The sequence below is a fragment of the Haliotis rubra genome, unplaced genomic scaffold, assembly GCF_003918875.1.
Source record: "Haliotis rubra isolate DU_JTF1 unplaced genomic scaffold, ASM391887v1 Scf299, whole genome shotgun sequence".
In the NCBI taxonomy this organism is placed as follows: Eukaryota; Metazoa; Mollusca; class Gastropoda; order Lepetellida; family Haliotidae; genus Haliotis; species Haliotis rubra.
Window position 1 is genome coordinate 1,108,197 of NW_025766967.1, and position 131,646 is coordinate 1,239,842.

General features: G+C 41.0%; 1 protein-coding gene and 1 long non-coding RNA gene across 4 annotated transcripts; one reads left to right on the forward strand and one right to left on the reverse strand.

Moving 5' to 3' along the window:
- Positions 1 to 21,998: 21,998 nt before the first annotated feature.
- LOC124282378 lies at positions 21,999 to 106,200 on the reverse strand. 3 transcript variants are annotated; one of them, XM_046718354.1, is made up of 6 exons: positions 106,081 to 106,200; positions 105,410 to 105,516; positions 24,043 to 24,102; positions 23,414 to 23,803; positions 23,149 to 23,226; positions 22,000 to 22,208 (listed from the first exon to the last, which is right to left on the reverse strand). In XM_046718354.1, the coding sequence occupies exons 2-6, from the start codon at positions 105,510 to 105,512 to the stop codon at positions 22,060 to 22,062; spliced, it is 780 nt and encodes a 259-aa protein (XP_046574310.1). In that variant the 5' UTR covers positions 105,513 to 105,516; positions 106,081 to 106,200; the 3' UTR covers positions 22,000 to 22,059. The 3 variants fall into 3 exon arrangements, with proteins under 3 accessions (XP_046574311.1, XP_046574310.1, XP_046574312.1); XM_046718356.1 differs by lacking the exon at positions 22,000 to 22,208 and adding an exon at positions 22,326 to 22,774; XM_046718355.1 differs by lacking the exon at positions 106,081 to 106,200 and having other exon boundaries at positions 21,999 to 22,208; positions 105,410 to 105,721.
- LOC124282379 lies at positions 30,017 to 31,904 on the forward strand. Its single transcript, XR_006900139.1, has 3 exons — positions 30,017 to 30,109; positions 31,178 to 31,313; positions 31,716 to 31,904. It is a non-coding gene; the product is annotated as an uncharacterized LOC124282379 (long non-coding RNA).
- Positions 106,201 to 131,646: the final 25,446 nt, after the last annotated feature.

The window sequence follows — 131,646 nt, forward strand, 5'->3', positions numbered from 1 at the left end:
AAATAATACCGCTTAACTAAACGTCTTCCCACGGTCCCTGGAAGTAAATTACTTAACAAAAGAGACAGGAGAACTAAATTAGAGTTCACCACATAATCCGACATGAGGGGCAGTCGTGTTAGTCTCTAGTCAAACAAACATCCTACTTACAGCTCGCTGCCGTCAAGCAGTTGACAATACACTGACAACTGTAGGTCAGTCCTGATAAGTTGTTCATTGTTACATATGCATACATATACATGCATATAGTTGTCATTTGCAGGTTTTTATAAATTTGGATAAGTAAAATACCTGATAAGTAAACAATTTTGGCGAGTCCCTTGAAATTTTACTTATCAGGTTTCCACTGTAGTTCAAGACCAGACACAGTCACTGTCAATTTCAATGGCCCGTATGACATGTCTGAGACTACTTTTGCATAATAGTGCCGTTCCGCCACTGCGCTTGTCAAATGCCTTTTCAGGGTTAATTACAGAGAAGTAGTCTGTATTCAGCGAGTCCAGGAACATTGCATTGTGGGCCTTCAGTTTGTGATCACTCAGTGCACAGATGTCGATGTCATTGTTCCACAGACATGAGTTCAGGTATGCTACACTCGTCATGACTCCACGGCAGTTCCATACCATTAGCGATAAGTCTTGTGTAGATGTGGTCCTATTGCACCAGGTCATCTTGAAGTGGTGGCTGCAACACCGTCGGTCACGTTATACCGTTAATTTACCTTTTCAAGAAATAGTCTTCGACTCAACTATGGTTTCACAATGATATTTTGAGGCCAAAAGGATGGATTTTCAACAATGTGTTTTCCTTGTGAGAGCATGTTTATCTGCGCTGCTGCAAAATTTCTTTCTGGTTTGGTAAATAGTTTCATGTGTGTGACTGTCACACCTCTTTCTTGCATATAGTCTCGTATGACACCTTCTGAACAGTTTTTGGTAATCCTGCCGACATAATATCTGCTGGTTTTATGTCGAGGTGGACCTGCACAAAACTGAACACTCCTATCCCTTGTAGCAGCACATTGGTCATTGGAAATCTGTGTTGTAATCTTACTTGATTCAAGTGAGTTATTTTTAGTAAGCTGTTGATCTTGCGTTTCATTTTAGCTGGTGTCTTTTCTTGCTTTAAGTGACGTTTCAGCATTAGGATTTTCTAACGACGGGGTTTTACTGGGTGCATGGGGTTTGAACATCGAGACTGTGGATGTCAGTAATTGTGGTGACGTATCCTTGGAGGCTGTCGTCAGGGAGGAGAGATTCTGAGGGAGAATACTTCTAGTGGAGACGAGACTTGATGACGTGTCTGTTGGAGGGGAAATACTTGTGGGTTCCTTCCTGACCTCGTTATGTTCCTGTGTGTTGACTCTAGGCTGTGACATACTCACATCAGTTTCATGAAGAGACGGTCAATCCACAGATCTAAGTTGCTTCTTAAAGGTCACATGCAACGTAAAACACAACTTTGCAGATTCTGATACCTTTCGGTATGGACATACCGAAACAAATCGTCAAAAATGCAAATTCAACTTATAAAGTTGAAAAATAACGTGATGAAAAAAAACGCGCGAAATCGGAGTTCAAACGTTTCACTAATTTTCCCCAGACTTTTCTGGGGAAAACGGGTTTCAACAGCTGGGCTGCGCTCATAGCACGTGCGCAAGTAAATAGGTTCGCGCAGCTTGGAACCGGGTTGTCGGGTGAATACTCGGTGAAGGCTTTGGTGTGAGCTATTTTTCTAATGTTTTGTTGATATCTCTCAGGCGCGAGCTTTTTATATGTTATGACAGTAAATTAACTGTTTATATAATTTCATTTGTCTATTTCACCACACGTTCTTCTTACCGAGACACTTTCTCAGTTCGATACTTAAAAGCAATGTCATTATTTAGCGTTGACAGAATTTCTAACTGTGATATAGATATGTCGTTGTCCGGACAAAACTCAATGTCTTGTTTTATTGACACATCTGTGTCTGCCTGCCTGTCTGCTAATGGCAATATTCAATACACAGCTGCTATCACTGACCACATGCAATTTGAACTTAACACCAATCAGGCTGTACACCATAAACAAAAGGCATTGATTTATGGCCCGAGTTCGGTCTCTGTCACATTATGTAATTACACAGACAGGCAGGTGTGATACTTGAACACATGACATGTTATGATGTCTGTTGATTGCAAAATGTTATACACAAAAAATGAGCATGTATTTACAAAACCCAACATCTCTATATATATATACACACAATTAGCCGTGAAGGCATCTGCAAATGAACCAGCCGTTACACTTGAGTGCACACCCACCCGCTCTGACTGGGTTCGGTATCCCGGCTGCTTCGTTTCTTGGGAAGTAAACCGAAGTACACAATTTTGCACTTTCGATTTGCGATTGTACGCTTATAATTTTGTTTATATATTTTTTCGTAACCAGCAATGTATATTATATGTCATGAATAAGTGATAATTGTGTTTTAATTATGTTTGATTTTTTGGTTGCGTGTGACCTTTAAGTCATGATCATTAACGTGGGAGGCGTGAAGACTGAATGGATCAGCGTAAATCCTCACCAGTCAAGTCGGGCACTCGAGCGAATTATCACATATTCCGTTGTTATGTTTGTCCTGTTAGTGATAAGTGATCATTTATATAATTCAGAAAAATATACATGTATGCAACTTTAATGCTGTACTCATGTGTGTGTGTGTGTGTGTGTGTGTGTGTGTGTGTGTGTTTGTGTGTGTATAAACAATTGATTTCTGCAGGTGTATAAGCAATAAATATATAAAATATGAGTCCAGATATTTCTTCTTGCCAAATCTGCTTAGTCTGCACAAGATCTTTCGCCGTTCAACGGCTCTTCAGGTTTATAATGAAAGCTATGTGAGTGAGTGAGTTGGGTTTTACACCGCTTTTAGCAATATCCCAGCCATATCACGGCGAGGGACACTAGACAGGGGCTTCACAAACAGCTAAGTGTCGTCATAGGCGACGCATAACGGTAATATCTATGTCGTCATCATGCGTATGACGTTACAGTTAGTGACAATAGCGGGAGACGTAAAACTTAATCCAGAGTGACAGTAGGGTTACGTTGTGACGTCTTCATGTTTTGACGAAGCAATAGTGTTGGACGTGAATGTGTTATGGTTTCAGTACGCAAATAAACACTGGGCTACATTGAGAAGGTTACAAAATTATTCTTCTGAATTGAGCTTAGGTTTAAACAGCCTTATGAACATTTGTTCTTTTTCCATCCCTAATTGTTTATCATTGTTAAACATTTGATAAAACGGAAAGACAGTAAACTGGTGATTCCCGCATCCATCAGTGTGTTTGCTTACATTTCTACATCACACATTACGAACAAGTTCCACATCGAGGTGTGTGACATTTTGTTACACCGACAATATTTGTATCTTTTGAATATTTAGATTGACAAAGGATTCGTTTTAGGCTGCATTATGATGAGATATGTAGAAGAATTGGTATATTCCAAAGTAGCAAAATCGATGGATGAAAATACAGCAAATCATGTTCGTGAAAGATGGAGAAGATATCTGGACGAGTGTTTTATTATTTTGATTTCAACTGTGGAAGAGTTATATCATTTTTGGAATATTCAAGATTCGAGCCATTATTCGTTTGTTTTGGTTTTTTTATTTCATTCACCATGAAATTCGACCAAAATGAGATTTCATTTTTGACGTAAAAATGATAAAACCAAGAGAAAAACTGAAAACGGACACGTCTCAGAACCTGCAATTCACTTCGTGTCAACCGCGGCACATAGAAATAAATATTCCATATGCAATGGCAATAAGGGTGTGTACTGTTGTTTCGGATATGGACGCAAGAACTGTGAGATTAGAAGAATTGAAGACATAGCTTCAACTGCAAGGATATCCACGTGGAGTAGTTGAAAATGCCGTTCATAAAGCAGCAAATGTTCCAAGAGAGACATTTTTGGACTGACTGACTGAGTTTGGTTTTACGCCGCTTCTAGCAATATTCCAGCAACATCACGGCGGGGGACACCAGAAATGGGCTTCACACATTGTACCCATGTGGGGATTCGAACTCGGGTCTTCGGTGTGACGAGCCAACGCTTTAACCACTAGGCTAACCAACCGCCCCAGGCAATTTTACGAAACAAAAGAAAGAAATACAGAGGTGGACATTCTTCCATTTGTTTGTACCTATAATCCTAACAACTTGGGCAAATCTTCCAATTTTGTATAGAAGTGATACTATGAAAAAAAGGTTTATCCAAGACTACATGTATACGTAGCACTAGGCAGCTTAAACATCTAAAACAAGTGCTCGTGGTGGATGCTGGCTAACGCTAATAGCGCTAATGGACCCGGGGGCATATTTGGTTCACCAACCTGTTTACCGTCTGTTGCGCCCTTGTGTCGGTGGAGGACAGGATTCTGGTGGCTACGCGTTCGGTTCGAATTGAAATTTAGTTGCCATCAATTCAGTAAAGCATGTCTCTGATTTTCAAACACACTAGGTTTATCTCCATTCTACCATGACCCATTTAAAATCGAACTTCCTCGCTCTGCGGAAGACACTGCGTAATCCGGCATGGGACGAGAGGCGAATTGAACTCCTCTGTGAAGGGAGCGGTAGGTGCCGTTGGTATTTTTTAAACATTACAACATAAAATTCTTCTGTCCAAAGGAATCAAACTACTGTTTATTCAATGCAATTATGTAATACCCGAGATCTTGGGGTTTTTTTATCCCAACTCCACACGACTAAAACCAGCCTATTGTTTTGTGTGCCGTGAAACTGTACCCCACTGGCCACACTATAATGGAATCGTCTGACCTACTTATTTTCTTCGAAGTAGACAGTTACGCAACAGTTTTAAATGGCGGACGAGCCAGTGTTTACATTTTGCTAAAAGTTGAAATTTGAAGTGACAGTGGACAATACTTGACTGACTGTCGAATCTGAACCCTGCAGAATCCAAGAATAGATCCTTTCCTGATTAACCTACGACCTGTAACTCATCAAAGACTGTTGATTTTTATGACCGGCCGATCATGATTTCACGTACGTACCTCCAACCCGGCACGCGACAAAAGAGTGACAGTGCTGATGCTTAGTGTACATTCGACTAACTTGTGATTCCTTGGAATGTTGCTTTCATCGTTTGGGACTGGACTGTGTCCAAGCGTTTTTCAAAGTATCTGAACATAACAGTGACAACCTTGCGGGGAGAACGATGCAACGGGAGTATGAGTGGCATAAATGTGGTGTTTCGCCAGACCGTTATCTTGCGAATTACCCATTCTAAACGGAAACAAATACACCATTTACCAGGTAGGTAAATGTTAACTAATGTTTGGCTGCATATTTTGTATAGATAGGGATGTAGTTTAACAAGGCTTTCTGATTTATATGTTAGATATTGTTTTGTTTATGTTAGGGGCTGTGTATTGTAATTGAGTTGGAATATTTTTTATGATAGAAGGTAATATGATAGTGAGGTTTCCTCATAATTGTGGGGTTAATATCATATAATTGTATTTTTCGAGTTTAAATATGTGGAATTGCCTATGTGGAAACTTCGAAAGTCAGCGTCAAAATCCATGGAGTTGTTGTTATGATCCACCATCATTGTGGTCAAACGGAAGTAGTTCGCACAATAAGATTTGTTAATGCGCGGTGAAGCGGCCTTACAATCAGATGAGCGTCAATCAACAATTGATGCTGTCTGATTTTTCTGAACAACCTATCAGAATCTAGTATTTTCTTGATTCATGGTAGAATAAACAAGGAATGTTTATTCGTTATGAAGAAGGGGGTGCTATTTTCAAGGTGAAATGTGTAATGACTCTCGTACTTTGCTTAGGTTTCTTTAATTACTTTTAAAGACCCAACGGCTCAGTACATTTCTACTGTGCACCATACAAATTTCAAGCTCAGCAATACACCTAACTTAAACAAGCAGTACATAGATCTTAAATTTTAAGCGATATATGGTCGTTCCAATATATTGATTCTGAATTTGTCCCGTGGATTCATCTTATAAGTACTGATTTTTATCCTTTCAGGACACCGAAGTGAGGCGGTAGGTTGCTACAAAAGAGCGTTGGACGAACAACGCCAGGTCGCTTCAAGTACTGTGTCGGCCACAAGCAAGAAACAGAAATGTGGAACTGTTACAAACAAGTCGTCAGAGAACGCGGGACATGTGACAACTTCAGATCGACCGACTGCTTTCAGTTGCAACATCACATGAAAATGTGACCATCGCGAAAATGTATTGCTTTCAGTCTGTAATAAAGGTTCACAACATGTTTGTATTTTCATTGTTAGGGACACAACTACTGGTGCAGTATTCAAGTACAATTTCGCTTCCTCGGGTAATTATCTTTGTCCTGTTCCAGGCTTCTTATTGTTCCGGGGCATGGGGACTTTATTAAGATAATGCCCGGGGTAGAGGGACATCATTAAGATAATGCCCGGGGCAGAGGGACGTTAAGATAATTGCCCCAGGAAGCGAGATTGTATCAGATTTGAGGGATATTACGCGAAAAAGTGTCCCCTAATAACAATAAAGTGATGTCACTGGAGGTTTATAAGTCCCCATGGTCCCCAGTATTGTGATCTACCTTCGGTTGTTGGCAATATATAGCCTGTTTTCATATTGTATTGTCATGTATAGTTAAAAATGTTTAAATTTAGTTACTAGTTTTAAATTTTAAACTGTGATAGTCTAGTTGTTTTACTGTCCTTCGTTCACAGAATTTTATAATTTACCTTCAATTGTTAATATCTTTATAACTTGATTTAGTCACGATATGGCTGAAATATTGCCAAAGTGACTTTAAATTTTAACTCACTCACTCACCTTTGTCCGTCTAAATATTCACAACATACAAACACTGTCAGTGTAACAAAATGTCACACACCTCGATGTGGAACTTGTTCAATCAAAACTGACGACTGCAAGTTTACATTTTGTGAAGACAAACTATTGACTATCAAAGCCTACATGAACTTCCGCAAAAAATCTGTTATGTTTTAACATGTGCGGGATGTAGTGAATATTATATTGGAGAACTTGGAATGCAACTAAAGGACTTTAGTTCAAATATATTTTATTCACAATGTAAATAGGATCGGGGATAAGTTATTTCAATTTATTGCAAATATCTTTGGAGAGGGGTTTTATAACTAATTACATCACAAGCAATTATTAGAAAGAGACGAAGATTGAAAGATAACAGGTGGAAATGTTATTATACAAAAGGTGTATAGAGAGAAAACTACTGGAATCGTTTAGATTTGCATATATATTGATGTACATTTGTTAACATAATTTCATTTTTATGATTTGTCAAATCTGCAATGCCGTTTAAAATAACAGATAATGTAATCACAGAATTACTTCCACATACATCTTGAATAGTTCTAAGCATGATCTTTCTATGTTGATTGTATAAAGAACATTCTAAGAAAGAGTGATGAGCATTTTCGCACGGGTTTCCACATGCGCAGGATCGATGAGTGATTAGCCCTACTCTGCACAGATCGTAACTTAATCTACTAGCTTCAGGACGTAGCTGAGTATGTAATATGTTAAATTTTCTAATACCGTAAGGAAGATACAGTGGACCGAGTTATATGATGTTATTATGCTCGATCTAAACTTTGATGGTGAAGTACAATTTCTTACATCTGTAGATACATTGTTCCTCTATCTTATAGTCGATGGGATGAACGATTCATGAGAATTTGTAATTCTTGTTCTAGGCAAGCAGATATTGCCTGAATTTCTTAGGTTATATTGACCCCTGGAACCCACGCACTGAGGAATTATTTCTTTTTGGTAGATTGAACTTTTGTTGTTTTGAATATCATAGAACAAAGACAGTTTTCTTATTCTTCTACGCTCTGATGGTACTTCCAAGCCGGTTTCATAATAAAGTTAATTAAAAGAAGAATATTTGGGAAGTCCTGTAATAATTATTGCAGCTTCAATTCCATCTGGAGCCAATCCAATTTGAAACTTAGTTCTTTTCAGCAGCCATCCCAGACTTCGCATGCATACTCAAAGTGAGGTCTTGTGAAAACAGTGTAAATCTTTAGAAGTATATTTTTATTAAGAATATATTTCAGTTTTTTCATTGAGTAAATCATTTTAGAGGTTTTGGAAACAATATTAGATACATGGGAGGACCATTTGTCGTTCGATGAAAGTATTATCCCAAAATGTTTATGATCTTCTACCGTTTTTTACAATCTTATCGTCAAATAATAAGTTAATCGAGCAAATATCATCTTTAAGTGAGAAAGTACTGATTCTGTCTTATCTGGGTTGTATGATATCAACCACTTGTTTGCCCAGTCGTTTAACCTCTGAGATTTACATTTAATGAGCTTTCTATTATGTTAAGATTTCCAGAAGCCTTGCCTAATGATGAGTCATCTGCAAAAAGTCGCGTTGTGCAATCTAAATCATCAGCAATATCATTTACATAAACAATGAATAAAAACGGACCCAACACTGACCCCTGTGGGACGCCGGTGTCGTCTCAGGACGCCGATCTTTCGATTTTACACTAGTGCCAGGACGCCGACCTGCGGTTTCCTTTGAAGGTTAGGTTCTGATTAGCCTTAATTAGCGTTGCGGATAATCTACTCTAGATGTTTTGATAAGGTGAACTCGTCGCACATGTCACTTCCAATTGATTGAAAAGTTTACTGGCTAACACTTAGACAATATTGAACACTGTTCAAATCTTTGGTATAAATATCTATGGAATGGCCAATGGATTCACATTCGATTTCGAAATGGTAAATGCACAGCTAGATCAGAGATTCATTCCTACAGCTCGCGGCAGTCGTTACTTGGTTGTTGGCAGGTTCATGTACAGAGTCAGCAAGAGAAAAGGAGACTGGATATCTTGGATATGTACTGTAAAAGACCGCAAATCCACTGCATCATGTGAATCACTGTAAAAGAATGTTAAAATCTGTCCGCTGAGTTTGTTGATGAGTGTTTCAAGTATAGAAATAAACTTATAAAAATCTAAACTGTTGTCATCTTCTCATTAGGTGCGCTCTCATCCGCATAAACCGGATTATCCTCGTAATCCATTATTTATTGGCAAAATGAAACGGTTCATGGCCGGGAAGGCTAACATCGTGACGTTTCTTGGTTCAATGAGCGCAGCCTTCCCGGTACTTGCAATGCAATGTTATGGCTGAATGACCAAGGCGCGCCTCATTCTGACAATCAGGATTAACGTGTAGGCTCTTTATTTTTGGCACATATAAAATATAAATAAAGTCATTTACACATTTTCACGTCTATTCTTCTTTATACATTTTCTTTAATTCGAAATAAAATTGTCATTTTCCAAAGTAAAGCTGAAGGGGTCGTTGTCGGCACAGGTACTACAGATATGTACCCCAGGTACGTTTCTGTATGCAGATATGTACCCTGATCAAAGTCAAAATACAGAAACGTACCCGGTACTCTAAAAGGTGGACGAGTCCATATTCCGTGATCCAAAACCGAAGTCGTATGTAGATGTTCCCGTTCAACTGATTACGAGTGGTTTTCATGTGCATCGCGAAATATCCGTTACTGTGTATTCTCATTACTTACATAACGCAATCAAATGTATCTAATACAACAGTATGACAGTTCCAATCAAGAATACGACACAATGGGAATGGAATCGTCCTAGGGTACGTTTCTGTATTCTCATTATGGCCAGGCTACGTATACAGAAACGTACCTGAGGTACATATCAGTAGTACCCGTGTCGACAACGACCCCTTCTGCCATAGTAAAAGACATTTTTTGTCAATCAACTTCGAGTTTACGACCCAAATTATCAATCTTTAGAATTGGAAATTCCCCAACACGCCCAAAGCCAAGTTCACACAAAAACATTTATACACTACGTAACCATGATTTACAAACATTATTCAAACATTATTCATCATTTAAACATTGATCTGCAAAATACGCCTGCAAAATGTTAAGTGAATTCTTTCGAATTCAGAGCGTTTTCACAATACCCCTCACTTCACAGCCACACATCATAGTAAAGGTAACAAAAGTGTCGCATGGTTCACACAAGGTTTTCAATGAATAGTTGTAACAACTGACATTTTTAAGTAAAGCAATCACAGCTTTAATACCTTTTCCTGCAAGAGTTCTATAAGCTTGTGTAAAGGAGCCTGTGTAAGAACGCACCATATTTCCTTTGGTCGATCCGGTCGAATCTTTACGAAAAACATATTTCTGCTTTTGTCTACATTATCGTTAAGGCCCCAGTCTGTGCAATAATTGGAAAGCGTATTAAGTGACAGCTATAAACCTCCAGGTAATTCGGATATACCAGCGCCTTGAGCAAGCAGTGGTTGCCCTTCTTTGGCACAAACGGCATATCTCAAGAGACATGATGGCATGGCTCGCTGCTTTTATTACCGTCTTCGCCATGCCTGTGGCTGTGACTCTGAGGTCCATCCATGGTACAACCCTGAACATGTCAAGGACGTCATGGAAAATGATGCTTTCAAACTTCTGTGGAATAATCCCATATACAGCCTCAGAAGAATTCCAGCAAACAAACCTGATCTTGTCCTTTTTGATAAAGCCAATGAATTTATTTATATCATTGAATTTTCTGTTCCTTTTGACAGCAATGTGATTGACAAGACTCAGGAAAAGCATGATAAATATGCGGATCTCGCCTTTGAAATGTCTCACTTGCATCCCAAGTACACTGTCGTCAGGCTCCCCTTTGTTCTCGGTGCCCTTGGTTTGGTACCTCCTGATCTCTTTGCATAGATTAGTAGAGTGCCCGGGTTCTCCACCGGGTGCACAGCCCTTCTGACACTCTGGGTAATGCAGAAGGCTGCAGTGTTGGGAGCCTTCATATTCTCCGGAAAGTTCTTGGTGGGTTCGACTAGGCAGTGTTTCCTGGGAGAAGTCCCATTCACTGTCTGGGCTGCGTGTAGAGGGGCGAGCGCCCTGAGCTGATGATGAGCCTTACCAACCTGACTGTGCCAGGATCACCCAAACCCTCTCTGCTGCATTTTTCATCTTTAATCTGTAAAACATAATAATATGAGCACCATATGTCGGCAAATTGTAGTATAGAAAGGTTAATATAGTCAAGCAGCAATCCCGCGTCGATATTTTCCAGTAAAGCCAGATAAGTCAACATTGTGTTTAACACATGATTGCGCAGTGTCATACATAGACACAAAGAAATCTCTCTACACCCCGACATGAATTATGCTTCCCGGCACCGTATCTTTAGCTTTGGCGGTACTCCCCGACTCCCTTGGAAAATAGCTCTCCCCTGAAATCCGAAATATACATTTTAGCCTTCCCGGGACATCTGAAAAATAAATTTGAGCCTTCCCGGCACAACACCAATGAAACTAGTATCAGGACGCCGACCTTTATATTTCACTCAACCATAAAATTGAGTCGAAACGTCAGCGTTATGAGCCTGAACCGGGTCGCCAGCTTGGAGTAACCTTGGTTTAGACAGGACTTCATTAACAAAGACCTTTTGATAGCGATTACATATGTAATTACATAATTACTGTAACAGTCTAGCTCTAATATCATACATTTCCAGTTTATGTATAGCCCTCTGTGGCAAACACGATCAAAAGCCTTTGAAACATCACAAAAGACCATACAATATTGGTCCTTATCATGTAGAGCTTGGCATTTTTGATGATATATTTCAATTAATTGATGGACAGGTGAACTCCCAGCTTGAACACCAGCTTGGTATTTGTACAATAACTTGTTCTAGTTGAAATAGTTAGGTACATGCTTGAATACAACTCTCTCAAACAGTTTACCGACACAACTTTTAAGAGATATCGGTCTGTAGTTTGATGATTCAGTGTTGTCGCCTTTCTTGAATACAGGCATTACATGAGCTAATTTCCATTCCGATGGATACACACCTTTTCGTAATGACAATTAAAAAAGCAAACATACTGGCACACTTATTGAATGAGCAGTTTCTTTTAAAAGCTTATGACTTATTCTGTCGGAACCGCAGCTTTATTCAGTGGCAAACACTTAATTATATCTGTAATTTCCTGTTTAGTCACTGTTATAAATTCTAAAGTGGATTTTGTACGTCTATCAAACTGAGAAGGAGCCATATTCTCGTCATGTACACAGGAGACCGAGGCAAAGTAGTTATTTAAGAATTCAGCTTTATCAATATCCGAGAAAAGCGATGGGTCATCATCATTAGGACATTGTTTGAGAGCAGGAATGCAAGTTGCTGTACCTGAATGTTTTACAACATATCGCAGCAATTTCCAGTAAAAGGGTTTATTTTTTAAATTTTATTCAGTGATAAAAACATCAAGACTGGAATAAAAGTTCTCTTTAGCATGGTATTTCATGTTGCTTACTTTATTTCTCAGTTTCTTATACAATCGAATATCTCTTTCCCTGTCAGTTCTTTTTGTTTTCTTTCTCATTCTATCTCGTTTCCTGCATTCCCGTCTCAACTCAGTATCGAACCAAGGCTTATCATCAGGACGAATTGTTACAGTTTTAGAATGTACACATGATCTAACATATCCTGTGAAGACATCGTGAAAGACTTTACATGTATCATCAACACATTCACAGTTGTTAAAAATATCAAACCAATCAGTATTTTCGATAAGATTGTTAAGTTTATCGTATTTACCAGTTTTGTAACACCATACTTGTCTAGTAAAACACATTTTGGTGGTTACATTTATGTCTAACGAAATGTCTCTTTATGTCTCTATGATCACTTACTTTCTTATCCAATTCAACAACACCACTGTCTCAAACAGACATGTCCTCACTTACTATCACAGGGTCTATTAGCGTAGCAGTGGTACTAGTCACTCTAGTAAGCTCCTTAAAGAACAAATAAACTTTGCTTTTTTTACTCTTGTAACTATTACATATGAAAGATGTGTGGTTAGTCTTATGCGGAACACCAAATTCATTCTTACAAAACTTGTGGTTAATTAATACCGAGCGATTAAAAGTTGCCCTAAAGTCGACTGCTTCACTCTCGCCCGCCAACGAAACCACAGACGGTTACGTAACTCTGTCGCCAGAGCACTGCAGTGACGTCATTTGAGGAAGGATTTTCAGTTAGTTGTATATAAAGTGTGCAGCAAGCTCGTCATTTTGATGATTTCTCGACATCAACGAAGACATGCCGAATCGTTTCGTTGTCGTCAATTGCTCCTAGGGGTCGAGCGATGATGTCAAGTCACCATGCACAGATTTCCACAAGACCCTGCAGTACGTGCTAAAAGGGTCATGTTTGTGAGTGCGAAAGCCTGAAACGATATCTTACTTGTGTTCAGATTGCTTCACGGAAGTTAAAGAATCAAAACTACTTACTAGTTGTAGTAAAATATATATGTGACTGATAACCATAAAGATTTTCTATGACACAACTTGTAACATAATGGTTTCTTCCTCAGAAGTGAGGTTGTGGTCGAAGTAACAATAATACTGTAAAAGTAGTATTATATTGACACCCACCTCGCATCCACGAGAGAAATTATATGTTATAAGCTATGTCATGCAAAATCCTATTGGCCATCAATCAAATTCATATTTTACTACCTGTAGAAGGTAGTTTTGATTGTGTAACTTGATGAAAACAAACCTAAATAGCATTTATATTCAGACTGGCGGTTGTTTGCGACAGGGCGCCACCATTGTTTAATATCGTAAAGTCACGGGCTAAAGTCTGTTAGAATTAATGAGATTATGGTTTGTTTTCATTAAGTTAGAAAATCAAAACTACTTTCTACTCGTAGTTAAATATGTATTTGAATCATGACCAAAAGGATTTTGAATGACTCAACTTATGCAATAACGATTTCATCCACGGAAGCGAGGTGGGGGTCGAAGTGACAATACTGCGCGATAAATGTCTTGCTACATTCACGTGGTTAGCACTCACCAGTATGAAGATACTAGTCAATGTACGTCTTTATATTTGGTCTTATAATCCTAATTAGTTTTTCATCATACTTTTTTTTTCCACATTTTTTATTCACATCAGTAGGTACAATCACTTTTTGCAAAAGTCATATATGTTGACAGGAAACATATCTTGTTACAATCGTTTTATACGAATATCATCCACACAAAGTTGTATAATTGCGGATCGTCTAAGCTTGAGCAATTAGGTAAGTCAGTGCTATGAGTAATATTGCTTGTTTGCTCCTGGGTTCGTTTGGTTCGTTTTCATAACAGCACCATATCCTTCTGGGTAACCAAGGGGTAGAAACATTCATACATTATTATACAGATGTCATGCCTAATACAAGCTTATACATGTTGACAGGTCACAACACATCAGTCTTCAAACATGAGTAGATACATTCAAGTATTACTTCACAAAGATCATAAGCTTTATACATGTTATGTAATGGGCGCCCGTTTACTCCACATTCGTCTGGCTGGTTTTTCATTTTGGCAACATATCTTTCAAAGAAGCGATGGAGGATTTTAGGGTCAATATTATTTTTTTAATACAGCTTATGCATTAAATATGTTTATCTTTTCCAATCCGTGGATTGACACATATTGTAATTCGCGATCTCAAAATTCTACTTCAAGCTTGTTGAAGAGTCATGACACATCAGTCCATGTTGTTTGTAGTGGTAGCCATTTAATCATACATTCATTTAGTTGTTTTTTTATTCTAGCAACATATCTCTCAACTTGAAAAATATCTTTCAAGGTAGCAGTAAAAGATTTGAAAGATAGAGATTCATTTCTAATACCACTTATGTATATATATCTTTTTCCGGCCAAAAGAATGTGGTTCACCAGTTTGAAGTTTGCGGTCCCCTGGATACCAAAGAGGGTGGATTTAAGATTAAGCTGAATCTCATAACACAGATGTTGTCTCAAAAATGTTTCCAGATTGTACCAGAAATGACTTACCTGTGGACATTCAAAATATACATGCACAATCGATTCGTTTTCATTGTTACATCTTTGACAAATACTATTGTCGATCAGCTTCATTTTAAATAATTCCTTTTTGGTGTATATAATGCGATGCAAAAATCTATATTGGAAATCTTGTAGCTTGATATCTGTACAACATTGTTTAAGGAGACTAAATATTTCCTTCCAGTTTAAGTCAGTTAAGAACATTTGTTGCCATTTACTACAAATAATAGGGAGATAATTATTTTGCACGAGTATATCATATATCTTCCGAGATCCCTTTGCTGGTTCAATCCATTCCATTAGAAAGTTATTCATCCTAAGATCGTAGACACATATAGGTTTAGAAATGTCTATCACCTTTATCCATTCTTTAGGGAGATTACTAACAACTCGATGATGGTCCAGATAAGTACCCTTGAAGTTGAATCTTTTTTTCAAGTCTACAAAGGATAGGAGCCCATTCTCATCACATAGGTCTCTTATATAATGCACTCCTTTACCGAACCAGTTTTCTATAATAAAATTTGAGTCTGTACACTGGTGGTTAAACCATATCGGTTCAGCTAGAATAGCCTGAATATCTCTTGCATCTGTCAAATGAGACCTATGGTATTTACTCCAAATATTTATCAAATCCTGCCAGTAGGGGTTATCAATTTTACAAAGTCTGTAAGACGATACATGGGCACCCAGTTTAAAAAGGGGTTTTAAAGGAAAGTAACTATTATACAGGTTCTTAAACATGCTTTTGTTCAGGATACTGAGCTTTAGCGATGATATGAAGACATTTATATCTACCATTCTCAATCCACCATTTTCATAGCTTCTTGTCAAATTCGCCCGTTTAATTTTATCAGGCTTAGAGTTCCACATAAACTTTTAAAAAAATGAACTTAGTTCATCAACAAATTCTTTGGGTGGTTGCAGCATAGCAGAGAATATGTGAACAAGAGAAAATAATGCTAAAGTTTTTTATCACAGTTATTTTTCCAATTAATGTCAATTTACGTTTACGCCAATTTGCTAGTAATCTCTTAATGTTTTCTAGTCTTTTTCTGGTGTTGATAACCCATAGTTTTTCTAAATTTGCGTTTAGTTGAATACCAAGAACTTCAAAGTCACCATGAATCCAATCTAGATTAACATCTTCGCACACTTTAATATTCTTTCCAATCATTGACCCAAGCCATATTGCCTTAGTTTTATCTGAATTCATTCTTAATCCTGAATAATAGTAAAAACTTTCCAAAGTATTAAGTGCAGCTCTTAGGCTTTCATCTGAGCCGTCCAAAAAAAGCTGTGTATCGTCAGCATACTGCCCTAATTTATGCTCTATGTTTATTAAATAAATGCCTTTAATCGTATCATTATGTCTAATCATAGTGGCCACTATTTCGGCTACAAAAAGAAATAAATATGGGGAGATTTGGTCCCCCTGTCTACAGCCTGTACCATTGTCAAAACATGAAGAGAGATGGCCATTTTGTATGACACAAGAGGTTGCATTGCTTATCAAAATGTGTACCCACTTTATCATCTGAGGACCAAAGCCAAACCTTTCCAGAACTTTCCAGCAGTTTTTTATCATACGTGTATGCATTTTTAAACTGAATAAAAAGCAGACGATCTGCTGATACGTATAGTGAATTTATAACAGGGCTGAAATATCTATACATTTTATAGTTGCCAATGTGAATCATAATTCGCACACACGCGCTAGTGTATGTTGTCTGTCTCAATACACTCCACGACGAAAACAATGATTCTGTTGAACGCTACGACAAATGAATAAAAACAAAATGAAAGTATTACAATTAAAACAAATTAACATTATAGGAACAATGTCAGGCTATTACCTTGTTCGATGAATATATCCATCAATATCCACAAAAAACGGGTGATATGTCATTCATTTGCAGTGTTCCAAGTGATGTGTCTTTTAACAGTCTAATATACGAAAGAGTGATATATCATCTCAGGTTTTTCACATTGGTGTATAGTCTCATTGGTCACCCAAGCTAGTACACCTGGCAACTGATTGCATAATGTCCGCAATTCTTTAAAAAAGTAATTTAGTTAGCCAATAATGAGCAATCAATCAATGTATTGGCGGTTAACCCTTTGAAAGAAGGACGTTATACCACCTAACTGGATTACAACAAGGGAGTATTTATTGCTGTATTGCTTGCAATTTTAATTGCATGTGACTTATGGACCGACACTGTTTTGAGAATACAAACAGAACTTCATTGTTGCATAAGAAATACATATAATCATTTGCTGTGTGCTAAAACTGTATGAACCTATTCATCTAAGTACATTTTCAGATTCTTCTAGCAATGACAAAGTAGGGTTGTTTAGTTTACGGATTCAAATAAATCAAATGTCAATTTTTAATGTCATACGTAATAGACGTCATATTTTTACGTGACATGATTAAATATCGAGGTAAAACAACACAGAAATGGGATCAATTTGTATCAGTCATTATACAAATAAGGCCTAGCGACACTAAGTGATTTTGACAGAATCGTCTATGAAAACAAGTTGTAACTGGGAAACTTGGCAAAGCATGAGACAAACTTAAATGAAAGTAGATTCTGAGAACATATAGCTTTCATTTTTCACAACAGTTGTCACGATTTCAGGTTTATACAAACCTGTAAACAAGATAACTTACCCCCTTAAATGTACATGGATTCTGTATCGGCCCTCATATCTGTTCCTCATATGACGTCACATAGACGCGCCGCTTTGATTGGTTGAAATTTTGTTCGCGGCTGAGAATTGTGCACTGTTGTCAAAAAGGTCGATTTAAGTTAATTAAAGATCGAAATGAGAAGTTTTAATGACGGTGTTTCATTTATAGAGATGCCAATTAGTGATTTATGTATTTGTACCCGCCGTAGAGTATATGTGATTTTTAATAGATTTTTTCCATTTCGTCCACACTGTTTAATTGTTTACTTGATAGCAAATTTCGTTTATATCTCCAACAATCGTTATCTTACTGGATGCGTCTAAGGCTGTTTCTACACTTTGACGTAAACGTTGCCACAATGTATAGCTATACTCGGTCAGTATACAACTCATAATGTTAAAGGTTTTTGTGGAAGAAATAGCTTGATCCAAATCATTTCGTCATGAATATTTTCTAAATCTACCAACCTCTTTAAGGCAAATTGTTTACTTACATATATCAATGACCCCTCCACCAAAAGCATTTCTACCTTTTCTGACCGGTTCGTGAAAATTTCCCATAAAAGATCAGTGCTGTTAACAATCTCATCCAGGTGTGTTTCGGTAAAACAGAAAATGCAATAGTCAGAGAGAACTTCACTCAAACAATTTAACTTGATGCGCACACTTCGTGTATTTAAGTGAAATATAGCAAGTGCATGTTCAGAGTCATGGTTCAGTGGGCCTTGATTAGTCTCCACGTCCCCTGCAAGCAGTAGCAACAACAGGAGGACCATAGCTATGCTGGCATTATGTTACTGACATTGTAGAAAGCAAAGAAATGTATACACACAGCACATTTTGAACAAGCTGAACAACTTTCCAAATTCGTTACAAATGAACCATGGAAAAAAACATTGCATGTAGACAGGATATAACATTGGAGGTACTATGGATAAACCAATAACAAGGAGCAAGAAGACAAAAAAGTGAGTATATATACAAGAGGAATATAAACAGATAACGACAACATCGTTTGAATTAAAACATCTCCCGTTGTGTGAACAATATTTACAGACTTTGTTATGAATTGAGATATACTCGTGATTGTATCAGTATAAACAGCTTATCTGGGAAACTGAATATTACAAACGTTTATACTTATCCAGGTCGGTTTCACATGTGATCACTTGGACTGTACCGTCCTTGTAACCGTCCCTAAGTTCACGTCAGTGTATTCTCCCGTCGTATGTCCAGGTTGAATCGATTTTGCGTTTAGTTTTCAGATCTCTTGCTGTTTTAAAAGTTTGCTTCTGTGCTGGGTTATGTCTTCTTTAATATACCCGGACCTTCGTTTGTGTCGTAGGTTTCTCCTGTTGCTGATGGCCTTGTTCCGATCCCAGTAACTGACAAAGTGTAAAATTATCTGTCTGTTTTTACCTGGTGATCTCTTCCCCGTTCGATGACACCTGTCAATGTAGGAGATGTTGATGTTGGGGTGACCGTCTTTCAGTATTTTCATCACTTGTTTTTGGAACACCACTTATCCTGACAGAGTTCCGACAACTATATTGTTTGAATTCATCTGTCTTCATTTGCAGGTCGTGGCGGAGTTCGTCAATTTCATTTTTCAATGGACCAACAATATCGTTCAACATGCCATACATTACAGCTCTGACCACATCCATAAAGGATTCCTTGAATTTATCTTGGAGATCTGGCATCATCAACACGTTTGTCAGCTTCGAAGTAAGAACATCCATCGACGCCTGGTTTAGGGAATCAAACACTGTCGACGGAAACAATGCCTCAGATCCATTCGCCGCAGTCTTGGTGGTAGTTGTCGTTGGTGTTGCTTTACTCCTGGGTGATCCCTCTTGTTCAGGTGAGCTGAGCGGTCATCTAGGCTGGTCATTTGCTTTGGGTGCAGGTGTACTCGTCCCAAAAGGAAATACTCCAGGTGTGATAGTTGATTGTACTAGTTGTTTTGAGGATTTTGGTGCTAGTCCATTTCCCTTCAGTCCGTTATTTCGTGAAGATATTTTAGGTACAATTTTCATCGAGGGACTGATATTAGTCCTGACTATTCGGCTGTATATACCTTAATGCGCCAGAGGACCACTTGCATGAGCTAACATGCGTGGGCGTGCATTATCTTGCAAGAAAACCCACACTAACTACGGAGCCCTCTTACTAGTGACCCTCTTACCATCTTTCCGTTTTATCACTTGTTTATCCATGATAAACATTTACGTGTGGAAAAAGAACAAATGTTCATAAGGCTGTTTAAACCTAAGCTTAAGTATAATTTTGTAACTTTCTCAGTGTTCCTCAGTATGTATTTGCGTACTGAAACCATAATGCATACACGTCCAACACTATTGTTTCTAACTGTGACATCAAAACATGATGACGTCACAAACGTAACCTTACTGTCAAACTGGACTAATGTTTACAACACCCTCTATTGTCACTAACTGTTACGTCATACACATGATGGCGACATAGATACCATTACGCGTCATCTATGACGACACTTAGCTTTCATTATACACCTGAAGAGCCGTTGAATGGGGAAAGATTTTGTACAGATATAGAGCTATATATACTCTCCCAAAAAAGAAACGCATCGTGAAAACAGCAATTTCATGTAGCAATGAATTAAAACGTGATTCATTTTACAAAAGGTTTTGCTCTGTTTATGAGTCCTATGGTGTTTATGTTTTGAAACATCACAACAAAACGCACCATCCGTAAAATACCAGTATTTAACAGCATGATTTTCAATTTCGGCGTGTAGTGTCACAGAATACACAATTCACATGCAATGCACGTGAAAGTTGGGGATCAGATAGTCTCAATGATGGGTATAAAAGGTTGATCGCTGTCTGTCGATTATTTACTGTATTTGGAATATTGTTGACGAATGCAAAATGCCACGTCTAAGTGAAGCCCACAGTCATATCGCCATTGGTTTGCTTGAAGCTGGCCAGTCTCAACGTGCAGTTGCCCGACGCGTGAATGTTCACCAAAGCACCATTTCACGGCCATGGGAGAGACATCGCCGGCAGAATGCGGTAGCAGATGCCCCTCGTAGTGGGCGACCTCGAGCGACCACTGCAGCGCAGGATCGCTACATCCAGGGAAATCACCTGCGTCATCGAACAGCTACGGCGACCAGTACCGCTCGACAAATACCCGTATTGAGGAGGCTTTCTGCACAGACCGTCAGGAACAGGTTGAGAGAGGCTGGTTTACGTTCCAGAAGACCTTATTTTGGCCCTATGATTCGACAACAACATCGTTGACATTGCGTTGAATGGTGCACCAACGTTCAGGCCTGGAACCTACCGAATTGGCGTAGAATCTGGTTCAGTGATGGGGGCGGTGGGGTAGCCTAATGGTTAAAGCGTTGGCTCGTCACGCCGAAGACCCGGGTTTGAATCCCCACATAGGTACAATGTGTGAAGCCCATTTCTGGTGTCCCCCCGCCGTGATGTTGCTGGAATATTTCTAAAAGCGGCGTAAAACCAAACTCAGTCAGTCAGTCAGTCAGTCAGTCAGTGGTTCAGTGATGAATCATGATTTCTATTGGAATGACGCGATGGAAGAATGCGGGTGACAGACGTGGACGTGAACGTTTCGCAGACGCTTGCGTTCCCCAGGTGGACAGATTCGGCCGGGGAAGTGTTATGATGTGGGGAGAGATCACCTGCCGTAGGAGAAGTGATTTTGTGATGATCCAGGGCAACCTGACAGCTCAACGGTACTGTGACGAAATCCTACGCCCGAACCTCCTTCCAATCATTGATCACCAGAGGGAGTTGTTTCAGCAGGACAATGACAGGCCCCCACACAGCACGTCACACTAGAGACTTTCTCCAGAACCACAGCATCAATGTGCTCCCATGGCCCTCAAAATCACTTAAACCCGATCGAACATCTGTGGGATGCCCTGGACAGACGAGTGCGACGCCGTAACCCTCAGCCCCAGACACTTCAGCAACTCGCACAGGCACTACAGGCAGAGTAGACTGCAACTGGGCATCATAGGACTCTGAGACTTATTCGTTCGATGCCGAGGCCATGCCGTGCAGTTCTGGATGCCCACGGTGGTCACACGAGGTATTGACTTCAGCGCCACCATACGTCTCCATGTGACACTCAAACAGACTTTCTTTGAGTTGGTGCAAAAGACGGATACGTCTGCATTCCCAGTGTGCAATTTCGCTATATTTCATTGACTCATAAAGCCTACAAGATGTTTCAAAATAAACATAAAAATACAGTTGAAATTCCTATATGCGTTTCTTTTTTGGGAGAGTATATATACACACACACACATCCTCAGGACAATTACATCCATATATATAGTCATTTTTCATTTCATAGACTAAACATTAATATATGGAAGTGTCTGTTTCACATGTATTTTCAAACAAATCCACATACCCTTGGCTTGAATGAAACATCCAATTTTCTGGGTCCCACCAACAACTGAGCTGTTTACTGTACCTGTGCCATCAACTCCTTTGGTAGTAACTACAGAACGAAATGAAATACATTGCTGTAGTGTAGGCTATATTAAATGTTAATAATACCAGAAATATAGTATACATGTTTCATACAGAACAAATACAAACACATTGCTTTGAGTCTCACATGTTTTGGTTCTCTTTTTGTTCAATTACAGGTGTTTTACCTCTCTTGCCGTTGGAATACGCAATACTCTGCCAAAGACTAGTTTAGGTTAGTTTTTCAATGTATAACGTATGATGTTGAATGAACAAATGCATAAAAGCAAAAATCGTGAATAAAAACTGTCACGTGATTATTATATAAACAAACTGAATGTTGACAGATCGATCAAATGCTGTCTGGCACCAGGTCGCTCTCACACATGTTATTGTGACCAAGGAAGGAAAACGAAAGCTATTATACAAACAACCGTGGTTTTGCAATGATAATTCATGTTGTTGAGTAGCAAAAGAGGAAGTTCACTGTAGAGATTGTATACAGACCCAAACGACAATAACTCGCTTTACCATCGCCCTGTTCAGCACTGTTGTCAGGCTTCTGTTCTCTGTCATGTGATCTTCCTGCAGTTTCTTTTCATGAAATTAGAAGAGGGTTAAGATTGTAATTATTCCCAACTAACTATGCACAATTGTTGACCAACGAATCTCAAAGGATATATCTCAAAATATAGTTTGCTCTTCCCTCATGTGTCGCGTCATAAATTATCATTTGCCCTGAACTATACTTCTCTTCAGAAGTTTAGACTCACGTGTATCGTTCGCTTTATCTCAAAGGTTAATTGTACATGTGACAAAGGTGGATTTTTAACAATACCTTGAAATATATCATAACAAAATTAACTGAAATTGTATCGACATGGATCTGGCATCCAGAAAATAAAGGAGGAATAGGAAGTTCACTGTAGAGATTGTGTACAGACCAAAACGGCAATAACTCGCTTTACCATCGCCTATTGCGGCGTTTTCTTGTTCAGCACTGTTGTCAGGCTTCTGTTCTCTGTCGTGTGATCTTCCTGCAGTTTCTATTCATGAAATTAGAAGAGGGTTAAGATTGTGTTACTGTTATATATAAAAATGAGAACTATTATAGATAAAAATGAGAACGTTTGTGGTTATTAGTTCATGAGATTTTTCGTAAAAAGCTGCTTTACCACTACAATGTTAGCAGACAGAAGCAACTGTTGATAAAGAAATAGTAACTCATCTTACTTTGTGGTGGGTGACGCATCCTCGTTTTTGGACTATTCGTCGGAGACAGAACTTCTATTTTTATTCTGATATCGGTCATTTCCACATCAATTTGTTTAAAAAGTTCTTCCATCATGTCTTTCACAACTTCATAGTCACTTGCCATTTTCACGGCCTCATCCTTCTTGTCATGTCCAAAGACAAATTGTATATTTCCATTTTCCATTTTGGACAGACAAGCATTGTAATCATGCTTAGATTTGTTATCAAATTGGCAAAGTGCTTTGCAGAGTTCAGTAGTCAGGTCCACAAAGCAGGTTGGAGTACAGTTCCACAACGACGAATGCGTCAGTGGCAAAGCATCGTTCATGTGGACACTTATCACAGTCCCTTTGCGCATGAAAAATTTCACTGCCAAAGCAAGAAAAACACATGTTAGAATGTATGTTCTCTACGTTACTTGACACAGATTATCACATAAACAACTGAATCATATGGCGTTATTATAAGCGTAACTACATTGATTTCTAGCTATGTTTTGAAATTTGACTTTTAATTTTAAAACAAAACCGTATCTACACAGTGTGTCTCATTTTGGAATTTGGAACAAATATCTTGCAAGGAAAGTGGCCTCAATACATTATACTCACATTTTGTTGCCTCAGGAACTCCAGCTGTCCTCATTTGAATTTCCACTGGAGTGATTTCACCTTTAAAGATAGTTTCAATTTAACTATGTTATTATTGATGCGGGTTATAAAAGCACATACTGGTCATTTAGTATGTCATTGTTGTTATCCATAATATAAATCCTTAGTGTAAATAGCTGGAAGTCCAATGATAATACTCAAATTCATCAAACGAGTGAAAACCCAATAACCAGATCAAGGGCAACTGCCCACTGAACAAACATGATGTTCGTGTAATTTTTCAAGAGAAGCCCCAATCTTTTAAGCATCTGAAAACTCAATATATAAGAATATGAATTTCGCTTGTTTCAAGATCGTTTGCAAGTCGTAAAAGCAATAATGTACCATGTGCTTATCAGCTATTTGAAGGTTTGATTACCACTGATCCGTCGTTTTATTTAGGTCAGTGACGTTCTTCAATTTCATTGGCCAGTGAGTTATGACTCGGAAATATGGCGTCGTCAAAATAGTGATTTCCATAGTTTGTTGTGATCATGATGATAGTTTGTGCAGGTATTTTCCTTACAATTACAAATTCTTTCAAGAGTCAGAGTTTGATCAGTTTGTATTTCATGAGTACTGTACAGACTGACACTCTGTTATTGACCACAGTTTGATGTCATTAAAACCTTTTGAATGAGCATTACGTTTACTCTTTGTAGTGTGCATTTTTACGTGTTCAAGTGAATGACAAATGATTTAAATAAGCGCCCCCTTTTTTTCATTTTTTAGCGCCCAAGGCGCTAACCACGTCGAATGCGGTACTTCCTTAATCTGTCCATGCTATACTTTGAAAATAAGTATGGCAAAACCTAATATTTTAACCCCCATGTGGTGAACTAGGGGAGGTAACGGTAACTCTCCTTCATAGGTGAAAGACATCACGTGCATGAACCTCACGTGCGACTGAGAGTATGCGCAGGGAACGTCAGCTATCTTGCCCTACGCAGGTTGACACTGTAACCAAAACTTCAAAAACATGTGAGCATGTACATGTACCCTTCATTAAGCAAATATCACGTTTTAGTAAAGTATTCATACAGTTCGGTAACTTGGAAAATCAGTTCGTTGTTGATTAGCAAATATGGGGCCGCAAAGATGGCAAATTATTGTAAGCGGAATCCTGGTATGTCACTAAAGGATATTGCTCTGCTTGGAGCGGTGGACCCTGGCCAGGCTTGTGTACTTGTCCTTCTTGATTTATCGGCAGCGTTCGATACCATAGATCATAAACAGCTTCTTAATTGTCTACAAAACTATTTTGGATTAGGCGACTCTGTTCTACGATGGTTTTTCATCATACCTATGAGACCGGTCTCAGTTTGTGCTCATCCAAAATATTAGATCTCATACACGCAACCTTTCATGTGGTTTTCAGCAAGGTTCGGTATTGGGACCGATGATATTCACTCTCTACACCAGCAGTCTTTGGGACCTTATTACTCGGCATAAAATCTTACATCATTGTTATGCTGATGATACTCAACTCTTAACAAAACTCAACGTTAATGATGCAAAATCACAAGTTGCAGAAGTTGAAGTATGTGTAGGGAATGTGAATACATGAATGACACAAAGTAAACTCAAACCAAACGATAAAAAAACAGACATTCTTATGTCTTGTTCACCAGTCAACAGAGCTAAACTGAGTGTGAATTCACTGAAGGTAGGCGGATCTCAGATTTCTGTAAGCCCAACAGTCAAACACCTGGGTGTCCTGATAGACTACACTTTCCATGGATCCACACGTCAGTAACGTATGTGAAATCTGTTATCATCATATACATTGAAATGGAATATGTGTATATTATATAACCTGTCATTGAAGGACAGTAAAACAACTAGAATATCACAATTAGATTTATAACTAGTGTGGAAGGTTAAAACATATACCACTATTAGGACAATTCAAGATAAAAACAGGCTATAGATCGCCAACAACTGAAGGTCAATCACCATGGGACCATGGGGACTTACAGTACCTTTGCTACCTGCATGGACCCTAGCTTGATTTATAACATCCCTTCAGCCATGGGCGTTTATACTGAGATTTAGCCATACATTAAAATGAAAAAATACTACAATTAAAAACCTGATAGACTTAAATTTACTTGAAATATTTTGGGACTTACGTACCCTCTCAGGAGGACAATAATTTTACAATGCTTAAACCCCCTTTGAGTGAGTGAATGAGTTATTATTTAACGTCACATCGGCAATATTGCAACCATATCGTGACGAGAACACTTGACATTGAAATAGAATATATAGAGAGATTATAAAACCTGCCGACAAAGGACAGTAAAGCAACTAGAGTATATGGATATATATGTAAAATTAGTAATTGAATCTAAAACATTTTAACTGTAAGGGACAACACAATATAAGAATGGACTATAGATCGACAACAACTGAAGGTAGATCACTATACTAGGAGCCATGGGGACTTACATTACTTTTGCTACCTGCATAGATCCTAGCTGGATTTACACCATCCCTTCAACCGCTGGCGATTGTAGGAAAATTTAGCCAACAGTTAAAATAACAAAAATACTACGTTTAAAATGTGATAATTTATATTTTACTTTGAAAGTTTGGGGACTTACGTACCCTCTCAGGAGGACAATAATTTTACGGTACTATAACCCCCTTTGAGAGCACAGCCACTAACAATCTAAGTTAACAATTTAAACTACCAATCATTAAAATACATCTATTTACAAAACATATTAATCAAAAATCATAAATCAAATCTATTTCTTTTAAAAAAACAAGAATTAAATGAACATGGACAGTGTTAAAAAAGATCCTTAACAGTTTTAACATTGAAATATTTATCCCTTATGATGGAGAATTCGACACAGTCAAGCAGGAGATGCTTGACTGTGACTCTCTCATCACAAGGGGTACAAAACGGAGGATCTTCACCTTTCAACAAGTATTTGTGAGTATACCTTGTATGGCCAATGCGACATCGTCGCATAATGACCTCCTCAAATCTGGACTGACAACCCAAGTGAGTATAACCAATATATGGTTTAATTTAATGTAGTTTATTAATACCTACTTGGGTGTCCCACTTCTTCTGCAGATAATTTCTAATAAAAGTGGATGTTTACAAGAAAGATTTTTAATAGCCTGTAGACACGAAAGAGAATCTAAAAATATTATATATTGTTTATATTTACTGTGTTTATTAATATATTTAAGAGCTGTTAATATGGCATTAGCTTCTGCTGTGAAAATAAAGTTGTCATCTGTTAGTCGAGAAGAGATTGTTCTGGATCCAATGACAGTGGCACAAGCCACCGCGCCACCATCCTTGGACCCATCTGTAACTAAGGATTTATATGTATTATATTTACTTTTTAATCGATTATATTCTTGTTTATATTGTAATTCACTAGTTTCTGCTTGTTTAAATGCTGTTAATGTAAGGTGAAGTTGTAGCCTAACCAATTGCCAAGGAGAAGAAGAAAGAAGAGGAGAAGGAGAAATATTGTCCAGCTCAATGCCCGCAGCAGAAATGAATGGTTTAATTCTGAGCTCAAGAGGCGGAACAAGATTCTGAACAACATGGCGGTCTTGTCGTCATGTGGTCACCCTTGGTCTGCCAGTACGGGGGCGATCACTTGTAGTGTTGTTGGTCCAGAAACGTTGCTGCAGTATGTAGATGGTCCGAACGTTGACCTGGAAGTGATTGGCAACGGCTTGTGCAGTGTGGCCAGCTTCAAGTCTTCTTAGCGCCTGGTTCCTCTGAGCTGTCGTGAGTCGTGGCATCCTGCTGATGTTGTAATGTGAACGTTTCAACCAGGTTTGGGGGTGCATTTTATAGGGCTTGTCCTTGTGAACAGCACATGCAGCATGAGTTGCATGACAAACATGGAAAACACCGTACCATCTCCGAGATCAGGTTGCGTTATTGAGACAATTTCCTGGGTTCCATTCTGAGTTTGGGAAGGAATGTCTTTGCTCAGGTAAAGTTGGAGATATATATGTATACAATCAAAGCATTAAATGAGTGTACAGTTATCCGTTTCTGCGCAGGAAAATTCCAAACTGACGTTTCTTTTGTTGCTTAGTATTGTTCTGTTATATCAACCAACACACGATCACTGACTATGCCTTTCCTGGTGTCCAGTGTCCTGTGAGATATTATAATTTATTATCTAGTTCTGTCATATCAACCAACATACGATCTCTGACTATGCCCTTCCTGGTGTCCAGTGTTCTGTGAGATATTATAATTTATTATCTAGTTCTGTCATATTAACCAACATACGATCACTGACTATGCCATTCCTGGCGTCAAGTGTCCTGTGAGATATTATATTTAGTTCTGTCATATTAACCAACATACGATCTCTGACTATGCCCTTCCTGGAGTCCAGTGTCCTGTGAGATATTATAATTTATTATCTAGTTCTGTCATATCAACCAACATACGATCTCTGACTATGCCCTTCCTGGTGTCCAGTGTTCTGTGAGATATTATAATTTATTATCTAGTTCTGTCATATTAACCAACATACGATCACTGACTATGCCCTTCTTGGTGTCCAGTGTCCTGTGAGATATTATAATTTATTATCTAGTTCTGTCATATTAACCAACATACGATCACTGGCTATGCCCTTCCTGGTGTCCAGTTTTCTGTGAGATATTATAATTTATTATCTAGTTCTGTCATATTAACCAACATACGATCTCTGACTATGCCCTTCCTGGTGTCCAGTGTTCTGTGAGATATTATAATTTATTATCTAGTTCTGTCATATTAACCAACATACGATCTCTGACTATGCCATTCCTGGAGTCCAGTGTCCTGTGAGATATTATATCTAGTTCTGTCATATTAACCAACATACGATCTCTGACTATGCCATTCCTGGAGTCCAGTGTCCTGTGAGATATTATATCTAGTTCTGTCATATTAACCAACATACGATCTCTGACTATACCCTTCCTGGAGTCCATTGTTCTATGAGCAAAGACTGAAACTGGTATTCCGATTCTGTTGACATTAGTCTGTTGACTTGCTGTTTTCCATTACATTTAAACAAATGGGAGCCTAAACGTAAGCGTTTAATGTTTTTAACTTCGCTTACAATGCAACATATGCCCATAGAAATTACAAAAGGGATCCGCTTGAGTGATGTCTTGTCTATAGTCTTACAGGGAAACGTTGCCAATATTCTATAGATTTGGATGGATGTCGATTATAACAAGTGTCGAGAGGACATTTAGTTTCGTAATCCATGTTTTTGGTATAATGTTTCATTCATCATCCCCACACACCATTGAGTATCGTACAGCGGCTTGCAGCACACCTGGGGCCGTATTAATAAAGATTCTAAGAATTTTCTTAGAAACAATCTAAGGAATCCTAAAAATCACACTTAGATAAAAAACGTTCTTCTTAGGAGTGTATCAAAAAACAGCTTAGAGTAACTTTTAGCTAAGTCTAAGTCTGACAGACAACTCTTAGAAAATTCTTAAGTGTTGTAACAAAGGACTGAATAACTATTTATAGTAACAATAGAACTCTTGTTTTATCACGTGATAGTCATGTGATCTCACAATCACCTGTCGGGTGAAATGAGGTAACTTTACACTTTTTTCTCAGTGTACACTCACATTATATGTCCGAATCTTTCATATATCATAAATATAAAATGGATATGGAAATAGAAAAAACACAACTCAACATATAAAGTACATGGAATATATAATATAAAGTACATTTTCAATGGTATTATCACTTTCAATTTCCATCGTACTTTCATATATGTTTCTTACAAACAGATAACTGTAATACCGTGAGAGAGCGCGGAATCCCCACAGACCTGGGGAAACCCCTAGCATTATTTATAGCCAACTAATGGCGTCACGTAAAGCGACAAACGGCCCAGTTGGAGTGGAGTAAAATGTAGGAATTCCGCTTCCGTTTATGTGGCGTGTTTGTTTACCCTGGATACAAGATGCTGATTCCACTGTATCTACGAATAAGGAAGTCAATATATTTGAGGTAAGTGTACTGTATAGGCTATAAATATTGAACTATATACTAATTAGTTTGTTTTATGTGAGAAGTGGTTGCATGCGCTGATTGAATCAGACGATATTGTTTGGCAAGATTGTAAACAAAATGTCTACGAGTACTGTCACTGAAACTGAAGTTATGTCATACGAAAGGGACCTCAGATATGAGAAAACCAAATTGGTCAGCAGATGAAAATTTATTACTTGTACAATTGATAGAAGAACATAAGAGTGTTTTGAGAGGGAAATTCTCTCAAAAGGTATCAGTGAGTACAAAGAAATCTGCATGGCAGGCGATTGCCACCCAACTGTCAGTGGCCTTTCCTCACGTCGTCAGAACGCCTGACGAATGTGAAAAAAAGTGGTACAACATTCTATCAAAATCTCGCCAGCAAATTGTTTCATATAATCGACAAATCACTGGAACAGGTTCCGGTAAAATTCCAGCATTGAAACTAAATTGTACCCTAACAAACAATGACGATATCAATGTGACAATGTTTTTATAGATGAAAATGAAATGAAAAATGTTTCTATTTCATAACTAGATCAAGCAGTATTATCAGGGTTGATGATGAGGATAACACACATAATTTTTTTATTTGATCCAAGGCCTATGATTGCTTCTGCAGGAATTAATTGTTTCCAGTTAACATATGTATAAAATGCAGAATAAATATTGGAAAATGCAACGCTCAGAAATATGTTCATTGATTTTCATCGCATCATTATATTTTGTGCCATTTACATGTACATGCCATTCGATGAAGCAACTTTTCAAAACAAACAAAAAAGGACTAACAACAAAAAATTTAAACATAATCTGTACAATAAGCAGAATATATAAATAATAACATAATATCTAATCAATGAAAATGCAAAGGGATAATAAGTTAATTATATTATTTGAATGACAACATTTCTCTATCATTAGTTTAAAAGTGTGATGTACAGATACGGAATCAGAAATATTTAGTCAGTGATAAAATGATGTCAAATGTTTATATTTTAATGTTTTAATTATTATATGTTATTTTTAATCATATATTTACAGGGGGTGGTCGAAATACTGCCAAACTTTCAGCTGTAGCTCAGACAGTCCACGACATCCTGGGTGAAACAAATGTTTCCATTTCTGGACTGGAGGAAGGCATTGACACCTCCTTTCTCCAAGTCATTGATATGACAAGGTAAAATTGCAATTGAAATTGCAAATACATAATTATATAACCAAACATTATTAAAATAATTAGTACCATTTATGCTAAATGTGTGAAGTTGTTCTCCTTTTGGGTTTTTATAAGAAATATCTACATGTATCTTGTTAGAAAATAGATATTAGCAGGGATGAACGTATCACACACAGGATGAACAGTTGCTGGTGTGTGGAGGACAGGTATTGATGATTAGTCAATATTCAGTATATCGAGTATTTGACACCCTGAAACATTTTATATCGTAATCAGTTTACATAATCAACATGGATACATACAAATAAAAACATCACAATAATATAAAAAAATATTCAACAGCATTGTATCTTACAGTATAATAACATGTGCACTCATTATTTCTACTCTTTATATATACAGTTCACTGGATAAAGAGAGCCTGTTTGCAGCAATGCCTCCAGTGCAGACAGTGCAGACGGCGCAGCCCACATACAGTATGCACATGCAGGACTTCCAGCCTGTACAAAATCCACCACTGCCTTGCCCAGATCAGGATAGGGACCATCAGGCCAGGAAGCGCCAGCTGGAGCTTGATGCCCTAGAAGCTCAGCTGCACTGAAGATCACAAAAATTAAAAATGAACTTTAAGCATGATATGTAGAAATTTCCATCAGATAAATGGACTCAAACATATTAATTATTGCTTAAGAAAACTTCCTTTGGCTTTTAGTATGGTAAGAAAATGTAAACAAAAAATACATTATGACTAACGATAATGAAAAGAGTACTTACCTACATGCTTATATCATTAACATTTGTATCAATTCTATCAATTATGTGTTCATGACTTTTCACAATAAAAGCATTACCAATTATTAAGTTTTGGATGACATTTTTTCATAGGGCCTACGTCATTTTCAAAATACCCATTATTTGTCACCAGATGTTTACATGTACATAGGTATGCGTAGATATACAGTATTGTTTCATATTGCATATGAAACATGGCTTGAGCAGGTTTGACTGCATCTGGTAGCATGCAAGATATAAGTCATTTTCACATTACCCATTATTTTCCAGCAGGTGTTTACAAGTACATAGCTATGTGTAGACTCATAATATTGTTCATGTTGTACATGAAAAACGGCTATTTTCTGGTGTTAAATCAATGTATCCTTCACCAAACTTTCCTAACCAGGTGCTCTTTCCATGCTTTGCTTGATTGGGTACAATCACATAATAAATATAGAACAATCTCAGGCACCTATTTACAAGATGAACACACAGATGAATCAATGTATCCAATCTTATGCAAGTGATTATTAGTTGTCAAAATATTCTGAATTATCTTGTATTGAAACCAGTTTAGATTAACATTTTGAGTACATCGATTAGCCATCAAATTAATATTTTACAATTTATTCTGTTGGAAGTCTCAAACAAATATTTCTTCCCATTTTTATTAGCCATTTGTAACATAGTGTTTTGTGAAACTGTTTACTACAAGTTATTTTGGAGATACTTGGATTATGGGTCCTTGATTGCATTGCTCATACCTATGCCAGTTTAGAAAATGTTTTCATGATCTTAATATGCGTTGTAACAATGTTTTAATGATCATAATATCAAAATTGTATGCCATTTTTGACAGTGTGCCTGATTAGACAGGTGCTGATGTTGGCTGGTTTCACTGTAGTACAAGGTAAATTAGGGCAGGCAATTATGTTTTCCACATGTTTAAAAGTGAAATTTCTCCTTATATTATATTCAATCAAAACATTGTTGTTGTGCCAAAGTGATTGATGTATGACCTCTGTACTATGAGTCTCATTCTGAGCAAATTGTTACATATTCAGACCATAACTCCACAACATCCATCCATAATCTATTTCAAACAGTGGGTAAGATATATTTGTTATAAAAACCATCCGCAATCCACAGGATTACATAGTGAAGCCTTTTCTATACATGTAGATTTGTCTCACAGCAGTCGTGTAATCCATGCAAGTTTTGGGGATTTTATAATATTTTCTACCTTTTGGAATACTAAAGCCTCCATTTTCATACTTCATCTTCTTAGATTTACACTATCTTAATTAAATTTTGAATACATATGGAGCAACTACTGAACTGCTACTATTTGATTTTCATAAATGGTTAAAAGTAAATTATATTGTTGATGCTTTTTTGAAAATTTCTTTTGTCATTAACTTGTATTTATTTATCTGTTGTCTGTTGAATTGAACACAATAAAATTGGTTGTTCAAGTTAAATACTTTCTTTCTCATTGCATATAAGATTATACCTTTCAATTTAGAAGTGAGTGTTTACAAACTGCTGTCTGTACCGGAGACCATTCCCAGCTGGTTGGACGATTGGCAAGTTGAAGCCATTGTTGCCTGGTAGTGGAGGATTCCCTGGAGGCAGGCCAATGTTTCTGTCTTTGCAGATGTTTTGCAGCATATCACAAACTGTTATAACCTGTTAATGTGTTATATTACATTTGATATAGGGTCTTAGATTCTGAGGTACATTGTAAGGAATAAAAAAAATGCCTCTCTATTTTGAATTACCATTAGAATTAATTCTGTAGTTTTGGAAATAACTCAATCTCATTACATACATTTCACAGTCACCTTTGTGTAACAATACATGAAAGCATTTCCATAATAAATGATGATTCAAATAATTTCATATGATTAACAATATCACAATTTCATCAATAACAATGGAGGTAAGACATTGAATTTACAAACCTTTGCCGCCTTTTTGGGTTTGAGACGAATTTCACCATGAAGACGTGAAATCTTTTCATCTGTCCTATGCCGCGTTCCACTACACATCTAGTTGCTTTGTGTGCACTGCAATATTTCATATTACTTATAGAAATGTAGAAAAATCTGTGATATCATTTGTTGTTAATATAGTAAAAAAACTACATTTGCGGGGAGGCTATATTTGATGTCAAACAAATTTTGTGTGTATATTTTTGAATAATATGATTATTCAAATAGGTCAAATATTAAAGGTATAAACAAAATAAGAAACATACCTACATTAATATATCAAAATAAAATTAATGAATGATAATCATTCACAAAGTAAATATTTTCAAGGGTTTTGAATTATTCTACACTTAAATAAACATCACAGTAATGTAGAGGTCTAGGAGTCTCAGACTTAAAATTGTTTAACTATATTATTATAATATTATTTACTATATACATGATAATTATATATATACTTGCATTGTTTTTATAAGGATTTGTTACGTTCCAGTATAATACAATGTATTTAGGTATCCCGTATGCCAAGGGAAGTCACTCTCATTCTTCATGTTACAAGTTTTCATAATATTTACCTGTTGTATCTTGTCTGTTGTCCAGCCTGTGGGTGAATAAATGGTGTCAAAAGCCACCTGCGACACGGGTAACCACTGTCTCCAAGCAAATGGCAACCATTAGGTATGATTCCATTTTCAAACAATAATCTCACACCACTTTCGTTCAGGATACGTGCGTCATGTGTAGCACCCGGCCATTTCGCAACTATGTCGGAGATTCTGTCGTCGGAATCAAAAACCACCTGAACATTCAACGAATGGAAGTTCTTCCTGTTAACATATTCATTCTCATGCTCGGTTGGTGCAATTATCTTCACATGGGTGCCGTCTATAACCCCTACGACACCCGGGAATCCACCAATGGCATGAAACTGGCGTTGATGGCGTTGTATTTCTTGACGATTTATAGGCATTCTTATGAAACGGCCAATAAGTTGTGGTTTACAAAAGCATTTAAAGTCTCTGTGATGACATTGCTAACTGAGGGTTGACTTATTCCAAAGTCATCTCCGTTGCAAAGTTGCATTTTTCCTGTGGCAAGGTACCGAAGGGTAATTGCAACTTTGCTATCAGCGTCTATCGCCATATTCCGCTTGGTTGGCGACGTTAGCTCATTTCTCACCAAATCGGTCACAAACCTCATGCCACCACTGTCCAGGCGGTACCGAGATATCAATTCAGTATCATTATATTCATTAAATACATCTTTTCGTGGTCGAAAAACTCTCAGGTGGTGACGCTGAGCAGCCATCTTTTCTCAGGTAAGAAAATTCTAAACTTGCTAGGAGTACATGCTGAGGACTCCTAACATTTTGTAAAGTTAAGAGTAATTCTAAGAGTAAAATCACTTTATTAATATGACTTAAGAAAAATCTTACATTTAAGATTAAAAATTGATTCATTCTTAGAATTAACCAGAGTTAAGAATTATTTTTCACTCTTAGAATCTTTACTTATATTTTCTACAAAAGTGTATAAAATTTGTTTTTGACTTAGAAAATTTAAAGCCGTTTTCAAGACACCATTTATATATTTTGTTTAAACATAATTTCAGTTGCCGTTCAATAGTATGCATATTTTTACCACGACAGGAAACATTAAAATCATCCACAAATAACGATCCATCAACTGAATCGTTTTAAACTTTTGATGAACTATTTATCTTGATACTAAAGAGTGTGACAGGCAAACTACTGCCTTGTGGGACACCCTGAACCTGATTGTAATGATCAGACAGGGTAGAACCTACGCGGACTTGAAATTGTCTGTCCTTTAAAAAGTTGGCTATAAATTGAGGCAAACGGCCTCGCAATCCGAAGCCATGTAAATCTTTTAAAATGCCATATTTCCATGTAGTGTCATGTGCCTTTTCAAGATGAAAAAAAGACACAGCGTGTTGTTTATTAATTAGAGCGCTTTTAACAAATGAATCCAAACGCACTAATTGATCGACAGTACTTCTGTTTTTACGGAAACCACATTGTATATCTGTTATAAGGTTATTTGTTACCAAATACCAAACACGTCAATTATTAATCATGCGTTCAATGGTTTTGCAAACACAGCTAGTTAGTGAAATAGGTCTATAATTTGACGGATCTGTATGATCACGTCCAGGTTTAGGTATTGGTACGACTATAGCGTCACGCCATGAGTGAGGAAAGTTACCTGATGTCCAAATATCATCCAAAAGGTGTAAGGGGGTCTCTAATCATGATTCTGGTAAGTGCTTCAGAAGCTGATAATGTATGTTATCAGCCCCTGTAGCAGTATCGTGAGCCTGGTCAAGAGCAGTATGAAGCTCATGAAGAGAAAATAGTTCATTGTAATCTTCCCCATTATCTGAATTGAAATTAATAGTTTTCTTTTCCTGTTTTTTTTTCTTCAAATTTTGGAATTGAGGTAAATAATTCGATGAGGAAGAGTGTTTGGCCACAGTTTCTCCAAGTTTATTTGCAATATCATATTTACTAATTAATAATTCGTCTCCATCTTTAAGATGCTTAATGCAACCCTTACCTTTTATTTTCTAGATCATATTCCATACTTTTGATATCGGCGTTCGTGAATTTATTCTTGATACATAATTTCGCCAGGATTGACGCTTATTTTGCGCCGTGCCTTAGCATTTAAAATTTTAAATGTATTCAAATTATGGTCCATAGGATGGCGACGGAAATAATTCTCAGTTTTCTGCCGTGCCTTCCTAGCCTGTTTGCACTCATTGTTGAACCATGGTTTTCGTATGTGTAGAATTGCAGAGGATTTGGGGATACACTCATCAGCAATGTTAATTAGCTCATCTGAGAAATCCTTTATAGGATTAGTACATTCTATAAAAAGTTCAGGTTTAAGTCTGCTACAACACAAAGCTTGATACAAAGCCCAGTTAGCCTTTTTAAAGTACCATCTTGAAAATGGGGTAATATCAGATGGGTTCACAGGTTTTAGTATAGTAGAAAAATGCCCACTTCCACAGAGGTCATCGTGGACTGACCATTCAAATTCATTTAGTAATTCTGAATTCGTGATTGGTAAGTCGAGAGCAGAATAGGTTCCTGTACCAGGGTGTAAATACGTGTTGGAACCATCATTATAAATACAAAAATCATTATCGGAACAAAACTCCTCCAGTAGTTTACTTTTAGCGTTTGTATTTACACTACCCCAGAGTGGGTTGTGCCCATTTAAATCTCCCATAATAATACAGGGCTTCGGGAGTTGGTCATATAGAGCTTGAAGATCAGTTTTGTGAAACGTTGAAGACGGAGAGATATATACAGAACACAATGTAAACGCAACATGTAAAGTAATTCGCACTGCAACAGCCTGCAGATCAGTAGTTAGTGAAACTGGGCTATGGATAACGTTCTGTTTGACTAAGATGGAAGATCCTCCGGTGGCCCTGTCACCCGGAGGTGAAAAACAATGATATGCGTTGAAAGAACGCAGGACAAAATCATCTGTCTGTTTTAAATAAGTCTCCTGCAAACAGAATGCTGATGGTGTTAAATCCTGGACTAAAAGCTGCAATTCCACTGTATGATATTATTCTGATAACCTATCTTTTAGGGGGATTTATTGGGGATCTACCCCGCACTTTTTTGGTGGGCGACAAGCTGTGTGCCCTAGACCGGACGTTTTCTGACACGTCCATATCCTCAAGAGATCCATATTTGTTGAACAGTTGAATTGTATTTTCTGACCCTTTAGGGGCTCTGCCACTTAGCTTTTTCAAGGAATCTGGCTTTTTACCTTTGGTTTTAGCAATTTGTTGAGACCTTACTGTTGACTGTGAGGATTGTTCATAATCAGAGTCTCTGATTGGATTCGGGAAGTACTAGGAAGTGGTTATGCTGTTTGAGTAGATATGACAGGTGCGATAGGTTGAGGAGAATCTGTTTTCACCCATGTTAAGTTAGTCTGACAACTCGCAGATGATTTGGTTACTGCAGAGGTGACTGCAGATGGTGTTGCTGACGTTCTGGCAATGGAAGCATAGCTTTGTGTTTGTTCTGAGCTTTGGACCAGTTTCTTTGCGTCTGCAAAACTAATATTATCGGTGAATTTTATTCTATTGATAGCCAATTGCTCTTTCCAAACAGGACAGTCTTTAGAGAAAGATGGGTGTTCCCCTTTGCAGTTAGTGCATGTTTTGACATTACTGTCACAATCTTCTGTTGTGTGTGTCTTTTCACCGCAGTGAGCACACACAACAGACAATGTGCAAGTATTTACGCCATGGCCGAACTTTTGGCATTTGAAACACCGAAGTGGATTTGGAATGTACGTGTCCACTCTGATATTACAGTACCCAGCCTTAAGTGATTTGGGAGCAGTAGGTGAAGAGAAGGAAAAAAGATAGGTTTTAGTTTTAATGGTTGTGTTGTTTTTACGGGTTGAAAAACGTTTGACATATAGGACACCCTGATCCCTCATCTCAGAAACTATATCAAGCTCAGACATGTCTGCAAGCAAGCGATTGCGGTCTCGCACGATTCCCTTGCTCGTGTTCAGAGTTTTATGGGCTGTGATGGTAACTGGAATGCCAACAAAAGTATCTATGTTCAACAAGTTGGTTGACTGTTGTCTTTTGCTGCACTCAACCAACAGCGCACCAGAACGCAATCTTTTAATGCTTTTAACATCACCGGCAATGCCTTGAATACCCTTAGACACAGCAAAATGGTTTAACTTCAGTGGTGTGTCATCTTTTGTTTCAATAACAACAAAACGTGGCCAGTAATCAATTTGTTTGGCCAGTCTGAAGTCGTTTTTCCGGAGGATCATTTTCAACAGGACGTTTGCTCTTTTAAGTGGGGGTTTCGTAAGCCATGTTGAGTTTTTTAAATTTCATCATCCGAGCTCCCCACCCACCACGGAGTATCACAAGGGCAATGCTAAAAACAAATGGGTCTCTGACTTGCAGCACCAAGGATACTCGGATGATATACTCAAGCAGAAAAACTAAAAGATTAATTTTTCCACCAGATTGGCCCATGAGCCACCGCCTTCTGGGCATAAGACTCTAGGCAAAGTTCATAATATACATATTACAAAGTCAAATGCTGTTCAATAACAAAGGGTGCCAAGACCAAAATGTAAACAAATCCAAATAAAATTTTGTGCAGTTACGTAAAGGCCATGCACAGGGCTTGGCCTGACCAGCCGATTGATAAAACCGGGCCTGTTCTACCACACGTCTAGGTGAAGTATGGGCCGAAGTGGTGTGTTGGGCAAAGGAACGCTGTTCCTGGAACCAGTGCCCTCAACCACCAGAATCCCGTCCTCCACCGACACAGGGGCGCAACCCACGGCAAACGGGTTGGTGGACCAATTATACCCCCTGGTCCACAACTGGGGGTCGAAGAACGCTTAGCGTTACCAGCACCCACCACAAGGAGGTAGCTCTTCACGGGCAACCCCCCTTTGAGGGTACAGCCACTAACAATCGAAGTTGATAATCTAAACTACCAATTATAAAACCTTATCTATTGACAAAACATATCAAAATCCATTTATCAAATCTATCTCTTTTAAAAAAAACAACGATTAAATGATAATTGACAGTATTAAAAAGGTCCTTTACTGTTTTGATGTTGAAATATTTATCCCTTCTGATGGAGAATTCAACACGGTCAAGCAAGATATGCTTGACAGTGACTCTCTCATCACAAGGGATACAAAACGGAGGATCCCCACCTTTCAATAGATTTACATGAGTATATATTGTGTGGCCAATGCGACATCGTCGCATGATGACCTCTTCAAACCTGGACTGACAACCCAAGTAGGTGTAACCAATATAGGGTTTTACTCCATGTAATTTGTTAATACGTACTTGGGTGTCCCACTTCTTTTCCATCAGATCACGGATGTAGGTTGTAATGCTAGCTTTGTAATCAGAGTATGGAATAAGAAGTGGTGTCACAGATTTGTTGAGTGCTGCCTTGGCAGCAACATCGGCAATTGAAAGTCTATTAATATATTTAAGAGCTGTTAGTATTGCGTTTGGTCCTGCTGTGAAGATAGAGCCATTTTCAAACAATCGAGACGATATTGTTCTGGATCCAATGACAGTGGCACAAGCTACTGCACCACCATCCTTGAACCCATCTCTAAATACGGATTTGTATGTATTATATTTAGTTTTTAATTGATTATAATCTTGCCTATATTGTAATTCATTAGTTTCGGATTATTTAAACGCTGTGAGTGTTAGGTCAACCTGTGGCCTCACCAATTGCCAAGGAGGAGAAGAAAGAAGACGGGAGGAGCTATATTTTGTAGCTGAATGCCAGCAGGAGAAGGAAAGTTTGACTCTTAGTCCCAGAGGCGGAGCAAGAGAAGACTTTTTGTTGTACAGATCCTCATAAAGAGGGTTGAAAACACAGTTGAAAGCAGGGTCAAACTCGTTAGAATATAGTTTGGTAATATATTGTAAGGATAGTTTTATACAGCATTGTGTAAGAGAAGGCTCACCTGCCTCGACATAGAGACTATCAACAGGAGAAGTTCTGAAGGAGCCAAGACAAAGTCTCAAACCTTGGTGATGGACAGAATCAAGGAATTTTAGGTTGCTTTTACAGGCTCCACCATACACGATGGAGCCATAATCAAGTTTCGAGCGGACCAATGATCGATACTGGTGGAGGAGGGTAGTTTGATCCCTTCCCCACTTTGAGTTGGAAAAAACTTTCAACAAATCAAGGGCCTTCAGGCATTTAGCTTTAAGTGATTTAATATGCGGCAAAAAAAGTTAAATGGGAGTCGAAAATCAGACCCAAGAACTTGTCCTCCTTGACAACTTTGATGGGAGTGCCAATTAAAGATAGTTCTGGGTCATTATGTGGCTTATATTTTCTACAAAAGTGTAGACAATTAGTTTTAGACTTGGAAAATTTAAACCCGTTTTCACGACACCTTATATTTATTTTATTTAAACACAACTGCAATTACCGTTCAATAGTATGCGTATTTGTACCACAACAAGAAATATTAAAATCATCCACAAAAAGTGAGCCATCAATTGAATCATTTAAAACCTTGGATAAACTGTTGATCTTGATACTAAACAAAGTGACAGACAAAATACTGCCTTGTGGGTCACGGGTCACCCTAATCCTTTTTTTTTTTTTTTTTACAAAAAGCGCATTTCACGAGTATTTACAGTATACATTTTCCGGATTCAACATTTTTTAAATTTTTATGGTGAAAGCCTGTATTCTGCTGTTTTCTTTTCTTTTTTTTACCTCGCGTTACATACACACCATATGTAAAAAAAATTATAAAGATGGGGAAGAAAGGAGAGATACGGAAAGAGAGATAAGAAAAGATGAAAGAGTGCACAGTGCGGCCTAGAAAACCTCACTTTGTCAATTTGTTAGTGTAATCATTTTGAAAGAGACATAACCATTTTCTTTTGAGATCTGAGTGATCTTCACCAAAGATATATTTTTCCAAATAGTAGTGAAGTTTTAAAAAATAAAATAGTTGATTGAAATTTAATTCCGCTGAGGTATATCTTGTTTTATTGATATATTGCTTGATAATGATAAAAATGTGATTCACTAATACACTTGCCTCAGGGTCACCCAGTATAAACTTTGTGCTATCAATATTGAGGCGAGTGCCAGTCTTCAAATTGTACCAGTTTGCAAACTGAGAGATTAGATGCTTAGTTTTCTCACATAAAAAGAATAAGTGTTCGAGTGTTTCTATTTCTCTGCCACATAACTTGGAAAATTTAAACCCGTTTTCAAGACACCATATACTTATTTTATTTAAACACAACTGCAATTGCCGTTCAATAGTATGCATATTTTTACCACAACAAGAAATTTTAAAATCATCTACAAAAAGTGAGCCATCTATTGAATCGTTTAAAACCTTGGATAAACTGTTGATCTTGATACTAAACAAAGGGACAGACAAAATAGTGCCTTGTGGGACACCCTGATCCTGATTATATTGGTTGGACAGGGTTGTACCTACTCGGACTTGAAATTGCCTGTCTGTTAAAAAATTGGGATATAGAAGGAGGTAAACGACCCCTTAAACCAAAATCATGTAAATCCTTTAAAATGCTATGCTTCCAGGTGGTATCATACGCTTTTTCGAGATCAAAGAATATCGATACTGCATGTTGTTTATTTATTAGTGCATTTTTAACAAAGGATTCTAATCGTACCAAATGATCAATGGTACAACGATTTTTTCTGAAACCACATTGAATATTTGTAATAAGGTTATTGGTTTCAAGATACAATGTTAATCTATTATTGACCATTCGTCCCATGGTTTTACAGACACAACTTGTTAAAGATATGGGTCTGTAATTAGAAGGATCAGTATGTGTGATCCCGGCCAGGATTGGAATAGGGACAACAATGGCATTAGTGGGAAATTCCCTGAAGTCCATATGTAATCAAATATTTCCAAAAGGATTTCCAGAGATGAATCAGGCAAATGCTTCAAGAGCTGATAATGAATATTATCAGCCCATGTTGCTGTATCATGAGCTTGCTCAAGGGCAGTATGGAGCTCATGTAACGAAAATAATTCGTTATAATCTTCGCCATTATCCGATTTAAAATTGATTCTTTTCTTCTCCTCTTGTTTCTGATATTTTTTAAATTCGGGTACATAATTTGACGAAGAAGAATGCTTGGCGAGAGTTTCACCAAGTTTATTCGCAGTGCCAGCTTTATCAGTTAATACATTTTCACCGTCTTTAAGATGGTAAACAGTTGATTTAGAACCTTTGCCTTTTGTTCTTTGAACCATGTTCTACACCTTTGAAGTCGGTGTACGGGAATTAATCTTGGAAACATTGTACCTCCAAGACTGACGCTTAATCTGTTTAAATGTGCATCGAGCCTTGGCATTTAAAATTTTTACTTTGGCTAGATTATGTTCTGTAGGATGTTGGCGAAAATACTTTTCGGCTTTTTCCTACTCTTTCTGGCCTGTTTACAATCATTAGTAAACCATGGTTTACGAATGTGTGGAGTTGCAGAGGACTATGGAATTGTTCTGTCAGCAATGTCATTTAAAATATCGGAAAACGACTCTATAGGATCCTCACTGTTCCTAAAAAGGTCATGCTTCAAGCGTTCAACACACAGAGCCTCATATAATCACCAATCAGCCCTGGCGAAGTTCCTTCTTGATAAAGCTGGATCATCACCAGGGCTTATTGTTTTGAGAATGGTGGGAAAGTGATTACTCCCACAAAGGTCATCATGGACCATCCATTCAAATTCATTATATAATGGAGTCAGCAAGTGATAGATCCAGGGAAGAATAGGTTCCCGTAGCTGGATGTAGATAAGTGGCAGAATCACCACTGAAAATACATAAATTATTATCGGAAATGAATTCCTCGATGATTTTACCTTTATTATTTGTGTTGACACTTCCCTAAAGCGGGTTGTGTCCATTCAGGTCACCCATGATAAGGTATGGCTTTGGGAGCTGATCATAGAATGTCAGAAGAAGGAGGGATATACAAGCTGCACAGAGTCAATGCAATGTTCAGGGTAATAGGAACAGCTACAGTTTGCAGATTTGTATTAAGTAAGATAGGGCTACGTATGATGCCTTGTGGTACTAAAATGGAAGCACCGCCTGTTGCTTTATCTCCTGGAGGAGAAAATGAGTGATAATCACTGTACTGTCTGAGAATAAAGTTATCAGATTTTTAAGATATGTCTCTTGGAGACAAAATGCTGACGGTTGGGAATCCTGTATAAGTAATTGTATCACGTTGAAATTATTCCGGAGTCCTCTGCAATTCCATTGAATGAGTACATTTGAACTGCTCATGGCGCTTCAACATGGGATCTTGAGCGAGATAAGCGAGCACTCCTATCCACTGGAGGTGTGGGACTGAGATCCATCTCCAGAGGTTCAAATGGGTTATGAACCTCCACAGGGGTTGAAACAGGGCAAGGTACCTCCAAGTGTTGGAGGGTTTTGGTTTTCCTCATTTTCTTTTTTTCTTTGCTGGACAATGATTTGGTTGTCTTCATAGTGTCGGCTTCTGAATGGTGGTTTTGATCTGTTGACGGTTTAGTTAAGTTGTCCGTTTGAGTAGCTGACTTTGATATTGTAAGATTGTTTGGTTGACCACCTTGGGAGATTTGTATGATGTCATCAACAATAAGTTGGTCATCTTCTAACTAAGATACAGATGTTTGGCACTGAGTGGAGGCCATAGTTACTTTGGTAACTGGAACCGGAGAAGTGACAGCAGTGACAGATACGTCTTATCAGAAGGTGTTTGAGTTGGAATCAGTAACCTTTTTGCTTGTATGATATGTTATTTGTATGTTTGATCTTCAGTATGTTTGATTCACGATCAAAAACAGGACAGGATTTCGATGATGACAAGTGCTCTCCGTTGCATTTGGCACCCTTGAACGCATTGGTACACGCTGAACTCTTATGAGTTCCACTGCAACGGAAACGTCTTGCCTGATTAGTGCACGTTTTTGCCCCGTGACCGAATTTATTGACACTTGTAACATCGGAGAAGATTTGGTATATAAACCTACACTAATGTTAAAGTAACAAGCTTTTATTGCCTTTGGAAGGGTTGGTAGAGAAAAAATGAAAAGATAAGTTTGGGTATTGATAAATTTACCATCCGCTGTTTTCCTGGTGAAACGCTTAACTGCGGTAACACCTTGATCTTTAATTCAGCTGCTATCTCCTCTTCCATCATTTCTGACAGACAACGACCTCGATTTCAAACTATGCCTCTACATGAATTCGGTGTCCTGTGCACCGAAACAACAACCTTTGTATTTACAAACTGCTTAAGACCTAGCAGATTGACAGATTGTTGCCTCCGTGCACATTCACCCAGGATGGATCCATCACGGAGACGTGTAATATATTTAACTTCACAGGTGCTTTGAATTCCTTTAGATATGGCAAAAGGATTCAGTTTTAAAGGACTTCCATCAACAGTAGAAATGACTAAGACTCTTGGCCATGATTCTTTAGTTAGTAGAGAGGTCTCTTCATCGGACGATGAGGAAAGGTGTCTCCTCTTATCTGCTTTCACGGAACCAGTGAATGTGTTGTGAGCCATAGTATTATAAGTATATTTGGCAAGTTATTTACTTACATTATCAACAAAAGATTAGTTAAATGGACTGACGTCATGGATCAGATATACGAGGGTCAAGCGTCCTTTAGGGAGGGATATACAACAACAGATAATATCTTTATACTGTATAGCCTAATACAAAGATACCTCAGTTCAAAAGGTGGAAAGTTCTACGCACTATTTGTTGATTTTGCAAAGGCTTTCGCTTCTGTGCAGCGGGATAAACTATGGAGACTTCTACAATCGCACTGTCTTAGTAGTAAAATGAATAAAATGTTGAAGAGTATATACGAAAATGTTAAAGTGTGTAGGGAATCAGCATGAATTATCTGAACCTTTCATAAGTGAACTAGGTGTTAGACAAGGCTGCATTTTAAGCCCTTTCCTTTTTACGTTTTTCATTAATGAATTAGCAATACAAATATGTGACACATGTGCGAATGGGATTCAACTACACCCAGATACAATAGAACTATTTCTGCTACTCTTTGCCGATGATATTGTACTATTCTCTAGTACTGTTAGCGGTTTACAGAAACAAATAGATGAATTAGACAAATTTCCTGACCAATATAAATTGTGTGTAAACAGAGACAAAACCAAAATTATCGTCTTTAAGAAAGGTGGAAAGCTCTCTAAATAAGAAAAATGGTATTATAAAGGGCAACTACTCAAAACTACCAGTGTTTATAAGTATCTTGGTGTATATTTTTGTAATAGCCTTTCCTGGTCCAAACACACAAAACAAACGTCAGCACAAGCCTTGAAAAGCTTAATCGGTGTTTGTAAAAATATGAGATCGTTGGGTGAAATGTCCTTTAACACATTCTTTAAAATATTCGATATGAAGATATCTCCAATACTTCTATATGGCTCTGAAATATGGGGATTACAACAATATGACAGTATTGAAAGAGTTCATTTATATGCATGCAAAAAGTTTCTTGGTGTAAAACCGAACACATGTAATAGGATGGTTTACGGAGAATTAGGTAGATTCCCCTTGTTTATATGCTCTTCCATTAAAGTCATAAAGTATTAATATTGGGTAAGATTATTGCATATGCCATGCCTTAGGTTTCGGAAAAAATGTTATGATATGATGAAATTGTATGACGAAAATGGGAAAAGAAATTGGGTGAGTGATATTAGGGAGTTGTTGTACAAAACTGGTTATGGTTTTGTGTGGTGTGATCACAATGTTCAGGTGCATACCAATTTTATCATATCATTTACACAAAGAATGAAAGATATCTATTTCCAGTCTTGGTCGGAATCACTACTTCTATCCACAAAATGTTTATACTATAATCAATGGAAATCGGACATACGTTTTGAAGACTATTTAGCAAAAATCGGCATAAAGAAGTTCCGTATAGCTCTCTCTCGTTTTCCTTGCTCTTCCCATGAATTATTTATTGACACTGTCAGGTATGCAGGTATACAAAGAGAAAACAGAATTAGTCAGTTATGTAATATGAGTACTGTTGAGGATGAACTACATTTCCTTCTAATCTGTCCTGTTTATACGACTCTACGAACAAACTACTTAAAGCCATACTATTATAAGCATCCAAGTGTAAGAACATTAATGTCACTATTAACAGATACTACCACATCAATATTACAGAATCTGGCAATGTACATCTATTTCGCTATGAGATAAAGAAAAAGTATTGTTGCAGAAAAGAATTTATAAATGACTTCTATCTACTCATGTAAACTCATGTAAATGTACTACAGGCCCGTGGCCTTTTTAAGTACTGATATAAAGATTGATTGATTATAGCAGAATTCAACACGCCTGCTCCCTAACCCTATGGAGTGTCAACTTGGACGATGTTGCAGCGTGGAAGCCAGCCTGCAACAACAGGGCTACAGGTATATTCCAGCACATAGCCGCATAAATAGCAGCATCACGTAAGGAATATCTCCAGTATACGCCACTTATTAACAAGTTACGCAACACACCAATGTGCGCAGACTCTGTCAGCAGTGCTTTTAGCTCTATCCTCTGACAGGGATTTAATAGAGTGACTGACTGTTCAAATAGACCCTTGAGATGCTCAGGTAACTCTGTTTGTGTCTCGTCATTCCAACTCGCCATACGTACCTTGGCGGAGTGGGGATTGTCTTCCTCCTGAACTTCATCTACCTCTGTAGCTGTGCCTGTCACATGATGTTCCTTTAACACCCTACAAGAATTGGATGGGTTAAGGAGACACACAACTGGGTTGCTTACCTTAGCTCGCAGAACACGTGGAACTATAACCTTCAAGTACGGTACGGTATAACAGAGTCTATCGTACAAAGAGTGCGTACCACAGAGTTCGGCGGAATCACTGTTCTCTTTGCTACGGTCACTCGGGCAACTGTGGGTGTCTTCCGTTTGATCCAAAAACCATGGGAATCATATGGCCTTCAATCCTCAACCAGTCACCATCCATCTCTATTGCACAACGATGAGACCTCATGAAGTCAAGTCCCAGCAGTATGTCATCCTCGATGGGTCCCACATATAACGTCTCACAAAACTTGATAGGTCCTAACCACAGATTGACGGGACCCACAATCATGCCTTCTAATCCCGTATCCCTGCCCGCTAGACAAACACTGATCTTCTCTAACACTGGCGGTTTCAGAATTAGGTCCTGGTAAACCAAGTCAGAGATAATTGTCACTGATGCCCCTGAATCCACCACACTCACTAACTTCTTTTTCTCAACTTGAACAGGGATCCAGTACAAGGAACTGGATTTCAGCTGGCCTATGAAAATTTCCCTCATTTCTTATGGGGCAACGCTGGATCCTTGATCATGATGTGATGGTAACTCTGGTGTAGAGTGGGACAGAAATGTGTCCCTGTCAGTCTGTTCCCTAGTCACAGAGGAGGCGACTTTCCATCATCCTTCATTCCATCACTTTGCATCATCCTTTCCATTATTACTGACCTGAATGACAGTAGCGACTGACTGCAGTGTGTCATCCCTGTCTGGGATGCCATGTTGATAAGAGGTGGCGACCCGCCACAGTGCACCGCCACCCCCCCAGCCCCCCACCCCCCGTCGGTGTCAGAGAGTGGCAAAACTGGGGAGGTACCTGTGCTGTCTGCAACGACCACTACCCCAGGTGTTCCATGGATACAGGAACTCATGCCTGTTGAAGCATTGGCAACGGTAGATGGACTGACTGGTGAACACATGAGGCCCTTAATTGGCGATTGGACTAGACCTAGGCCTACTTGTCTCATCCTTTGCCGTTTAACTCCTTGTCAGAGAATGTTACAGTCTTGCGTGGAGGTGTGTTGGATGCGAAGTGACTTGCCTGTCCACACTTGTAGCATCCTCGTCTCATTGGAGAAGGTGAAGAATCACCTGCCCTCCTCCCTGAGCGCTGTTGAGTTGTCATCCATTGTTTCAGGGTAGACATGAGGTTGGTTATTGCGCTCATGAGAGAGTCGATATTTTGGGTGATGACATCAAGCTTGCTGTCTGTGCTTGAGTTGTCGTGTTTAGGATGAAGGTGACGGCTGACAGGAACATCACTGTCTGACTCGTCAACCACCACTTGGCGAGCTCCATGGCGGGGTCCATATACAGCTTGGCTATTGTGCTGGTACCACCGCAATTTTTCCAGTGCGTCTTCGACTGTTCTGGGTTGTAAATTTGTTACAAAAGTGTGTATTTTGTAATTTGTAATAACATCGGTTAGGTGATAATAATTATGAGTCACAATGTTTAAAGTTTGGAGTGTTGGTTGTGGGTCACATTTCGAGTCATATATGTTCAGTGGCAACAGTATTTTAGCGGCACGCCTTTATGATAGCGCTCCAGAGTTACCTCCCTTGACCGGATGTGTATGTGTTGACATTGTCATGTCATATGTTCAACGTGTTTCGAGAAAGATCTTAGTGGTTAATGAAACAGCCACGCTTTGCTGGAAAGTTCAAGAATCTGTGTCAGTATATATACTGTAAGCCATTAAAAACGCAATTGGTATTTGTTGTCCTGAAACTTACAAAAGTTCTGTTGAAGATTTTTTCCTGCGATACAGAGGATGTAGGGATAAAAGTCTGTTATTCTGGCCCAGGCCCTGTAAAAGCACAAGGAATTGTGGAACTCAATCACTTTGAGAAAATGACACACTTGACACAAGACAAAAGGAATCAGGTCATCGGTATGGTCAGCCAAGGTGCTTCAGATGTGATGATTGCCAGGCACTTTAATGTGCATCCATCCACTGGAAGTGGACTAAGACAACGTTTTCGGGCTACCGGAAGTGTTGCTGATCGTCCGCAACCTGGTGCACCACCTGTGATAACAGCTCGACAAAACCACAATATCTGAGTTTCACACTTGCGAAATCAGTTCCAAACAGCTGATGATTAGGCAAGGAGGATAATTGGGACAAGTCAACGTCATTTCAGCGCCCAAAAGGGGCAAGGACGCCTTGCTGCCTTCAACATACGGTGTCGTCACCTGTACCATGGTCCAACCTTATTGCCATGCCACAGACTTTGCAGACAGCGATGGGCAGCAAATGGGGCCAATCTTGGCAACAGGCCATGGCCTGATGTCATTTTTTTAGGTGAATCCAGGTTTAACTTATCCTTTGCAGATGGACGTCAACAGATTCATCGACGTAAAGCAGAAAGACTTGCGCCAGACTGTGTCCTTGAACATGATCGTTTTGGAGGGGGTGGTGTCATGATCAGACCACACCATCAGAGGCTGCAGACCATCCAACAGCTGTTCCTGAGAAATGTGTGTCTTTCAATGCCCCAAAGACTGCGAGCATGTCTTGCAGCGCACGGTGGACACACACGATATTAACTGCAAGTGAATCCTCCTTTGTGTGATGTCGTTGTTGCGTCACTGATGTTGTTGTTGACTGGACATTTTCAGATGAAATTATTCACAGATGTTCACTCAAAACATATCTGCCAGTTAGGTTTTTATATGTTGAAATTAGTGTGAGTAAAGAAAGTTTGAATGTCAAATTGCATTTTTAATGGCTTTCAGTATATAAAGGCTGGCTGTTGTGTTGTGCGATACGCAAAGACTGACACACGGACTAACATACTGAATTACATGGATCTTTCACTGGAGTTGTCCATCGTTGTTTGCCTTCGTCACAACGCCATCGTCTGACCCTGACACTTCGTTTCTGACTGCTTTCATTTGTAAACAAGCTTCATTTACAATATATGATCTCACTGTGATTAACACGACTCTGGTGAGTTCATATTTTATATATGTGACCCATAACTTTAGATTTGTGACAATTGCATTGTATTAGAAATCTGTATTGTGATTCATTGTAGCTTGCTCATTGTTTGCTCAATATATTATTGAATAGTTTAGACCTGTCTGTGTTATATTTTGCTGGTTCAAAGGGGATTCTTAAACCTTTTGTCACGGTAATTATTTAACCGTAACAGGTTACACGCAAGGGATCCCACTTCCTTGTCATTGCATCCCTGGCAGATCCGGAGCACGGACTGCCGCAACATATGCTCCTCTAGAAATTCCTTAAAGGCATGATATGCCAATTCCTGGACCCGATCAGCCCAGTCAGCGAGAGACTCGTCGGGGAATTGTCGCAGTGCAGAAAACTGCAACTGGGCGGTCACTGCCAACTCTGAATGACTAAAACGCTTGTCCATCTTGGCCACAATCTCTTGAAAGGAGAGATTGCCCTTCTCCACACACAGCGCGAAGAACTCGCTTGCCTTACCGGTGAGGCAATAGGACAGCTGGTCTTTTTTTGCAGCGTCGCCCAGCATCTCAGTCTCAGCAAAACGGGTGAACTTACTGAGCAACGCCTTCAGCACCCCTTGCCATCAAACGTTATGGATTTTGGAAATTGACCTTGTGCTGCTCCCTCGGTTGATGGACTGGACGCCTGTGTTTCTGACGCCTATTGGGGAAAGGTTCGTGTTCCTCGGAATCGTCACTTTGGTCCGTGACACGTCGTTCAGGAAGTTGAGTGTTGAACGCTAGTGGCACCTGACCTTGCATGGCCTCGCTGAGTGATGCATGATTTGAGAAGGCTGCAGGATTGTTGAATGCCACCTGATTGGCTAGTGCAGCTCGTGTCAAATTGTTCATGGCCGCCTGATTGGTGATTGCAGCCAGCAATTGTGTTGTCAGGTTCTGGTTACCAAGTGTCGCTGTATTTAATAGTTAGGCCCCTGTGAGATCGACGGATGGCGCCTTGTCGTTTGGACCACCCTGCGTTTGAGCATTCAGAGAGATGTTCGGCCAGATGAAACCTGTGCCCACTTCCTGGTCCCTAACAGTCCTGCGGTCCATGTTGTGTTTCTCCTTGCCCCCATGGTTTTTATTCCGGGACTGAGGAATTTTCGGCTTCACATCTGGCTTCTTATTGTCACCTTGGAGTGGCTGTGGTGGAGGGCCTTCGTGTCCTTTTGCAGCTGTTGACACCATCAACGTTGTGTTTAATCTCAACCGTCCCAAAGCACATCCCATGGGCCCCTTCTAGTAACGTACATTCATCATCTGCCGTAACATTAGCATCAATTGGGTTCCATTTCGCTGGTGAGAAATCAAGTGAATCCCAGGTGGCTGCTGAAAGTTCGAGATGGAGGTCCCGTAAATCCTTTTCCGTCACATTGCCATTGGCATTCCATAGTTGAATAATGAGCGAGGCGGATTTCCCCCCAATCCCCTGTACTTTTTGAAGTTGTTCAAAATCCAACTCGCTGATGCGGATTCGGTTGCTCTGCTCCAAGTCGGACATAGTTGGTGTCAGTAGGTATGGAGTATTAATATTAGTTAATCGTTACCCTTCCCAGGTGTAACACAAGGACAAATGTCAACAAAAAATACAAATATAGAGCAGACTACTATGTTAAACAGCTGCTAGGATTGCACCCTACAAAATTACTACTATTAATACAATGTAGTATGTAAGCCGATAAAATAATGTAACGCCTACATATGGTGTAAAATCAAATACCACAGTTGATGAAAGTACAATGTAAACCTACAGCATTGAGTGAAAAATAACAATTATTAAGTACCAATGTAACTAATGCATGAAAACAAATTGCTAAAATGTATCAACAATATTTCACACCACTGCAAACTATGACATATTCTCGAAATGTGTATAGATAACTAGCAACATTACCAAAATAATGTGAGTGTTGAGAAGTTACCTGACAAAACGAAAACAAACCCACCGAAAGTTGAATTGAATGATCACAAGGGCCAGGGAAGTTCAACCTGTACCTGCGTGGTCGCGGTAAAGTGTTAATTTACAGCAAAAAACTTACAGTGATAGTCAACAAATTTCGCGTTACACGTTTGTATGGTAACTCAAGAACCTTCTGTAATTCAATACAAGTCATGAATCACTTGCAGTGAACAGGAATATCGCCTTACATATGCTCGGCTGCGAATAGCAGACGATCCAAAATGGCGTACAGAGCCAATGTGGTCGGCTGCACGCACAGAAAAACGAAATAAATTTCCACGAAAAACGCGAAAACTGTGACAGCGTCAATATTGTAAATCGTGCTACTGGTGCATAGCGTCACCGAGTACCACGGCTATAGTGGTGTGACACTCGCGGAATAGAGAGTAATAGCGCGAAACGCGTAACACGAATTACAACAGACCTTCTTGGTTAAGTATACAATGTCAGCACACCCAGATGTAGGTCAACCCTCGCGGAAGCCGCCGGAACAATCTGCATGTGTCTCTCAAAGAATCCCCCTCAATAGCCAGCTTCCAGTCTAACTTAAAAACTTTCCTGTTCAAGAAGCACTATGACATATATACATATTTACAACAGGAGTTCATATATATGTCAGAGCCACGAGCAACCACTTCGTGATTGGATATAGGGCGCTATACAAATGGACATATTCTTCTTATTATTATTGTTGGTTGTCATCCACTGAAAATCAGTTGATTGGCCAGAAAACTAATGGCATTAAGGACAGTTCATAATTTATGGCTTGGAGGAGACAAGCATGTACAATGTGAACGACCCCCCACCCCCTCCACCTTATGTACAAAATAAGTGACCCCCTCCCCTTCCCATAATTTCTAAGCATAATTTTAAACATATTTTTTCATGTACAAAATTGCTGACCCACCTAGTAAGTGTATACAAAATTGCTGACCCAACCCACCCCACCCCACCCCAACACAAACACACAGAACAAAATGGGTGACCCACCTTAAAATATCACACACACACAAATTATGAACGGTTCCTGAGGACCGTCACGAGTGACACTGCCCTTCTCCGATTCACGGACTGTTTAGATAAGATGACTCTCTCTGAATACATGAATCCATCAGTGGGTTCACAACACATTAATTGTGAATCGGGTGTATAACTACATTGTGTTACAACAAAGTCTAGGTGGCATTGAGGGGGCAATGGTCAGCCAACCTGCCTAGCCACTGTCTCAGGGTCGTTCCGACTAACACAACGCATTCTCAATTTATCCCTAAGGGTCGAATCCTGATCAGACTGTCACGTGTCGCATTTGCGACGGATGTCTGGTCAAGCGGTTACAGACCGGGAAAACCACATTTAAGAAAAACACAGCAGAAAATGACGTGGCTTAACCGGCAGTGGTCATGGGTGACTGATTGCATGAAAGTGGCTCTCCCGGCAAGGCGGTATTAGCTAAATCATTTTGCCATAAATAATGGATATCAAATTCCAGGCCCCGATTTCTCGAAACAAACTTAAGTTATAACTCAAAGTTTTAAACTCAAATTCCAATAATTTGCATTGCATTTCTAAGAACAAAAAGCCAAAACAACTCATGTAACCTATCTACCAAATTCAGATTGTCTACTAAATCTAAGTTCAATATCAATTTCAGTTAGTAGTATATACAATGGGGGTTCTGGATCACTTTCAACAAAAGCCTCTGCAAAGCCCTAAGCTCTTGCTACCATTACCCCTACTATAAAAAAGTTTGGGACGATAGCGGGATGCGAACGCACCTACCGGGGACATGGTTGAAGTAACAGGGCTATCCTGGGATTGCCGCTATGCCGTGTTGACAGGAGGTAACACTGTGCCGTACGGTACGATCAATAATTCCGCTCTTACAAACCCTCTCCCTGGCCCATCTCTCAAGTAGTACAAGTTCGGCTCGTCGGCTTTCATGTCCACTTTATCTATGTTGTAAGTTTTGACTGGCCATATTGGGTCAGTGGCTCGCTTACGGCTATCACCCTCGTGTTCCCCCGGCTGGTATAGATACCTAACTAGGGCCCTATCTGGTATCTGTTTCTCCTTCCCACGCAATGGAGCAGCCGACTCTGCAACTATTGATTTTAGTTTAATAGCGTCTGCAGGTTTCTTGCCGGTGAGACGGGTGACTTCATGGTTGATTGCCGACACAACCTTGGGTAACCTCGTGACCCATTCAGTCGATCGTTTTCCTGGGGTGGCCATCTCCCTAGCATACTGATGTCCGAATAAGCGCTCAGCCAAAGTCCTATTAAATCTCTCAACTATGGCTTGGCTGCGGCCGTGCCACGCCTGACCTTTGTATCGTGTTTGGCTAGCAGTTGTGACACGACACCCATGAACTCCCGCCTGGGGTCAACTTGCAGCTCTGTTGACCACGTCAGCGGACTGCGTTTGTATATGCGTTCGAATCCTCTGGCTACCTGTACCGAATCTTTCGTGGTCAAGGGCTCGGCTTCCTTGTAGCGACTGGCCACATCCACTACGGTTAAGGCATACTTGTACTTCTTATCGTGGGCCAGGAATAGGAGGTCTGCCTGGTGAACGCTATTGGGTATGTTAATACCGAACCTCCTTCTAGGCACGTAGCGTGGTGGCGGCAAATAGATCTGCCACAGGGCTTGTTTTTCAAGCCACGCTTTGGCCTCCTCCGGCGGTACTCGCGCCATTTTAGCCAGCTTATCTACAGCGCTAGCTCCTTTCCAGTACCCACGCGGGCTATAGTAAATAGCCTCAAACTTTCTCTGGTTCCGTGACATGTTCAATTTTCTCATGCCCATACGCGTACGTGTTTATCCCATCAATAGCTATCCAACGTTTAGTGTCCATAGGCGACAGGGACGTCTTGTTTATAGTCAGTCCATTATATCTTATGCCCATCACTTCTAAGTGTGTTCATTTTATGTCTTAAAGGTGCGGGTCTTGAACAGGGCTTCCTTGAATCTGGCGTGTTTGATGTGTTGTTTCACCACGTACTTCTTAACACCCTTAGCCTTCCGGATCTCACTATTGTCGGCTTTCAGGATGGAGTACATCTTAGGCCTCAACCCTATGTATACTCGGCTATAGGCGTGCCAGCACACTCGTCCTTCATCTTACCTAGGACCTTTTTATTTACCGTGCTGTGTATGGCATGGTCCTTGGGGTAGTCGCTGGTGTCGTACAAATCGAGGTGTTTTTTCATGTCATCGTACACATCCTCGGTTCGAATCTCCATCAGCAGGGAATCCGTGTCAGTGTACAGCACTTCACACCTGTCGTCGTACTGTTTCTTAAGCTCGTTGTAGTAAAAGTCGTACATCAGGTGTTTGGATAAATCAAGGATGCTCATCCCCACGTAAACAAGCCGGTTGAATTTTATGTGGCTTTTCTTCATGTGTAGGGCAACTAGGTCATCGGTGAATATCTTACTACGGTTGAATGCCGGACTGGCTTTCAGTCTCCTGAGCTTGTCTTCCTCATTCGACCGAACCAGCTTCACGGCCAGCCGTTTCCTCAGGTTCTCCATAGTCTTACCGAACACCGAGTTGTTCATGAGCTTATAGAGATTTTTCTCAAAGTCACTGGTGGCAAGCTTTCGGAGGTCTGTGTTAATTCTGATGTAGGGCTCCATCCATGGGCTCTGGTTGAACACGAGCACCCAGTGCATTTTGGTCAGCCTCATACCCAACGACAGGTACAGCTGTAGGTTGCGATAGTGAACGATGTACTTGGTCTTATTCATTAAGTTGGGCACAAGTTTTTCAACGTCTGCCACCCGCCCACCTAACAAGTTATGTTGGTACTCAGACATCCAGTCTGGGTTAACCCTCATACGTTCAGGGGCTAGGGGGTAGCTGTTGTGTGATATGTGTAATGCCTTGGGGTATTCCAAGTCAACCTCGAGGATATAACCTTTGTTCGAATCTGGTGCGATGCTCATAACATCAATGGGTGACGCCCATTCGAATCCCCCTGTGGGTAGATACTGGCTCATGGCCCAGCCGTACAGGTTATTTGCGTCGAGGTAGAGAATGTGATTGGTTGGCTTGCTAGGGTCGTAGCCCTTCACGCATTGATTATTTGTTTTCGCGTATCGTTTGGTTGCCATGGCGATCCCACCGCGCAAGCCTTTCTCAATGAATAGGTGCATGTCATAATCTGTAAGCAATTCCGGTCTTAACTCCGGTCTTTTAAAGCAAGGCATCCCACGACAGACCGGGGCTGGTGTAATACCATGCGGGGTCGAGTTTATACTGCTTGAAACACGTCCGCCTAAACGTCTCAAACACGTCGGCTAACAGCAGTACATCTGTCCTCAAGTACAGGTCGTGGTAGTCACCCAGATTCTTACACCCCAGTTTATCCCATACATTAATAGCGTGTGAGTAATCCTCTTGGGATATATCCGAGTCGGTCAGATTGCTGTAAAATTCTCTGATGCGGGGTAGTCTGGTCTCGGCAAACTTGGCCCAGCCATCCATGTACTCATAGGGGTACACACCCTTCCTCATCAGCAGGAGTCTAGTCTCGGCGTCTGTGTATCGATCGGTGATAGGAAAGGTATCATTGGCCTTGACCAGACTGTCAAGTGAGGACAGTAGGAATTGAATTGAATCTATGAACCTAAGGCCGTTTAAGCTGAAGGAGATGTATCTCTCCATGTTGTTGGGGATGCACGTTATATTACCATCGATTTTTGCGATGGCCTGCATGATTAAGTGAGAGTCGTACCCTCTCAAGTTGTGAAAGACAACGGGGATGTTTATTGTCTTAGGGTTGATTCTAAGCTTAAGGTTACACGTGCTGTGAGCCGCGCCTCTATACTTACCAGTTATGTGGCAGTGATCTCTCACGGAATCACCGTTAAGTGGTGAGTCACACACGTGACAATTAGTGCTACAGGCGTGAGCTAGCCTGTCGGCTTGGGTCATAGGCATGGGAGCGACTCTATACAGTGCGTTCCTAATAACTTTTTCTTCCTCCTGCAAACACTTTAGAAACCTTTCAGCCGCGTCAGGACCCCTATACACTATGGGAGCTTTTGTTTCCCCATCACAACGGACGACAATGTATCCAAACCCACAGGCTTCATGCTCTTGTGTTTTGTGTGTGAAGCTCTCACCTGTGGGAGTACCCCCAACAGCGCCGGCGGCAGCCTCAACAGGTTTGACCAAGGCTTCAAAGTCGGCGTATATGATAGAAGGCACAGACATTTGGTTCTTGTGGTTACCGAATTTTAGGATATTATCACCTTCCTTAGGCATGTCGACCCGTATAGCCGTCTGCCCCACACCTTGGCAATCCTCCCGGTGGGATTCTAATAAATCAGCTCGTGTGAAGCCATGTAGGCACCGTTCGCAGAAGTGGGTCTTTTCTCTGTGTGCTGATTGGTCATACAACAGCCTGCTAAAGTGTTTTATCCATGTGTAGTGATACTTGTCACCTCGCTGAATCATGAATATATTGATAACGCGAGGGTGGTTTTGGGGTTTCCCCAACACTGGGCTTACTCTGTGCACTATTGTTGTGTTACCTTCGTGCCCAAAGACATTTATAGCTAGATTATTCTGTTTTTCTATTTTAGTTATCTGGGATATGGGGGTGGGTTCATCTATACCATCCCAGTTGAGCCCATCGTCTTGGGGATAACTAGAAGGCCTGTTCGAATTAGTGTCAGCTGGAAACAAGGCTGACCTGATAGCTAACCTCAAACAATCGTCTCCTCTATTACGGACGTTGACCATGGCATGTTTTTTCCTATAGTAGGGAGGCAAGTCTAGGTATGACCCACCTCTGAACGGCACGTAGTTAGCTATGTCTAGATAGACATTATCGATTTTATCTACAGCCCGACCGGACCCCAAGTGTGTGTAGCGTTCTAGGTATTCTCGTACCTGCTGAAAACTGGTATCGATTGATGCGTCTACGGTCTCTATATGGGTCACGACTTCTTATTTACCACGGAAGTAAGGCTGAACGTACTCAGTGACCCCAGTGGGGGTTCACCCCACGCCCCCAACTTGCTTATCGAGCGACATTTTAACTGTGATCTGAAATTTGATACTTCCTAGACTGTTTAGTTCCTGGGTTATTTTATCAGCTATCAGAGGCTTGATATCTATAATATCTATGTTCCTATCAACATGCATGCGCCAGCCTCTCAAATAGTTGCCTACAGCGCACTCAGTGTGCATGAACTGTAGCTCAATAGCTCTATTCTGCCGTAATAGTTCTACAAGCTGTGGTTTCCTCATACGGGAATACCTACCTAAACCCAAATTACGTGCCTCGGCTTGCAGTTGTTTTACAGTAGGAGGTTTTGCTACGGGGGCATGTGATAACAATGCGATTAACCCGGCTCTCCCAGGTTTGAATAACCCTTAAGCCCAAGCTGTTTTGCTTGAGCTTTTAATTGTTTTACCATAGGAGGGGCTTCTAAACCTAGTAATCTCAACAAGGCTGGCTTCCTCATACGAGAATACCCAATAACCCCTCTCTGTCTGGCTATCAAAGTTCACCAACAGTTGTCATAGTTGCGTACACATCTAAGGAGATCAATGTCTAATTGGGCCGACTTAAAGGTAAAAAATCTAGATACACCTTATCAATTATTCCCTCGACCCACCCGTAACATGCGCAGCATAGTACCGTGTTTTGCATTACTTGCAACGAGGCGTCAACAAGTATATCTATATCCTCATGCACATCTACTCGCCCCCCATCAAAGTAATTCCAAGTGTGCCCAGCCCATGGTACATCAAACCCTATTTTTACCATGATTGTAAACGAGCACCCCTTATATAGCTCACTAACAATCATGGGTTTGAGGACACTGATATCTATGCTTTTCCCCACATCCATCTGCCAGCTTCTCAGGCAACCTTCCCTGGGCTCAATTTCCACAAACATAGCTATACGTAGGTGTGTATAATCTCTAATTGGGGTCTATCTTGAGAAGTCGCCTACGTTCTCTTATGTAGGCCTTTTTATTCTCGTAGATGAGGTGATATCTGACTACGTTCGCTCCGTGAGCTTTACATAGACAGTAGTGCCATTTAACCCCTATACCACACACACAACACGCGTAGTTAGGGCTTCCCATGTGGAACCAACAGTACCCCCTAGTCCGGCATTTCCTACCACAGGTCTCGGTCTTCCCCATAAGTATGTATTCGCATCGGTATGGAGCAGGTCTCATGTTTAGCATACTTATATGAGTACTTAGTCTAATTGTTTCGCAACCAACACAGTCGCTGCTATACCCAGCGCTATGAAAACCAGTTCACGGTCCATTGGCCCTTGGATGGTGTGTAGTACTGAGCGAGTGTGGGTTTATTGAGTGGTTGCAACTGTTTACCAGTTAATAGGTAGTATTGTCTTGCTGCGTCATCAACATCATGGAATGTTTGAACGGCATGGTTTTCACGCCTGAGTTGTTCATTAATGTAATTGATTCTCTGGAGGCGTTTTTTAGCGTACTCGGATTGGGCGGCCTGTAATTTTTCAATAGCGAGATCGTGCCGCTTCCTCTCTTTCTGTATTTCAGCCGCGTGTGACTCTCGTAGTTTCGAGAACAGGAAATTACTCCCGGAAAATGCTAGGGCATTTACTAACGCCCCACCGACCATCATGGCAATCGTAACCATCCTATATTTACTTCATAATATTTTCAGGTAGTATCCCTTGTTTTACTAGGATGTCTTTTGTAGCCATCGCCATACCAAGGTTCATTATGAGCATACCCATATCCTGCAGGTTGAAATCTAGCTTGATAGTTGGTTGTTTAAGCACCATTTTAGTCAACCGAGCGTACCCTACGGCTAGACTGGCGACCACGGTGGCGTGGTATGCGTCGTTGACGAACGTTTTCCCCTCAGACATTATGTATATGATATAAAATATTAAATTATAACATGATATGTGGGTCGACCTCTAATTGTGGGGGGTCCCCGGGATCCCTGTGAGGGTTTCCCTCACTGTGTGGGTCTCCCTCACTGTGTTGTGTATATAACCACGAGATAACCACGGCAGCAGTTACGCCTACAGCCAACAAGAGTCGGGTCGGGTGAGTCACCGTGATAATTTGATGTTGGTTACACCACCGTTTTTTACCGGCAGCTACTCTCTTAGGATTCTTCTGCCTGGTGACTGTCACCTCCAGTTGGGGTTTCCCCAACGTGGGGGTTTCCCCCAACGTGGGGGTCTCCTCTGAAGGGGTCTGGGGTGGGGTCTCCTGTGCAGCATCCATCTATACTATTATTATTATTTTTCCTCTCAAATTGGCAATGCTTTGCCGTGATAATAGCCGCCGTCACCGGGGCTAAAAACATACCGTATTTGTGGTACAGCTCGCAGCTAATAGAGCTCAAGGAGTGTTCAATAAAAGGGTCTAAAGGTCTTCCCACAGGTAAAGTCGGCGCTCCGGGGGGATGGGAAGGAAGTATGACGCAATACCAGTGTATATCTGAGTCATAGCCGATCCTATTGTCTTTGTCATCTCTGCTCCGAGACGGGACTCGTATCTAGCGTACAACTTATCGATTTCTTCGGCTGACATTTTGTGAATTTTATCGGGAGTGTAGTCTCCAAAGTAATGTTTGGCTTTGCCGCCAACAGCCAACGCCACCAGTTTCTCTCGCTTATCATCGTCCACTGGCACCAACAGTTGTTCTAGCAATTCCTCACACTCCATCTTATAATGTAACAAGTAAGATTTAGTTTTAACTATATAATATACGATATAGATGAAACAGAGAGAAATGAAGGTTAGGTTGCACACGACGAACACTTCAAATATCATAGCTATAACTACACACTAAGCATTTATACTAAGCATTGCTAAGCATTTGCTAAGCATTGCTAAGCATTTGCTTAGCTTTACTTAGCTTTGCTTAGCTTTTGCTTAGCTAAAACACCCTATAGGCCATGGGTTGGTCGGTCTTGAGCACGAGCTTAGCGTGTTTAGTTTCAGCGAGCTGTTTCTTCACCCGTTCCCATTCTAATTTACTCATCACATCGTTCTCTCTCAAACACTCTTCGAACGAATCCCTGTCCTTGCAGTATAATAAGGCCACCCATCGCGTCTGCTCCCTGAGGTCTTTCAACACCGAGTTGAACTTCTGTGTTAGCACCCAGACGCTGTGATTTGCATGCCGGCCAGAGAAGGCCAGGTACGATAGCATATCTCTCTTTTTTGTTATCTCGCGATTAGGCTTGCAGTCATCCAGTATGAACAGTGTAGACTCCCCTTTAAATTTCGTGAAGAGCTTTCAACCAGTCCTGCAGGCGTGTTCCCGGGTCGACTTTGTGTACGTCCGGGTCCGTCATCACCCAAGGTCTTTCCGTGTACGTTTTATTCATGCTCAGAGTAGGGCACATGATAACGATGTTGTCAAACACATCCTTGTAGTACCCCTCCAACATATCCAACACGAAAACGGTCTTCCCACAGCCAGTCTGCCCGCACACTATGGCGCAGTGTGGGTCACGGGGTAAATCAGCAGGCAGTGGCCTGCACCCATTAGATGGCTTGCCGCCATCAGTAGATGGCTTGCACGAATCTCCCATTGTCTATATTAAGTTTCGCGTCCATAATAACGTACAGATATAATTTCATCTTGTCAGCGAGTTGAGCCTTCTTGGTAATCTGGATGGTTATCCCCTCACTGCCATTGTCTATACGTCGACCGCTACCGTGTATTTTATCTTTATCCATGGATCGCATGTCCAACCATAGGGCGTACTTGTTGGTTAAGTATTCACCGATATGCACGGAGGATAGGTCCAGGTCTTTGGTTATGTATGGGTGCTGTTTGAGGGCTGGTAGCTTTTTTATCTCATCCCACTGCTGGTATGCCCTCATACCATGACTGAACAGCTGGTTGGGCACGACCTCGATGGTCACTTCCACCTTTTCAATCTCGGGGTTGAAAAACTTCTCACTGTCCCTCCGGAACGGCTCGTAATTCTCCACGGGGACGACCAGGATGCCTTTCATCGATCGCGCCGGCATGTTCAGGTTGATATTCCACACAGTGTCGCTCTTATCCCGCACGACTGATCTATGCCTCAGTATGCGGTCGTACAGGATAGCCATCTTCCCCGAGTACTGACTTCGAACCTGCCTGGCTAGCTCCGGGCTAGTGACCATGTCGAACTCCAGAGAGATGTTGTCTATGGCATAACTGGCCTCATCACCGTTCGGCGTACGCACTACTTTGCTGTAGTCGTTAAACGTGAGCTCGTATTCAAGCCTATCACCCAGCGCGGCCTGGTAAAATGGCGTGTGTTGATTTGCTGATACCCTGGTACACGTCATTGACGCGTTCTCCCTCGCTTTTCCAGAGGTCCCCGTAGCAGTGAAAGACGTCGCTGTCATCGATGCTCAGCATTTCGTTACCGCTGATCTTGATGGTGGTTTTCTTGATGATAGCTCGACCTACGTTCCGCACTAGCTCGCGTTTGTCGTTGGTGGAGGTCAACGTGAGGTTGAACGCCAGTCGAACCCTGCCTGGTACAATGAGGTCATTCTCGCCAAGGTTTGGGAATCTAACCAGCAGCGTTTGATTCTGGTCTATCTTGCTGGGATTGTTGGTGATGGTCACCGACTGGCGCACGGCTCTGGCACCTAGGGACTCTCTTGATCTTCTGAAAGGATCTAGTTTTCTACCGTACATTGTTATATAAATGAAATATTTAAGTTTTAATACTAAATAATGGCTGAAGACATCCCTATGGAGGATATGTGGGATGATAGTGCCCAGGCATTCGGGGAGGATGAAACCTCATTCTCACAAGGCAACGAACTCGTGAAGCAGGCCATCAACGGGTTTTACGATGGTTTAAAAGGGGATAAAAATTACGTAGAGCCGTGGGGGCGAGACTATTCCAAGTTTTTTTGTTGATGACAAACGCACGCTGCGACTGAGGGGTCGCCCGGAGATCGATCTCATGAATAAGCGCACTAGAGAACCGCTTGCCTTATCAACACTCGGCAGTCGCCATCGGAGTGACTTCATCCGTGATGAACTAGGCTTCATAGATTACGGTGGCGCACGACCTAAACTTCCCAAGGAGGCCATTCAAGATCTGCAAGACGTCAGGGGCGCCACATCGGATCAAGACATGACTGATAACATTGAAAAGCTGTTGACCACATACCATAACAAACCCTTACCGGGTTCGAATTTACCGTTCGAACTTCTACGGGCTGGACATGGCCGCCATGCAAACCATTAGCGGACATCTCGTGAACAACACGGCCAAACTGGGCGATAGGCGACCACACATCGCCCATGAAAATGTCAAACTCGGTGAAACGGAGGACGAGTCTCTGAAAGCCACTATCGAGGAACGAATACGTAATTTGGAAGAGGAAAGGAAGACCCGGCTGGAAACGGCATCCTCCTTCCGAGACCAGCTTCGATCCCAGGTCAGCCGTGCGCGGTGAAACCGTTGATCGAGCCCTCTACCAGGACACCACGCTAGCTGACAGGATTCGGATACTGTTCCGAGAGCAAGGGATCACCATCGCCAGCATTCTGACTGCATTGGGCTTCATCATATCAACCCTGGTGGTATCATTGACGCCTGCCGGCGGTGGTGGGGGTACCCCCCCACCTGAACCAAGTGGCGGGGGCGTCAAAGGATGGATAAAAAGACTCGGGGAGGCCCTGGCTAAACTGGCTGGTAAGGCTGCCGAAGCCCTGCCCGGCATCCTGGGTAGTATCGTCTCGTGGTTGCTGGGTGCTTTGGCTAAAACTGCCACGTGGCTTAGTCAAAACCTGTGGGCAGCCATCGTCGCCGTAGTGGGTCTGGTGTACGTAGCAGCTAAGGAATTTTTAACCAAATGAGTCCCAAAGCTACCCCACCAACCACCAGGGCTGTTTTACGATCGATGTGCTGCTGTGTGGGTGACCCCACAGGGGGTGTTGGTTGCACCCTAGGCTCCGGGGGTGGCGCCACTATACCCGTTTCACCAGTCGTGGGTGGTGGGACGTGGGGGATGTTGACATCGAGGTTGACGCCCAACTTTTGGTCCGCTGTGGCTACAACTACTTTCTTTATTCTCAGTTGCATATCGCTCGGAGCCATGTACAACCCCACGTCGAACACGTAGTCAACTTTCGACCTGGCGTATTCCAACACGTCTTGGTAGCGTTTGATGGCACTCGGGAGATCAACTGGAGCATTGATAGCATCCTCAACGTTGACAATGAACTGTTTCTGAGCGTCGTAAGCAGTCCCCTTACCGATAAAACTGGAACGCGTTTGCGTCTGCGCACCCAACAGCATCCACACGTACGTTCGAATCGAGTCGTTTAACCTGATTACCCCGGCATGAGTGAACCCTTTCGACGTGTCCAGCATGAACGTTTTCCAACCGTCTGCGGTTGACTGCTTCACTTTCTGGACGGTGAAAGCAACACCACCTTTAAATTTCATACGGTCATCCCTCCATTCATTACTCGACAAAGCAAAGTCCTGGCGGCCTATACCTCGTTTCAGTAAATCATCACTGACTTCTTTCACGGGTCGCCCCCCATCATATGGAATACCCAACCCATGGTTCGTCCCCGACAAACGCCAATCCGTCTTCGGGTTTAGTTCGAATTCGTTGCAAATACGTTCGTAGGCCCGTCTATCGTACTGGTTGTTTACTGCGTCCCATGCTTTGTCCTCTGGGAGCGGGGCGCTGATCTCTTTGAGGATACGTCTGACCTGGTAGTACATGTGAAACATGAACACAGACTGGCTCAGCGGTCCACGCCGAGTGTCAGTCAATGTCACACCACACCCCGTTGTAGCACACCACACGGTGAAGTTGAGTTGATTCTGCCAGAACTGCATAGGGTTGTTGAACCAAGCGTGTACTGCCGTGACGTTAGTCACCGAAAGCTTATACCGTTCGAACACATCTATAAACTGGGTGTTGAAATACAACCCAGCAGCGTCAACCACAATCTTCATGTGGGGGAAATCTACGTCCAGTTTAGGGTAAAACACACCAGGGGAGTACATTTTAAAACTATTATATAATGAGTATATATACTCTAACATGTACATAACACTTCCAGGAATAACGAGCGGCGAGGCCGTTCAGCTGACGCACGCGATCGATAATACGTCGGGTCAACTCGAAGTCGCGCTCTGCGATATCACCTACCTACCACAATGGACTAACATTAACGCCAGCAACAATAAGCTGTTCGTCAGTGGAGCTCGCAGCCAGATAACTGACGGCTACTACAGCGTGTGCTCTCTAAGCGATGAGCCGAACTCAAGATGAACGACTCAAACGGCACAGTGGTGTTAATCAACAACGGAAGAAACTCCTTGAAGCTCGGCCGACCATTAGCGAGGACACTGATAATATCGGTGTTAGATATAAATCATAATCCCGTCAATATAGGATACCTCAGCTTAACGCTTCACATAAAATGACCAGCGCACAAGGGCCCGGGGTGAAAAAATGCGTCAATGTGGGGATCTCCGACCTTGGGGACACACGCGGATTCGACGCTCCCGGAGTAGATGGTAAATTGTACGCCTTGCAACTGAAAAACAACATTTACAAACGCGTTGAAGTCCCCTCCGGGGGAGCCCTAGGTGATATAGTAGATACCTCAAGAGCGGTCGTCAACACTAAGTACACCCTAGTCAACACCGGGGATGATAAACGGATAATATACCCATCGTTCGGGGGCAAACTGTTCGACTTAGGCGATGTTGAGAGCACTACCGTTGCCCGAAACAAGCCATATACACTCGTCTTCACCGAAGATGACAAGTGGGTGTTGTTACCCGATAAAGACGACTGGTTTCTCAATATTAGGCTCTGCTCCCCCTACGTGTTCACGGATAACAAAGACAACCACCTAAACAAAGTCGTGAACAACGGAACCCTGCTAGTGGCTTACGTCCCGACTCAGAGACGTAGCGTAGCCATCACCCCAGTCGCCAGTATGGCAGCCCATATGCTATCAAGTAAACCGGGCATGCAAAACGTGACATTGCAGTTGGTGTCTGAATTCGAAGGCGTGGTCAGGATACTGGAGAGTCTACCGGCGATCTCGACACTGATCATCAAAGTCTACCTAGGGGAACCATCACAGGGTGATATCGAGATTGTGAAGGGGATCAAACTCGGGTGGGTGAAACGACACCAGTATCACGTTTGTACAGTTTACGTGCGGGTGGGTGTCGACTCCAAAACCAGTCTGCAGGGCATCACAGTGGTCGTGGAAGACACGATATCACTAACCAAGATATTCCTACCCGACAACATACACTTCATGGGGGTGAAGTGCACCCCTGACCTATTATCAGAAAACCAGTTGGAAACTATATCGTAGTAGTATTATAGCAATGACCAGTCATCGTCCCAACGCTACACTTAACGACCTAGGGGACACGGAGGGATTCGACCAGCCTGGTGAGGAAGACACCTTATACATCCTGCACTTCAAAGACAACGTGTATAGGCGGGTGTCGTTATCAGATTTTGAAGAGCCTGAATGGTTACTCAACTTAACCCTCACCGCACCTTATATCACTTTGAGACAAGATGGTACTATCTCCGAGATTAAGAACAACGGCATAATTATAGGATCGTTCGTTCCGGAACTCCACGGCATAGAGGTAGAAGGAGTGGTATATCCGGAATCTAATGTATATATTGCACCAATACCAAACCACTCGGGCAACATGTTAACTTCCAGGGAGAAGGTGAAGATAGAGATCAAATTACTTGATCACCAAGAGGTCTTTAAAAATGTCGCGGAAAACTACACATTCATCATAGACGTCTATCTCGGAGATACCCCGTTTCCTAGGCATATTTACATTATGGACGATATGGTCATAAATTGGGAAGCCAGGTGTAATAGCAAACGTTGCCGTATTACTAAGGTATCGGGAAACAGACCTGTAGCAAGCCTTGATGGAGTTCGTCTCCTTAATGGAAGTAGAGCTAAGACCCCGTTTTTTTACGTGCACGCTAATCTAAGTATTATCAGCTTTAAGTACATTAGCCAAAGGTTAAATGAAACCAAATTAAAATATCTTTTGTAATATATATTATAGGATGGGGCTATACCCAGTCGTAGAGGAAGTAGCTAAGACACTCGAAACCATAGATGGGTTCCGCTTGAGGCAGTTATGTGATGTGAAACGCCAACTAGAACAAGACCGTGACACGCGTAAAGCACTATGTAAGAAGTACCATAGAGATTTCAATATCGTGGATGGGGCTGATACTGCCCTTATGGCAACCAGCATGGGGCTGGGAGCGGCAGGTGTTGGGTTGTTAGCTACCATCGTGGTTGCACCTATAGTACTAGGTATCGGAATAACAGCTGGGGTGGCAGGGGTGTTAGGGTTGGCGCTTAAGTTTGCATCACGCAGACTGCATCGTAAGGCATTGAAACACGACGAAATCAGGGTTCTGGCCGAAGCAAAGCTGAACACAGTAAGTGAGCGTATTTCCATGGCACTCACTGACAGTAAGATCTCAGAGGAGGAGTTTCGTTCAATCCTCTCTGAACTCACAAAATATAACAAAATTAAACAAGAGATTCGATCCAAGTCTCGTAAGTCTGCTATCAGTGAGGATGAGAAAAAAAAGTACATAGAACAAGGAGTGAAAAAAGCCCAGCAAGCCTTTATTACAAACACCAAAGAGATCATAGGCGATTCACATTAAACTGTTTCATCGAGGTAAACATAGCATAGCGGCACAACAGTGTGATAGCGGCACGTTAGACGCAGCCCAGTATTGGATGATGCAATCTCAGGATAGACCCGTTAAACCAACACACTTCACCCATGGCCCTGGTAGCTCAGTCAGTTAAGCGGCACGGTTGTGAGGTGTAACATTGGGCGTTCGCATCCCGCTATCGGCCCAAACTTTTTTATAGTAGGGGTAATGGTAGCAAGAGCTAAGGGTCCGACCAAAGCCTTATTTCCCCAATAAGGCTTTGCAGAGGCTTTTGTTGAAAGTGATCCAGAACCCCCATTGTATATACTACTCAGTTTATTCTTGGAAGTGCATTTTCCTGCGTTTTCTCAAAGAGGGATGACCATTTATGGCAGAAATATATTAACAAATATCCACATACGAAATGCCTAACAACTCTGTCCGTTCATGGCTGTTTCTAAGCAAAATTTATGACTAGATTTTCCAAAATCATCATTTTTGCCGCCTTGCCAGTAATGACAGTTTGGTTTAAAGTCGAAACGCCACAATAAAGTTTTTTGAAAATTCTTGTCCAAACTTCTCTGCAGATGCAATATACCAATCATACAAACCAAAGTAGTTTACATCAAGACATAAAATTTGAAAAAACATACAAATAAAATTTTCTTAAAAGCAAAAGCCGAAATTGCCCTTTTCCATAGAAAAACCCATTAGCATGTTTCATTTTATCTCAGAACAGATCCTATACATAGGAATTACAATCTACATTAAAAGCAGAGAATGCAAGATTAAAGAACAAAATGAACATAATAAAGATTAACTCTTTCAACACCAGTCAACCAGGGGCATTTACTGCCATGACACCGAGTTCCCAGAGACTCTATGGTCACAGATGAAGCCTATGTTTATGAAGGAAATTATAAGCTTGTAAAACGTTATTGCTACTACATCCCATACACCATTTAAAAGATCTAATCCCACTGTTGATAAATATGAAGTTTATTTTTATAATGTTATTCAAATAATACAACTACAACTTAAATAGATTCATTTTTGTAATGAAAATGCAAGCTCACATTTATAATGTCCAGATAAACCACGAAAGAAGCAAAAACTATGGCGATTTTTTTCCATTTTTGACTTGTCATAACATGCCCGTGCCTTTTTCGTTTATATTTTCATTTTTACGTAATCAGAAAATTATTATAAAAAGATTTCTTAAATAATATGTATGGTCGCCTATTTCCCGATATCAGTGGCGTTCCGCTCGGTAACATGACACAACAACGGAAAATACCTCCGTTTTCGAAGCTTCGTATGAATAACATGGGAGGCGAATCGTTTGATGTCAGGTATCGTTCGAAAGCTCTGAACATCAACAACATCACTGAACCCTTGCCGAGAGTATTTTCACAGTTGTAAGAAGCGATTTTATTGGATAAAGATTGGTTTCTAATGACGCTTTTTCGCTACAGTCTGCTATAAGGGTCGTGATTGGTCAAAATCAGACACGTGACCTAAGGCAGCCAATCATATTACGGCAATGGATACCGTCCTCGTAAACGAAAACGTTTAGATTTAGACGAAAGTTTTGGGTAAAATAATGCTATTTTGAACATATTAAGCAAGAAATCGCTACCTATACGTAAATTATGGAACTTATTGGACGTATCGTGCTAGGTTATGACCTGTCACAAAAATGCTCCATGCATATATTTTAGCATTAAACATCGTGTCCGAGCATAAAGTTCGAAGCGACGAAAGCCGAGATGTCACTTGAATTACATTACACGATCGCACAATAAAGATGGAAATAGTAAGTTGTAACGTACATTTGACAACTTTTATGAATACTGTTGTTGATTTTATTCTTCCGTTTATTTAATTTGTGTAATTATTATCACGAAACATCGTTACTTTCCTCTTTGACAACTCTGATGTGGACCCGTTGCCGAAGCATGTGTCCGAGAATCGTTTTATTTCAATAACATTGTGAAAAATAGTTAATAATTCTAATTCTGTCGATTATATATGGCCATTTGAAATTTAATAAGTGTTTTCAGGCATTATGAAAAGTGACAGATTTGATAAATGAATCATATGCTAGTTAGGTTCCTAAAATTATATATCATTTTGATGCAACTACTGCCTGGCTGGTTTTCCAGCCTACGGTGTCTGGGGACTGGTGACGTCTTGGCCAGTTTTTCGGCCTACAGTGTTGAATTGGTTAATGTGTTAACTAAAAACTTCAACGAGAATAAAGAGGCCACCCAACATATGTTAACTAAATTATGATAATTGATTAATGAGGTGGGTGCAACTCTGTCCTGGTCCGCCAGTTGTCCAGTTTTTAATCCCATTGAGCAAGTTTGCGACATTTTTGGACTGCTGAATACGCCAGATAGATCCGCCAGTAAGTGAAAAGGGAAATTCAAGCTCTCCATGCATGCAGTTTGCAGGTTGGACAAACACACAGAAAACAAACAGATTATGGGCGACAACTGGTCCACAAGACCGTTTCATTAGGACGATTGCGTGACGAAACGACAGCTCCCAGGGTCATGTTACTTCTGATTTAGACAGCGCGACATGACATACTAAATTGTTCAGGATAAACTGTAGCCTAGCAGTTTCATTGCATGATATAAATGAGTGAGAGTAGTATATACAATAGCGGTACGAGATCAATTCCAAGAAAAGACTCTGTAAAGCTTTATTCATGAAATAAAGCTTTTGTCAGGCCCTATCTCTCTCAGTTAGTGTGTATACCACTGTTTGAACCCCCAGTTAACTTCCTGGTCACTACGACGAACCAAAACTTTCCTGATCACGTGACACTATTGTGTAGTGTTGACCTCGAGGAAACGAGGTTTGGCCGTCACTGATTTCAGTTTGATAGCGTCGACCGGTTTCTTGCCTTTGAGCCGAGTGATTTTGTTATTGATAGCCGACACCACTTGAGGTAGCCGCACTACCCATTCCGTCGATTGTCTCCCCGGGCTGGCCATCTCTCTCGCAACTGATGCCCGAATAAGCGCTCGGCCAAAGCCCTATTAAATCTCTCGAATCTCTGGCCTGGATGCCGTGCTTAGTTAGCAGTTGTGACCAGGGATACTCTCGCCATTTTGGCAAGCTTATGTATGGCGCTTGCTCCTTTCCAGTACCCACACGGGCTGTAGTAAATAGTGACATCCGTGACATCGCATAGATACAGCTATGTCTTTGGTTCAATTTTCTCATGCCCGTACGCGTATGTGTTGATTCCATCGAAGGCTATCCAGCGCTTCGTGTCCATCGGCGACAGGGACGTCTTGTTTATCGTCAGTCCGTATATCCTGTGCCCTTCGCTTATCAGCGTGTTCATCTGATGCTTGAAGGTGCGGGACCTGAACAGGGCCTCCTTGAACCTGGTGTGTTTGATGTGTTGTTTCACCACGTACTTCTTGACACCCTTCGCCTTCCGGATCTCGCTATTGTCGGCTTTCAGGATGGAGTACATCCTGGGCCTCAAGCCTATGTACTCAGCGATCGGTGTGCCAGCACACTCATCCTTCATCTTACCGAGGACCTTTTTGTTAGCCGTGCTGTGCATGGCATGGTCCTTGGGGTAGTCACTGGTGTCGTATAAATGGATGTGTATTGCTATGTCCTCCTACACGTCTTTGGTTCGAATCTCCATCAGCAGGGAGTCTGTGTCCGTGTACAGCACTTCACACCTGTCGCCGTACTGCTTCTTGAGCTTGTTGTAGCAGAAGTCGTACATCAGGTGCTTGGAGAGGTCGAGGATGCTCATCCCAACGTAGACGGGCCGGTTGAACTTGATGTGGCTCTTCCTCATATGTAGGGCCACCAGATCGTCGGTGAATATCTTGCTCTGGTTGAATGTCGGGCTGGCTATCAGTCTCCTGAGCTTGTCTTCCTCTTTCGCCCGGACCAGCTTCACGGTCACGCGTTTTCGTAAATTTTCAATTCTCTTACCGAACACAGAGTTGTTCATGAGCTTGTAGAGGTTCTCCTCAAAGTCACTGGTGGCCAGCTTTCGCAGGTCCGTGTTCATTCTGATGTAGGGCTCCATCCAGGGGCTTTGGTTGAACTTGAGCATCCTATGCATTTTAGTCAGCCTCATACCCAGCTACAGGTACAGCTGCAGGTTGCGATAGTGAACGATCTTGTTCATCAACTTGGGTATGAGTTTTTTCGACGTTGGCTAGCTTATTACCCCCCACCCTCTGTTGGTAGTCGGACATCCAGTCTGGGTTCACCATCAAACATTCTGGGGCCAGGGGGTAGCCATTGTGTGACTTGTGTAATGCTGCTGGGTACTCCAAGTCAACTTCGAGGATGTAACCTAGCCCCGAATCCAACGGTATGCTCATGAAATATATCTCAGGCACCCACTCGAACCCCCCGGTGGGTAGATACTGGCTCATAGCCCAACCGTACAAGTTGTTGGCGTCAAGATAGAGGAGATGATTAATGGGTTTGCTAGCATCATAGCCCTTCACGTACTTATTGTTGGCTCTTGCGTAGCGTTTGGCACCCATGGAGATCCCACCTCGCAATCCTTTCCCGATGAACAGGTGCATGTTGTAATCGGTGAGGCGCTCCAGCTTAACTCCGGGTTTCTTCAGCAAGGCATCCCAAGAGAGACCGGGGCTGGTGTAGTACCAGGCGCGGTCGAGTTGATACTGCTTGAAACACGTCTTTCTGAACGTCTCGAACACGTCAGACAGCAGGAGTATGTCCGTTCTCAAGTTCAAGTCGTGGTAATCACCCAGGTTCTTGCAGCCCAGTTTCTCCCACACATTCTGGGCGTGGCCGTAATCGCCCTCCGTGATGGCCCAGTCGGTCAAGTTGCTGTAAAATTCACTCATGGGGGGTAGTCGGGTCTCGGCGAACCTGGCCCAGCTGTCCATGTACTCGTAAAGGGTAAACACCCTTCCTCATCAGCAGGGGCCGAATCTCGGCGTTGGTGTATCTATCAGTGATGGGGAAGGTATCGTTGGCCTCGACCAAACTGTTGAGAGACGACAGCAGGAACTGAACCGAGTCTATGAACCTCAGGCCGTTCAGGAAGAAGGAGATGTATCTTTCCATGTTGTTGGGGATGCACATCAGGTTGCCGTCGACCTTCGCGATGGCCTGCATGATCAAGTGAGAGTCGTACCCTCTCAAGTTGTGGAAGACCACGGGGATGTTGATGGTCTTGGGGTTGATTCTGAGCTTGGCATTGCACGTGCTGTGAATGGCGCCTCTGTACTCCCCGGTGACATGGTAGTGATCTCTCACCGAATCGCCGTTCAGCGGGCCGTCGCACACGTGGCAGTGAATGCTGCATCAGTGAGTTGGCCGGTCGGCTTGGGTCATACGCATGGGAACGATAGTGTTCAATTTCTTCCTGACGGTTTTCTCTTCCCATTGCAAACACTTTAGAAACTTTGCAGCCGCGTCGGGACCCCTGTACACCACGGGAGCTTTCGTTTCCCCATCACATCGGACGACCACATATCCGAACCCACAGGCCTCGTGCTCCTGCATTTTGTGCATGTTGGTGATCGGCCCGATGTCAACGCTTTTGATCAAGGCTTCGAAGTCGGCGTAGATGACATAAGGCACTGGCATCTGGTTCTTATGGTTGGTGAATTTTAAGACATTGTCGCCTTCGTTGTGCATGTCGATTCGTATGGCCGTCTGCCCCACACCTAGACAATCCTCCCGGTGGGATTCTAATAAATCAGCTCACGTGAAGCCGTGTAGGCATCGTTCACAAAAGTGTTTTTTCCTGTCGTATTTCGATTGGTCGTGCAACAGCCTGCTGAAGTGTTTTATCCACGCATAGTGGTACTTACCACCTCGCTGGATCATGAATATATTGACCACGCGGCGTCCCTTTATTGGACTGATCCTGTGCATGATCGTTTTGTTGCCTTCGTGCCCAAAGACGTTGATGGCTATGGCATTCTGTTTCTCGATTTTAGTGTTTGAGATATGGGGGTGGGTTCGTCTATACCGTCCCAGTTGAGCCCGTCGTCTTTGGGAAAGCTCGTAGGTCTGTTCGAATTAACGTCAGTCGGAAACAAGGCTGACCTGATCGCTAATCTCATGCAATCGTCACCTCTGTTTTTGATGTTGACCATGGCTTGTTTTACCTTGTAGTAGGCTGGCAAGTGTAGGTACGATCCGCCTCTGAACGGTACGTAGTTAGCTATGTCTAGATAGACTTTATCGATTTTATCCACGGCCCACCCGGAACCCCTATGCGTGAAGCGTTCCAAATATTCCCGTATTTGCTGAAGACTGGTATCGATGGACTTGTCTATAGTCTCGGCATGAGTCACGACTTCTTGTTGACCCCGGAATGAAGGCTGAACGTTTTCAATGGCACTGTCCGTCTGCTGTTTATCGAGCAACATCTTTGCCGTTATTTGAAATTTTAGGCTTCCCAGGTCGTTCAGTTCCTCATTAATTTGGTCAGCGATCGGAGGCTTGACATCGCCGATGTCTATGTTCTTATCTACATGCATGCGCCAGCCTCTCAGGTAGTTACCTAAAGCACGTTCAGTGCGCACGAACTCTAGATCAATGACTCTGTGCTGATGCAACAGTTCGACGAGCTCGGGCTTCCTCATACGGGAATAACCCGCCAGGCCGAGCTCTCGGGCTTCTTGTTTAAGTTTTTTTAACGTGAATCGTTGTACGGGGGCATGCAACAGTGCGACTAGCACGGCTTTCCTCATTCGGAAATAACCAGCCAGCCCCAGATCTCTGGCTTGGAGTTTGAGTTGTTTCACCGTGGGAGGGGGTTGTATGTCTAGTAAGCTAAACAGCTGGGGTTTCCTGAATCGGGAGTAACCGACTACACCTCGCTCTCGCGCAATCCGTTTAAGCTCTCGGACAGTAGTCATTGTTATACCAAGGTATATTTGATATACAATCTACAATATACAATCTCTAATTGGGTGTTCGGTACAGAGTAGAAAAAATGAAGCGCACATATTTTTCACCACGAATCTAGTCCCCCGCCCAGCGCTATATTCAGAATAACCGGATCGATTCTGGGCTCAGGATAGCTTTCCCATTTTATTATTTCCAGATCGTTGGGGATACACGTAAATATATTGGCTGATTCAGTCAATACTTGTTCTCTGGAGACATCCAGCTTTGTAGTAACAACCGTCATTTGAAAGTTGATGTGTCCCAATTCGTTTATTTCCTCTTCGAGTTTGCTAATGATCAGAGGTCTGATGTCATCAATACTGTGTTTACCTGGAAACATCAACCAGCTTCTCAGGCCAAAAGGTTTCGGGGGTGGAATTCGAATGAATTGAATAGTAGGCATTATTATACCTAGGTGTACACAGTCTCTAATTGGGTCACTGGCTAGGGAAGGGAGGTAACTCCTCCAGCTACACCTCCATCCTACGTTCGTTTATGTAGTCCTTTTTCCTCTCGTAGATAAGCTGATGCCGGATGGCTTTACATAAACTGTAATGGCATTTAACCCCGATACCGCTCACGGAGCACGTATAGTTCGCGAAACACCTCCTGTGGAAACAACAGTACCCCTCCATCCTACATCTCCTACCGCAGGTCTCGGTTTTCCCCATAAACACGTACTTACATCAATACGGGCAGGTCTCATTGTATACTCATATGTGTACCCAGTTTAATTGCTTTGCGATCAATGTAGTCGCTGCTAGGCCTTTCACGACGAAGGCCAATTCTCGATCCTTTTGTCCCAGGCTGGGTGCGTAATGCTGGGTGAGTGTGGGTTCTTCGATTGGTTCGAGCTGTTTGCCTGTTAGCAGGTAGTATTTTTTCGCGGTGGCGTAGACGTCCTTGAACGTTCGAACGGCATAGTTCTCATGCTTGAGTCGTTCGTTAATGTAATCGAGTCTCTGCATAAGTTTCTTCGCATCAAGGCTTGCGTGGCTTGTAATTTCTCCACGGCTATATCGTTCCGTTTTCGTTCCGCTTCTACCTCGGCCGCGTTCGACTCCCGTAATTTCGAGAACAGGTAATTACTCCCAGAAAATGCCAGGGCGTTGACTAAAGCCCCACCGACCATCATAGCGATCGTAACAATCCTATATATGCCTATATTTAATTCAAACTATTCCCGGTATGATCCCTTGCTTCATGAGGATATCCTTGGTGGCCATCGCCATACCCAAATTCATGATGAGCATGCCCATATCCTGCAGGTCGAAGTCGAGCGTTAACTAACGTTTTCCCCTCAGACATGATGTATATGATATAGAAACATACATTTAATTACAACATAATATGGGGGTTTACCTCTACCTTCTGTGGGGCTAGGTTGGTGCTTGTGGTCTATTATATAGCATAAATAATGTTGCCACAGCCGCTGCAGCTGCAATCCACAGAGTATAATTTTTTTCGTGGTGCTTAGCTAAACCACCTTTTCTACCGGCAGCGACCCTTTTAGGGTTCTTCTGCTTGGTGACTTGTGTCGGGGTTTCCTCTATCGGAGTCACTGCAGCATCCATCTTGTATACTATTATGATTATTATTCCCCTCTTTAAATTGACAATGCTTCGCAATGATCACGGCTGTCACCAGGGCTAAGAACATACCGTATTTATGGTACAACAGGCAGCTGGGAAGGGGAGGACATACGACGCTATGCCGGTGTAGATCTGCGTCATTGTCGAGCCTATAGTTTTCGTCATCTCGGCCCTAAGCCGGGACTCATATCTGGCGTACAGCTTATCGACCTCATCGGCAGGTAGTTTCTGGATTTTATCTGGAACATAGTCCCCAAAGTATTGTTTGGCTTTGCCGCAAACCGCCAGCGCCATTAGCAGTATCACTCGCTTATCGCCTTCCACCAACAGCTGTTTGAGCAGTTCGTTGCACTCCATCCTATAATGTAACAAGCGATTCTTAAATCTAATGATATAATAACCGATACAGGCGACGCACAGTGAGATGAAAGTTAAATTGAACACGATGAGCATTTCACAAGCCATATAGAATAGTAACTTTTAATTGCTAAGCCATTGCTTAGCACTTCATAAGCCACGGGTTGGTCGGTCTTGAGCACAAACTTAGCGTGCTTAGTTTCGGCTAGCTCCCTTTTCACCCATTCCCACTCTAGTTTGCTCATCATGTCGTTTTCTCTCAAACATTCCTCGAACGAATCCCTGTCCTTGCAGTGGAATAAGGCTACCCATCACGTCTGTTCCCTGAGGTCTTTCAGTGCCGAGTTGAACTTCTGCGTCAGCACCCAAACGTTGTGCTTTGCGTGTCGGCCGGAGAAGGATAAATACGATAGCATGTCTCTCTTGTTTGTTATCTCTTTATTAGCGCTGCAGTCGTCCAGGATAAACAGCGTCGACTCCCCTTTAAATAAACGATGAGCCCCAACGTGCCATCGATGAATTGTTGGCCACCTACCATAACAAACCTTTACCCGGGTTCGAATTTACCGTCCGGGAACTGCGGGGGCTGGACAAGGCCATGCAAACTATTCATGGGTCACTCGTGGACAACACGGCCCAACTGGACGTGATCGACGCCCACATCGCCCGTGAAAAGACCAAACCCAGTCAGGCTGACGAGTCTCTGAACGCCGCCATCGAGGAAAGAATACGCAATTTGGAAGAGGAAAGGTCGACCCAGCTGGAAGCGGCGTCCTCGTTCGGAGAACAGCTTCGATCCCAGATCAGTCGCGTGCGGGAAACAATCGATCGAGTCCTCTACCAGTACACCACGCTAGCTTGTGGCTCGTAATCCTCCACGGGAACGATCAGGATGCCTTTCATAGATCGCGCCGGCACATTTAGGTTGATATTACACACCGTGTCGCTCTTATCCAGTATGACCATTCTATGCTGCAGTATGTGGTCGTACAGGATGGTCACCTTCCCCGAGTACTGGGTTCGAACCTGCCTGGCTAGCTCAGGGCTAGTGACCATGTCGAACTCCAGAGAGATGTTGTTGATGGCATAACTGGCCTCATCGCCGTTCGGCGTACGCACGACTTTGCCATAGTCGGTAAACGTGAGCTCGTATACAAGTCTATCGCCCAGCGAGGCCTGGTAAAAAGGCGTGTGCCCAGTGAGCAACTTGAAGTCGACCCGCACTCAGAACCTGTTCCTGTAGGCTTCGGCGACGACCTTTTCACTAGCCGAGACCTTGTCGAGCTGGTCTGCCGTGAAGCCGTATGCGACGAGCAACCTAGTTGACTTGTTGATGCCTTGGTAGACGTCATTGACGCGTTCTCCCTAGATTTTCCAGAGGTCAGCGTAGCAGTAAAACACGTCACTGCCGTCTATACTCAGCACCCCGTTGCCGCTGATCTTGATGTTGGTTTTCTTGACGATGGCCCGACCTACGTTTCGCATGAGCTCGCTCTTGTCGTTGTCAGAGGTCAACATAATGTTGAATGCCAGTCGAACCGTGCCGGGCACGATGAGGTCGTTCTCGCCCAGGTTGGGGAATCAAACCAGCAGCGTTTGGTTCTGGTCTATCTTGCTAGGATTGTTGGTGATGGTCACCGACTGGCACACGGCTCTAACGCCTAGTTGCTCCCTTGATCTCCAGAAAGGGTCTAGCTTCCTACCGTATGACATTGTTATATACATGAAATATATAAGTTTAACATAATTATATATGGCTGAAGGTTACGATGCCATCAAGATGGATGATATGTAGGGTAATAGTGCTCACGAGTTCAGAGAGGAGGTCGCCGATGAATACTACGACGAGTTGAGGCGTAAACACAATGCGTGCCGTTAGGGTGAGACTATTTCAAGTTCACTATCGAAAAGAACAGCATACTGCAATTGAAGGCTCACCCGGAGATCAATCTTGTGAACAAACGCACAAGAGAAACGCTTGCCCTGTCGACACTCATCAGTCACCATAGTGGGCAACTGATCCGCGATGCACTAAACCTCATAGATTATCAGCCAAAGCTCCCCCCGAAGACCGTCCAAGATATGCAAGCAGCCAGGGCCGAACTCAACGATGAGCCCCAACGTGCCATCGATGAATTGTTGGCCACCTACCATAACAAACCCTTACCCGGGTTCGAATTTACCATCCGGGAACTGCGGAGGCTGGACAAGCCATGCAAACCATTTGTGGGTCACTTATGGACAACACGGCCCAACTGGACGCGATCGACGCCCACATCACCCGTGAGAAGACCAAACTCAGTCAGGCTGATGAGTCTCTGAAAGACACCATCGGGGAACGAATACGCAATTTGGAAGAGGAAAGGTCAACCCAGCTGGAAGCGGCGTCCTCGTTCGGAGAACAGCTTTGATCCCAGATCAGCCGTGTGTGGGAAACCATCAATCGAGTCCTCTACCAGGACACCATGCTAGCTGACAGGAACCGAATCCTCTTCCCAGAGCAAGGGATCTCCATCGCCAGCATTCTGATGGCATTGGGCTTCATCATATCAACCCTGGTCGGGTGGAGGTACACCAACACCCCCAAGTGGTGGTGACGCCAGAGACTGGGTGAGAAGACACCTGAAATCCCTTGGGGAGGCCCTGGTTACACTCGCGGGTAAGGCCGCCGAAGCCCTGCCCGGCATCCTGGGTAGCATCGTCTCGTGGTTGCTGAGCACGCTGGCTAAAACTGTCACGTGGCTCAGACAAAACCTATGGGCAGCCATCGTTGCCATGGCCGGGCTGGTGTACGTCTCAGCTAAGGAGTTTTTAACCAAATGAGGCCAATTGCGATCCTAGCAAAGACTAGCGTGGTTTTACTATTGATATGTTCCTTGTTCTCAGCCATTTCACGTAATGGAAGTGGCTGTGCGGGTCGAACCCTGGGCTCCGGGGGGTGGTACGACTATGCCCGTTTCGCGGGTCATGGGAGGTGGGACGTGACTCACGTTGATACCAACATTGACACCAAACTTCTGGTCGGCCATGGCTATGACTATTTCGTTGTTGTAGCCCACTGCTTTATTGACTCTCAGTTGCATGTCGCTCAGGGCCATGTACAGTCCCACGTTGAACACGTAGTCGACTTTAGACCGGGCGTATTCCAATACGTTTTTGGTAGCGTTGGATGGATCTCGGTAGATAACGGGGGCGGCGATAGCATCCTCGACGTTGGCAACGAACTGTTTCTGCGAGTTGTAAGCAGTCCCCTACCGAGGATTTCGGAATGCGTTTGCGTCTGCGCACCAACTACTGCCCACACGTACGTTCGAATCGAGTCGTTCAATCTGGTAACACCGGCACGAATAAACCCTTTCGACGTGTCCAGCATGAACATTTTCCAATCGTCCGCGGTGGGCTGCTCCACTTTCTGGACGGTGAAAACAACACCACCTTTAAATTTCATACGGTCATCTCGCCATTCATTACTCGACAAAGCAAAGTCCTGGAATAGTACATCTCATTTCAGTAAATCATCACTAACTTCTTTCATGGGTCGCCCCCCATCATATGGAATAGCTTTTAAGTGCCGAACACATCAATGAAATGGGCTCCGAAGTGCATCCCGGCCACATCGACCACGATCTTCATGTGCGTGAAGTCTATGTCCATCTTAGGGTAAAACACTCCCGGGGTGTACATTTTAAAAGTATTATATATATATATATATATATATATGCTCTAATATGTACGTGACACTTCCAGGGATAACGAGCGGTGAGGCCGTTCAGCTGCTGCACGCGACCGATAACACGTCAAGTCACCTCGAAGTCGCACTCTGAGATATCACCTACCTGCCGCGGTGGACCAACATCAACGATGGCAACAACAAGCTGTTCGTCAGTGGCGTCCGCAATCAGATAACTGACGGCTACTACAGTGTGTGCTCGTTAAGCGATGAAGTCTTCGAGGCCGTGGGAGCCGAACTCAAGATTAATGACTCAAACGGCACGGTCGTGTTAACCAACAATGGAGTAAAGGCCTTGAGGCTTGGCCAACCATTGGCGAGGACACTCGGGTTGCCGCCGGACAAGATAAAACCCACAATGGCGGTAACGGGTACGAAGTTACCTGACCTAGTCCTGTACCGTGAGCTGTGCATTCATCTCGGCCAGCTGAGCACGACGGACAACATTCAAGGTGGTCACCCTTCCACGCTGTTGAGAGCCATGCCGGTGAAGACGGAGAAGTACAACGGCGGCAGAACAGAGTCGTTTTCATCGCGGCAGTACAAGAGGTTAACTCGGGGCACCATCACGGAGTTGGTTATATCCACTGGAAAAAGATGATGTTTCCAAAAATTTCCAATCTTGGAAATATCCGCACGGGGAGATAACTGGTGGGTGATGGTAAATTATTGTTCTGCATGGGCTAATTGCAATAGTGGCATGGGGCGGCATGAGTGTTTCATGGGGTCGTTAAGGCGACTGGCGGTAGTCTTTGATGTTTGGTGTTGTTTTAGTAATGATTGTTTAAGGGGTTAACGAAAGGATTATCGACTTGACTAGTCGAAATTGCAGTGAACACATTTTAAGTGTTCAATGTTGTGGGTGAAAAGTGAATTTGTCACGCTGAGTTTAAATATGTATCATCATAAGCTTATATCTAGTCAGTGAGAGTTAATTTCGTACAAGCGCCACCGACCCGTTTTACAATTATAAAGATGAAAATACAATCCAGCGCCATATATGATATTAAGCTGTATGCTAACGTGTACAATGTCTAATTTAATCTTATACTCTATATTCAAAAACTTCGCTCTTTTTGTCAATGTTTCACATGGATTATTTATGTAGTATTGTGGGAGAAGGCTGTTTCTCAGATCACAGTAAAATGAACATTCAATAAAGAATTGGTACTCTGATTCAATGGTAAGTACAATACACAGAGGGTAGAATCACTCATGTTGTTTTATATTTACTTTTCGCCCTTATTCCAACATTAAAGGATGGTCTGAACAACGAAACTTACTCAAAGCAAAACGAATCGTTGCGTTGCTGTCAATCGTTGCGTTGCCGTCCTGGGGGGGTCGAGTGATGGTGTCACCATGCACTAATTTCCACCGGACCCCGCAGTTCGTGCTAAATCATTTAGTAAATGAGTTATGTTTGTGAGTGCGAAACAAGCGTTGTGGAAGCTTGGAACGATATCTTAAATTTGTCCAGATGCTTCGCGGAAGTTAAAGAATCAAACTACTTACTACTTGTAGTACAATATATATATGATTGATGACCAAACATATTTTCCATGACACAACTTGAAGCATAAAGATTTCTTTCTCGGAAGCGAGGTCGTTTCCTGGAAGTGACAATAATATTGTAAGTAGTGTTATATTGATTATCTCGCTTCCTCGAGAAATTGTTATGATATAAGATATGTCACGCAAACTCCTATTGGACATCAATCAAATACATATTGTATACTTAGGTAGAAAGTAGTTTTGATTTTGTACTCGGTCAAAACAAACCTAAATACCATTTATTCTCAGACTCGCGGATGTTCGCGACAGTGCGCTGCCATTTTAATAATCGCAACATGACGGGCTAAAGTCTGTTAAAGAATTAATGAGATTATGGTTTGTTTTCATCAAGTTAGAAAAGCAAAACTACTTTCTACTCGTAGTTAAATATGTATTGGAATCATGGCCAACAGGATTTGGCATGACACAACTTATAACCTAACGATTTCTTTCTCGGAAGCGAGGTGGGGGTCCAAGTGACATACTGCGCAATAAATATCTTGCTACATTCCCATGGTTAATGTCCACTCACCAGTATGTAGATTCTAGTCAACGTGCGTCTTTCTATTTGGTCTTATAATCCTAATTAGTTTATTATCAGGCGATCTGCCTTTACTTATAACTTGAATATCTAGACATTGTAAATCATAATTCGCACACACGCCCTAGTGTATGTTGTCTGTCTCATTACTTCACGACGAAATCATGGATTCTGTGGAATGCTGCGACAAATGAATAAAAACAAAATGCAATTATTAAAACTAAAACAGGTAGTTATAATGATGTCAGGCTATTACTTTGTTCGAGGAATGTATCCATCAATATCCACAAAAACGAGCCGTATGCCATTCACCTGCAGCTGTTCCAAATGATGTGTCTTTTAACAGTCTAATACATGTCCACGAAAAGTGATATATCGTTTCAGGTATTTCACATTGGTATATAGTCGCATTGGTCACCCAAGATAGCATACCTGGGAACTAATTGCATAATCTCCGCCATTCTTTACAAAAAAGTAATTTAGTTAGCCAATAATGAGAATCAATGTCTTGGCGGTTAATCCTTTGAAAGAAGGAAGTTGTTTTACGCAGACACAGACACGACAGAGTGTATTTAGTATTGATTAGTAAATGTACATACATAAACACTACCTTTTGACAAATCCGCTGTGTAAGATAAAAGTATGGGTTAATCCTTTGATCGATGTTTATACTGTTGAGTATTTACTCCAGACACAAGAAATGCAAAATGGGAACCTTTGTTCCCTTTGGTTATCTAAGTGGTGTTACCACTAATTATACCTGTTATAAATTCATTAACTGACCATCAAGTGAATGATGACAAATGACAAGTGCAGGTTTATACCACCTAACACGGGTTACAACAAGGGAGTATTAATTGCTGTACTGCATGCAATTTTAATTGCATGTGAAAAGCTATGGGCCGACACTATTTTGAGAATACGGACAGAACTTCTTTGTTGCAAAAGAAATACATATAAGCATTTGCTGTGTGCTAAAACTGTATTTACCTATTTACCTAAGTAAATTTTCAGAGTCTTCTAGCAATAGCAAAGTGCAAGGATGTGTTAAAAAAGGAATAACGCAGTTAAACAGTTGTTGTTCGAATTGCCTGAAATATGCAAAAGCATGACATATTCAAGAACAATGTTTCCAATTTTGAAATATGAGATTTCCAAAAATGTACAATTTTGGAAATGTCCACAAGGGGAGATAACTGGTGGGTGGTGGTAAATTATTGTTCTTTGCACGCCCCAGGACCTAATCCCTTGTTGATTGATGAGTGAGTCAAGGCAGTTAAGAGTCACCAATTAACAAGGCCTACTGCCTTGGCCTTATGCCTCTTAAAGAAGTCTCTGGAAGTAAGTTAAATCTTTGATGGGCATTAAGAAGTGGAATGCATTACTGTGACCTGATTTTCACCTGATGAAGGAGCAAGCATATGCTCCGAAACTTCGTGTTATTCACAATAAAGAAGTAGACATCCATAAATCTTGTTTTTCTTATTAAAAGTGTAAGTTATTAAAATCTGCTGAGCTGTAGGTTTGTTAATCATGTCGCGATGTGATTATCGCTCTAACACACCTGAGAGATTCGTCAACAGTGTGGTATGCACAGGCGGTGAAAATTGTATTGTATTACATTGGGTTTGTTGCATATCGTTAACATTATTCCATGGTCAATATTGCAATGTTTCTGAAATGGTAGTATACGGAAGTTTGTTCCACATTTTTGATAATTTATAGAGTGATTCATATCAAATTAGATATTTCTTTATCGTCCGAGCCGAATTCACAAATTACGGATGATGTTGTGTGTGTGTGTGTGTGTGTGTGTGCATGCACGCGTGTATAACATCTATAACTTGATAGGTATTAATTAAAATCAGGCAGATTGTAACCATAATGACTATATTGGATGGAACACTCCAAGAACAAAAATAATTTCACTCTTCAAAAGGAACTGGAACAGTAACATTTTTCATGTTTTCATATGAGCTTCAAAACATTGAATGACATAAATGCAGTATGATGAAATGGATCAGAGAACATTAGAATGGCATACGTGTGTGTGAATGACACGTGTAATGGTCAAAATATATAATCACTATGTTAGTTAACTCATGACCAGACACGTCAAACTGGTACCGATAGATTTATATCTAATATGTAAAAATTCAGTATTTCTTAGTACCCGAAATAGAAAAACACGACTTTGGAATGAGATGTTTTAATCTGAGATTTATCTGTTAGGTAGCAGTTTACTTAAGTAGAACTTAAATCAACTTCAAAAGATTGGTCATTCGCAAAGTGAAGCAGATTTCACTTATACTGCAGTAAACAGTATGGGGATACACAACGAAACATATCACTTATGTGATAACAACTCCATGTTTATTGCATAGAGCGGCATGTCGATGTACAACGTTCAGGATAGACAAGCTGATTGAATGTTGATTGATTCCATCACTTGGACAAAGGAGGGATTTAGACTTGTTGATCTTACTCTCCTCATGCCCCCAACGATGTGCTACTTGCTGAATCACCTGGTGTTAATTTGCTGCTAGTCACTATGCATATATACTTCTGTTCACCTGGTAACTGTTATCTTGATAACGGCATGAGAATATACATGGAAACTCTATCGACCTTTGGTCCAAACAGATGAGTTAAGAGAATGTTGATGTCCCGTCCGTTAGCAAATTAACATTGGATTATAGAGACAATGATAGGCCTACGTGTTGATAGAATAGGATATTCCGGATTATGCGAATGAGAGCACACCTAATGAGAAAACGAGCCAAATATATGTATAAAGATAGTGTTTCATTTCAGTCTCAGCATATAAACATTGAAATATAAAACACATAAAACATAGAAGGCGTAAGCCACGAGTGGTAGACTATATGGACAGATTTTATTTAATCATGTTACAACATGCTACATATTACAGGATTTTTTAGAAATAGTTATATTACATCATATTATGAAATGTTTCAAAATATTACATAATTATAAATATACATACACATTTATAAGTACATTATAAATATATTAAAGATGTGAAAGAAGAGACGCTGAATCAGCAAACTGTCTAACAGTTAACATTCCATTTTATTTTGAAACTGGTGTCTCAGTTCTTGAAGATGTCGTTCAAGGTATCGGTATTTCTTCGTCGTGGGTTGTCTTTGGCCTTCGGCATATTGCACCAACAAGGTGTAGGAATAAACTTATGTTCAAGTTGAGCATTAGCCATTTCGAAATCGAATGTACACTTTCATGCTTCTTCTCATTACATGTATATATCCCAATGTAATTAGAGGGAACTGATCCAGAGCGATTAATGTTTCTCGCCAACAGTCTAATTACCAAACCAAACTGCAAGCTTGTCGGTATCTGCTCCTCGACAAGTGACGGACACAGGGACTGGGCTTCTGGACACCTTGACAAAATTTCTTCAACCCAAACAGCGGGACATTAGGAAGGGTGGATGCTCATCAGATGCCGTTACATGTATTTGAGAATACCCCCCAGTAGTTCCTGTCTGATTGCAATAAAGTATACCAGCAGTGTATATGCTTTTCGGATTTTAATGCATAGATGGCATAGTGACTGATCCAATTTTCAATTTGATCTTATTTCTGTGTTTTTTTCCCTCGATATTTAATCATGCCATGTAAACATATGATGTCTATTACATATTATATTTATGACAAATGAAAATGTACTTAGGTATATACAATTTTAACTTCAGTACACATCCAATGCTTATATGTATTTTATTGCAACAATGAAGTTCCGTTCGTATCCTCCAAACAGTGTCGGCCCATAACTTTTTCAGGCAATTAACATTGCATGCAATTCAGCGATTACTATCCCCTTTGCTGTAACTAGCTGAGTGTTTGGTGGTATAAACCTACACATGTTATTTGTCATCATTCACTTGATGGTCAATTAATGCATTTATAACAGGTATGATGGTAATACCACTCAGGTTACCCGCCAAAGGTTCCCATTTCGCATTTCTGTGTCTGGAGTAAATACATGTACTCAGCATTATGAATTGATGGTCTGATGTGACAAATGTATTACATGTTATGTAATATGCTCATGGAACTGCAGCAAGACGAATTATCAGCTGAGATACAAAACAAACATTGATCCAAGGATTAACCGATAACACGCTGATTGATTAATTACTTTTCCTGCACAGTGGATTTGTCAAAAGGTAATGTTTATGTATGTAGATTGACTAATCTATACTGATTACACCCTGTCCTGTACCCTATACCTGTGTAAAACAACATCTTTCCTTCAATGTATTAACCGCCAGTAAGTTGATGGGGGTGTTCCTCTTTGCCAGTCGGGCAAGTTGTTTATTTAAGGCGTAAGAGGATCACCAGACCATGTTAATTAGCAAGACAATGGTACGGGTGGGTGGGGAGGGTGGGGAGGAGATGACCAAGCCAAGAAAAACACAAGTGGATTTAATGCTCATTATTGGCTAATTAGATTACCTTTTAAAGAATGGCGGACATCATGCAATTAGTTGACCAATGAGATTATACACCAATGTGAAAAACTGAATCGATGTATCCCTTTTCGGGTATTAGACTGTTAAAAGACACTTCTGCATGGAACGGGATTCTTTGTCAGCTGCAGATCAATGGCATATTGTTCCTTTATGTGGAGGTAGTGTCCCATTTTGACATCGTCTTGGTCACTGATTCGCGAGTTTCGCTCTCAAACCTGGGATAACTAGCTGCACCAATTAAGGGTAGTTATGTTAATGCAATCACCTGAGAGAAGTACAGAACAAGTAAAATTCTTCAACACTAATACAAACTAATACGAGACGAACTGCCAGCAGTAATGGTACCATTATATGGAGATATCAGTGCCTGAAAACAGCCTCAGTCACTACAACAGCAGATGGGACTGTTGTCAGAAGAGGGGGACAAACAGCATACACATCCAGACCAAAGCTCTATTGGCTCCTATATCCAAATTTGAGGCGGTCAAAATCGGGTCTTAACCTATGTGGATATTGATGGATACATTCCTCGAACAAGGTAATAACCTGACATTGTTGCAGACTTTAGTCGGTTTTATTTCTAATATTTGCATTTTGTTTTTATTCATTTGTGGTAGCATTCAACAGAATCATTTGTTTTCGTCGTAATGAGACAGACAACATACACTAGGTCATACCTAGGGTGTGTGTGAAATATGATTCTTGTTGGCATTCTATAAAATGTCTAGATATTACAGTCATGTTATAAATACGCTATAAGTATAATCGTATGCTTTTTATTAAGTTTCAAAATGCATGCCAAATATGGCAATATAATAATTAGGATTATAAGACAAAATATATAGACATGCATTGACTTCGTTTTTTTTCAGTCCTGACATTTTTTTACCACTGGCAGATGATTAAACTTCAAAGTGTTTTCATTTCATTTTCAAAATGATGGAAATATTATTTTATTTTTGTTGATCAATCTACACCTATACGATCAATTGCGCATGCGGGTTGCGCAGCAAAGGTCACGAACCAATCGAAAGTACTGGGATATCATCCGGGTACTCAGGGGAAAAAGCAATAACAAAGCAACAACCAGTGCGCGGAAATTGCTCTGATCAGTGCCTTGTTAAATGTGTTTACCATATGATTGTTTTGATCATGTTTTTACACGGTCGGCTTCAGTGTGCGATGTGTTCACTTCCATCAACCACCAGCTTGTAATAACACGTCACGTGAGATTAGCCATGTGCTAAAATAACACCCAAACTTTAAAGCGTACCCCTTGTCAATGTCCTGAGCCTTATAAGAATCGAAAGGTCGGCTTCCTGAGTCGACATCTCAAACTATGGTATGTAAGTGGTAATAATTCCCGAGCACTAGAGAACAGATTGGCTTGTTTGGAATTTAATGCTTTTCATAAACTAGAATCTCATAAACTATTTGTCTCTGGAATCATCTGTGATATGAACTTGTGTAGTGGTTTCTCTAGAAATTATTTAACGTTATCTAAAATTAAACATTTAGTCACCTTTGATTGTATATGACCAAATTAATTAGTTACACTATGAAGTTTTTAAGAAGGGATTCATTTGGGTTCTTTTTGCCCCAGTCCGCCTGTGTGTGGACAATATAACCAATTATCTATTATTAAGTTCATGATATTTCGTGAATACACCAACTGCATAACACCGTCTCTGACCACAAACCCAAACGGGTTGCTCTCTATTCGCTCACAGTCTTAAAACAACATTTCATGGTCTGTTGACTTCGCAATGATAAACCACCTAAACGGTCCATCCCTTGTGTCAGGTGTTAATTAGAGGGTACCATTAAAGAATGTATTCTACTACAATAAGCCTATTATTCCCTGGCAAGGGTTCACTTTTATGACATGTAATAAACCATGGCCAGTCAGTGGGTCCGGTAAACTTTATTTTAATCAATGATGTAACGTAGGTCTATGTAATTTGTGTTTATGCAAACCGTGACAGGTCAAAAACTATTTGCGCTTTTGTGGATAATAAGTAAACCATACACTTAAACTGTATTTTGGAAAATGCTGGCTATATCAGGCAAATATGACAGTTAATGCCAATTTTGACACCTAGAACAACAAGGATGCAGACGAGAGAAGTTATACCAGGAATAATCTACAACGTCTTATAGTCTCCCTGGTTATAGTTGATCGCATAGGAGGACGAATACACTCCTAGGAGGACGAATACACAGTCTATACACTCACGGGGATCCTTGGGAAAAGGAGAAACTGAAAGAAGTAGTGGTAAAATCCTTCCTAAATTTCCAAAGATTTCCAAGCCTTGGAAATATCATCTTTCCAATTTTGGAAATTTTTGGAAATATCATCTTTCCAAATTGGAAATTTTTGGAAATCACCATTTTTTTTCTTGTGATGGGGATACACAACGAAACATACCACTTATGTGATAACAACTCCCTGTTTATTGCATAGAGCTACAACGTTCAGGATAAACAAGCTGATTGAATGTTGATTGATTCCATCACTTGGACAATGGAGTGGATTTCAACTTGTTGATCTTACTCTCCTGTTGGCCCCAACGATGTGCTACTTGCTGAATTACCTGGTGTTAATTTGCTGCTAGTCACTATGCATATATACTTCTGTTCACCTGGTAACTGTTATCTTGATAACGGCATGAGAATATACATGGAAATTCCCCTCTATCGACCTTTGGTCCAAACAGATGAGTTAAGAGAAATGTTGATGTCCCGTCCGTTAGCAAATTAACATTGGATTATAGAGACAATGATAGGCCTACGTGTTGATAGAAGAGGATATTCCGGATTATGCGAATGAGAGCACACCTAATGAGAAAACGAGCCAAATATATGTATAAAGATAGTGTTTCATTTCAGTCTCAGCATATAAACATTGAAATATAAAACACATAAAAAACATAGAAGGCGTAAGCCACGAGTGGTAACGGGAGACTATATGGACAGATTTTATTTAATCATGTTACAACATGCTACATATTACAGGATTTTTATAAATAGTTATATTACATCATATTATGAAATGTTTCAAAATATTACATAATTATAAATATACATACACATTTATAAGTACATTATAAATATATTAAAGATGTGAAAGAAGAGACGCTGAATCAGCAAACTGTCTAACAGTTAACATTCCATTTTATTTTGAAACTGGTGTCTCAGTTCTTGAAGATGTCGTTCAAGGTATCGGTATTTCTTCGTCGTGGTTGTCTTTGGCCTTCGGCATATTGCACCAACGAGGTGTAGGAATAAACTTATGTTCGTTGAGCATGAGCCATTTCGAAATCGAATGCACACTTTCATGCTTCTTCTCATTACATGTATATATCCCAATGTAATTAGAGGGGAACTGATCCAGAGCGATTAATGTTTCTCGCCAACAGTCTAATTACCAAACCAAACTGCAAGCTTGTCGGTATCTGCTCCCTCGACCGTGACGGACACAGGACTGGGCTCCTGGGCCACCTTTGACAAAATTTCTTCAACCCAAACAGCGGGACATTAGGAAGGGTGGATGCTCATCAGATGCTGTTACATGTATTTGAGAATACCCCCAGTAGTTCCTGTCTGATTGCAATAAAGTATACCAGCAGTGTATATGCTTTTCGGATTTTTTAATGCATAGATGGCATAGTGACTGATCCAATTTTTCAATTTGATCTTATTTCTGTGTTTTTTTACCTCGATATTTAATCATGCCATGTAAACATATGATGTCTATTACATATTATATTTATGACAAATGAAAATGTACTCAGGTATATACAATTTTAACTTCAGTACACATCCAATGCTTATATGTATTTCTTATGCAACAATGAAATTCCGTTCGTATCCTCCAAACAGTGTCGGCCCATAACTTTTTTCAGGCAATTAACATTGCATGCAATTCAGCGATTACTATCCCCTTTGCTGTAACCAGCTGAGTGTTTGGTGGTATAAACCTACACATGTTATTTGTCATCATTCACTTGATGGTCAATTAATGCATTTATAACAGGTATGATGGTGATACCACTCAGGTTACCCGCCCAAAAGGTTCCCATTTCGCATATCTTGTGTCTGGAGTAAATACATGTACTCAGCATTATGAATTAAGGTCTGATGTGACAAATGTATTACATGTTATGTAATATGCTCATGGAACTGCAGCAAGACGAATTATCAGCTGAGATACAAAAACAAACATTGATCAAAGGATTAACCGATAACACGCTGATTGATTAATTACTTTTTCTTGCACAGTGGATTTGTCAAAGGTAATGTTTATGTATGTAGATTTACTAATCTATACTGATTACACCCTGTCCTGTACCCTGTACCTGTGTAAAACAACATCTTTCCTTCAATGTATTAACCGCCAGTAAGTTGATGGGGTGTTCCTCTTTGCCAGTCGGGCAAGTTGTTTATTTAAGGCGTAAGAGGATCACCAGACCATGTTAATTAGCAAGACAATGGTACGGGTGGGTGGGGAGGGTGGGGAGGAGATGACCAAGCCAAGAAAACACAAGTGGATTTAATGCTCATTATTGGCTAATTAGATTACCTTTTAAAGAATGGCGGACATCATGCAATTAGTTGACCAATGAGATTATACACCAATGTGAAAACTGAATCGATGTATCCCTTTTCGGGTATTAGACTGTTAAAAGACACTTGGCATGGAACGGATTCTCTGTCAGCTGCAGATCAATGGCATATTGTTCCTTTATGTGGAGGTAGTGTCCCATTTTTGACAGCGTCTTGGTCACTGATTCGAGAAGTTTCGCTCTCAAACCTGGGATAACTAGCTGCACCAATTAAGGGTAGTTATGTTAATGCAATCACCTGGAGAGAAGTACAGAACAAGTAAAATTCTTCAACACTAATACAAACTAATACGAGACGAACTGCCAGCAGGAATGGTACCATTATATGGAGATATCAGTGCCTGAAAACAGCCTCAGTCACTACAATAGCAGATGGGACTGTTGTCAGAAGAGGGGACAAACAGCATACACATCCAGACCAAAGCTCTATTGGCTCCTATATCCAAATTTGAGGCTGTCAAAATCGGGACTTAACCTATGTGGATATTGATGGATACATTCCTCGAACAAGGTAATAACCTGACATTGTTGCAGACTTTAGTCGGTTTTATTTCTAATATTTGCATTTTGTTTTTATTCATTTGTGGTAGCATTCAACAGAATCATTTGTTTTCGCCGTAATGAGACAGACAACATACACTAGGTCATACCTAGGGTGTGTGTGAAATATGATTCTTGTTGGCATTCTATAAAATGTCTAGATATTACAGTCATGTTATAAATACGCTAATGTATAATCGTTAGGATTGCCAGAACCAGTATATAGGGCATAATGCTTTTTTTTTCAGTCCTGACATTTTTTACCACTGGCAGATGATTAAACTTCAAAGTGTTTTCATTTCATTTTCAAAATGATGGAAATATTATCGAGTAAAAAAGATTTTATTTTTGTTGATCAATCTACACCTATACGATCAATTGCGCATGCGGGTTGCGCAGCAAAGGTCACGAACCAATCGAAAGTACTGGGATATCATCCGGGTACTCAGGGGAGAAAAGCAATAACAAAAGCAACAACCAGTGCGCGGAAATTGCTCTGATCAGTGCCTTGTTAAATGTGTTTACCATATGATTGTTTTGATCATGTTTTACACGGTCGGCTTCAGTGTGCGATGTGTTCACTTCCATCAACCACCAGCTTGTAATAACACGTCACATGAGATTAGCCATGTGCAAAATAACACCCAAACTTTAAAGCGTACCCCTTGTCAATGTCCTGAGCCTTATAAGAATCGAAAGGTCGGCTTCCTGAGTCGACATCTCAAACTATGGTATGTAAGTGGTAATAATTCCCGAGCATTAGAGAACAGATTGGCTTGTTTGGAATTTAATGCTTTTTCATAAACTAGAATCTCATAAACTATTTGTCTCTGGAATCATCTGTGATATGAACTTGTGTAGTGGTTTCTCTAGAAATTATTTAACGTTATCTAAAATTAAACATTTAGTCACCTTTTATTGTATATGACCAAATTAATTAGTTACACTATGAAGATTTTAAGAAGGGATTCATTTGGGTTCTTTTGCCCCAGTCCGCCCGTGTGTGGACAATATAACCAATTATCTATTATTAAGTTCATGATATTTCGTGAATACACCAACTGCGTAACACCGTCTCTGACCACAAACCCAAACGGGTTGCTCTCTATTCGCTCACAGTCTTAAAACAACATTTCATGGTCTGTTGACTGTTGATTTCGCAATGATAAACCACCTAAACGGTCCATCCCTTGTGTCAGGTGTTAATTAGAGGGTACCATTAAAGAATGTATTCTACTACAATAAGCCTATTATTCCCTGGCAAGGGTTCACTTTTATGACATGTAATAAACCCTGTCCAGTCAGTCAGTGGGTCCGGCAAACTTTTATTTAATCGATGATGTAACGTAGGTCTATGTAATTTGTGTTTATACAAACCGTGACAGGTCAAAAACTATTTGCGCTTTTGTGGATAATAAGTAAACCATACACTTAAAACTGTATTTTGGAAAATGCTAGCCATATCAGGGCAAATATGACAGTTAATGCCAATTTTAGACACCTAGAACAACAAGGATGCAGACGAGAGAAGTTATACCAGGAATAATCTACAACGTCTTATAGTCTCCCTGGTTATAGTTGATCGCATAGGAGGACGAATACACTCCTAGGAGGACGAATACACAGTCTATACACTAACGGGGATCCTTGGGAAAAGGAGAAACTGAAAGAAGTAGTGGTAAAATCCTTCCTAAATTTCCAAAGATTTCCAAGCCTTGGAAATATCATCTTTCCAATTTTGGAAATTTTTGGAAATATCATCTTTCCAAATTGGAAATTTTTGGAAATCACCATTTTTTTTCTTGTGATAAAACCAACAACTACCGTCACAGGCACGAAGTTACCCGACCTAGTACCGTACCGAGAGCTGCTGTGCATTCATCTCAGCCAAAGTGAGTACAACGGACAACATTCAAAGGGGTCACCCTTCAACGATACTGAGAGCCGTACCGGTGAAAATGGAGAAATACAACGACGGTAGAACCGAGTTGTTTTCACATGCAAACAGTATAAAGAGGTTAACCCAGGGCAACATCCCTGAGGCCTGATAATATCAGCGTTAGATATAAATCATAATCCCGTGAATATAGGATACCTCAGCATAACACTGCACATAAAATGACCAGCGCACAAGGCCCCGGAATGAAGGTGAAAAAAATGTGCCAATGCGGGGATCTCCGACCTCGGGGACACACGCACTTGATTCGACGATCACCAAAATAAGCAGTATTCCCTCGTCTTCACCGACGATGACAAGTGGGTGTTGTTACCCGCTAAAGGCGACTGGTTTCTCAATATTAGGCTTGGCTCCCCCTACGTGTTCACGGAGAATAAAGACAACTACCTAAACAAAGTCGTGAACAACGGAACCCTGCTCGTGACTTACGTCCGGCTCAGAGGCGTAGAGTAGTCATCAGCCCAGTCGCCAGTATGGCAGCCCACATGCTATCAGGTAAACCGGGAGTGCAAAGACGTGACATTGCAGTTGGTGTCTGAATTCCAGAGAGGCGTGAGTCAACATCCTGGCGAGCCTACGGATAACGCCACTCTGATCATCAAAGTCTACCTAGAGGGAGCCATCTCCGGATGATGTCGAAATCGTGAAGGGGATCAAACTCAGGTGGGCAGAAACGGCACCAGTATCACGTTTTGCACCGTTTACGTGCGGGTGGGTTAATGAAGCTCCAAAACCAGTCTGCGAAGTCACCGTGATCATGGAAGACACGATATCACTAACCAAGATCTTCCTACCCGACAACATACACTTCATGGGGGTGAAGTGCACCCCTGAACTATTATCAGAAAACCGGTTGGAAACTATATCGTAATAGTATATTATAACAATGGCCAATCGACATCGACCCAATGCTACGCTAAACGACCTAGGGGACACTCGGGGTTTGATCAGCCTGGTGAGAAGACACCTTATACATCCCTGCACTTGAAAGAGACAAGCGTGTGTGGGAAGGCGGCAATAGCCCATAATCGACCCAACATCACACTCCCGAGGGACCTAGAAGGCACAAAGCAAGGAGGTTGATCAGCCCATGTGAACGGCACCTCGTACGTCATGTCCTTAAGAGGCGGCATTGTACGTGCAGGAGCCTCTGGCAGACATGACTTTAAAGAGCCCAAATGGTTGATCAACATGACCCTCACCGCACCTCATATCTTCAACAAAGGTAGGGATGTCTCCGAAATTAGGAACAACGGTATCTTGCTTTCCGGGGTTTTCGTTCGGGAGTTTAGTATAAGTGCTCAGCTAAAATGGGATCACACGAGAGCAACATGTTGAATTTTCAGGCTGGAAAAGAACGATTTAAAAAGGTTTGACGGCCTCGATTCACAATTGGGTCTTATGACTGAAACAAGGCTCCACACTCGCGCAGAGATGTCTTTATAGGGGGTAATTTCTGATAGTGTGGAACTACAGCTTTACCCGGGTTGACAATACACTTGGACACCGTTACAGTGTCCAACGTTGCCGTATTGTCATACAAAACTGATCCCCCTTAACGGGTTCTATAGTTCTCTCCAGTAAGCCTCTATGATGTTCGTGTGGGCACAGAGTCACATATTAGCCTCTCTCACCTATTTATTTCCCTGCACACGGATCTAAACCTTATAAGCCTGAAATACATTGTACAATAATTAAAATGGCACACAATTAAAAGATATTTTATAGAATATATTATATACACAGGATGGGCCTGTGCCAGTCATGAAGATATATCTGCTTTAGAGCAAGTAGACGGAGTTCCGCTTGAAGAGGCTGAACATAGGCAAAACGCGCCAACTAAGAACAAGACGACAGACGTGGCGTTATGCAAAAAGGAAGTACCACAGGGTTTTCAATGCTCGTGTAGACGGAGCCGATACCGCCCTTATGACAACCAGCATGGGACTAGGGGTGGTAGGTGTCGGAGTTGTTGACCAACATCAGTAGCCCGCACCCATAGTGCTGGGCGGGAAAAGCAATAACAAAAAGCAACAACCAGTGCGCGTGAAATTGCTCTGGATCAATGCCTTGTTAAATGTGTTTACCATATGATTGTTTTGATCATGTTTTACACGGTCGGCTTCAGTGTGCGATGTGTTCCACTTCCATCAACCACCAGCTTGTAATAACACGTCACATGAGATTAGCCATGTGCTAAAACTAACACCAAACTTTAAAGCGTACCCCTTGTCAATGTCACTGAGCCTTATAAGAGTCGAAAGGTCGGCTTCCTGGTCGACATCTCAAATATGGTATGTAAAGTGGTAATAATTCCCGAAGCACTAGAAACAGATTGGCTTTTTGGAATTTAATGCTTTTCATAAACTAGAATCGCATAAACTATTTGTCTCTGGAATCATCTGTGATATGAACTTGTGTAGTGGTTTCTCTAGAAATTATTTAACGTTATCTAAAATTAAACATTTAGTCACCTTTGATTGTATATGACCAAATTAATTAGTTACACTATGAAGTTTTTTAAGAAGGGATTCATTTGGGTTCTTTTTGCCCCAGTCCGCCTGTGTGTGGACAATATAACCAATTATCTATTATTAAGTTCATGATATTTCGTGAATACACCAACTGCATAACACCGTCTCTGTTAGTTGACTCATGACCAGACACGTCAAACTGGTACCGATAGATTTATATCTAATATGTAAAAATTCAGTATTTCTTAGTACCTGAAATAGAAAACACGACTTTGGAATGAGATGTTTTAATCTGAGATTAATCTGTTAGGTAGCAGTTTACTTAAGTAGAACTTAAATCAACTTCAAAAGATTGGTCATTCGCAAAGTGAAGCAGATTTCACTTATACTGCAGTAAACAGTATGGGGATACACAAGGAAACATATCACTTATGTGATAACAACTCCCTGTTTATTGCATAGAGCGGCATCGTCGATGTACAACGTTCAGGATAGACAAGCTGATTGAATGTTGATTGTTCCATCACTTGGACAAAGGATTGGATTTAGACTTGTTGATCTTACTCTCCTCATGCCTCAACGATGTGCTACTTGCTGAATCACCTGGTGTTAATTTGCTGCTAGTCACTATGCATATATACTTCTGTTCCCCTGGTAACTGTTATCTTGATAACGGCGTGTGAATATACATGGAAACTCCCTCTATCGACCTTTGGTCCAAACAGATGAGTTAAGAGAAATGTTGATGTCCGTCCGTTAGCAAATTAACATTGGATTATAGAGACAATGATAGGCCTACGTGTTGATAGAAGAGGATATTCCGGATTATGCGAATGAGAGCACACCTAATGAGAAAAACGAGCCAAATATATGTATAAAGATGGTGTTTCATTTCAGTCTCAGCATATAAACATTGAAATATAAAACACATAAAAACATAGAAGGCATAGCCACGAGTGGTAACGGAGACTATATGGACAGATTTTTATTTAATCATGTTACAACATGCTACATATTACAGGATTTTTTATAAATAGTTATATTACATCATATTATGAAATGTTTCAAAATATTACATAATTATAAATATACATACACATTTATAAGTACATTATAAATATATTAAAGATGTGAAAGAAGAGACGCTGAATCAGCAAACTGTCTAACAGTTAACATTCCATTTTATTTTGAAACTGGTGTCTCAGTTCTTGAAGATGTCGTTCAAGGTATCGGTATTTCTTCGTCGTGGGTTGTCTTTGGCCTTCGGCATATTGCACCAACGAGGTGTAGGAATAAACTTATGTTCAAGTTGAGCATTAGCCATTTCGAAATCGAATGTACACTTTCATGCTTCTTCTCATTACATGTATATATCCCAATGTAATTAGAGGGGAGCTGATCCAGAGCGATTAATGTTTCTCGCCAACAGTCTAATTACCAAACCAAACTGCAAGCTTGTCGGTATCTGCTCCCTCGACCGTGACGGACACAGGGACTGGGCTTCTGGACACCTTGACAAAATTTCTTCAACCCAAACAGCGGGACATTAGGAAGGGTGGATGCTCATCAGATGCTGTTACATGTATTTGAGAATACCCCCAGTAGTTCCTGTCTGATTGCAATAAAGTATACCAGCAGTGTATATGCTTTTCGGATTTTTAATGCATAGATGGCATAGTGACTGATCAATTTTTCAATTTGATCTTATTTCTGTGTTTTTTACCTCGATATTTAATCATGCCATGTAAACATATGATGTCTATTACATATTATATTTATGACAAATGAAAATGTACTTAGGTATATACAATTTTAACTTCAGTACACATCCAATGCTTATATGTATTTCTTATGCAACAATGAAATTCCGTTCGTATCCTCCAAACAGTGTCGGCCCATAACTTTTTTCAGGCAATTAACATTTCAGGCAATTCAGCGATTACTATCCCCTTTGCTGTAACCAGCTGAGTGTTTGGTGGTATAAACCTACACATGTTATTTGTCATCATTCACTTGATGGTCAATTAATGCATTTATAACAGGTATGATGGTAATACCACTCAGGTTACCCGCAAAAGGTTCCCATTTCGCATTTCTTGTGTCTGGAGTAAATACATGTACTCAGCATTATGAATTGATGGTCTGATGTGACAAATGTATTACATGTTATGTAATATGCTCATGGAACTGCAGCAAGACGAATTATAAGCTGAGATACAAAACAAACATTGATCAAAGGATTAACCGATAACACGCTGATTGATTAATTACTTTTTTCCTGCACAGTGGATTTGTCAAAAGGTAATGTTTATGTATGTAGATTTACTAATCTATACTGATTACACCCCTGTCCTGTACCCTATACCTGTGTAAAAAACAACATCTTTCCTTCAATGTATTAACCGCCAGTAAGTTGATGGGGTGTTCCTCTTTGCCAGTCGGGCAAGTTGTTTATTTAAGGCGTAAGAGGATCACCAGACCATGTTAATTAGCAAGACAATGGTACGGGTGGGTGGGGAGCGTGGGGAGGAGATGACCAAGCCAAGAAAAACACAAGTGGATTTAATGCTCATTATTGGCTAATTAGATTACCTTTTTAAAGAATGGCGGACATCATGCAATTAGTTGACCAATGAGATTATACACCAATGTGAAAACTGAATCGATGTATCCCTTTTTCGGGTATTAGACTGTTAAAAGACACTTGGCATGGAACGGGATTCTTTGTCAGCTGCAGATCAATGGCATATTGTTCATTTATGTGGAGGTAGTGTCCCATTTTTGACAGCGTCTTGGTCACTGATTCGCGAAGTTTCGCTCTCAAACCTGGGATAACTAGCTGCACCAATTAAGGGTAGTTATGTTAATGCAGTCACCTCAGAGAAGTACAGAACAAGTAAAATTCTTCAACACTAATACAAACTAATACGAGACGAACTGCCAGCAGGAATGGTACCATTATATGGAGATATCAGTGCCTGAAAACAGCCTCAGTCACTACAATAGCAGATGGGACTGTTGTCAGAAGAGGGGACAAACAGCATACACATCCAGACCAAAGCTCTATTGGCTCCTATATCCAAATTTGAGGCTGTCAAAATCGGGACTTAACCTATGTGGATATTGATGGATACATTCCTCGAACAAGGTAATAACCTGACATTGTTGCAGACTTTAGTCGGTTATATTTCTAATATTTGCATTTTGTTTTTATTCATTTGTGGTAGCATTCAACAGAATCATTTGTTTTCGTCGTAATGAGACAGACAACATACACTAGGTCATACCTAGGGTGTGTGTGAAATATGATTCTTGTTGGCATTCTATAAAATGTCTAGATATTACTGTCATGTTATAAATACGCTATAAGTATAATCGTATGCTTTTTATAAAGTTTCAAAATGCATGCCAAATATGGCAATATAATAATTAGGATTATAAGACAAAATATATAGACATACATTGACTTCGTTTTTTTTTCAGTCCTGACATTTTTTACCACTGGCAGATGATTAAACTTCAAAGTGTTTTCATTTCATTTTCAAAATGATGGAAATATTATCGAGTAAAAAAGAGTTTATTTTTGTTGATCAATCTACACCTATACGATCAATTGCGCATGCGGGTTGCGCAGCAAAGGTCACGAACCAATCGAAAGTACTGGGATATCATCCGGGTACTCAGGGGAGAAAAGCAATAACAAAAGCAACAACCAGTGCGCGTAAATTGCTCTGGATCAGTGCCTTGTTAAATGTGTTTACCATATGATTGTTTTGATCATGTTTTTACACGGTCGGCTTCAGTGTGCGATGTGTTCACTTCCATCAACCACCAGCTTGTAATAACACGTCACATGAGATTAGCCATGTGCTAAAATAACACCCAAACTTTAAAGCGTACCCCTTGTCAATGTCCTGAGCCTTATAAGAATCGAAAGGTCGGCTTCCTGAGTCGACATCTCAAACTATGGTATGTAAGTGGTAATAATTCCCGAGCACTAGAGAACAGATTGGCTTGTTTGGAATTTAATGCTTTTCATAAACTAGAATCGCATAAACTATTTGTCTCTGGAATCATCTGTGATATGAACTTGTGTAGTGGTTTCTCTAGAAATTATTTAACGTTATCTAAAATTAAACATTTAGTCACCTTTGATTGTATATGACCAAATTAATTAGTTACACTATGAAGTTTTTTAAGAAGGGATTCATTTGGGTTCTTTTTGCCCCAGTCCGCCTGTGTGTGGACAATATAACCAATTATCTATTATTAAGTTCATGATATTTCGTGAATACGCCAACTGCATAACACCGTCTCTGACCACAAACCCAAACGGGCTGCTCTCTATTCGCTCACAGTCTTAAAACAACATTTCATGGTCTGTTGACTGTTGATTTCGCAATGATAAACCACCTAAACGGTCCATCCCTTGTGTCAGGTGTTAATTAGAGGGTACCATTAAAGAATGTATTCTACTACAATAAGCCTATTATTCCCTGGCAAGGGTTCACTTTTATGACATGTAATAAACCATGGCCAGTCATTCAGTGGGTTCGGTAAACTTTTATTTAATCAATGATGTAACGTAGGTCTATGTAATTTGTGTTTATGCAAACCGTGACAGGTCAAAAACTATTTGCGCTTTTGTGGATATTAAGTAAACCATACACTTAAAACTGTATTTTGGAAAATGCTAGCCATATCAGGGCAAATATGACAGTTAATGCCAATTTTTGACACCTAGAACAACAAGGATGCAGACGAGAGAAGTTATACCAGGAATAATCTACAACGTCTTATAGTCTCCCTGGTTATAGTTGATCGCATAGGACGAATACACTCCTAGGAGGACGAATACACAGTCTATACACTCACGGGGATCCTTGGGAAAAGGAGAAATTGAAAGAAGTAGTGGTAAAATCCTTCCTAAATTTCCAAAGATTTCCAAGCCTTGGAAATATCATCTTTCCAATTTTGGAAATTTTTGGAAATATCATCTTTCCAAATTGGAAATTTTTGGAAATCACCATTTTTTTTCTTGTGATCAGTGTTAGATATAAAGCATAATCCTGTGAATATAGGATACCTCAGCATAATGCTGCACATAAGATGACTAGCGCACAAGGACCTGGAAGGGTAAAGAGATGCATCAATGTAGGGATCTCCGACCTCGGGCCACACATAGGTTCGACGATCCCGGAGTAGAGGGTAGACTGTACGGCTTACAATTTAAAAACAGCATTTACAAACGCGTTGAAGTCCGGTAGAACCCTAGGTGCTATAGTCAATACATCAGGAGCGGCCCTCAACACTCGGCTCGACCTAGTCTGCATCGGTGATGATAGATGGTCGGTACACCCATCGTTCGGCGGTAAACTGTTCAACTTAGAAGACGTCGAGAGCACAACCGTTGCTCGAAACAAGCCATATACGCTTGTCTTCACCGACGACGACAAGTGGGTGTTGTTACCCTCTCACGATTGGTTTCTCAACATTAGTCTCGGCTCCCCCTACGTGTTCATGGAGAACAAAGACAACTACCTAAACAAAGTCGTGAACAACGGAACCCTGGTCGTGGCTTACGTCCCGACGCAGAGGCATAGTGTAGTCATCAGCCCACTCTCGAGTATGGCAGCCCACATGCTGTCGAGCAAACCCGGGACGAAAAAAGGTGGGGTTACAGGAGGTGTCTGAATTCGAAGGCTTGGTCAACATCCTAGGGAGTCTACCGGCGAACTCTACGCTAGTTATCCAAGTCTTCCTAGGGGAACCATCGCCTAGCAAAGTCGAAGTTGTGAAGGGGATCAAACTCCCCTGGGGGAAACAACACCAGTACCAGGTTTGGACTGTTTACGTGCGGGTTGGTGTCGACTCCCACACCAGTCTGCAGGGGGTCACCGTGACCATGGAAGACACGATATCACTCACCAAGATATTCCTACCCGACAACATACACCTCATGGGGTTGAAATGCACCCCTGAGAAGTTATCAGAAAAACAGTTGGAAACTATCTCGTGATAGTAATATAGCAATGATCAGTCCTCGCCCCAACGTCACGCTTAACGACCTAGGAGACGCAGAGGGGTTCGATCTGCCCGGCGAGGAAGACGCCTTGTACGCCCTACACTTGAAAGACAACGTGTATAGGAGAGCGGCAATAGCCCATAATCGACCCAACATCACACTCGGGGACCTAGAAGGCACAAGCAAGGGGGTTCGATCAGCCCCGCGTGAACGGCACCTCGTACGTCATGTCCTTAAGAGGCGACGTGTACGTGCGGGAGCCTCTGGCAGACGACTTTAAAGAGCCCAAATGGTTGATCAACATGACCCTCACCGCACCTCATATCTTGTCAACAAAGGTAGGGATGTCTCCGAAATTAGGAACAACGGTATCTTGCTCGGGGTTTTCGTTCCGGAGTTTAGTATAAGTGCTCAGCTAAAATGGGATCACACAAGCAACATGTTAGTTTCAGGCTGGAAGAACGATTTAAGGTTTGACGGCCTCGATTCCCAATTGGGTCTTATGACTATGAAACAAGGCTCCACACTCGCCATAGAAGTCTTTATCGGGGTAATTTCTGATAGTGTAGAACTACAACTTTTACCCGGGTTGACAATACACTTGGACACCAGACACAGTGTCCAACGTTGCCGTATCGTCATACAAACGGCTCCCCTTAACGGGTTCTATAGTCCTCTCAGTAAACCTCTATGATGTTCGTGTGGGCACAGAGTCACATATTAGCCTCTCACCTATTTCCCTGCACACGGATCTAAACCTTATAAGCCTCAAATACATTGTACAATAATTAAATAGCACACAATTAAAAGATATTTTATAGAATATATTATATACACAGGATGGGCCTGTACCCAGTCGTAGAAGAAGTATCAAAGACACTGGAAACCGTAGACGGGTTCCGCTTGAGGCAGTTATGGGACATAAAACGCCAACTAGAACAAGACCGCGACAGACGGGCAGCGTTATGCAAGGAGTACCACAGGGTTTTCAATGTCATGGACGGAGCCGATACCGCCCTTATGACAACCAGCATGGGACTAGGGGTGGTAGGTGTCGGGTTGTTGACCAACATCGTGGCCGCACCCATAGTGCTGGGCATTGAAATAACAGCTGGGGTGTCAGGGTTGATGGGGTTGGTGTTTAAGTTTGCATCCTGCAGACTGCATCGTAAAGCATTGAAGCACGACGAGATCAGGGTCCTAGCTGAAGTAAAGCTGAACAGGGTTCTAGCTGAAGTAAACAGACAGTCAATAAAGTCTCCGAGGAGGAGTTTCGTTTGGTCCTCTCTGAACTCGCAAAATATCACAGAATGAAACAAGAGGTTCGGTCCAAGTCTCGTAAGACTGCCGTCAGCGAAGCCGGGAAAAAAAAGTACATAGAACAAGGGGTACGACAAGCCCAACAAGCTTTCATCACGAAGACCAAAGAGCTCATAGGCGATTCACATTAAACTGTTTCCTCGAGGTCAACACGGCATAGGGTGATCACAATAGTGTCACGTGATCAGGAAAGTGTTGGTTTGCGGTCATAGTGACCAGGAAGTTAACTGGGGGTTCAAACAGTGGTATACACACTAGCGGAGAGAGATATTTATTTCATAAATAAAGCTTTACAGAGCATTTTCTTGGAATTGATCTCGTACCGCTATTGTATATACTTCTAGTGAGTTTAGTTTTACGCCGCTTTAGCAATATAATGTAACATTATAATAGTTAGGAATATAAATTGATAATTATAATAATAAGCGGAAGTAAACGACACTGTTTAAGTACGGATAAACGTTTTGTTTGTTGTTACTGATATCTGAACGGTGTCAGCTCGTTCATTCACGGAGGCGTCGCCGACCTATAATTTTTAAAGTAAAGTACCTGAGTTTATTTAGGTGAGTTGCGCTTTGACGAGATAACCGTCCCTCTTGCTAGAAAGTGTATATTTGTTTAGTTCTTGCTGAATTATGTTTACAATGCACCTGAATCAGTCTGCCATTCTCGCTTCTACGATTCGACTGGTCTGAGGGTTATCCTTCAGGCTGACTCAGATGGTAGAGATTAGCTAGGCGTAGACGATCCCCACGGACCTCCTTGTATGTCAAACTGAATAATTACTTACTGCGTAGAACTACCACCAGAAGCCCCATTTATTATGACGGTATAACTGTAAATAAAGTTATAACTGTCGTTATTTCATGACATAATCCGCATGCATCATTGGCATTTCACAATAACCTTCCTTTGAAATATTGAATGTTCAATATCAGTGTTCTGTGTATTTGGATCAGGAAGACACGGGGTCACATGGGCGATATCAGTTCCTGAAAATATACTGCAGAATTCACTAACGTGACTTTGTGTCGTACAGAAGCCAAACGGCTAGTTATGACTTACCTTCATCATCTTGAACTTGTGATGTTGAAGGCGGAGATGACGCTGTGTCTTGCAAGTCGCTGTCCCTTGAAGGCTGCTTCGGTTTCGGTTTCTTGCGTGGCATGTTCCTATCATGATACGTTTAGAATTGTTATTCTCATTGCTAAATGTATATCTGAGCATTGTTTTCCTGTCATGTAAATGCCCCGAACATTCACGGTCGAGCCCAGGATAATAGAGCGAGTTTATGCAGAGGTCGGTTATTCAATTGAACGAGCAATGTGTTGTGGAGTACACCTTTTTGTGTGTCGCAGATTGTAACATATACTTCCTTGTTAGTAGGGCGTAACAAGGTCAGGAGGTGTAATTTAATATTGCCTTGTTTGATGAATACTTCAACCGTACACTGAGCTACACGGGGTAAATTACAATGAATTTGTGTCGACATGTAACAGGTACCATACGCAACAAACACGGGTATTTGTGTCTCGTAAGCCTATCCAGCCTTGTTCAGCTCATAGAGACATGCATTGCGACATTACCGGTTATATCTATGGGTGGTTAGTCTACAGATATGCGTACGCCCTTAGCCTAATTATGATACAGGCAAATATGTAGTAGTTTTAGATTAGGTATGCTTCACTTGGTACTAAACACCATTCTAAGTCTTGTAGAGGGTCTTTATGACATACCTGTCGTCTGTACTCCTCTCGGTTGTACCCACCAATACCTCGCGTGTCTGGTCTGCTCTCCTCGGGGAGTGACGTCACTGACAACCTGGTTCCCGGGTACGCTGCGCAGGCGCGTCACTTGTGTCACTGACAATACAGCATGAGCTATTTCTGTACTCAAAAGGACAAACTGCTGCTAGCTTTAGCGACTAGTTTCCTGGTTGCGTTGAACGTTCAGGTTACACAACGCCATCGTTTTCCCATATACTTCTACAGTAACGTTATATCATTTTTAAAATCACTGAGGTTGTCAACAGCCATTCCTTGTACAGGAGTGTGCGAAATAGCCCGTGGATAGTAAAATCCAGTTGGGCCAGTAAATCTCCACAGTCACTGGCCGATTGACTAATGAATTTTCAAGGGTCATTTTGTAAATATATTACTCTCTCCAATTTGTTAAGTTGTAATACACTTTTAGATAATGCAAGATTATGGCCTTATAAAAATGTTAATCATATTAGCAGCTTAATGATGAAAGTCATGCAGACAATTTGTTATTCCAATCTAATTTGTTTTCTAGTTTCTACATTCAAATTTTGGGCTAGTGAATTATTTTGTGTGCTAGTAACTTTCAGGCATAGCTAGTCCGACTGGTTAGCAAATTTTGGTAACTATTTCGCACACTGCATGTACACATGGGTACAGTCTGGCCTTTAAACTACAATAAAAACACAAATTCCGGCTAAGCTATCCTGCCAATTTCCGAGCACATCAACCCCAGTAACTCACCAAATGTCACCTGCTTTAAAACATCTGTACACACAATAAGCATAAGTCATGGTGATAAAAATGACAGCACTAAATACTTAAAATTGTAGTCAGTTTTAATTATTGGATAGGTGTGCTTTTAAATACATCAAAATCTTAGACCATTTCATCCAATCACAGCTGTTAAATGCCTCTTTCTCTTCGGATGTTTACAAACGGTATTCGCTTAGTGAGCATGTGACTCTCATTTAGTGTAGTAGAACGTTCATGGATCCAGGCCGCAAATTTATAACACCAAATTTGTCATACACATTACATAGTTACAGGTTATGATACAGTAGTTCACATCGGTTGTAATAGGGGCGATGTGGTACCCTACTGGTTGAAGCTTTCGTTCGTCACACCGAAGACCCGGGTTCGATTCCCTATGTACACTGTTTGAAGCTCATGTCTCGTGTTCCCCTGGTGATACTGGTAGAATATTGCTAACAAGCGGTGTAAAAGTAAACTCACTCATTCACTCACTCATCCCATCCCATCCCCCACCCCCGTCCCGTCCCGTCCGTCCCACCCCACCCCACCCACATGGGGTAAATATTTCATCGTTTCATTCATAAAGAATCTTTTTGATATCCATTTAATGTATGTCTAAAAAAAAACAACATTGAGCCAGTGCAATATATTTTGTACATAATTAAAGATTTTGCATAACTGTATGTAAAGTATTGAAAAGTACAATAATATTATTGCCCCATGTGAGGAGGTTATTGTATGTCCATGTAGTGCAATGTGTACTTAACTGCCCAGTTTTTAACCATAGATTGGTTTTCGTTTATGCCTGCTAACTATAGCCAGCGACTGAAGGGGGCGTATAAATGAACCTGGGTCGTCGCAAAAGACTTTAAATCTGACGATTTGTTTAATCAATTATCACTATCAAAGCTACATTTTCACGGTTGCGCATTTTCTTTTCTCATTGATGTTACAAGTCTGGGAACAAAGCGAGCTGATACTTTCAACGTTGCGAAATCAGGTAACCAGTGATGTGGCGCTGAGATATTTGCATCACAATACCGTGGATTCTCTTCATGATTTCTGGTGTTGGTGGCACAGCAGGCCTCTCCTGATCCGGCTCCCGTTTCCAAAACGTTCCGCCGCTTGCTACCTCTTAGAGGTCTCACATTACAAGTTCAAGTTCTTGTACCCTGACTAAATTACGTAATTGTCGGCAGAACGAAGTTGATCCGCTGCCTCTAATTGTTGTGGATATTTCTCGGTAGCATGTAATGTCATCAACGAAAGATTTAACCATTTCATTAAAACTTCAGTGTGCGAGACACCGCTTAACAATGTATCGCCAACTCACTACTTCCTCATCGCATACTGAAGATCTGGGATAGAATAGGTCTGCAGCAACCCATGTGCTTGCCATAAAAGGCGACTATGCTTGTCGTAAGAGGCGACTAACGGGATCGGGTGGTCAGTTTCGCTGACTTGGTTGACACATGTCATCGGTTCCCAATTGCGCAGATCGATGCTCATGCTGTTGATCACTGGACTGTCTGGCCCAGACTCGATTATTTACAGACTGCCGCCATATAGCTGGGATATTGCTGAGTGCGGCGTAAAACTAAACTCACTCACTGAAATCAGAGACCATCAGCTCAGTACATAAATCGTTTCCACCCAACCATAAAGCCGTGTAGAGCGAATATGCCTAAATAAGAGACAGTAACATTCTTCTAGCTAATCAAATGTTGACAACGTAGGTTGTTTGAAGGGATATAACTGCGGTGGGTATATTTGTATATCGCTGATCGCTTTCACGTGACCTTGTAGCGGTTTTCTTTGTTATGATTTTGGTTACGTTCCATTATTAGTTTGTTGTTTTGCGTCGCCCTCATGTGAACAGCTGCGTTTTGGTGTAAAGTTTTGATAAAAGTCGCCATTTGTCACCGAGTTTCGTCATTTATTGAACACATGACAATAAACGTTTCAACGTCACGAATTTCTTTTACAATCCATCAGTTTATGTGTAAACAGTACCTTTAAGCTGTATGAATTATTTTACAAAATCTAGTTCAGAACAGTTGACTGAAGTAAGTGGCTACATTTACACTAGCGAATCTAAACTTTTGATGGGGAATATATTCCCAAAACTATATTTCAGAATAAGGTTTAAGAATCATAAATGGGATTTACGTTATGGAATATGCTATTAAATTGTAAACATATTATAAAATATCTATAGAAATGTGAAATGTAGGCCTAAATGATAAAAATTTAATGGGATTAGTAATATCATAATATATTGTTTTGAAAAGCGTAGCGCTTTACAATATGTATTTCCTAAAAATGTCAGAAAGCGGACATAGAATCTCTGTAACAATCCCGTGAGATCGTCAGAAAACCACTCACTGGCAACCACGACAGCTGTTGTGTACACAAATCCATTGATCTATCACCGTTCATGGCATACCCTTATTAATAACTTCGCGTTAGGCAACAAAGTTCTGTTCTTTGTTTTCTATCCATCCGTTTAGCGCTGAAGACAGACACGGAAGATACTGGCTCGCTCGGTTTTCAAGTCAAGACCAGGCGCGTAGAACGCCAATATTTTCGTGTAAGCCCGATAGATTGCAAAGCGTTTTATTTTCATAGCATTGAGGGCTTGTCCAACCTTTTTAGCAGCAATCATGTGTAAGCCCGGGCTATTGTTTATAATGGTAGCTACGCCCCTGAATGACTAACAGCTTGCCAGTTCGAAACGCAAGACGAATAGGCCAAGATCTTCAGGCAGTGCGAATGTACAAACGCGAGGGGATGGGAGAAGAGGGCTCTCGTTCAGCTGGCGGGCAGCGAAGAATTCACAGACTAGCTTATTTACAGACCACTGCCATATAGCTGGAATATTGCTGAGTACGACGTTAAACAACAAACCTACCAATCCAAACAATCTCATGAAAATCAAATCTGATATTTCTCTCCATGGACATGAACATTGGAGGTCTATTCGGCTGAACCCTGAGCGAACCGACCCATCTTAAGATAATGCATTGTTCATTAAAACCTTTATTATTAATTGTTTTATTTAAATTGAACGTAAGACTGCATTTTATTCATACAATAATTTTTATAGTAACATGGTGAAGTATTAGTTAATGTTCATATTCGGGTCAACTGTCGAACAACCACCAGTCTCCAGAGAGATACAGTAAATCCTGTTAAATAATAAAACCTTAAAGGAGGTAGATCGTTATCTATAAATATTCTATAAGATGATATATAAACCATGTAAAATCAAGTATCTGCAAGCAATGTTAGTAGCAACAACAATACTAATACCTACACATATTTTGGTTATGATGTGACCTGACGTCATAGTGGAGAGGTCCATTCAAGGGCCCCGTTTCACAAAGCGATCGTAGCGCTACGACTGCCGTAAGTCTATGTTAGGGTATGGGAGTTACGATCACCTTAGCGCTAGAATCGCTTTGTGGAACGGGGCCCTGACTCTCCGTGGTTCTCTGTGGTATTTGGTATATTACTAGTGTTGCCATTCTCTTGGAATCACCAGAGAATGGCAACAATGAAAACGTTGCACTTTCGCTCGTTGGTCATAAACATCAATACTACCACTTGACGGAAACGAGGAAAGCGAGGCAGACTAATCACATGACTAACTTCAGCAATAAACAACAAACAATCGAGTAACCTGATAACAATGATAACAGATCAATACAGTTCTATAAGCACAGGCATATGGCTGTCTCCATATACGTACAGTCTTGTCCCAGCATACGACATCAATAACATTATGGAGTACCTCATATTGGAGCGTGGCGAAACGAAAACTGAAATAAACACATATACTTTATACAAAAGCAAAACATAAAACAGATAATACCACACTCGGAAGTTCATGTCACATTACAATATCACAAAACGTGCACATGGCATTCACATTGTTTCACCTAAACCAGCTAACTGCCATACAATAGGTTATCCTAAACTTAGACACGGAATGCGACTGAGATAATCAGGTTGATGCATAGACAAGTTTTAGGGGTTAACCCCTCCCACCCCACCCGTGCCTTCATTTGAATGACAGTTGTAAAACCTTTCCATCATTTCGAAAACAGTTCGTTTGCAAAACAATGGATCTGCCTGAGGTCATAAATAATCGATAATTGATCTATCAGCTGATACAAGTGACACTAAAGCACTTTTTGTCCGCATTGACATCTAAACTGACGGGCAAAAGTTAGTATAACGTTTTCAATTTGGTTTGGGGAAATTGAGCATGTCTAAATGCCAATGAAACATCCAAAGCAAACATTGTCAAAGTCACGAGAATATTGCAGAATGGTAGTGATGTCAGTAGATGTAGTCACGTGACCCCTAGCACGAGAAAAAGGTATAACATGTAATCTTTGAAAATCACGAACATGCACGTGCACCAGTCGGGTAGAAATGGGATGGATACACGTTGGCATATCACAGTAACTGAAAGCACATGCAAAAATGCCGAAGCTGACACAAAGTCAGCGAGAGCGAGCCATTGGAATGCGCGATATGGGAGCTACCAAAGCTCATCTTGCCAGAACGTTCGGCTGTACCCCAGCAACAATCTCCAGGCTGTTCACACGTTACCGGAATACTGGTAGCACTCAAGACAGGCCGAGAAGTGGACGGCCACGGGTCACTACACCCATAGAAGACCGCTACATCCGGACTATCCATCTCCGGAACAGGTTCGTGACGGCAACGTCGACGGCGGCTACGGCACTCGGGCATCGGATCAGTCGTCGCACAGTGACCCGAAGATTGAGATTAGCTGGTAAAAGGGCTTACCGGCCTTTCCGCGGAATGGTCCTGACCCTCAGACATCGCCAAAACAGACAGCGGTGGGCAAGGCAAGTTTACCGGTGGCAAGTCCGAGATTGGCGACGTGTTCTCTTTTCCGATGAAAGCCGTTTCACCCTTTACAAGTGTGATGGCAAAGAACGGGTATATCGTCGACGAGGGGAACGTTTAGCAAGGCCATGCATCAGAGAAGTTCATCCATTCGGCGGGGGTTGAGTCATGGTTTGGGGCGGTATCTGTGGAGACCAGAAGACCCGTCTGGTTGTAGTGCAGGGCAATCTCAGTGCACGGGGGTACATCGGACAGATCCTACAGACAGTTGTGGTACCCTTCCTACAGAATCAACCCCGGGGTGTACTCCTACAACATGACAACGCGAGACCTCACACTGCCAGAGAGACTCGCTACTTTCTGCAACAGAACAATGTTGACGTCCTGCCCTGGCCAGCGTGCTCACCGGATATGAACCCGATCGAGCACCTCTGGGATCATCTGGACAGGAAGATCAGAGGTTGGCAACAAGTTCCACAGAACAGGCAACAGCTAGAGCAAGCACTCAGAGAGGAATGGAACCGCATTCCCAATGACGTCATTCGACGTTTGACGACGTCAATGGGGAGACGTGTGAGGGCATGCATTGACGCAGCAGGGGGTCACACACGATACTGATGTGCACAAGATCCTGTATTCAAGGAATGCTCCTGCTACTGACTCATAAACTCAGATTGTGATAATCGATTTATGCGAAATTCCACCCCCTTGCGTGTTTACTTGACAGCGGCTCACAAACTCCTTGAATGAAATTGTTGATTTTTTGTGATTTACAGCTCAAGTGTTTTTTTATTATGATGCATTAAATATTTTTGGGAAATTTCGGTGTATGTCTTTGTTACAGGACGTTCAAAACGTCATATACTAACTTTTGCCCGTCAATTAATTAACGTCAAATAATTCTTAAACCAAATTCATGTACACTTTTTTTTCCATTTTCCTTGACATGATTTGTCTCAGTTATCCTGATTTCTTATTAAAAGTGTTTATAGTATATGATGATGACTATCAACATGTTATAAATATTTATTGAGAGAGTATGCATAAACGCCTTCTTTAGCAATATTCCTGCACTATCACGGCGGGGGGGCACCTGAAATGGGTCTCACACTTCTTACCCATGCTGAGAATAGAACCCGGGTATTCGGCGTGACAAGCGAACGCCTTAACCACTAGGCTACCCCGCTGCCCCTTTTTTAAAAAAAGGCAAAAATACATTTCAACGGTTTACTGTAATTACAGATTAAACCAAGTCTAGTGTAATCTTGCATGTTTTACGTATTTTACTATATCGTTTGTATAATAATCAACTTCAAATGTTAACAGCCGGTATCGTTCAACAGGGAAAGGGTGGCAAATCTGATTCAGGCGCATTTTTCTTATTCGTTCATTTTAATTTACCTTCAATTATTATAAAACTATAACTTGATTTAGTCACGATATTGCCAATGTGACTTAAAAAATTTACTCACTCACTCACTATTCGTTATTTCTCGCTACACACAGACACGGGCGATATTGTCTCGCTCCGTTATCAAGTTTATGTCAAGAAAAACCGTTTGCAGTTCGAAATGCGACGCCAAGATCTTCAGGCAGGGTGATTGTACAGACTCGAGGGGAGAAAGAGGACAGTTGTTTACCTGGCAGGCAGCGAGAAAGTCACACCGGCCAAGCTGACGAGACCTGTTCCCGCCAAGTCCGTCGCAACTACAGGCCAGTTATCTCCCTTGGTTGATGATTCGGGCAGCAGTTCTGAAGGCAACATGGATGCTATATGTGTAAGATCCAGAAATACTGATGTATTACCGCAGAATTTTGTTTCCTCAGTGTTATTGATATTGCCGTAGATAGCGGTGACAGGTACTATTCCAAGGACAGCTGGTTCTAGTCAGCCCACTTTGATGAGCAAGACTCCTCCACGTTCACTTCTGCTGAACCATGGTACTCTCTTACAAAAACTTATATCATGTATTTTCTGTCTGATTTGCATTTTTGAATTTGTAAGTGACCAAAACGCTATGAGATATTACGGATGATAACTTCTTTATCATATTATGATACGGCGTTTACGGTACTGAAACTCGCACAGAACAGACCTAAATACAAGACATCAGTTGTCATCTGAAATTGAGAATGTGTTTATGATGTGATGTCTGGCACAGATAACATTCTCTACTGGGGTAAGTTGGTGGTAGCCAGTGCCTGGCTGAAAGTGTCTTTACAAATGGCTGGTCTGAAGAGGCAGTGTCTGGCTGGCTTGTGCATATTTACTTGACTGGAGTTGGTGGCGTGTTGATTCAAGCTCGGGAGTTACTACTCATCTGTAGTGATCCCAGTGAGACAGATGGCTCATCTTCATACTGTGAGCTATGAGCTCCGGTCTGCTGACATCTGATGTATTGGCATCAGCCAATAATATTTAGTTTTACAGAATAAATATTAATGCAGCAGAGAGAGGTCAGGTGGTCCAGGCAGTCAGACCGATTATCATCATCTCAGGTAGCCTTGCTACACGCAGTTCAAGTTGTGAATGAGGCTTCTCCTATTATGATTCCCTAATACCGAGGCTTCTGCATTACCTTGAGTGTCAGACGGGCAGGGTATATTTCTGTGTCAATAGATCAGTACAGATCAAGGCACCAAAAACAATAGGGAACCAGACGACAGTATATGGTATCAAGTGAGACATTTGAAAAAGTGAGGTGCTTACATTTATTATACATTTCATGAACATTGCCAATCACATTGTCTTCAAAAGAGACAAAATATTCAAATGCATTTGCTTGATCAAACGGTAAAATTATTTCTGAGGCTGTAAGTGGGCCTATTCCAAAGAAGTTAAACAACATCATTTTCATTGAAGCCCTTGACATATGTAGAGGCGTACCATGGGTGGACCTCAGTGTTAAAGCCACGGGTCTGCCGAATATAGGTAAAGAAACATTGTCGAATACAGAGATTTTTCTGGGTTACATCTTATTTCTATTCTTGAGTACAACGTTTCAGGGCTTGTTCTGGCCCCAACATCAGTTTCACCTGATGATGGGGCCAGAACAAGCCCTGAAACGTTGTACTCAAGAATAAAAACGATGTAACCAATAAAATCTCTATGTTCATCAAATAGCATCTTCTAAAATGCCAATCAAGCATCTAGGAACATTGTCGTTTAGAATATGATGTTTTGTGAAGGAAGGACATCTTGTGACAAGGTCTTGAATAGTCTCAGGTTATTCATAACGTAGTCGGCGTTTCTCATTCAAAACCCCGTACGAATCTCATTTTAGCGGTTCTGATTGGGACATAATTGACCCTTGGTAGCTCAAAAGAAAGCCATCTGTTTCGTTTTTAATGCCGAGAGGAACAAGAGTGGTCTGATATGATCCTTCTATTGAGACAGTCAAAACTCAGAATGTCTTGCTTCGTCCAACTACGCCAAAGGAATAAGACAGTACTGGCACAACTTACGTATTTGTGGCTTTGATCTTGTTCTGATCATTCCAGTGAGATTACACGTCTTGAATATGTCTTGTCTTGAACTTCCTTTCTTAGATAGGATTAGGCCTTTTTCTTGCCACGATTCAAATGAAGAGGACTGCCTTTATCGAGTCCAAATGTCATACCTATATTATTAGAAAAAAACTCAAGAATGAGCGCTTTTTCTTTCCAACTGGAGCTCTATCATCTCCGGAGACTGCAAAAGAAACCTTAAACTTCTTGATTCTATTTACCATCAAAGTCCAAGACTTGTTCCACCTCTTCAAATCATTCATATCTGCTGCTGGCATTGATCTGGATAATATATCTCCTCTCCGTCGGCTTTCTTCTCCTCGTTCCTCCTAAGGCCAGGGTTGGCCTTACATTGACCTCATTCAACAAGTCGGAAACAAATGAATTACAGTTAAGACAGGAATTTAATGAATTAAGAAATAATTATAACACATACAAACCTTTAGTTTCAGATGGGTCCAACGATGATGGTGCAGCTGCTTGTGCCATTGGATCCAGAATAATCTTCATCTTCTGGATTATTGGATAACAACTCTAGTTTCAAAGCAGACGCTTACCCCATATGGACAGTTTTTAAATATATTATTAAATAATTAATTTATTAATAATTAATAAACAACGTGACCATAAACAATATATAATCTTTTCAGACTCTCCTCCTTGCCTTCCGACCATCAAAATTTGTAGTCACAACATCCACTTTTAATGATTAATAATAATAATTAATAATATGGTGGATCGGTAAAGTTACAGGGGGATGGAGTTATTGAGCATCTTGAGCATTGAGCATGTGGAGGCTCTTTATGACAGAATTTTATTGTGTACTTTTGCACATATTTATTTATCGGATGATCCTCTGGTGATGCATGTGAAGACTCATGATGAAAGCAAAGACTTCCACAGTTATTTTAAGCGTGCCAAGGTTGTTGAACAGAATCTGAAATTTGAGGTTGACTTTGCTGATGGCGATGTACTGCTGGACGGTACAGTGATGGGAGTAAAACAGGTGAAGTCCGCCACCAAGTCTGCCCTGATCAGTCTTTTGTGGAGAAGCTTTCTGAGAAGCCATTGCATCGTGTGTACATGCAGTGTGTGGAACAGAATAGCAATCCCACCAACTCCTTCGCCTGGATGAAGTCGGCTGGTCTCAAATGTGAAACTGAGGGCTTCCTATTTGCTGCTCAGGACCAGTCACTTCCCACTCACAATCGCCTAAATGTGATTCTTAAAGAGAATATTAACATGAAATGTCGACTTTGCAATGAATTCACAGAGACTGTCCAACACCTTGTCAGTGGATGCCCTTCCTTGGCACAAACAGCATATCTTAAACGACATGATGGAATGGCTCGTTGCTTTTACTGCCGTCTCCGACATTCCTGTGGCTTTGACTCCGAAGTCCATCCATTGTCCGACCCTGAACATGTCCAGGGCGTCATGGAAAATGATGCTTTCAAACGTCTGTGGAATAGGCCCTTATACAGCCTCAGAAGAATTCCTACTAACAAACCTGATCTTGTCCTTTTTGATAAAGCCAGTGAATTTATATATATCATTGAATTTTCTGTCCTTTTGACACCAATGTGATTGGCAAGATTCAGGAAAAGCATACTAAGTATGCGGACCTCGCTTTTGAAATGTCTCGCTTGCGTCCCAAGTACACTGTCGTCAGGCTCCCCATTTTTCTCGGTGTCCTGGTTTGGTACCTCCTGATCTCTTGGCGCAGATGAGGAGAGTGCCCGGGTTCTCCACCGGGAGTACAGCCCTTCTGACACTCTGGGTAATACAGAAGGCTGCAATGTTGGGGAGCCTTCATATTCTAAGGAAGGTTCTTGGTGGGTTCGACTAAGCAGCGTTTCCTGGGAGAAGTCCCATTCGCTGTCTGGGCTGCGTGTAGAGGGGGCAAGGGCCCTGAGCTGATGATGAGCCTTACCAGCCTGACTGTGCCAGGATCACCCAAACCCTCTCTGCTGCATTTTCATTTTTAATCTGTAAAACATATTAATAATAATTGATTTATATTAAAGTTGCGCTCCTTGCTTGCATAATTTCTAAACATCCTTGTAATCTGATATGGAATATCATTGTCAGTAATAATACTTCAGTGGTAAACTTTGAATTCTTATGTTTTCAGGGTTAGAAACAAAGGATTGTGTTGTATGGTATGGGTAATTGCACGTATGGCTTTTGAAACAGCTGCTGGTTTGATTAGAGACTCGAAGGAAAAAGAATAATGCACTTTCAATTGCTAATAATTTATTTCTTTTGACTGAAAATGTGGTTGTTTATGGTGTTTATTTTCGGGTGAGTGTAGATACAATTTCCAGCTAAAAGCACCTCTACTGCAGTGTATTTTAATTTTGTGTAGCGCTAGCTCTCGTCATTGTCAATTGAAATTGACATCATCTCCCATATCTGCACGTGGACCACGCTTTGCAGTGGTAGTCTCTTTATAGCAGATATCGTCCCTGCGCTTTCCTTCAGACTGTCGCGTGCTTTGCACGGGTAATCTGCCGTGTCGTAAATCTCCGAGAAAGTTATGACACATTCCAGACATCACAAAGTCGGCGAGTGAGTGGATTTGTAGGATTTTCAGGGCTGCCTCTAACCACGAAACGTTGATACCTTTAACATGTATGTTAGAATAAAATGTGATCAGCAAACCATACACATATACAGTGACAATTTTCATAGCCCTCAGTAGAAAAGCAATCAAGATTAGCAACTGTAGTGAGGAAAATAGACTGTTATTTGTCCATCCGTTGTCTTTGAAGTTATGTTGCTGCAACTGGTACACACAACTGACACTGGCGGCATAAATGCATATCCAAATTTTGGTCGAAATCGGAAGGTTGGTTTCCGAGTTACGGGTGTTTAAAGCTGGAAAACATGAGCTCCGAGGACTGGAAAACTTGACCCCTGGTCGGCGCGGGGTCATGTACCTTTTAAGAAGTTCCGGAGAAGAAATAGTTCGCTCTTTGACAGGCTGTTGCTCCGTTGTCCTTGGGTCTACAGTCAAAACAATCAGTGTTCTGGAATCGTCAGAACTTCAGCTATCAGACGCACCGTTTCAAGTGTCCAGCGACTTGAGCCGTCCAGGCGAAATGGTAGGCATTTTGATTGTGCATCTGCTGCCGATCTTTGGCAAACATTAAAGCATTAGTTTTGCAGATATTTGCATTTGCATTTGAAATTTCTGAATTAATTTCAATTAATTGGTCACATACCAATTATGGAAGCGATTGGGGCAATAGTGGTGGAGTTATATGCTGTTTTATGCCGTTTTGGGCACATAATGCATTTCTGCAATTTTCAATGCCATATGGCCGACAAACGATCAAACTTTTGATATGCATGTAAGAACACGAAATGTTAAGCATCTTATGTTGATGCATACTGCCAAGTTTTACCGTCTTCTGTGCAGAACTGGAGCAGCTATGCTGTTTATAATGTAGTATCATCAGAATCTGACGAATTCCAATATGGCCGCCAAGCAATACACATTTTGACATGCACCCAAGGACGAAAAATGTTCAACACACCAAGTTACTATGCACTGCCAGATTCTAGCTGCAAAGTTGAAATAGTTATGACGCTGCGATTTTTTGAAAATACATTTTAGTACAAAATAAACAACAGAAGCAAACATCTAGATATCCGTAACTATTCAAGATATCGCAACATAGCTTATGGGCATTAATATTTGAGGTATATATTGTATATCTGCACATTTACAGCGTTCTGCATTTCATACATTCAGAGTTATGGCTTGCGAAAAATGCCTACCCAACAAAATGTGCAAATTTCCGATAAACATCTTCAATCCAATATGGTCGCCGCATCACGTGACTTTTGACATAGGACCAAGAACAGAAAATGTTCAACAACCACAGGCAACTTCAGAACAAACGTTTAAAGTGTTATGTGTGGTAAGTTTCGTTTGGCACAGAACAGCCAAGTAGCCCGTGAAAGTTTTTGAAGACAACTTTTGCCCAAAAGTAGCGTCCAATATGGCGGCCATCATATAAACATAGGCACATTTGACGAGGCTACTGTGTAGAAACATGCATAGACACAAAGTATGCAACGTTTGAAAGCCGTAGCCCTTGTAGTTTTAGTGCAGCACATTTTGGGAGGAAAGTAGTCAGCATTTTGCTGAAAAACATCACCAAAAACTTCAATCCAAAATAGCGGCCAAACGGTGCATTTTAGCGACTTGAGCCGTCAAGGCGAAATTGTAGGCATTTTGATTGCGCATCTGCTCAAGAACTTTGGCACACATTGGAGCATTAGTTTTGGAGATATTTGCATTTGAAATTGAAATTTTTGAATTAATTTTGAATTATCAGCCCTTTGCTATTGGGCCATACAGCCTAGAGATTTTAAAGCGCGATATCTACACCTCGGTGGGCATCTGTGTGATTTTTGTCAAGGCATTCTGTCCAGCGGTGCTCTCTGTAGCTCTGGTACAAAATACGGCGGAAGAATAAATAATAATAATAATAATAATAAAAACACGAACGATTACAATAGGTCTCCTGCCTAATGGCAAGGAGCCCTAATAATGATCTTGCTACTGGTCAATACGACATTGTCTTCTGTTGGTTACCCAGCCATGTTGGTAGCACAATGCCCGATTCTGCCGCTACGGCAGCACCCAACAAATCTGTGACAGCACTTCTGATCCCATACCCAGATTACAAATCAGTTATCAGATCTTACTTCTGTGATCTAAAAGAATGGAAGTCTTAGACCCAAGAAGGTATCGATAAATTACATCAAATAAAACCAACTATTGGTTACACCTAATTGGGCTGTCAGTCTTGTTTTAAGAGGTCATTATGCAACGATGTCGCATTGGCCTTACTCGTTATGCACACGTGTAATTGTTTAAAGGTGAGGATTGTCGTATCCCTTGTGATGAAAGCATCCATCCTAGGGCACATAGTTTGTCGCCCTCCAAAAGATAGGTTTTTCAAACATATCGTGCAGTGGAACTGTAGAGGACTACGGACTAATTTTAATGAAATACTGCTCATATTCTAGAACATAACACCATCATCATTCCGTATTTAATGATCGTGATACTGGCCAATACGACATCGTCCTTTGCTGGTTACCAAGCCACGTTGGAATTGCTGGTAACACGATGGCCGATCTTGCTGCCAGAGCAGCACTCAACAAAGCTGACACAATTCTCATTCCATACTCCAATTACAAAGCTACCATTAGATAGTGCATTTGTGATCTGATGCTGAGTGAATGAGTGAGTTTAGTTTTACGCCGCACTCAGCAATATTCCAGCTATATGGCGGCGGTCTGTAAATAATCGAGTCTGGACCAGACAATCCAGTGATCAACTGATCTGATGCTGAAGAAGTGGGACACTCACGTAGGTATTAATAAATCACATGCCATAAAGCCCTACATTGGTTACACCTACTTGGGTTGTCAGTCCAGATCTGAAGAGGTCATATTAAGACGATGCCGGCCATTTTCGATATAATCACGAAAAACCTGTTAAAAAAATGAGGATCCTCTCACTGATGAATAAATCACGGCCAAACATGTCCTGCTTGACTGTATTGATTTTTCCATCACAAGAGATCGACATTTCACAGTTTCATCCCTAAAGGATCTGTTAAATGAAAGTCCTCATTTGCTTCTCAAGCCTTTAAAAGAAATTGAATTTATTGACAATTTTAACATGTATTGTAATTAGTCACTGATTTTAAGTGAAGAGGATGATTGAATAACTGTGATTGTTAGTGGCGGGGCGGTGGGGTAGTCTAGTGGTTAAAGCGTTGGCTCGTCACGCCGAAGACCCGGGTTCGATTCCCCACATGGGCACAATGTGTTAAGCCCATTTCTGGTGTCCCCCGCCGTGATATTGCTGGAATATTGCTAAAAGCGGCGTAAAACTAAACTCAGTCAGTCAGTTAGTGGCTGTACCATAAGTTAAGTATATTGTTGGAGGCGAGATGAGGTGAAATTGGGTTGAACGTCGTGCATGAGAATATTTCGCTCATATGACGACGTGCATGCGTGTGTATGTGTATGTGCGGCTGCTTGTACTAGGCCAGACCTAAACTGGTTTTATAGTGCTAGCCCACTGAGATATCATGCCGCAGTGAAGCATGAATACCCCCATACAGACCCATTATACTGGCTCCGAGTCGACCAGTCCTTGTTGTACCCATTAATGCCGAGCGCCAGACAGGGACCAACAAGTACCATATTTTAACGTCTTTTGGTATGACGCGGTCGGGGATCGAGCCCACGACCTGCCGCTCTTCAGTCGGACGCTCTTACCACTACACCACGGAGGCAGCCTATTGTTGGAAGAGCAGTAGGATGACACAAGGTTTGCCAACGCCCTGTGAAGATTTTATAGTGTGTCTCTGCTGAGTGGAATGCACATACAAGAAGGTGTATAATTTAAAGTAATCTTTATCTCATATAGTTGTATTGCATGGTACATTGTTATGTAAGCATATTATTTTCCATATACTATGTACATGTGATGTCATGAGAAATATAATACAATGCGGTTGTACAAGGGTTTACATGACACGTGATTTCTGCGTTTTTGACTCACCAATTTAGGACCAAAAATAATTCCATACGCGTCACAGCTGATGCAATATTTATTTCAAGTAAGTGTATCTGAAATCCAAAAGAAGTCAAGTAAATACAATATCGAAGCAATGCATCAGATTACTTACAAATGATTACAGTATCACGAAATAGGCTTTGACAGCCATTGCTTGATTTAGAATTAGTAATGGAATCATTTTCTTGACAAAATATTTTCATGACTCACACACTTAGAAAATGACTCCTTTTATTAATCCTATTTCTCAAAGTCAACGTAAAACCCTGTATGTACACAATATTAGTACCCTTGTAACTGTTTTAAATAAGGAATCACGTCAACAATGTTTTGGTAGTTTTCTGCTTTCAGTAAACAAATTAAAAAGATATATACAATATGTCATGATGCAGTAAAGGAGTGAGTGAGTGAGTTAATATTGAACGTCACATCGGCAATATTTCAGCCATATAGTGACGAGAACATTCGATATTGAAATGAAATATATGTATATTATAAAAAACCTGCCGACGAAGGGCAGTAAAACAACTAGAATATCACAGATATACATGTAAAACTAGTAATAGAGTCTAAAACATTTTATCCACAGGGGACAACACAATATAAAAATGGGCTATAGATCGCCAACAACTGAAGGTAGATCGCCATACTAGGAACCATGGGGACTTACATTACTTTTGCTACCTGCATGGACCCGAGTTGGATTTACACCATCCCTTCAGCCATTGGCGGCAGAAGAGAAATCTAGCCATAAATTAAAAGCACACATATTCTACGATTAAAAACCTGGTACGCTTAAACTGACTTTGAAAGTTTTGGGACTTATGTACCCCCTCAGGAGGACAATAATTTTACAATACTTCAACCCCCTTTGTGGGTACAGCCACTAACAATCTCAGTTACTAATATAAACTACCAACAATAAAATATTTAGCTATTTACAAATCCGTCAACAAATCTAATTTTTTATAATGCAATAATTAAATGAGTACTGACATTATTACAAAGATCCTTCAGAGTTTCGGATTTGAAATAGAAATCCCTTGTGATGGAATATTCAATGCAGTCAAGCAAGACATGCTTGACTGTGATCCTTTCATCACAAGGGATACAAAACGGAGGACCTTCGCTTTTCAATAAATATTCATGAGTATATCTGGTATGGCCAATGCGACATCGTCGCATAATGACCTCTTCAAATCTGGACTGACAACCCAAGTAGGTGTAACTAATGTAGGGTTTTATTGCATGTAATTTATTAATACCTACTTGGGTGTCCCACTTCTTCTGCATCAGATCATGGATGTAAGTTCTAATGCTAGCTTTGTAATCAGAGTATGGGATCAGAAGTGGTGTCACAGATTTGTTGAGTGCTGCCTTAGCAGCAATATCAGCCATTGTGTTCCCAGAAATGCCAACGTGGCTGGGTAACCAACAAAAGACGATGTCGCATTGGCCAGTAGCAAGTTCATTGTACAATTCAATAATTTCTAATAAAAGTGGATGTTTTCAAGAAAGATTTTTAATAGCCTGAAGACACGAAAGAGAATCAGAAAAGATGATATATTGTTTATATTTACGGTGTTTATTAATATATTTAAGAGCTGTTAGTATTGCGTTTTCTTCTGCTGTGAAAATTGAACTGTCATTGGGTAATCTGGAAGATATTGTTTTGGGTCCATGGACAGTGGCACAAGCAACCGCACCACTGTCCATGGACCCATCTGTAAATAAGGATTTCTCAGTATTATATTTATTTTTTAATTGATTATATTCTTGTTTATATCGTAAGTCATTAGTTACAGATTTCTTAAACTTTATCAGAGTTAGGTCAACTTCAGGCCTCACCAGTTGCTAAGGAGGAGAAGAAAGCAGACGGGAAGGAGCTATATGTTCTAGCTCAATGCCGGCAGCAGAAATGAAAGGCTTTATTCTGTGCCCAAGAAGCGGAACAAGAGAAGGTTTTTTGTTGTATAAATCCTCATAGACGGGATGAAAGACACAGTTAAATGCAGGGTTAGACTCGCTAGAATATAGCTTTGTAATGTATTGTAAGGATAATGTTATCCGACGTTGTGTAAGAGAAGGCTCATCTGCTTCAACATATAGACTATCAATAGGAGAGGTTCTAAAGGACCCAAAGGCCTTGGTGGTGGATAGAATCAAGAAGTTTTAAGTTGCTTTTGCAGGCTCCACCATATTCGATGGAACCATAATCAAGTTTCGAGCGGAACAATGATCGATATAGGTGGAGGAGGGTAGCTTGATCCCCTCCCCACTTTGAGTTGGAAACAACTTTCAACAAATCAAGTGCCTTCAGGCATTTGGCTTTAAGTGATTTAATATGCGGCAAAAAGGTTAAATGGGAGTCGAAGATTAGACCCAAGAATTTGGCCTCCTTAAAAACTTTGATGGGAGTGCCATTTAAAGATAGTTCTGTATCTTTATGCGTCTTATATTTTCTACAAAAGTGTAGACAATTAGTTTTGGTCTTTTCAAGACACCATTTATTTATTTTATTTAAACACAACTGCAATTGCCGTTCAATAGTATGCAGATTTTTACCACGACAAGAAATATTAAAATCCTCAACAAAAAGTGATCCATCAATTCAATCGTTTAAAACCTTGGATAAACTGTTTATCTTGATCCTAAACAATGTCACAGACAAAATACTGCCTTGAGGGACACCCTGATCCTGATTATAATGATCAGACAGGGTTGAACCCACTCGGACTTGAAATTGTCTGTCATTTAAAAACTGTGATATAAAGAGAGGCAAACGGCCTCTCAAACCGCAATCATGTAAATCCTTCAAAGTGCCATGCTTCCAGGTCGTATCATAAGTTTTCTCAAGATCAAAGAAAATTGATAAAGCATGTTGTTTATTAATTATAGCATTCTTAACAAAGGATTCTAAACGTACCAAATGATCAATGGTACTACGATTTTTCCTGAAACCACATTGAATATTGGTTATAAGGTTATTGGTTTCAATATACCAAGTTAATCTATTATTCACCATACGTTCCATGGTTTTACAAACACAGCTAGTTAGAGATATTGGTCTGTAATTCGACGGATCTGTATGATCCTTGCCAGGTTTTGGTATTGGGACTACAATGGCATTACGCCATGAAGGAGGAAATTCTCCAGACGTCCATATTTGGTCAAATATATCTAAAAGTGTCATCAGACATGGTTCCGGGAAGTGTATCAGTAGCTGGTAATGTATATTGTCATCACCCGCTGCAGTGTCATGAGCTTGCTCAAGAGCAGTATGTAGCTCATGTAATGAAAACACTTCATTATAATCTTCACCGTTATTTGATTCGAAATGAATTTTTGTCTTTTCCTGTTGTTTCTGATATCTCTGAAACTCAGGGACATAATTTGCCGATGATGAATTTTTGGCAAGGGTTTCGCCAATTTTATTTGCAATGTCAGATTTACCAGTTATCAAGTTATCACCATCTTTAAGATGGTGTACAGCTGATTTTGAACCTTTGCCTTTTATTCGCTGAACCATTTTCCAAACCTTAGACATTGGCGTGCGTGAATTAATTTTGGAGACATAATTTCTCCAAGATTGTCGTTTGTTTTGTTTAAAGGTACGACGCGCCTTTGCATTCAGTATTTTAAATTTATTTAAGTTATGGACAGTTGAATGATGGCGGAAATATCGCTCGGCCTTTTTCCTCGCTTTTCTGGCTTGTCTACAATCTGCATTAAACCATGGTTTTCGTACATGTAGAGTCGTAGAGGACTTTGGTAGACACTCATCAGCTATTTCATTTAAAACGTCACCAAAAGTTTGAATGGGATCAGCTATATCACTGAAACATTCAGGTCGCAGTTTCGATTTACATATAATTTGATATAAAGACCAGTTAGCCTTCGAAAAGTTCCATCTTGAATACGATGGAAAATCAGATGGAGTTATTTCTGAACGGATAGTTGGGAAGTGGCCACTTCCATAAAGGTCATTATAAACAGACCAATCAAATTCATTCAGGAGGTTAGAATCTGCAAGAGACAAATCTAGAGAAGAATAAGTGCCAGTTGCAGGATGCAGATAGGTGCTTGAATCATCATTAAATATGAACAGGTCATTATTGGAAATGAAATCTTCAATTATTTTGCCTTTAGTATTAGTGTTAGTACTGCCCCAGAGTGGGTTGTGACCGTTTAGGTCACCCATAATAACACATGGCTTTGGGAGTTGATCATAGAGTGACTGAAGATCAGTCAGCTGAAGGTTCGATGAAGGCGGAATATACAGAGAGCATAACGTAAATGCTACACCCAGAGTAAGTCGTACTGCAACGGCTTGGAGATTAGTGTTAAGTGTAACAGGGCTGTGAAGAACATCCTGTCGTATAAGGATAGTAGAACCTCCAGTGGCTCTATCACCTGGAGGGGAAAAATAATTATAGGCTTCAAACTGACGTAAGTTAAAATTTTCTGTCTGTTTCAGATACGTCTCTTGCAGACAGAACGCTGATGGTGTTAAATCCTGGATTAATAGCTGTAATTCATTAAAATTTGTCCGGAGTCCTCTACAGTTCCACTGCACGATATTGGTAGATAGACCTATCTTTTAGGCGGATTAATTGGGGATCTACCCCGCACTGTTTTCGAGGGCGACAAGCTATATGCCCTAGAATGGACGTTTTCGGACACGTCCATGTCCTCAAGTGATCCGTATTTGTTAAATAACTTGATTTTATCATCTGACCCCTTGGGGGTTCTACCACTTTGTTTCTGTGAATCTGGCTTCGGTTTGCCTTTGTTCTTAACGATTGGTTGAACGTTTGACGTTGATTTAGACCTTTGAGTTGACTGAGAAGATGCGCCATGGTCACGAGATGGTTCTGATTGGACTTGGGGCGTACCAGGAAGTGGGTCATGCAGTAAAGGAAGGCCATACGGGGCCAACAAATCCCAAAGCAAACTTAACATACAAATCTATATACAAGGCTTCAGGGAAAGAACATCCTACATTCTCCGTCATAAAATATGTTAAACATAACAAACAAACACACTTGCGATAAAAAAATTGACCTTGCGATATAGAGTACCTAAGATGATAGAAATAATGCAATGACACGGTAAATATTGAAATGACACGATGAATTGTTTTCTCAGTGCCCTAGGGGCATGACTAAAGGTATACGCATACTACTCAAGGGTTTATCTAATGTAAAGATTAGATTTGACCAATTCAAATGATTCAAAAGTCTTTTTGCGCTCCATTGGGAACTCTAAATCTCACAGCTAAACATGGGCGCGCATTTGGGAAAGTCACATATAAATTATCTGCCTGGTGCCCATGGAACCCAGCAGCAGTATCGTGTTGATACAAATTCTAGTACGCGTGGTCAACCAGGACATCGGACGTTTCCATACAGATCCCTTTACCGTTGTCCTGGTTGACCACGCGTACTAGAATTTGTATCAACACGACACATAAAAGAAGTTGTTATCTACAACGTTTGTCTACATTGGGTGAGTTACGTTTTGAGTTTAGATTGTGGGGAATCAAACGCTACCCCGACGCCTCTCTTTTTGGCAGAGATTTGTTATCGATATGGAAGGGATTTTCTCATTTACTTATATATTTGGAGGACAACTTTGTTCTCAGGGACAGGTGACTGTCGGAGCTTCCTAAAAGAAGTCTGAGTGAGTTTAGTTTTACGCCGCACCAAGCAATATTCTGACTATATGGCGGCGGTCTGTAACTAATCGAGTCTGGAACAGACAAGCCAGTGATCAACAGCATGATCTACGCAATTGGGAACCGATGACATGTGTCAAACAAGTCAGCGAGCCTGACCACCCGATCCCGTTAGTCGCCTCTTACGACAAGCATGGGTTACTGAAGATCAATTCTACCCGGATAAACCAGTTTGAAGTTACAGAACAATGTGAATAATGATGGACAACTTCCAAACATTTGTGACATTTGCATGGCATTGCTGAGATGATTCTACGTCATGGTAGTATCAGTAATGATTAGATACATTGTTACCTACAATAATACATACAAAATATGCACACTGCTGAACAGATTTACATAAATACCTTGTAAGATTAATATGCAAGCATTTATTTCTTGTTGGTTAACCCTGCACTCAAGCATAGTCCAGTGATATGACGGCAATCTGTAAATTATCTACACCGGACGATCCAGTGATTGACATCATAAGCACTGTTCTACGCTGGTCGGATACAATGACTAGCAATAGCCAAGTCAGCGAGCCTGGCCAACCGATGCCGCCATTATCCTCTCCAGCCTTTGGGGTTTACATTTCACAACTTTTGAGGTGCAATCAAGCGTACCCTTTTCATCATGATTTCAAAGAGTGACATACATTGTACCAGAAGTTGTTTGATCAAGGATACAACATTCAAGGCTTCAGAAAAGTTTTCAAGAAGTTTTATGGTAGACACGTTGAGGAAATTTCCAAATTTGATGCATCAGTGACAAAAATTATGTCCGATGCAATTCTTTATATTGACTAACATCATATCTTCCCGAATTATTTCAGGTGAACAACCGACTAGTCTTACCATATGCTTATGACGGATGCCACCAGTGGGGCAGGATACGCTCACCTTTTCGCGAACACCTGGTATCATCACTATGTCATAGTGATTCATAAACAAATGCTCTGTCATCCTATCGCATGGCGACAATCACTGGATTGTCTGGTTCTGACCCGATTTGTATAACAACATCATACAGCTGTTATGCTGCTGAAACATATATATGCTAATGACATAGTCACATTTGTACAATCGACTCTGCTTTAAGCAGAGATATCTTATGAAAGTGGAAAGGGTTTTGTCGCTTCTATTTGTGACATGCATGCATTGCTGAGGACCAACACTAACTCGGATGTTCACGGGCTATATGCATTTAAACCCCTCCAGATACACTTATGCATACAGATCAATACACTGCTATGGATACTATTAAATATAAGCTGCCATAGCAGTGGGTAAACACAGTAAATCAACCACAAACAGAACCTCCACTGCCACTGCCAGTATTTTGGCGTGCACTAGTACAGACATCCCTCATCATTGCCCCAACCATCAATGTCAAGCTCTGTTGATGGCTTCACGAATGTTTCCAGTCTGTGCCAGTGTGAAATGATGCACACAGCCAGGCATACAATATGACGACATATACTCACAAAGGCATCCGTATCGATTCCAACATTTCCTCACGTTTACATACAGAATACAGGTTTATTAAGTCAGTCCAGTGTTCAGAGGCTATTTGCTGCTAAATGTACATGTACATTTTCATTTTTGTTGACATCACATGTGTCAGTTGTCCTGATTTCGTATTAAAGTGTTTATAAAGTCATTGATGATGGCTGTCAACATGTTACAAATATCTATTGAGTGAGTGTCTGTTTTACGTCGATTTAACAATATTCCAACAATATCACGGCGGGGGACCCCAGAAATGGGGCTCATACATTGTACCCATGTGGGGAATCGAACCCGGCTCTTCAGCGTGACGAACGAACGCTTTAACCTTTAGGCTACCCCGCCACCCCCATATATTTATAGGAGCCCGTTGTTAAGCAAGTATAATATGACCAGAAATTATTGAGAATTTTAGGAATATGTTTAATTGGATTTTTAGTATAGACAACCTTGACCAGCTATCAAGTGCTTGGTTTCATTCAAGTGAGACAACTCCTTTAATCCTTTTTCATTAGTTTGTGAAGAGTTATCCCCCTTTGTTTACTTGCTAGCAGACGACATTTTCAGTGATCCTCAGTATGGATGATTTAGAGAAGAGGAAGTTGATTTTAGAGTATTATAACAAGGACATCAGATCAGCTAAAGTGATTTCAAGTAGAACAGGCATCCTTTTGTCCACTGTTTATCGTGTTTTGAAACATATTGCAAATGGATATGGCATGGCGCAGGTGGGCCCAGACAATTGACTCTCGGTATCATTAGGAGGCTTGGTATTCTTGTTTCTAAACATAAACGACGGAGTTTTGAAAACTTAAGGCTGGATATAATTGATAGAGGAACTGTGGCTGTCTGTAAGGAGACAATTAGAATTGAGCTGCATGCAATGGGTTGGCAGAAAAGTCGAAACATTCCATCACCGATCATGAAACCTGAACAAAAGGAGCAAAGGTTGAACTGGTGCCTACAGCATAGAAATTTTAACTGGGACAATGTGATTTTCTCTGATGAAAGTTCATGTGTGGCTGTTTCCTAATACACTAAAATTCTGGACCAAACAAACTGAAAAACCGTTGTATCAGCACCCAAAGTACAGTCCGAAATTTAACGTGTGGGGTGGCATATCTGTGTTAGGGACAACGCCCCTCTGTGTATTTGAAGGGAATATGAACAGTGAGCGGTACACAGGTATTCTCGAGGGACATTTATTTCCATCTGCTCATGTGTTCTATGGACATTTTTGGATTTTCCAGCAGGATAATGACCCAAAACATCGTTCAAAGCATTCACAGGCCTGGTTTCGGACCCAAAATATGACATTATTAGGATTGGCCAAGCTATAGCCCTGAGCGAAATCTAATAGAAAATGTTTGGGGACTTATGAAGGAAAGTGTCAATAAGAAAAATCTGACAAATATTGCTTAAATGAAAGAGGGAGGTGGTCCGATATTGGGACAGCATGGACCAAGACTTTTTAACTTCTTTGATCAGTAGTATGCCCCGCCGCATTGAAGCCTGCATTGCTGCCCATGATGACTTCACAAAATACTTACTGTTCACCTGTCTTTGAATCTGGAGTTATGTTCTGCTAGTATTTACATTTAATACGTGAGTAATGAGTGAAACTTGTTTTACAATCTTTAAATTCTCAATAATTTCAGGTTGTAATGTAGATGTAACTTCCAGTATCGAATACCTTAAGTGACTGTTGTCTATATACCTCCGAACCTTCTCTAGAAGTAATCCGATGGCTGATGATATCCCTTACTCAGTAGGAAATCCAAACCTTCCTCTTAGTCGTCTGTGCTCCATACATCACTGGTTTTTTTCTATGTCATCTATTCCACGAGAAGATCATCAACAATGTCTACATTGCCACTCAAACATACTTCATGTAAACTGTTTCTACATAGATCATCCACTACCGAAACGTTGCATCTTTGGTCTCCAGTAGATCAACAACTTTGTTACTGCCCTGCTCTGCTGCTCTGCTGCATCACCGGTGTATTTCCATCCTCACTCCATACAACAGGTAGAATGTTTCTACCTCGACCATCCAAATCCGAGAAGTTGCACCCTTTGCTCACCAGCAGATCTACAACTTTCTTATTGCCCTTCTTTGCTGCATACATCACTGCTGTTCATCCCGTCTTGTCTGTGCTATCTATGACACCGGTATTGGAGTCACCGGTATACATCACCGGTGTACGTCCACGTCCATCCTGACCTCTGCTCTCTATGTCAGCTATCCCACGCAAAAGAAGATCCTTAACAATGTTTACATTGTCACTGAAACATGCAGCATGTAGAATGATTCTACCTAGATCATCAAGTTGCATCCTTTGCTCACCAGCAGATCATAAACTTTCTTATTGCCCTGCTCTGCTGCATACATCATTGGTGTACGTCCATCCTCACTTCTGCTCTCTATGTCAGCTATCGAACGTGAAAGAAGATCGCTAACAAGGTCTACATTGTCACTCAAGCATGCAACAGAATGTTTCCACCTTTTTTTATCAACAACCGGCAAGTCGCATCCTTTGCAAACCAGCAGATCAAAA

Excerpts from the sequence above, each read along its gene's own strand:
- LOC124282378 (XM_046718355.1), bottom strand. The coding sequence starts at position 105,512 with ATGCCACGCAAGAAACCGAAACCGAAGCAGCCTTCAAGGGACAGCGAC. Across the intron at positions 24,103-105,409 it reads ACAAGTTCAAGATGATGAAG|GTGAAATCACTCCAGTGGAA; the intron begins GTAAGTCATAAC and ends CTATCTTTAAAG. Across the intron at positions 23,804-24,042 it reads AGTTCCTGAGGCAACAAAAT|TGAAATTTTTCATGCGCAAA; the intron begins GTGAGTATAATG and ends TTGCTTTGGCAG.